The 144,179-nt window shown below is 36.5% G+C and overlaps 5 protein-coding genes, 1 long non-coding RNA gene and 1 pseudogene across 7 annotated transcripts; 2 read left to right on the forward strand and 5 right to left on the reverse strand.

The window, feature by feature from the left end:
- Positions 1-9,390: 9,390 nt before the first annotated feature.
- On the reverse strand, positions 9,391-75,341 carry LOC149841052 (E3 ubiquitin protein ligase RIE1-like). The gene is made up of 5 exons (XM_090003560.1): positions 74,671-75,341; positions 50,798-50,917; positions 47,055-47,187; positions 46,797-46,958; positions 9,391-9,681 (listed from the first exon to the last, which is right to left on the reverse strand). Exons 1-5 carry the CDS (start codon positions 75,213-75,215, stop codon positions 9,520-9,522), a joined length of 1,122 nt encoding a protein of 373 aa, XP_089859686.1. The 5' UTR covers positions 75,216-75,341; the 3' UTR covers positions 9,391-9,519.
- Positions 61,995-63,368, reverse strand: LOC149841053 (cytochrome b). The gene is given in 1 exon segment (XM_090003559.1): positions 61,995-63,368. A coding segment is annotated over 1 exon segment (1,182 nt). The 5' UTR covers positions 63,228-63,368; the 3' UTR covers positions 61,995-62,045.
- Positions 63,525-64,905, reverse strand: LOC149841054 (Ribosomal L5P family protein). Its single transcript, XM_090003561.1, has one exon. It carries the CDS (start codon positions 64,766-64,768, stop codon positions 64,205-64,207), a length of 564 nt encoding a protein of 187 aa, XP_089859687.1. The 5' UTR covers positions 64,769-64,905; the 3' UTR covers positions 63,525-64,204.
- RPS14 (mitochondrial ribosomal protein S14) lies at positions 63,911-64,204 on the reverse strand. The gene has a single exon (XM_090003562.1). The coding sequence runs from the start codon at positions 64,202-64,204 to the stop codon at positions 63,911-63,913; it is 294 nt and encodes a 97-aa protein (XP_089859688.1).
- A 28,540-nt stretch (positions 75,342-103,881) lies between the features above and the next one.
- On the reverse strand, positions 103,882-106,184 carry LOC149841056 (ethylene-responsive transcription factor RAP2-4-like). The gene has a single exon (XM_090003563.1). The coding sequence runs from the start codon at positions 105,456-105,458 to the stop codon at positions 104,199-104,201; it is 1,260 nt and encodes a 419-aa protein (XP_089859689.1). The 5' UTR covers positions 105,459-106,184; the 3' UTR covers positions 103,882-104,198.
- Positions 106,185-113,746: 7,562 nt separating this feature from the next.
- On the forward strand, positions 113,747-114,697 carry LOC149841057 (UDP-glucuronate 4-epimerase 1 pseudogene; annotated as a pseudogene).
- Positions 114,698-117,225: 2,528 nt separating this feature from the next.
- LOC149841058 (uncharacterized) lies at positions 117,226-118,853 on the forward strand. 2 transcript variants are annotated; one of them, XR_016431630.1, is made up of 2 exons: positions 117,226-117,312; positions 118,643-118,853. It is a non-coding gene; the product is annotated as an uncharacterized LOC149841058 (long non-coding RNA). The 2 variants fall into 2 exon arrangements; XR_016431629.1 differs by lacking the exon at positions 117,226-117,312 and adding an exon at positions 117,517-117,764.
- Positions 118,854-144,179: the final 25,326 nt, after the last annotated feature.

Consider the following 144,179-nt stretch of genomic DNA (forward strand, 5'->3'; position numbering starts at 1 on the left):
CAGTCCAAAAAACAGAATTTACAAAATTTGTGTTTTGGTGACACTCTGTGAAACATAAAGAGTCTTATATCATACATTAAACAGTTATATAAATATGTTATATAACCAGTCTGAACACTTGTCATATCACAGGCCAAAAATTAGTCATATAACAAGGCCGAACTTCTAGTCATGTGCAGGCCAAGAATCAGTCATATAACAGGTTGAGATCTTAGTCATGTAGTAGGCCAAAAATCTGGTTACGTAATAGGCTGAAAATCTATTGTATATCAGGCCAAAAATTCAGTCATGTACAGACCAAAATTTTAGTTATGTAGCAGACCAAAAATCAGCTATATGACAGGCCAAAACTTTAGTTATGTAACAAGCTATAAATTAACTATATGACAGGCCAAAAATTTAGTTATGTAACAGGCTAAAAATTTAGCCTTTCAATTTCGCAGATCTAGACCAGATCTGCACGTCTGTGGGGCTCGACATATCTATCCAGATCTAACCACCATTGCAATGAGCATATCCATCCAGATCTATCTGCACGCATGGTGGGACAGATGCATATAAATTAAAACAGCATACACAAGCCCAAAGTAAAGTTTATTGGTTGATTTAACATTACCTGTAGATATACATGCATATATACTCATGTAGGCATATATATATATATATATATATATATATATATATATATATATATATATATATACATGTCAGATTTTTGCTTTTTCTTTTTCCTTCTTTTTCTTTTTCACTAAAAACATTACATGACATTTACTTGCGCTATTCCTTTCCATTCAAATCGAGAGAAAAACTTGTACCTTTGTTTGGAGTTTGGAAAAGACAGAAAAATATTGGATGATCGAAGAGAAAGAAGGTTTTCTTCTTCTTCTTCTTCTTCTTCTTCTTCTTCTTCTTCTTCTCTCTCTCTCTCTCTCTCTCTCTCTCTCTCTCTCTCTCTCTCTCTCTCTCTCTCTTTATTTCTTCTTTCTTTCTTTCTTTTAGTTTTTATAATAGAGGGTGACGCCCCCCTTTTGGATTCCCATAATGGGACTCCATCTCCAGCCCTCCTTTCCTAATCCCTTTTTTTACTTTTCTAATTTTTTTTCGTTACTTTTTGTTTAGTTTTTTACTCAACCAAATTGGGCTCTTCTAGAGACCCCACTATTTAGTAACTGTTATATCTAACTAAAATTCAGAATTTAATTATTTTTAATATTAATTTAATTAATTATTATTTATTTATTAACTAATTAATATCCAAAAAATTCAGAGGGTGACTTATCCCTGTGAGAGTTTTTTTAACTTTAAATTTTCTTAAATTAAACCTTATACTGAATTTAAAGCTTTAATTTCGTTAGACCTGGATTTTGAATTTGGATCTGGATCTAAGATCCAAATCCAATATCCATATAGATCTTGAACTAGATCAGATCCTAATTAATATGGGTCTTGGACTAAGTCCAGATCCATATTAACTTGGATCATACAGATTAGATCTGGTCTGATCCAACTCAAACCCGGTCCCATCAAGACTGACCTTTTTTAAAAAAGGTGATTTTGGGGTCAATCATAGTTTGAATTCAGAAAAAATAAAATATCATTGAATTCAACATTTTGAGGTACATCTAATGATGTATTATAACTTGAATTTCTTCTCCGAATTTTGCTTGAATTTAACCCAATTTTTTCTCGAATTTTGCTTGATTTTAAATGTCAAAAATAAAAGTTTTTATCATATTTTGTTTGGCTCGTTTAGGTCTTGTCAATGAGACCTAAGCCAAGCCCAAATTCATTTGACGCTACCTAAAATCAAGGATTTATCAATTTTTCTACAACACAACCAAATTTTCAAAAATTCAAAATTTAACTAAGTATAAAAACACTAAATATTATAATCTTTGTGATCGACTTTCCCATCTACAAGTTCAAAAGGTGAGTTTCATACAATATATACATGTGTATCCCCATGTGTATTTATGTTTAATATGGTAGCCTACAATCAAGGGTATGAATGAATCTTGCTCGCAATCATTAAATATCCCTATGTATTTGTGTTAAGTTGTTGCTATGAATGTTTTTTGTATGTTTCCTTGTGTTGTCATCGTCTTTTTCAGTCACCATATTTATTGTTTAAGGTTAACTATGTTTACAGTTTTTTTATAAAAATATATATTGTTGTAGATGATTTATGATTGTTTGTTTGCCCTTTAGTTAATATTTGTTATTTTTTTATTTGGTATAATGAAGCTAGGGTTTACTGTGCACAAACATTGAAAAGGCTAAAGTACACTATCATGGTTGTTGTATGCAGGCAATGATAATGTCTGAATGGGCTAAAGTATAATATCGTATGTCTGATTACACTAATTGAAAATCTATAGTAGTCGCCAAAAATATTACCTTTAAGGAATTTGTAGATTTGATGTCTCGTAAAACCGGATATGCGGCAAACTTATTGAGACTCCAATATAATTATTCTCTAAACTTAAACAAATGATGTAGAATCAATGTTATTTAATTGTGATCTTTACTTGGAAGTATGCAAAGTTAATGAATGAGGAGTTAAACAAGGAGTAATTGATCAATGGAATGATGTGAATCTCATGGAGAATGTGCATGTATCTCAAGCACCATCTATCAAGCTAAGTCTTTTGTCATTTATCCAACTGCCTTAAACTATGGACGATATTGATGTTGTACATAATCGAAGAATCACTACAAAAGATATGAAACCACGTGGACAAAGAAGTGTCAGTGATCTTCATAGCAATAATTTGAATGATGTGCAGCTTTCTTAAGCATACAATAATTCTAGGTACAAGTTATAATTTTGATATAATTTATGGTTGAAATGTAGGTGTGATGATTAATATAATATTTTGATGGTTAATCTTGAATATTAAAAATACAAAAATTGTGCATGCATGAAAGCAAATAAAGTGATAGATAGAATGAATTTTGATTTATTTAATGCAATCAAATAGTCAATTATTGGTGGCAGTGATCATATTGGCAGTGAACAATCAGATGATATTGATGATGATGAGTATATCATATCGATAAGAGATAATAAAGACAGTGATGATATGAGACAAATAAGGGTGGGTGAAAGCGATGCACCAATGAAATTCAATAATGTGAACCATTGGTTCTCGTCTAATGGGTTCTCATACAATAAAGAGTAATTGAAAATCATTGAAGTAAAAATAACTGATTTATATGAGTAATTGCATAATGAAAGGCTTAATAATTTAAAACAATTTTAATGGCTATCAACACACTCAAACAATCGAGAAATTGCTTTGGGCAAAAGGTTTAATGATCTTTAACATTGTCACTAGTTTTTGAAAGATTATGTGATTAGAAATAACTATAAAGCAAAATTCTTAAAGAGCTGCAATAACAGAGACACTATCGTATGCACGAGGAAGAACACTCATATGATGGTTGATTGCCCCTAAAAGATCCATTGCACAAAGGTACATTGAGTATATTTTTTTTAAGTGAAAAAGTATGATAGTGAATATACATGTGGTGGATCACTGAGCAACCTTATATTAGATAAAGTTTCTTCCAAGTGGATTTTAGGTGTTATTCATAAATGTAGACACAATAACCCAAAGATAACTCCAAAAGAAATCATGAATGACATCAATCACAAGGAAGGTGTGGAAGTTACAAACAAGCAAGGTGTGGACGGGAACACACTAAGCTACATTATATAGTTTATTTAAAGAGTCATTCAAGATGTTTCACACCTATTTGGATCATCTGATGAAGGCTAACCGAAGATCGATAGGGTATATTTAGACCGATCAAAAAGATCAATTTCAGTATATATTCTTAGCCTTTCAGCAAAGCATCGATGGTTTTTTAAATGATGTCCTACAGTTCTTATAGTAGATAGCATGTTCCTAAAAGCAAAATACACAGGTATATTGTTGTTGGCTCATACTATTGATCCTTGTGGTGAGATGTTTCTGGTAGCATTTGCAGTTATTGATAAAGAGTTCAATTATTCATAGGTATGGTTTTTAAAATGTCTAAAGCACGAATTCATACACTTCAATGAATTTAGAGGGAAAGGAGTATTGACAATTATCTCATATAGGCATTCTGGTTTAAAGTATGTTGTGCTCCACATATTGCCTACATGTCATGTTAAATTTTGCATAAAGCATTTGACGGAGAACTTTTCTAAAAAATTTGGTTCACCACTCAGTACAATTTGGTAGAGTGCAGCTCGAGCAGCCAGAAAAGAACAATGCAATTATTTTCTTAACAAAATTAAGGAACAAAACATAGACACATACAATTATGTTGCCACTGACGTGGAACCAAAACATTAGACTAATTGTCACTTTTCAATGAAAAGATCTATTTGCTTAACTTCTAATATAGCAGAGAGTTTAAATTCATGCCCCTAATTTCATTTATTGAAAAACTTTGTCTTATGCTGATGAAACTTTTTAAGAAAAGAAAGATTATAGGGCAGCATATGGCAGGCGTTGTGGTGCCAAAGGTAAAAGAAAAAACTAGAAGAACTGAAAAAAATGGCATAACAAATATGTGTGCAAGTAGTGCATTGCCTCCAACAATGATACGAAGGTCGCGACCAATCTAACATATCTTTATCCCCTAACTTTAAAACATAGAACTATTTCACGAGTATGTTCGTCAAGAATTGATACAAATCCAATTGAACCCCGATCCACAACTCTAATTTGTACAGACTCTATAGAATCCAGACCCACATTGGCCAAGCATAAAGAAACATGATCCAATAAGGCCCTAGACAGATCAAAGTAATGAAAATCCAGACATCATATGGGAGGACCTAGATCCAAGGAAGGGTCGATTGGCCCTAGTGGGGCCCACATGTAAGTCGACCTCCCCTTGGGAGGATCCTAGATGGCATTGCAAGGGATTTAAGAAGGCTCCTAGGTGTTTTCTAACTCTCCGAATGTTTTACCCAATTTAGAGTTGGGTCTCCAAGAAGTCTTTTTAAATTTTGCTTGTTTTACCTTAAGTCTAAAGTATGAATTACTTTCTTTAGATTTCATTTACTTTTATTTTTGGAATTGGTTTTTTCTCATTTACTTTTCTTCAACTTGTGAAGGGGTTGTAAATGCCTCTTAGAGGTCTAGATATAGCCTTGTATTCCTTTAAATTGAGATTAAGCAAATGAATGAATTTTTGAAATTTCTCACTCTCCTCAAAATTGTCATTCTCTCTCTCTAATCTTCAAAGGCACTTGTGCTCTTGTGAAGAGTGGCAGGTTAGCGAGACTCTTTGAAAATATGTGATTGCATATATTTTGTATGAGGACAACTTACCAGAGGATTACTTTGACAAGTTCATCACATTTAGATCATATCAAATTGCATATAATCAATACACAATGGCAGATAATGTCTTACACATCGCTCCACCTACTCTTATAATTATCTATCCACCAAAATTGAGTCACAAAGCAAGGCAACATAAAGGTTAATAGACAAATAACATAACATAAAGATGTATCATACAAGTGCAATGTATATGGTGAAGTTGGCCATAATAGGCAGAAGCATGAATAACAGTATGTATATGTAAGTAGTATTGTTTACTTAATTGTTTCTTCATGTGCTTATCCAGTGTTGTTTAATTAATTGCTTCTTTGTGTGTAGATTCAGTGTTTTTTAATTAATTGTTTTTGTGTGTGTTATCTAGGTAGTTCGAGAGGTACAGTCATAGACATTCTCGCACTACAAAGTAATTCAAACAACACTGATGTTTGAACAATCCGATCATACATTAAGCATAAGCAATAGTTAGGATTCATGTGTGTATATTTGATATTAATCTTATATAATTTATTTTGTTGTTAAAAACAAGCTAATAAGAAAGAGTATTAGTATGGCAAAGAAACTCTCTTGCCAAGTGACGTAAGTGTTAGTTTTGCACATTCTTTTGTTTATTTTTTTGTTATATTTGCATGTTATTTTGTTTATTCTTTTGTTACCATACTAGATTTAATATGTAGCATCTAGCAAGATTCGTACAAAAACTTCAACCAACTCATAATGAGGATAGAGAAAGAGACAACTTGTCAAAGACCTTTTACCTTTGTATTTCTCTTAGTCCAAAATGTGAAGTTTATATTGTTTTACTACCGATTAATACCTATTAATTGGTAAACCTTGTTTGTTTATAGCAAATGGTAGCAACTAAAGGGCAGCGAGGTGGGGCAGTTGACTACTTGAAAAGAAATGACTTATCATATCATTTTGTTGATGTTGACATTGTAAATTTTCATGTGTACAACGACGTTATACTAGATTTATGTTACAGCTGTTAATTCCTTTCAACTGGGGCAACGAGCACTAGATTCTTTGAAAAATAGACATAAAGAAAAAGGACTTCAGGTTGTACAATTTTAGGTTGAACACATTTAACAGATAAAAACCTTAAACAAATAGTACGATAATATGACTTACTCAATAATATACTTGTTTTTTTGTGTATATTTGTTATCTTCTTTTTGTGCATATGTGTAGCAAGTTTTTTTTTAGCGTAATTTAGGTTTGACTATTATAAAGATTGGATGGCACAGACCATGGAGGGTATTCCTCAACAAGAGAATGAGTAATTACTTACATTTGTTTGTTAACTCATTTTGTACATGTTTTTTACTTGGTATTTCATCATTTTACAAGTATGACTCTAGTATATTTGTCATACAGTATATGAAGTACTTGAGAAGAAACTAGATATTGAATTTCACAAAAGTATATCTTTATATGTCAGTTGTTCACTAGTTTGAGATGTTCGTTGTAGTTAGTTATTGCTAATAAAAGGTTATTTTCAGCAAGATATTAGAGATATAAGAAATCGTATGATCAAGTTCTACAAGCATATGAAGGGAAGGGCTTCTAAGGGTGCAAAAAACAATGAAAATGCGAAGACATCGGTTAGAGAGGTGCCTGAAAAGTCTCTCTAGCTAGCCAAGTTGTGAACAATTATGCACCTTTGTGATAGATCAAGTTAAACTTACATTTGCAATTAGATAAATCAAGTTAAATTTTATAATTGAATGAACTTTGATTGTAACTTTGTAAAGAAGCTCATGTATTGAATATAACTTTGTAATTGTTAAGCTTCAAGTTATTTGATTTCTTGCAAACTGACTCTATTTAGTTCTATGTTAATCATATTGACTTGTCTATAGATGAAGAAACAGTTTTGCAAACCTCTCAGATTTTTGTCGACCGATAGGATTTTCATAAATATACTTCACGAGATTTCAAAACGTATATGTAAAAAAGTATGATATATACAAATGAGTTGAAAATAGTTGCTGAAATTAGTTGTCGGAAGGAAAGCAAGTTTGGGACCACTAGTTGGGGATAAAAGACAAAAAAAGCCCTATATTATGTGAAAATAAGCAGTTTGAGGACTACAGCATGTTTATATATGATTCGAGAAATTCGCAAAAAGTAAGAAATATCACACATTTATCATAATTTTGCAAATATTTAAGTATAATATTTGTGATAAAAGGAGATTTACAAATAACTTTATGTGAGATCATCTAATATATGTGAATAAGTAATATATTTACAAATTTAGAGGTAAAAGTGGTTTTGCACACAAATTTATGCAATTTTGAAAAGTACTTACAAAAAAATAAGATATTTTTTATTGGTGTTTCACAAATATATTTATGCAAAATATTGATGTATATACGAAAGTATATGATATTTGCAATTTTGATGGTTTGATTTTCACTGAAAATTCGCAAATAAATTTATGCGAGAACATGAGGTCCACATAAAAAACCTGTGATTTTGGATTTAAGTGAAAGTTGGACCTAGTCGATGGGCGGTACAATTTTATCACAATAACGCCTCAATTCACAGTTGTGAAGGGTAAAAGGATCCTAATGATGTTAGATATTTGTGATTTTGGACATTGAGAGAATATCAAAAATTATAAAAAATTTAGATAATCAAGTCAATTTATTCATATAATAGGGTCATTTTTTGTATATTTTATGCGAATATAAGGAAACCCGCATATATTTTATGCGAACTTCGAATGGTATTCCTCATAAAATATATATGGACTTCCTTATCCTCACATAAATATATGCAGACTTTCTCATATTCGCATAAAATACATGCAGACTTCCTTATTCATACATAAAATATATGCGGACCTCCTCATCCACGCATAAAATATATGTGAACTTTTTCATCATCGTATAAAATATATGTAGACATCTTCATCTACGCATAAAATATATGTAGACCTTCTCATCCACATATAAAATACATAAAGACCTCATTATCCTCATAAAATATATGTGGATTGCATCATTCATGCATAAAATATAATTGCATGTAGAATTCCTTATCCTCGCATAAAATATATGCAAACCTCATCATCCATGAATAAAATATATGCAAACTTCGTGAAGTTCGCATATAAACTAAATAAAAATTTGCATATAATTTTTATGTGAACTTCTTGAAATCCACAAAAAAACATGTGATCTTCATTTTAAGTGGACTTCTTCATTTCACCTATATTTGTTGTTTGCATGTTTAGAATGAACCGACGTTTCTCTCTAACCACTTATCAGATCAAGGTGATCTTAGTAACAGTTGACTAACGTCTCGATCCGTCTCTTTTCTTTTTTTGTTTTTCTAAATTTCTAGTAAAGGTAGCTAAAAAATAGCATAGAATAGACAAAAAATGTGCACCCTAAAGGATGCATGTTTCTATTTTGAATACGCTTGTGTCTTAGCTTTACAACAATTGTCAAAACACAAGTTTAAGTTTTTGACATCTGATCGAAGAGATACATATATGAGAACAAAGATCGTTCTCCAAAAAAATACACATGTTTAAGAGAAAGTTTACATGTGCAAAAGTTAAAAAGGTCTTTTTACATCCAAATATTTGCAATTTTGAACATGAGAAGAATATTAAAAATTGAAGGGTTTTTAAGAAAATGTGTCATTACCAGTGCAGTCTGGTCATTTTCCGATAAATTATCTCAAAACAGAAGCAAGTACTTCTCCATGTATGCATGGATTGTGGCTGTGGCATCAGGGCCACCAGGCAAAGTTGTAAAGCAAGGCTTTAAAACTTTTCAACAGATACTAGTGATATGAGCCTGTTGCATTAATTACTGGATCGATAAACTGCAGTTGCTGTCACCTGTGATTTACCAAAAATTCTTTGAATAGGCCAAGATAGACTTTACGCTTAATGCAATTAGTTCTTCAGCACCCCACAAAAAAAACTTCATTCTGATTGCTTGTACGCAAAATTAAAATAATCAGCACACTACTAGAAGCCTTGGCTGGATTTCCTTGTACAACAAGATAAAGGTAAGAGCAAAATGAAAATCAACACAAGCAAAATGTTTCTGATTCATCAGAAGTTAGCCAAGCGATTTCAACACCAGTCATACATTTGCTCTCTCCTCTATTTGACATTTTATGTAAAAGAAATACATACAAAATCACAAAGTCAGACCTGCTCGTTGCCCTTGAGAATATTGTACTTACACAGTGGACAGGTTGCATTAATTCGAAGCCATTTAACAATGCATGCTGAGTGAAAATGATGTTTACAAGGAAGTGCATGGATCTCAACCCCATCTTCATATGCTGACAAACAGATGCAGCATTCCTGAAACAATAAAGAGCATGACGATCTAATTAATAAAACAAACATTTAACAAGAATAGAACAAATAATCCTTGCCATTGCCATAAACAATAATTTGAACTGCTAATCCAATTCCCTAATCTGAAGTTCTAAAGACAATAGATGAAAATCCCATCATAACATTGAGAGTTTAGAGAATAGATATCAGGTTTCCCATTTTGAATAGTGGCTTAAGACCCCGTGACCCAACATATCACGTTCTTTACAGTTCAGTTGAACCTAGCTTAGCCATATCATAGAAACCCACAAAGCATACCTATGCCAAGATGAATCTAATATTTTGTGAAGTATTACATACCTTTTGTACTGATTGACTGAAAAAAAAAAGCTGTAATTAATGTGTATACTTGCTTGGTTTAATTTGCTGCAACATATAATATTGAATATGCTTATAATTTTATATGCATACAATGAATGCCATGAACATCTGGACTATTGTTTACGTCAATATTGTCTTAAGTATGGTTCTTAGGTGCAAGAACAAAAAATTCAATAGCTCAGTAAAATAATCTTCAGTTATCATGGGGTTAATCGCCCTTGATCTCCCTGCTATGTTTGGCTGGCCATATGCCAGCAAAATTGAAGTCATTGGTCATATGAGTTTTGTCTCTTCCGAGAAAGCTCAAAATTTTAAAACAATAATTTGATGCGAAGTCGTAAGATGACAAGAGTACATCACAGCTGTAACAGACAACCCTTAATTACCAGGGAAGAATTCTACAAGATTCAATCCAAGTCCAAATCATATCCCACCGCCCACATCCCCCGTCAACATAACAGTTCTCTGCATACAAGCAACAAGTATTACAAAGAGTGATGTGAGACAGTCACTATTGTTGCCTCTCCAAAAATTCCCTGGTTTCTCTCCTTATGAACCACCAGGCAAGAAATAAAACATCCATATAAGCAGCCACTTAACGATACATTTTGCAAAATGTACATGAAAGTTTTTCTACACAGAGAGCTCGATGAACTAGGCATAGGTGGAAGATTTTCTACCCATGGACTTTGATGAAGAAATTTATATAGAATAACACAATTCTTCCTAGCTGAGTCTTCCAAGTATGATTGAGAGCTTATAGCTTAAAACATGCCTAAAAAAGTGATTTGAAAGTTTATAGGGTGCACTTAAAGGATGTATAAATTCAGTTATCGAGGACTCCTTATTTACTGGGGAAATAAACATTGGGTGACTATTTTGATTTATAAAATGATATTATTATTGGAAGCTCAAAAGAGTTGATTAACAAATATTAAGTTGTTCAAAAGGATCCAACACACTTGAGATATGTTGTGACCTATATACAATGTGTATTACATTTTGTTTGTCCCCCCTTATGTATTTATGTTTGAACTGTAGTGAAATAGGAGGGTTATCCTCCTTATATGACAGTATTCTTTCATTTCCCACCTAATGAAGTTTCTTTTCTCATCTTCTTTGCTATCTCATGGTTGGAACTCTATTGCTTTCATATAGCATCAGTACCATATCCAACCTTGGAGAAAGGTAATTTGGTGATCATCTGAAAGGGAAGAGGAAGAAGAAACCCCATTCTGGTGTGTTGGGAGTCTCATTTTTCGTGCTCCAAGAAGGGCATTTGTACATTTTATGCAGTTTGGTTCTATTCAGTTGGGGCTTTAGTAGCTCTTGATTTTGATTGATTTTTAAATCAAGAATCATTCCAATCGGAGGCATTTTCGATTTTATACAGATTTTTTCTGATTTTCTGAATAGTGTTCTGAGGGGGGGGCAGCAATTCTCTAGATTTGCATCATTTGGGTTGTCTTGGATAGCATTCTTGGTGAGAGTTTTATTGTTTTGATTGGGTTTTAAAGACTCTTTTGGAGTATATCGAGAGGCAGTAGTTGAGTTTTGAAATCAGAATCAAGTTTGGGTTATGAAAATGCTTTGATGATGTTGTGCTTTGTAGTCTAATGCTTGTTCCTCGACATCTGTTGTCTGGTAATAAGGGCTATTGGAAGGCGTTTAAGGTGCTTTTGTTGATGTTCTTCATATCAGCTGAGCATATTTGTGTGTCGGACTGAGTTAATAGTATCGGCAGCATCATTATTCTTTGATTTGTTGTGTGCTATGTCACATACGTGCGGGTGCGGATGCGGGGTGATGCGGCACTTTAGAAAAACTTGGGTGCGAGGAGGGTATATATATAGGGGAATAAAAACCTCCCCAATAGAAACCCTCCCAAACCTCCCCAATGAAATTTTTTTGGTCTTTTTTTTCAAAATTCTGACCGTGAAGATGTGTTCAGCATGATTGATTTACTATAAATCGACACTTAGATCATGAATTTTGGACAGAAAAAATGGTATTTGGTGAAATGAAACAAGTGCACAATCACAATGCCAACAAAGGACTACACAAGTGCACGATCACAATATGGCCTCTAATCTATGTCACACGGACTCTCCAACTAGGTGATGCACCCGCACCCGATGCGGTCAACCTGACCCTAGGTGCAGTCAACGCACCTAGGGTCATTTATGTCTAACTTTTGAACTTTATATATATATATATATTTTATATTTTTGCCGCACCCCCTCACCCAAGTTTTTTTTAAGTGCCGCACCCACACCCATGTGACAGCCTCTAATGGACCGGATACAATTTCACAAAGAGAATAAATCTTACAAGAACACAATAAAAAAAAGTCTTTTTATATTCACAACTCATAGCTAGAAAGCATGCTTTTATACTTTACAAATGGGCTCTATTTATAGAGCAATCCATACAACATAAAGGGGGTTTGACTACATCCACAGTCCAACTTTGGACTGCTTCCCAACAGTCAACCAAGTTCAAAAATAAAAAAACAAAAAGCAAAAGAAATACAAAAAGTAAATTAAAAAGAAAATAAAGAGTATAATACAGCCCCTGTTGGACTGTATATACACAAAGACCAAAATACCCCTGATATACATATATTTATACAATATATGTATATCAATTATATATATATACAATGTATTTTAACACTCTCCCTCAAATTTACGGTGAGATCACTAAAAGTTTGTTAAGAAGAAACAAAAAACGAGGTAGAGGAAGAGCTTTGGTGAAGAAATCCGCAATCTGAAACTTGGACTGAGCATATGGTAAAGTAATTGTTTCCTTCAAGTATTCTTCTCAAACATAGTGCCAATCCATATCGATATGTTTTGTTCTTTCATGAAATGTATAGTTGTTGGTGATATATATGGCACTTTTGTTATCGCAGCATAACTTTGAAGATTCTGAAATATCAACACCCATGTCTGAGAGTAAAGATCTCATTCACACGATCTCGGTTGTTGCAGTAACCATCGCTCTATATTCAGCTTCCGTGGAGGATAAAAACACTTTCTGTTGTTTTTTACATCTCCAATAAATGAGAGACTCACCTAAAATACACAAAAACATGTGGTTGAGTGTCCGTTATTAGGATATCCTCCCCAATCAAAAGCAGTATAAGTAATAAGATTTAAAGATGATGAAAAAGATAAAAATAGCCTTTTAAAAATAATCTTCTTGATGTATCGAACTATTCTTAACACAGCGCTCATGTGAACAAATGTAGGCGCATGTTGAAACTGACTTGTTGTATGAACTACATGCTCAATATCTGGTCTAGTAATAGATAAGTACATTAGTGACCCGATAAGTTGCCGATAAGGAGTTAGATCATCTAGTAAAACTCCATCTTTAGCTCTCATTTTAGCATTTATTACTTTAAGAGTGTCAACATATTTTGTGTCTGTGATTCCCGATCACGCAACAATATCAGTTGCAAACTTTATTAGAGACAAAATGTATCATCTTGGTGAGTATTGTAATATCGTGTGTTTTTATACTAAGTTAAATTCTGGATTTTTGAAAATTTTGGCCAAGTATTGCAGAAACATCAATAAATCCTCAATTTTAGGTGGCGTCAATTGAATCTGAGCTTGGTCTAAGTCTCATCGACAAGACCTAAAAGAGTCAATTGAAATGTAATAAAAACTTTTATTTTTGACATTTAAAATCAAGCAAAATTCAAGCAAAATTCGGGTTAAATTCAAGCAAAATTCAGAGGCGAAATTTAAGTTCTATATCATTAGATGCGCCTAAAAATTCTGAATTCAACGATATTTTATTTTCCTGAATTCGGGCTACGGTTGGCCCGAAAATCGCATTTTTTCAAAAAAGGCCTATCTTGATGGGACCGGGTCTAGGTTGGATCTGACCAGATCTGATCCGTATGATCCAAGTTAATATAGATATGGACTCAATCCAAGACCCATATTAATTAAGATCTGATCCAATTCAAGATCCATATGAATATTGGATTTGGATTTGGATTTGGATCTGGATCCAAAATCCAAGTCCAACGAAATTAAAACTTTAAATTCAAAATACTGGTTTAATTTAAGGAATTTAAAGTTAAAAAGACTCCCAGAGTGGTAAGATGCCCTCTGGAATTTTTTGGATATTTATTAATTAATAATTAATTAATATTAATATTAAAAATAATTAATTCTGAATTTCATTTAGACATGGTAGTTACCAAATAGTTGGGGTCTCTAGAAGATCCCAATTTGGTTGAGTAGAAAAAAGAAAAAAAGTAAGTTTTAAAAAAAAGGAAAGAAATAGAAAAAAAAAAAAAGTCAACAAAGAGATTAGGAAAGGAGAAAGAAAGAGAGAGAGAGAGAGAGAAGGAAAAATCGTGGGAGAAAACGAAAGAGGAAAAGAGAAGAAGAAGGAGAAAAAGACCCTCTTCCTCTCTGATTGTCCGATTTTTCTTCCGGTCTTTTTCAAACTTCAACAAAGGTACGGTTGCCTCTTTTGATTCGAATGAGGGAAAATAGTCTAAATCAGATTTATGTGAGGTTTTTAGATGGAAACCATGAATCTGATTTTGTTTTTGCATGTTCAATAAATGTATTGATGCACGAGAGTAGGAGCCATGGAGTTCGATGTATGCATGGTTTGTGTTATGTATTTCATATTCAAACTTTGATTTCATGACAAAAACATGTAACCCATGATGATCTGATCCAAACCAGACCTGTCACAAGCTTAGCATACTGACTTTAATTGTATTAGTGTGTGTTTTAAAAAACTATATATATTTGTATATTCAGATCTGCTGAAATATTTTTTTTTCTATACGAATCTGACCATACTGTATTCAAACATAACAGACTTGAATTAGATTTGTCAAGCGAGGAAACACTTATGGTGACTATCCCCTCAAATAGTCATTAGTACAAGAACATAATATACAGATCATTTTTTAATTTCTTTGAGAGAGTAACCAAGTAAGCTTATGGATTTTTTTTTGTGATACTTGATAATATAATGTTTTGATCATCCTTGTTACATTGAAATTATGTAGATTCTAATGGGAACTTGAGCTGGTCGGGATCTGATGAAAATTTCACAACAAATCCCTGGCTCCATATACTTTTTGGACTCTATCAAACCTGAATTCTGATAGAAAGTTTGTTATTATCAGCAAACCCTGACCCTGTAGGGTTCGGTACTGGTCAAATCTGGGTCACACCCGACCCATTGACTGCCTTATAAATATTCCAGATTTACTATGAGTCTGTAGAAATCATTTCAGATTTATATGGTAGTTCAGATTTCGTTTGGCTTGGGTTAAACCTCGGTAGGTCTACAATTTTTTTTATCTTGTGATTTTCTATTGCAGATGGGAAACTGAAACCAAACGGATTTGAGATTCTGTTTATTTACTAGCTCGATCATCACAATTTTCAATTCCTACTAATTTCAATTCTTCATTGTCTTATGCACCAGTTCTTGTTGTTAATATTTGTCACATGGCTTTTACCCTATGTCACACGGACTCGGCTAGGGGGTCGACGTACCCGCGCCGACACTCCCCGACACTGGTGCGGACTCGGTCAACAGGTGTCGGTCTCGGTCAATGCACCTGCGCCGAGTCCGTCCACTTTATAGACTCGGCCAACTTTGACTGAGTCTATAAATGTCCATATTTGAAATTCATTTTGGAATCGGGTCGGGTCCGAATCCGAATCCAAAATGAATTTCAAATCAGCGTCAGGGCTGAACCCTAAAAGGGTCTTACGACAAATCCCTCCCTGTCGATTCTTCCCTCTCCCCCAGTCGTCCGGCAGTCCCCATCTTCTTCAGTCTCCCGGCGACCGTAGCCACAGGCGACGCCAACCACCCTCTCCCCCAGCCACCGGTCCTCTCAATCTCAGGTATGCCCTCCCTCTTCCGTTCTTCTTCCTCTTCGTCTGGCAAGGGGCTCCCCCTGCCTCGTTCGTGTTTTCCGGCAGGGGGCTGCCCCCTGTGTCAGATTTGTGTTCCGGTAAGGGGGCTTCACCCCCTGCCTCAGTTTATTTTTCAGCAAAGGGCGGAGCCCCCTGCCTAATTCTTGTTTTACGGCAGGGGGCGAAGGCCCCTGCCATATTTTATTTTCCGACAGAGGATCCCCTGCCTCAGATATATTTTCCGACGGGGGGCTCCCCCTATGTCGGATATGTATTCCAGTAGGGGGCTCCACCCCCTGCCTCAATTTATTTTCCGGCAGAGGGAGGGGGGGAGCCCCCTGCCTCGTTCGTGTTTTCTGGTAGGGGGCGAGGCCGCTGCCATAGTTTATTAACTCCGCCTGTGTATAACTGTTTAGTTATACACTGCCGGTCCCAAGCCCGGATAAAGGAGGAGGGTTGCGGTAGGCCTATGACAGCCAGCATAAAAACTTTGTCATACCCTATGAAAATGAACCAATATGAGAATTTCGTTGGGGCGTTCCCTACTGAGCGACGCGCTGTCCTCTCTAGGCCCGGAGGCAGTGATAAATGGGCAAGGGTTGCTAGGTCGTCGCCCAGAAGCGACGCGTCACACCGGCGCCCAGGTGTGGTGTCAAATAGGCAAGGGTTCCCTCACTTTGTTGGACGGGTGGGGGTAAAGAAGTTAGTCCAAGACCATAAAATTAGGTTAGCCACTTGGAACATAGGGTCTTTAACTGGTAAGTTGGTAGAGTTAGTAGATGTTATGTGTAGGAGAAAGATTGATATTTTATGTCTTCAAGAGACCAAATGGGTAGGTGAGAAAGCTAAAGTGATAGAACCTTGGGGATATAAGATTTAGTATACAGGAATAAATAAGAATAGGAATGGAGTAGGGATTGTTATGAGTCGTCAGTTTATAGATAATGTAGTTGAGGTCCGTAGGAAGGGTGATAGAATTTTACTTATTAAATTAGTATTAGGTACGGATATTATTAATATTATTAGTGTTTATGCACCTCAAGTAGGTTTAGATGATTCCATTAAGCATCAATTTTGGGAAGATTTAGATGGAGTAGTACAAGGGATATCTTATGGAGAAAAGTTTTTCATCGGCGGTGACCTTAATGGACATGTAGGCATTAGTAGGGATGGATTTGAGAGTATCCATGGAGGCTATGGTATAGGAGAAAGAAATGAAAGTGGAGAAAGGATTTTAGATTTTTGTTTGTCCTATGATATGATCTTAGCAAACACTTGGTTTAGGAAGAGGGAGTCTCACCTAGTAACATTTAAAAGTGGGGTTAATACGAGTCAGATAGATTTTTTCCTACTTAGAAAGAGAGATAGGGGTTGTTGCATCGATTGTAAGGTTATACCGGGAGAAAGTGTAGCTACACAACATAGAGTCTTAATTTTAGATCTTAGAATTAGACAATGCCGCAAAAGGGATAGACATAGGATAGATCCTAGAATTAAGTGGTGGGCACTGAAAGGAGCTAAACAAGGAATGTTTGTAGAGCAGGTAGTTAAGGAAGCTGATTGGTGTCTCGAGGAAGATTCAGAATCAATGTGGAATAAGATAGCAGGTGGCATGAGAAAAGTGGCTAAGGAGGTATTGGGTGAGTCTAAAGGCGGTGCACCACTAGGTAAGGATACATCATGGTGGAACGAGGATGTCAAATTAGCTATTAAGGTTAAAAGAGAGTGTTATAGAAATCTAAGAGTCGTGATAATGAGAATTTGGAGAAGTATATGATAGCAAAGAAGGAAGCTAAAAAAGTTGTTCGAAACGCGAGGGCTAAGGTATACAAGGAGGTTTATGACAAGTTGGATACCAAAGAAGGCGAGAAGGATATTTATAGGCTTGCAAAGATGAGAGATAGAAAATCGAAGGATTTGGGTATGGTTAGATGTATCAAAGATGAAACGCAAAGGGTTTTAGTCAAAGATGAGGAGATTAAGGAGAGATGGAAAGATTATTTTGATAAGCTATTTAATGATAGTCATGCTCAAGATCTTGGAGACTTCTCCATTCCTTTTCATGAGATAAATCGTGACTTCATGCGCAAGATTCAAAAGAAAGAAATTGCAGAGGCTTTGAAGAAAATGAAATCAAGCAGGGCAGTTGGCCCAGATGGTATACCTATCGAGGCTTGGAAACGCTTGGGAGAGAAAGGTTTAGAATGGTTGACAAATCTTTTTAACTTGATTTGGCGAACAAATAAGATGCCTAATGAGTGGAGGAAGAGTACTTTGGTGCCTTTATATAAGAATAAGGGTGATATACAAGATTGCACAAACTATCGTGGTATAAAACTCATGAGTCATACTATGAAACTTTGGGAGAGGGTGATTGAGTCTAGGTTGAGGAAGGTTGTCATGATATCGGAGAATCAATTCGGTTTTATGCCTGGAAGATCAATTATGGAAGCTATACATCTTCTTAGATAACTTATTGAAAGATATAGGAAGAGGAACAAAGATTTGCATATGGTTTTTATTGATTTAGAGAAGGCATACGATAGAGTACCTAGGGACGTTCTCTGGTGGACAATGATGAAGAAAGGTGTTTATCTCAAGTACATTAGTATAATTAAAGATATGTATGAAGGAGTAGTAACCAATGTCCGCACTTGTGGAGGGGTGACAACCAATTTTCCGATAACGGTTGGGTTACATCAAGGATCTGCTTTAAGCCCTTTCCTATTTGCGATAGTGATGGATGAGCTTACGAGATCAATTCAAGAAAATGTACCGTGGTGTATGTTGTTTGCTGATGATATTGTTTTGATTGATGAGTCTAGAGCTGGGGTTAATGCTAAGTTAGAATTATGGAGACAGACATTGGAAGCTAGAGGTTTTAAGTTGAGTAAGAGTAAAACTGAATATATGGAATGTCGGTTTAGTAAGCAACGAAGTAGTGATGGGAGTGTAGTGAAGCTTGGTGAGCAAGAAATACCGGTGAATGATTATTTCAAATATTTGGGATCCATCATTCAAAAGTATGGAGAAATTGATAGAGATGTAAATCATAGGATAAAGGTTGGGTGGATGAAATGGAAAAGTGCAACTGGAGTGTTGTGCGATCGTAGAATGCCATTGCGGTTGAAGGGAAAGTTTTATAGGACGACTATTAGACCTGCTTTACTATATGGTACGGAATGTTGGGCTGCCAAAAGATATCATATTCAAAAAATGAGTGTAGCTGAGATGCGGATGCTTAGATGGATGTGTGGAAATACAATAAAAGATAAGATTCGGAACGAGGAGATACGTAAGAAGGTAGGTGTTGCACCCATTGAAAATAAGATGTGAGAGAATCGTTTACGGTGGTTTGGACATATTCGGCGAAGGCCTAATGATGCTCCAGTTAGAAGGTTGGAGAAATGGGAAAATATATTAGTTAAAAGAGGTCGGGGTAGGCCTAGGAAGACTTGGATGGAGATGATAGGAAAGGATATGAATGCTTTGAACCTCACCGAGGACATGGCATTGGATAGAAATGATTGGAGGAAAAGGATTCATGTGGAAGACCCGAAATGAATTTCTTTTTTGGTTCATATCGCTGACCCCAATTGTTTTGGGATGAAGGCGTAGTTGTTGTTGTTGTTGTTGTTGTTGGGCACCCCTGCCTCAGATCTATTTTCCGATAGAGGGCTGCCCCTGCGTCGGATATGTGTTCCGGTAGGGGGTTCCGCCACCCTGCCTCAGTTTATTTTCTAAAAGGGGGCGGAGCCCCCTGCCTCGTTCGTGTTTTCCGGTAGGGGGTGAGGCCCCTGCCTCAGTTTATTTTTCGGCAGGGGGCTCCCCTACCTTAGATCTGTTTTTTGGCAGGGGGCTCCCCTGCCTTAGATCTGTTTTCCGGCAGGGGGCTCCCCTGCCTCAGATCTGTGTTTGCTTTCCCTTTGTCATAGCGGAATCGTGTCCCTACTCGATATTAACAACTCAACTGCAAGGTTCCTTGTGCATCTTGCCAGAGGGCTTAGATATGTGGTTTGGCAGGCCACACTGCAGCATGCATTTGCGTGCGCTTCTTGATGCGCACAGCTGCGGCACAAAGCAGCAGCGGCTGTGGCACGTGTTGCTCACTACAACCACAAGCAGTTTTTTGGCAGGAGGCGCCTCTGTTATTTTCTGTCAGGCACACAGTGAGAGGGGTGGAGCTCCTGTTACTATTTTTTGGAAGTGTTTATTAACTTTATTTATGTATTTTCTTTTCAGTTTTCACTCTTCAGATATAATGGCGAGTTCTAGTGGCAGTGTCAATACATTTGGTTCAAGTTCTAACCCTGAATTAGAAGTTTCTCAACCACTTTGAAGGCTTCTGACAAAAGGGATAAAAGCTAGTGGCGGTAGTGGTGAGAATGTGCAGTTTCATTGTAATATATGTAAGACTGTTTTCACGGGTTCTTATATGCGTGTGAAAGCACATCTTTTGCATATTCGTAGTCAAGGAATTAGAGTATGTTCTGGGGTTGACAAAGACTTGTTAAAGCAATTAAAGAAAGAATAAGAGGAAGCTGAAAAGAAGAAAATTGTAGAGATGAGAAGCGATTCGATTAATCTGCCTTTTCCTATTGCTAGTGATGTACAAGAAGAGCTTTTGAAGAAAAGAAAGATGGAAAGCAATAAAACAATACAAGCATCATTCAAAAACATGGCAAGAGCAGAAATTAATAAAAAGATTGGTCGATTCTTTTACTCAAGATCAATTCCTTTTAATGTAGCTAGAAGTCCATACTGGATTACATCTTTGGCTAATTATAATTTGAGTGGTTATGTGCCTCCTAGTTCAGAAAAACTAAAAACAGTCGTTCTTACTGAGGAAAAAAATAGAATTGAAAACTTGTTAGAAACCCAAAAATTTGCATGGAAACATGGAGTGTCTATTGTTTCTAATGGATAGAGTGATATACAAAGGCGACAATTGATAAACTCCATTGCTTACTCACTTAATGGGTCAATCTTTTTGAAGACTGTTGACGCATCTAGAAAGCACAAAGATGTTGAATATTTAAAGAGATTATTTGTCGAAGTGATAAAAGAAGTGGGTGAAGAAAGTGTGATGCAAATCATTACTACTGACAATGTTTCAGTTTGCAGTCGTGCAGGAATGAATTTGGAAAGTGAAGATACATATTCACATATTTTTTGGATTCTTGTGCAGCACAGTTTAAATTTGGCACTTAAGAGTATATGCAATCCATCAAAAGATGATGCACATGCACGTGAAATGTGTTTATGAATTGAGGAAATAGAGCATGATGTTCGAAATATTAGAAATTTTGTTGTAAACCATCATCATGCCCTTTCTATATTTAATAGGCATTCTGATCTCAAGTTACTGAAAGTTACTGAAACTCGTTTTGCTTCTCTTATTGTTATGATGAAAAGAATTAAGCAATTGAAGAATGCATTGATGATGATGGTGGCTGATCAAGATTGGGATTTTTATGGTACTGCAGATGATGTTAAGGCTCAAGCTATCAAAAAATGCATCTGTGATGATTTTTTGTGGGATAAAATTACATATTTTGTTGAATTTACTAAGCATATTTGAGAAATATTGAGAGAAATTGACAGAGATGTACCCATGCATCATAGAATTTATAAAATGTGGGACAATATGATTGAAAAAGTTCAAAGTATCAATTTTAAACAAGAGAAGAAAGATGTTGCACTTGATGATTCAGAATTTTATAATCATGTACATTCAGTTTTAGTGAGAAGATGGGATAAAAGCAATACACCTTTGCATTGCATGGCACACTCTCAATCCAAAATATTATGCAAAAAAATGGTTGACAACAGGTGTTGGTCGTGTTTCTCCAAATGAAGATCCTGAGATATCAAGGAATAGAATGATATGTTTGGGAAGACTTTTTAATGATTCTCACATGTTTAAGGTTGTAAATAGTGAGTTTGGAAAGTTCTCTATTGGGATATTTGATTCTTTAGCAACACTCGTGGCAAGGGACGAGGAAGATCACCTTAATTGGTGGGCAATATATGGATCAGAGACACCAAATCTGCAACGTCTTGCAATAAAGTTGTTATCCTAACCTACTACATTATCGTGTTGTGAAAGAAATTGGAGTACATATGCTCAAATTCACAACATTAAAAGAAACAAACTCACCAGTAAAAGAGCAGAGGATTTGGTTTATGTTCACTCTAATATACGATTAATTTCTCGTTGCACCAAAGATGAGTATAGGTACTTTTTTTCTTTTGTATTCAAAGTTCGTATTTAAATATTTGTATTCAAAGTTTGAAGTTAGATACTAAGTCATTTTTTGATGCAGTTGTGGACCATCCAAGTATTGAGATGTAAATCCAGAAGATTTTGACTTAGAGGGAGAACATGATTTGCATACTCTCAACATGGACTACTTCGATCATGTTCTTCCCTCTAATTCAGACGATGATGCAGATTTATGATAAGTTTTGTTGTTTATCACACTCAAGCTTCTTTTATGTGTTATATTTTGCTAAGTTTGTGTTGTTGAAAATTATTTTTTTATTTTTGCTTTAAAATTTACAATCTTATTATTAATTTATTGTTATATATATTTTTAAATATATATATATAGCCGAGTCCCCGTATCCAAAAAATTTGAAATTGTGCCGCACCCGTGCCGCACCCGTGTCGCACCCGCACCCCCACCCGCACCCATGTGACAGCTTTTAACTTAACAGAATTCATGAATCGAAAATGGAAAACTATTCATCTGTACATATGTTTACTAACTCGAAATGACAGTGTAATTGATACTTTTGCCAATTACTATTACTGCTCTGAGCTTACCCACTTGCAATCCCAGCTACTGGGGCTGCAAATGAATCGGATATACTTAGATATCCAACCCGCGCCCAACCTGTAATTTCTAGATTCAGATCTTTAGAGTAAGATGTGAATGTGAGTATAGTTCAGATCTAGTTCAATTCGAATAAATATTTGAGCTTTAGCTGGATGTAATCTTAGCATGATATGGACCCGTTAACATGTTGAATTCGGGTGGTTGATCAAACCCAACCACGAGCTGTATTGGGTGCTGACCAGACCCGATAAATTGTTGTTTTTGAGTGGTTGGTCAAACCCGAATACATGTTGTATTGGGTGCGGACCAGACCTGAATGTATGTTGATCGGATTTCTCACACAATAATGTCATCTTTATTAACTATGTTGTATAGCTGTATGCATACATGATATTTTTCATGCACAAAGAAGCATCAGCATAGCTATGGCCTGGTATTTATGTTTTGTATCCCGAGCTTTCCTGAATTGGAAAAAATATTGGTTGTTCACATATGCTCATGAAATTTAATATTTTGTTAACATAAATATGCATATTATGAACACGTGAATCCTGAAGTTATATTGTTGTTGTATTAACATGATCATGTGTATGTTTGCGTGAGATGAGTCATGACATAGGATGTATGTTGCAAGCATGTGTTCATATGCATATGTAATTACTTTACATGTACATTCATATTGTGTGAATAAATGTGCATTGTAGACATGTTTGGATAATTGTGTGATCACATGTTCACTATGGTTTTTGCATGAGATGCATCACTGGTCTGAATGTGAATCACTGTAGGTCATGTGGGCTACGAGCAGGTGTTGCTCTGTGTTTTGTTGAATGTATTGCAAAAATTCATATAAAATTTATTAGTTTTCTAAATTAATTGCACTGTTAAATATTGTAACGGACAAAGGTCTCATGTTGTGTTTTGCATGTTGATTTGCAAAACGAAGCTTTTATAAAAAACTTGTCTTTTGATAAAAAAAAATAAGAGATAAAACAATATAATTAATGTTTTTCTTTATGGATGTCCCTTTCGTTGTGTAAGAATCCTGGATGGTAATTTTGGAAAACCGTGAGGATACTAAAACTCCTTGTGCGATTGTGCCCCTAAACCCGATATGATGGTTTGCCTCCTGACCATGGTTTTAGGAAGTTTTCTGCCACTTTGCCTGAGGGTGGTGTGTAGACAGAGTTGTTGTTATTGGTATACTAAAAAAGTGACATCAGTGAATATTGATTTTCCTGGTGTCCTGACATTAGATGTTGATTTCTAATATTTCGATGGATGGTGTTGATTACTGATATCGATCGAGAGCCAAGTGTGGAACTCAGTAATAAAATACAAATTGTATGTTAAGCTACAACTGAGAACCATCTTGAATTTCGGGAATTGTTGTGCATCTTTTGAATATCTTTGAGTTTTAATGAAAAGTGAAACTAAACTTGTATGCATTTAATAAGGACATGAATACAAAAAAAAAACACTGATAAGAATTTAATAAGTTACTCATGCATATTTAATGTTCGACATTAGTTCATGCAATTTTACTTGTTTATTTTTTTGTTAGCTATTGCCAATGCATGACATCTAATCTTGAATGCCTGAATAGAAATTGAATTGTGAGAATATTGTAGTTATGTTCCTCTAAAAATATTGTATGGATTTGATTTATGCTTTTCTTGCCTATTTGGATCTTTAGAAGAATTTGTATGCAGGATCTCTGATTTTGACCTTGTGCTCTTTACGTTTTTCACACGACCTGAAGCCCAGTGATGAGGATGTATGCTATATGGGGCTTACGAGGCTGTGTGACTACTTTCTGATATTTTCTTTAAGATAGTGTAGCTCCATTATTATTGACATTTATTTGATTATGTTATTAAACTTTAATTATTGATTAATAAAGTTAATTAGTTGATTGTTGGTTTAATGTAAGATCCCTTGTTGTTTGGGTTGTGTTATGTTTGTAAGGCTTCGGATCTCTAGATTTGGTTTTCGCAATTGTTTTAAAAAAAATCACTTTTCAATGGGGATGAGTTAGGGTCGTTACAAGTTTGGTATCAGAGCCAAACTACAAAACCATGCATTAGATTATTTAGAGATACCAATGTGTCTTTACATAAGACAGAGATGGTATTAGAGCGAAACCACAAAATCTTGCATTAGAACTATTTTTTTCTGTACCATATTGTCTTTTGGTATTTGAGCTCTGCAAAATTTGTCAAAAAGTCACGAGTCGTACTTCAAAGCATTCTCCATCACTGGTGAGAGCTACCTGATATTTTATCCGTACTATTGTTAAATTGTTTAATTTTCATATTGTTGACAATAGGCATAGCTTAATTTAAGTCCTTATGTGAGAATTAAGGAAATTTGATGTGATTGTATGGTTATGATTGTTGTGGAGATCAAGCCTAAGGAGATAGGTTTGATTAGGATACAAAATTTTTAATAAATCTTGATAGTGTTATGTTCGATTTGGAGGCTACCCATTCTTTTATCTTGTCTTCTTTTGCGAGTTTGCTCGACCTTGTTCCGTCTGCCTAGAAAAAGTGCTTGATGTGATGTCTCCGATGGGTAAGTCTTCTTTAGGAAAATATCTTCTTGTCGTTTGAGTAGTCATCGAGGGGAATGAGTTGTCTACCGACCTGATCATACTATATATGACTTTCTATGACGTCATTCTCGGTATGGACTGGTTGTCCAGACACAATGCTACCCTTGAGTGTCGGGGAAAGAAAGTTTTGTTGGAGCGTGCCCACTTGTTTGCACTGGTACTCCAGGCGACTAGGCCGGTGAGTAAGGTGAAGATTGTCTCGGAATTGAAGATCTCCAAGTACCATAAGCAGGGTTGTATGGTGTTCTTGGCCAGTGTGTCCATGACAGACAGTCAGGCGACACCTTTAGACCAGTTGAACGTGGTTCGTGAGTTTTCGGACGTCTTTTTCGAAGACTTGCCAGGTTTGCCACCTCACAGGGAGATCGAGTTCTCGATCGAGCTAATGCCTAGCACAACACCAGTTTGTCGAGCACCTTATCGAATAGCATTTGCATAGTTGGTTGAGCTGAAGAAGAAGCTGTAGAAACTTCTTGAATGGGCTTCATCAGACCAAGTGTGTCCTCTTGGGGTACACATGTTTTCTTTGTCAAGAAGAATGATGGGTCCATGTGACTGCATAAATTACGGCATGCTGAACCAGGTGACGATGAAGAACAACTACCCTTTGCCTAGGATTGATGATTTCTTCGACCAGCTAAGAAAGGCAAAGGTGTTCTCTAAGATAGATCTACATTTCGGGTACCATCAGTTGCGGATCAGGACAGAAGATGTTCTGAAGAACGCATTCAGGTCTAGATACGGGCACTATGAGTTTTTTGTGATGTCTTTTGGACTCACCAATACCCCTACAACATTCATGGACCTGATGAATCGGGTCTTTAATTTGTGACTAGATTCATTTGTCATTGTATTTGTCGATGGCATTATGATCTTTTCTGAGAGCGTAGAGGAGCACCGAGAGCATCTGTAGATTATGTTGCAGACACTGACAGAACATAAGTTGTATAATAAGTTCTCGAAGTGTAAGTTTTGGCTTGATAAAGTGATATTTCTCGGCCACGTGATCTCAGAGAAGAGCGTGAAGGTTGATCCAGACAAGGTGGAAGTAGTGTTGTCTTGAGAACAGTCGAAGACAGTTACAGAGATCAGGAGTTTCTTGGGATTGACGTGCTACTACCATCGATTTATACATGACTTCTCTCGTATAGTTGCTCCGAGGAATCGGCTTCTACGGAAGGGAGTGAAGTTCGTTTGGTCACCTCGGTGTGAGGAGAGCTTTATGACCCCAGTATTGACTTTGCCTTCTGGGACGGGCGGATTCGTTGTGTACAGCGATGCTTCGGGGACCGGACTGGGTTGTGTCTTGATACAACACAGAAAGGTCATCGCGTATGCTTCTCGACAGCTGAAGGTGCACGAAAAGAATTACCCCACTCATGACTTGGAGATAGTGACAGTTGTCTTCACGCTGAAGATCTGGCGTCACTACTTGTATGGGGACCAAACCCGAATGTATGTTGATCGGATTTCCCACAAAATGATGTCATCATTAGTAACTATGTTGTATAGTTGTATGCATACATGATATTTTCCATGCACAAAGATGCATCAACATAGCTATGGCCCGGTATTTATGTTTGGTATCCCGAGCTTGCCCGAATTGGCACAAATATTGGTTGTTTACATATGCTCATGAAATTTAATACTTTGTTAACATAAATATGTATATTATGACTACGTGAATTCTGAAGTTATATTGTTATTGTATTAACATAATCATGTGCATGTTTGCATGTTATGCGTGAGATGAATCATGAGACAGGATGTATCTTGCAATCATGTATTCATATGCATATGTAATTACTTTACGTGTACATTTGTATTGTGTGTGAATGAGCATTGTAGACATGTTTGAATAATTGTGTGATCACATGTTCACTGTGGTTTTTACATGAGATGCATCAGCGGTCTGAATGTGAACCAGTGTAGGTCATATGGGCCACGAGCAGGTGTTGCTCTGAGTTTTGTTGAATGCATTACAAAAATCCATATAAAATTTATTGGTTTTCTAAAATTAATTGCACTGTTAAATATTATAACAAGCAAAGGTCCCGTGCTGTATTCTGCATGTTGATTTGCAAAATGAAGTTTTTGTAAAGAACATGTCTTTTGATAAAAAGATAAAAGAAATAAAAGAGTGTAATTAATGTTTTTCTTCCTAGATGTCCCTTACACAGTGTGAAAATCCTAGATGGCGGTTTTGGAAAACCGTGAGGATACTAAAACTACATGTGCGATTGTGCCCCTAAACTCGATACAGTGGTTCGCCTCCTGACCATGATTTTAGGAAGTTTTCCACCACTTTGCCTGAGGGTGGTATGTAGAAACAGTTGTTGTTATTGGTATACCAAAAAAGTGGCATCAGTGGATATTGATTTCTCTTGTGTCCCAACATTAGATGTTGATTTCTAATGTTCTGATGGATGGTGTTGATTCCTAACAACGGTCGAGGGACAAGTGTAGAACCCAGTAATAAAATACAAATTGTATGTTAAGCTACAACTGGGAACCTATCTTGAATTTTGAAAATTGTTGTGCCTGTTATGAATATCTGTGAGTTTTAATGAAAAATAGAACTAAACTTGTACTCATTTAATAAAGACATGAATACAAAATAAAATTCTGATAATAAAATAATCAGTTACTCGTGCATATGCATTAATATCATGCATATTTAATGTTCGGCATTAGTTCATGCAATTTTACTTGTTTATTTTTCTGTTAGCTATTGCCAATGCATAACATCTAATCTTGAATGCATGAATAGCTAGTGAGTTGTGAGATTATTGTAGTTATGTTCTAAAAATATTGCATGGATTTGATTTATGTTTTTCTAGCTTATTTGGATCTTTAGAAGAATTTGTACGCCGGATCTTTGATTCTGACCCTGTACCCTTTACGTTTTTCACAGGACCTGAAACCGAGTGACGAGGACGTCTGCTATATAGGGCTTACGAGGCTGCATGACTACTTTCTGATATTTTCTTTGGGACAATATGCTCCATTATTATTGACATTTATTTGATTATGTTCTTAAACTTTAATTATTTATGAATAAAGTTAATTAATTGATTGTTGATTTAATGTAAGATCCCTTGTGGTTTGGGTTGTGTCATGTCTATAAAAAAAATCACTTTTCAATGGGGATGAGTTGGGGTTGTTACAAGTATGCTACTTTAATACTTAGAAAATATCTCAAAAAACTAATGTCAATTGTATCAAAAGATTTCTTAAGCATAATTTTAATTTCTTCAATTTCCCTCTGATCATTCCCAATGATGATCATATTATCACATACAAGAGCAAAATGATAAGTGAAGTACCTGTAGATCTTACAAAAAGTGCAGTGTCAGTAAAACAAGATTTAAATCCAAAATTTATCATAGTTCCACTAAACTGATCATACCATACTTTAAGGGCTTGTTTAATCTTATATAAAGTTTTTCAAAAATGAAGAACCATTTCATTTTCAATAGTCAAACTAGGAGGAGGATCCATGTAAACTTCTCCATTTAAATTTTTATTTAAGAAACCATTATTGGCATCTAACTGATATATATGGCATTTTCTAATGGTTGCTACTGCAACTAAACTCCTAATGGTGGTCATGCGGGCAACTGGGGCAAAGGTTTCCTTATAGTTTATACCATATTCCTGAGAGTACCCTTTTGCAACTAATCTTGATTTATACATTTTTGGAGATCCATCAGTCTAGTCTTTGTTTTGACCTTAAATACCCATCTACAACGTATGTCTTCTTTCCCTTAAGAAGGTATTGGACTTCCCAATTATGAGCCTTATGTAAAGCATCTAATTCTATTTTCATAGCGTCTACTCAGTCTCTTATATCTTTGGCTCCTCTATAGTTGGATGGTTCATGATATGAGTGGATTAATAGAAGACGCCCTATAATTTGGTGAGAATGATTTATATGAGACAAACCTATTTGGTGGTCTAGGTATTCGTTCAGATCTTCTAATACTAGATTCTTGTACATTTGTTGGTTGGCTATACTTCTCAAAAACACATGGATGTTCCCCATTATCATGTCTAGAGTATTCTATAATGTTATGAGTTGGTTCTCCTTCTTCACATGGTTCATTATTTGACTCAACATTATCATTATCTTAACCATCATTTTCAATGATAGATTTTAGGCAATAAATCAAACAAGAAGGCATACTCGGATTCTTCCTTAGTTTTCTCAAGATCAAATCTCTTTTCTTTTTCTAGAAATGTTACAAATACATAAAGTTCATCAGTTTTAGAGTCATAACATCGATAGCATTTTTTATTTTCAACATACCCAAGAAACACGCATTCAATAGCTTTAGGAGAGAGTTTGTTGTATTTTTCAAGAAGTACAAAACACTTACATCCGAAAACTCTTAATCTTTTCAAATCGGGTGAAATTTTGAAGAGTTTTTCAATTGGAGATTTGTTTTCTAAAATTTGAAAAGGCATTCTATTTATTAAATAAACCATGGTTAGGGTGGCTTCGACCCAAAACTTCTTCAGAACTTCTTTTGAAATAAGTAAAGTTCTAGTAGTTTCAATAATATGACGATGTTTTCTTTCAAAAATTTCATTTTGTTAAGGAGTCTTTGGACAAGATTTTTGACGTAGAATAACATGAGTTTTTAAATATGATTGGAAATCATTTGAATGGAACTCGCTCCCTCAATCGGAGCGGAAGGTTTTAATATTTGTGCTGAATTGATTTTTAACAAGATTATGAAAAATTTTAAAACATAAAAAAACTTCGGATTTGAGTCTAAGGAAGTAGATCAAGTGTACCTACTAAAATCATTTATGAATGTAACATAGTATGAATAACCACCTTTTGACATAACGGGAGCGGGACCCCAAAAATCTGAATCCATTAATTCAAAATTTTCATTAGTTAAAGAAGTTTTAGATACAAAAGGCATCATTTGCATTTTTCCTAGTATACAATCTTTACATACGAATTCATTTTTTTACAAAATTTTTTCAAAAATGGAAAAAGCGATAGTTTGGATACAATTGGATGTCTTAATCATTTATGCCAAAGATCCAAGTTAATTTCTTGGATATGGTTACAAAAGTATTCTTTAGGTAGACATAAAGAGTCTCATCTTTTATGGCCTTGCCTAATCAGCTTTCACGACTAAAGATCCTGCACCCAACAAGCCTTAAATGGGAAGACAACTTTATACCCATAATGGGAAATTTGAGAAACCAAAAATATATTTAAATCGAGTTTTGGAATAACTCAAATATTTAGAACAAAAAAAAAATTGAATCATTGCTAAGATTTCCTATACTTTTAACTTTTAAAAAACTACCATCGGCGGTTGACACACATGAAAAATATGATTTAGTGTAATCGGATAGTAGGGAATCATTATTAGTCATATGAAAAGATGCTCCCGAATCCAAAATCTAAGAGGACTTACCTGGAAGAGAAGAGGAAGAGATGGCAGCACCAGATGTAGATGAAGTAGCTTTTAGAATTTGAGAAACGGCCTCCGCAATTTAAGCAATTGATAAATCATTGAAGTTGTTCCCTTTCTTTGACTCGAGACTCTTCATTTACCATGGTCACCCTTTTCAGTTTGGGACAATCCGGTCTTATGTGTCTCGGTTTTTTACAATAGTGACAAATAATCTTTTCTCCCCTATATCCTCCTTTATATCCTCTCCCATTATGTCCTCCATTATATTTTTTCTCAAAGTGCGGAGGTTTATAGGTTTTTATAAAAACTTCTAAGTCTTGATACATCAAGCACCTCATCACTAGACTTGTGCATTCCAAGTCTAGTTTCTTTTTTCTTGATATATTTGGGCAAGAGCATTACTTATAGAGGGAGCGGAGGTCCTATGAAGTAAAGAGGACCGAACTTGCTCAAATTCTAGTCGAAGACCATATAAGAAAGAGAAAAGATTTTTCCTTTCAACTTGTGTTCTCATTTCAATAGTCGGACCTTCCCATTTTGGTTCCAACATACCCAACTCATCCCAAATAAGAGATAAGAAACCATAATAATCTCTTACGCTAGCTTTAGTTGATATTCTAGTAAAGCCTTCGCCCTTTGTTCTTCGGAAAGGACTTTGACTTGATCTCCTTCTCTTCTCGTTAACTTTAGTTAAAGTTCATAATGGCCCTAGTAATGAAACCCCAAAGTTTTTTCCCCTTGATATGGTTTTTCATTGTGGTAGCCAACATTAGTTGTTTTCGTTGAGATTGTAGGAAATGACGAAGGCGGATTCTCATTCACCCATGTTAAAGAATAAAACTTGTGGTTGGAGAATAAAATTTGAAAAAGACCACCACCACAAAGCGAGCACACTTAAGACAACTTTTAATACTACAAGATCCCAAGGCTCCAATACCATGAAATGAAACAAGAAGTGCACAATCACAATGCCAACAAAGGGCTACACAAGTGCACGGCCACAATAGCATTGCCTCTAATGGACCGAATACAATCTCACAAAGAGAATAAATCTCAGAAGAACACAATAGAAATAAGTCTTTTTATATTCACAACTCATATGCTAGAAAGCATGCTTTTACACTTTACAAATGTGCTCTATTTATAGAGAAATCCATACAACATAAAGGGGGAAACAATTGTTGGACTGCCTCCAACGGTCAGAAACGACCAGTTGGACTGCTTCCCAACAATCAACTAAGTTCAAAAATAATATTTATTTTTGTTAGCCTTTTGGCATTATCCCTTTGTGGATTTGTGTGTATACTTAAAGTGCTTATCTATTCTCTTTGTATTTGTCCAGTATTCTACACTTTGTTATTTGTAATTCCGCTTACTTCATTATATGGTATTAAAGTCATTTGGGTTATCTTGATCTTAGAAGCATTCCTTGTGGTGTTTGAAGATCGTGACAAAATTGTTATCACTTTCTTTATTTCAATATTTTTTTTGTCGTCATGGAGCATGAATCAAGAGTGGAGCTCTCCTTCAAACTTAATGGATCTTAACTACTTAATGTGAGCATCGACTATAGAAAATCATCTTAGAGGAAAGAAACTTTGGGGTTTTCTTATGACAACCTTTCTTGAACCATCGTTGAAGCTCAGTAAAGTTGAAGGAGGTGTTGAAAAAGCGTTCATCGAAGATGATCATCTTAAAGCCATTAATGATCATCAAATAAAGGTAGAAGATTGGGAAAATAACCATAACAAAATTTTGACATAGTTTATGAACAATGTTGACATAAAAATATATACCAACACTACTAAATTTAGAAGAACCAATGAAATTTAGTTCTTTCTTAAGGGTATGTATACCCAAAAGGATCTTGCTAGACAATATTTTTGTTAAGATAAAATTAGATCCACTAAGCAAGGGGACATGTGTGTTTGAGATTATTTTAGCATTTTGTCTCCTTTTTGGGATGAATTAGCTCTTCTTAAGCATAAATAGGTGGCTCCCAAAGATATTGAAATGAAAAGAGAGCAAATTGAGAATGAGCATTTTTTTCAATTCCTTAGTAGTCTAAGACCGGAATTTGAACAAATGAGGGCTTATCTCCTTCATAGGACAAAAGTTATGGCTATTGAAGATGCTCTTGCCGAGATATGTCAAGAATAAATTTGTCTTGGCATGATCCATAAATATGATGATGTTTTGGTCGTTACTAGGTCGGGTTCCAATGTAAAAACCTATAAGCCACCCCACTTTGTAAAACCAAATAACTATGATAATAGGCCCAACTATAATAGTGGATATAGGAAGGGTGTCACTGACCATCATTGTAATGAACAGAGACACATTAAACCAGTATGTCCTAAGTTTAAAGGTAAGATTGCTTCCGTTGGAGAAATCACTCTTAAGAAAGAAGAAGCAAGCAAAAAATTGAGGAGATATTGTTAAAATGTATACTCAAAAACATTATTGTAAGTATAAATATATATACTTATATACATAGAGATATGTATACATATATTATATGTATACGTATCTCTATATATAAGTATATATATTTATATATTTTTTCCCTTTTTCTCTTTTACCCCAAAAGGGTATTCCTATCTTTTTACATTTTGCGCATATTTCATTTGAAATATGCTGTATTTCTTTTTTATTTTTTTGTAATTCTTTATTTTTTATTTTCTCCTTTTTGCTTTACAAAAAGGTGCATTGCGGGTCCCCCCAATAGTCGTTGGGGGCTCCCCAACGACTCCTTTGGGAGCCCCCTTTTGCACCCCTTTGCTCTTGTATAAATAGGGGTGTTCCCCCTTGTTGTAAAATAAGCTTGAGAGTCTCAAGCATTTGCTCCTTTTATAAAATACATGCATTGTTGCATGTTTATTATTTTTACGCTTTTTGCGTATTTTATTCAAGTGTTGTGAGAGTGCTTTCGTGCACTTATTTTCTAAAGTATTTATGCTTGTATGTGTATTGTTTCTTCATAGACAATTTCACATGGTATCAGAGCTCGGTTGGTGATTGAGGATCGTGGGATTCTCCTTTTTTTCAAGTGCCTCGAAAACCATGCCTTCGGATCCTTAGAAGTTGAAGTGGTGGATCTTGCTTCTCAAATATTTTAGAAGGATCTTGTGCAAGCTAGAAGTTGAAGCATTGTGTTGGTACGCCCCTTTTCTCCTTTTCTTTACTCCTTAATGGGTGAAAAAGAGTCTCACTTCACTCTTGGCTTCAAGTTAAATGGGTCCAACTATCATATTTGGGCCGGGAACATGGAGGCTCACATAAAAGGTAAAGGATTATGGGGTTATGTGCAAGGCACAATTCCGGAACCGGAACCCAAAATAACCATAATAGACGGAAGTGAGATCAAGATTCTTGAGGGAGAGAAAAGGATCAAAGCTCTTGAAGAATACTCCAAGAAGCACGACGAATGGGAAATGAAGAACTTCAAGATTCTTTCTTGGTTCTTCGCATCCGTTGAAACAAAGATTAATGCCAATATTGTCAAATTCAAAAGAGCATCGGAAGCTTGGCATTATCTCGAGAAAATGTATACATCAAGAGATCTATCCCATAAGTATTACCTTCAAAAGAAGGCCCTCTTCCTTACTCAAGGTGAAATGTCTTTTAGGGAATATTTTGCCGACCTCTCCTCCATTTGGGATGAGCTTTCCATGCTTGAACCAAAATGGAGTGGAGAGGCAATTGAACTCCGCCACAAGCAACTTGAAGAAGATCGGTTCTTCAATTTTTTGAATGGGTTAAGACCGGAATTTGAGCAAATAAGGTCTTCACTTCTATCCTCATTTACTACTCCTTCTCTTGAAGATGTTCTCACCAAATTAAGTGGTGAAGAGACTCGTATGAGTTTATGTAAACAAGGATCAAATGTTCTTGCGGTTCCTTGTAATTATGAAGAAAACAATGAGGTCAATGTCGTATCAAGACCCGGAAATAATGTAAAGACCTATCGTCCTCCTCATTTCAAATCACAAAATCAAGGAGGTGATGGTAGACAAAGAGGAAAGAGAGACTATAGCAAGATTATTTGTCATTTTTGTAAAGAACCGGGGCATATCAAGCCCATATGTCCCAAATGGAAGAAGTTTCTCGCCATGGCTACCACCGGTGTACCACAAAAGGAAGAGGCATCATCAAGTGGGTCACTCTCTTTAAATCGAATAATGGAAGCCCTTCAACCTCTCCTCAAAGGAGCTACATCCGGTGCCGCCGTGTCTACTTCTTCCTTTCCAGGTAAAGTCTCTTGGCTTTTGGACTCAGGTGCATCTTTTCATATGTCCCCAAACATGTTTTCACTTTCCAACTACTCAAAAAATGTTTTTTCATCCTTTGTTTCCACTGCGGATGGAACCTCTCTTGAAATTAAAGGAATAGGTAATTTTGAAACTCAAGATTTTTTCATTCCAAAAATTAGATTCATACCTAAACTAAACTTAAACCTTCTCTCTGTTTCTCAACTCTCGGACCATGGTTGCGATATTAAATTTTCGTGTGATAAATGTTTAATACAGGATCGTCGGTCCGGGAAATTGATTGGGGAAGGCTTTAGAAAAGGAGACTTATACTATATGGAATCTCTTCAAGTTCCAAAATCTTTTTGTAATATTGCCCGAAACAAAGATATAAATATGTGGCACAAGAGACTTGGTCATCCTAATATCACCAAGTTATCCTATTTACATTTTGCGAAGGACCTATGTAAAAGTTCATTTTCTTGTAATGATTGTATTCTCGGAAAAATGCAAAGTTTACCTTTTGAGCAAAGAACTATGTTCTCATCTAAAACCATTGAAATTGATCATTCCGATGTTTGAGGACCCGCACCTGTTGTCTCAAAAGGAGGCTTTTCTTATTATGTCATTTTTGTGGATGATTTCTCCAGATATTCATGGATCTATTTTCTTAAGTTCAAACATAAAGTTTTTTCGTGTTTTAAAACCTTTTATTCAATGATCAAGAATCAATTCAACAGTAATATAAAGATTTTTAGAAGTGATTCTGGAAGAGAGTCTCTCTCCAACTAATTTAAAGTATATCTTGAGGATCACGGGATTATTCACCAAAGATCTTGTCCTAAAACCCCTCAACAGAATGAGTTGGCCGAAAGAAAGCATAGGCACATCATTGAAACCACTAGAACCCTTCTTATTTCCCAAAACATTCCTAAAAATTTTTGGGCTGAAGCAGCTCTTGCTTCTGTTTATCTGATAAATCGCTTAACATGTAAGATATTAGGGAAAATATCCCCTTTTGAGATTTTATATAAGCTTGAACCTGATTACAATAGGTTACGAGTCTTCGGGTGTAAGTGTTTTATACTTACGAATAAAAATGACAAACTCTCTCCCAAAGCTATCCCCTGCCCCTTTCTTGGATATTCTGAAACTCAAAAAGGGTTTCGTTGTTATGATCTTCGAGATGATAAGTTATATGTCTCTAGAAATGTAACTTTTTTAGAAAATGAAAATGGATTTGAAAAAAATGTTTCTCAACAAGAAAATTTTGATTACTCCTTCCTTTTTGACTTATTGTCTAGTAATGATGATATATCTAGTGATGATGATATATCATCAAACCATGATGAGGAAATTGATGGTGATGTTGAAGAACATAACCCACTCAATGAACAAGATAACAGAATTTCAAGTGATTCAATAACCTATTCACATAGAAACCAAGACACCTTTAGAAGTGCTATTGATCAATATAGTGAACTTGTTTCTGCTCTCGATCACCGAAGATCTGAGAGGAATAGGAGACCTCCAACTCGTTTTGTCTCCTTTGATTCCTTTTCACCCCGATATAGGGCTTGTCTTAGTGCCATTCATTCTTATTTTGAACCAAGAAATTTTGAAGAAGCTAAAAAATGTATAGAATGGCAAGAAGCTATGCAAAATGAACTTAATGCTCTTAAAAAAGTTGAAACTTAGGATTTCCAAACTCTACCCATAGGAAAGAAAACTATAGGTTGTCGATGGGTTTTTAAGGTCAAGACTAAGAGCGACGGGTCTTTGAAAAGGTACAAAGCTCGCTTAGTCGCAAAAGGATATAGGCAAGAATATGGAATTGATTATGAAGAAACCTTTGCTCCTATAGCTCGAATGGTTACAGTTAAATGTCTTATTACTATTGCATCTATTAAAAATTGGAACATTTTTCAAATGGATGTGAAAACTGCTTTTTTAAATGGTGATCTTAACGAAGAAGTATACATGGATGCCCCACCAGGCATGAAGATTCCTAAAGACAAAGTTCTTCGCCTTCGCAAAGCCCTTTATGGCTTAAAACAGGACCCCAAAGCTTGGTATGACAGGTTTACAAGTGTAATGATGGAAAATGGTTTTTCCTCATGTTATACTGATACTGCTCTATTTACTAGAAAATCTAACGCAGGAATTGTGATTTTATTACTCTATGTTGATGACATGCTAATTACAGGTGATGATGTTCAAGGAGTCAAGGGTATTAAGTCTGTCTTGACTTCAAAATTTGAGATGTCAGACTTGGGTTTTCTGACATATTTTCTTGGAATTGAGGTTGCCTATTCGCAACGTGGTTATTTTCTATCTTAGTCTAAACTTGCTTGTGAGATTATTGACAGATCAGGAATTTCTGATGACAAAGTTTGCAAGACTCCTGAAGTCGTGGGAATAAAAATGAAAATTGACGACGGAGTTCCTCTAACTGATCCTACTCCTTACAGGCAGTTGGTAGGTTCTTTAATGTACCTTAGCATTACTCGGCCTGATTTGTCTCATGCTATACACATCGCCAGCCAGTTTCAGCACGCTCCTACAACCGTTCATATGAGTGTTGTCCTTCGCATCATCAGATATTTAAAGGGAACAATGAACAAGAGAGTATTTTTATCATCTTCCTCTGAATTAAAATTACTTGCTTATACTGACTCAGATTGGGGAGGTGACCCTAGTAACCGTCACTCCACCACTGGCTTTTGTGTTTTCTTAGGTGAGTCCTTGATCTCATGGCGATGTAAAAACAACAGAAGGTCTCTCTGTCATCCACCGAAGCCGAATATAGAGCCATGGCATCCACTACCATGGAAATTGTATGGATTTGACGCCTTTTGGAAGATATGGGAGTGCTTATCAGAGAACCAACAAAGTTGTGTTGTGACAATAAAAGTGCAATCTATATTGCCAAAAACCACACCTTTTACGAGCGAACAAAGCATATAGAGATAGACTGTCATTATGTCAGGGAAGAATACTTGAAGAAGGTCATTGATTTACCATACGTGACGTCTGAGTATCAACTTGCGGACTTCTTCACAAAAGCTCTTTGTTCGCCCAGATTTCATTTCCTTCTTGACAAACTTGCGGTTATCACACCGTAAGTTTGAGGGGGGTGTTAAAATGTATACTCAAAAACATGATTGTAAGTATAAATATATATACTTATATACATAGAGATACGTATACATATATTATATGTATACATATCTCTATATATAAGTATATATATTTATATATTTTTTCCCTTTTTCTCTTTTACCCAAAAAGGGTATTCTTGTCTTTTTACATTTTGTGCATATTTCATTTGAAATATGCTGTATTTCTTTTTTATTTTTTTGTAATTCTTTATTTTTTATTTTCTCCTTTTTGCTTTACAAAAAGGTGCATTGGGGGTCCCCCCAATAGAGTCGTTGGGGGGGGGGGGGGGGCAATGGTCACAATTGTGACCGTTGGGGGCTCCCCAATGACTCCTTTGGGAGCCCCCTTTTGCACCCCTTTGCTCTTGTATAAATAGGGGTGTTCTCCCTTGTTGTAAAATAAGCTTGAGAGTCTCAAGCATTTGCTCCTTTTATAAAATACATGCATTGTTGCATGTTTATTATTTTTACGTTTTTTGCGTATTTTATTCAAGTGTTGTGAGAGTGCTTTCGTACACTTCTTTTCTAAAGTATTTATGCTTGTATGAGTATTGTCTCTTCATAGACAATTTCACAATTAAAGACACGCTTAATCAAATATTGAAAGCACTTCAACAACTTCTCAAATCATCTTCCACTTCGGGTGCCGCCATTGCATCTTCCTCGTCTCCTCTGGGTACGTGGATTCTTGATTCGGGTGCTTCATTTCATATGACATCTCATAAAAATGTTCTTTCCAAAGTTTATATTAATCCTACTTCATCTTATGTTTCAACGGCCGATGAAACTTCTTTAAAAATAAAAAGTATTGGAACACTTGATTCCAAAATTTTTTGTTCACAAAATAAGGATGGTTCCAAAATTAAATTTAAACTTTTTTTTCGTCTCTCAAATTTTCAATCATGGTTGCAAAGTTTCTTTCTCACCTAAAGATTGCACTGTGCAGAATCGTCAGTCAGGGAAGCTGATTTAGGCAAGGCCATAAGAGAGGTGATCTTCATTTTATGAATTTTTTGTCCCTTCCACTCAAGTCATTTTGTAGTCATTTTATAATTTTGTACATGTCAAAAGTATTGATATTTGGCATAAAAGACTTGGCCACCCTAGCTTTTCGAAGACGGGTCTCTTTTCTCTTTTAAGAAATACATGTAATGAAAAAAACATCTTATAAAGACTGAATTTTTGGAAAAATAAAAGCAATTCCCTTTTCGCAAAAATTTTGTTTCTATACGGCCTTTTGAATTAGTACAATTAGATGAATGGGGTCCCTCACCTATCATATCAAAATAAGGTTACTCATATTACATTATTTTTGTTAATGACTTAACTAGATACACGCATTTATTTTCTAAATCACAAATCCGATATGTTTTCTTTTTTTAAAGAATTTCATATAATAATTAAAATCAATTTTTAAGCATCCTTTTTATTCTTAGATCGGATTCGAGAGGAGAATATATGACTAATGATTATCAAAATTACTTAAAACAAAATAGAATTTGTCATCAAAGGTCTTATCCTAGAACTCCGCAACAAAATGGGTTAGCGGAGAGAAAGCATAGACATATAATAGAAACTACTAGGACTCTTTAAATTTCCAAGGATATTCCAAAACGTTTTGGGCTGAAGCCGTTCTAACCTCAACTTCCTTAATTAGTAGAATGCCTTCGTCCTCATTAAACAATGTTTCTCCATTTGAAAAGCTTTTTAAAATGACTCCAGATTTTAAAAACTAAGAATCTTTAGTTGTACGTGACTCCAGATTTTAAAAGACTAAGAATCTTTAGTTGTACGTGTTATGTTCTTACTCATGAAAATGATAAACTATCTCCAAAAGTCATTGAGTGTGTTTTCTTAGGCTATGGAGAAAATAAAAAAAGATATTAATGTTTTGATCCAATAAATAACAAACTTTATGTTTCAAAAGATGTTACTTTTCTTGAAAATGAGTTTGATAACAAAGAACCAAGAGAAAAATTTGATTATTCATTTCTATTTGATTTATTACCAAGAAATGATGTGTCCATCTCTATTAAGGTATTTGAATCTTTTGACAATGGCTCTAGTAGTGAGCATGCACTTGATCATAAGGATAGTGATTAACATGAGAATTTGAATGAACATGTATCAAATGATACACGTGTATACTAGACAGGGTGAAGGTAATCATCCATGTGCCCTTGCAAGTTCTCTCAAAACATTTTTAAAAGAATCCCAACCTAGAAAATCAAATTATATCTCTAATGCTCCAAGTAGATTTGTATCATATGACTCGTTTTCTCCAAACTTTAGAGCATGTTTAATAACTCTTTACTCTTATTATGAACCAACTCATTATAATGATGCCAAACAATACCCTCATTAGAATGAAACAATGAAATTTGAACTTAATGCTCTTAAAGAAAGCCAACCACATGGAAAATACTTGATATCTCCTTATGCAAGAAACCTATAAGACGTAGATGGGTGTTTAAAGTTAAAACCAAAAGTGATGGATCATTAAAAAGATATAAATAAAGGTTAGTTGCCAAAGGGTATGATCAAGAATATGAAATAGATTATGAGGAAACCTTTGCCCCAGTAGCAGTGGCGGAGCCAGGGGTGGGCATGGGTGGGCAGTCGCCCACCCCAGAATTTGAAACCGAAAAAAAAAATATTGTGCCTCCAGCGATATTTCGTAAAGAAACAAAGAATCTGATTTTAACTCTTGTATGCTAATGCCTACCGCTATGTGTGTTTTAATTTGTCTGGTGTGTGACAAACAGAAAATAAGTGTATGTTTACTTTTAATCCAGCAATCAGTTCTGGATATTATCGTATGTGATGTGTTGTCATTTAGATGCAGTTTGTTTTAGGTGGCGAGCACTCGCCCAGGACAGCAATCAGCAAGTGGTGCTGACACGTTTATGTCTTCCTGTGGCAGCGATATCACATACACCCTAAGCTTCCACCTAATTTGGACCCGCGTCTGTCACTCCCCGAGTTCGAATCTGCATTCAACCGGGTTCTGGATTGTGCGTTTTAAGTTTTAGAAGCTGCTTTCGGAAAGCAGCATAATGTTATGGTTCCTTGCTGTTTATTTGAGCTGAATGTATGCAAGACTGATCTCAAATGATTTGAGTATATTGTGATAAATATTGCTGATTTTTTTTTACATTGATAACCAATAGATTTCAATATAATTCAAAGACTTATTTAAGTTTTATCTCTTCACCAACGACTGTGCCTCCAACCAATTTTTTTTGGCTCCGCCATTAATCCGAATAAATGGATCGTCCTTCAAGACCATAGCATTGTCCCTGAGACCCGAGGTCTGCCCACCCAACGAAAAACTCCTGGCTCCGCCACTGCCCAGTAGCACAAATGACAAGTGTTTGAGCTCTCATTGCTATTACGTCTATTAAAAAATGACCTATTTTCCAATTAGATGTTAAAAATATTTTTTTGAATGGAGAGCTTGGTCCTCTAGGAGTGAATTTAAATCAAAAAGTTTTAAAACTTAAAAAGGCCTTGTATGGTCTTAAACAAGCTCCTAAGGCTTAGTATGACAAATTTAGTAATGTTTTGATTAATTTAGGATTCATTTGTTTTTATACTAACACTGCTCTCTTTGTCAAGAAAATAGGTATAACAATTGTGATCCTTCTTCTATATATTGATGATATGATCATCACAAGAAATGACAAAAAAAGAGTTATTGAAATTAAATCAATCTTAAAGAAAACTTTTGATATGTGGTGTAAGTTTTATAAAATGATATCTTAAAAGATATTTTTTAATAAAAACGATTTTGTGAAAGCGAGACACCAAATACTAAAAACTGACTCACACGAGTGATAGAGTCTGGGTCGATCTCAGAGAACGAGAGAAACACTTTGTATTCCACAGAAAACTAATCTACTCTTTATTGCCTTGAAAAATAACAGAATTAATTAATTAACTAAGAGTGTGGCCCTCTGTGGAGGGCTTAAACAAATAAAAATAATTAAGTGGCCTTGTTACAAACCAAATGCATTAAATAAAATAAACCCTAAGCTAAAAATAAAAGAAGAAGGATCTTCAATGCTTGAGCTTCTAGTCCCTTTTGATGCCTCTATTTTATTTTATATTTCTTTGCTTATTGTTCTTGGCCCTTCACAAAGGGCTTCCTTAAAGGAGCTCTAAAGGGCTTGAAGGGCCTTTTCAAGACCTCAGAGGGCTCTTTGAGGGTACTTTCGAGGGCTCATCGCACGTTTAAACACTTTCCTGAAGAAGAAAAAACGCAAAACTAGACACAAATTCAAGGTTAGTTGAATCAAAAATCAACAAAACAAGAATCTAGTGAACTAATCTAACAAACTAAATAAATCACTAAAAGACAAGATAGCAAAACAAACTAACTAATTAAGTAACAAATATATAACAACTAAACTAACTTTAAACAATAAAGAAACTAATTAACTAATAAACACGTGAATCTAAATATAATCTAACTACGTATGCAATAAACTAAAATAGATTAATACTCTCAATTCAAAACAACAACAAAAAACGTAAACTAAAATTTAATAATCTAATTAAACCTAACGATTTAAACAAATTTTAGAAGACTAAACTTGGAAGCACATTGATTCAGAACTAACTTAAGAGAAGATATATTGATCTAATTAACTAAAGTTGGTTGTAAACATATGCTATAGCCGAATACACTACCCACTAAATAATAGAACCTATAGGTTAAAATTTGATTAATTTGTAACATAAACTAAGATACTGATTAGAGGCAGACGTTGACTAAAGAAAAAATGACAATCTAACTAAATAACCTAAAACTTAATCTAACCATTATAATATGATGTGAACTATGCAGCAAAAAAAAAAAGAACCATGAACTACACTACGGATTCATGCAAAGATGTTGAAAAACAATAACACATTATCATATAAGACACCAAATAACGTCTACTAAATAAAACGAATAAAATATTATAATGATCCTAAGACTATTCAACAAATTAAGACCTACTTTGTTCAGCACACTTGCTGCCAAAAAACTGTTATTAACATCAATCACGCTGATGCGTGATTGACATTAATAACATGCGATAGCTATGCCCAGTTGTGCGTGTGTGACAGGTTAAGTATTGTTGCCAAACCGAGTTGCAACCAGCGAAAGGAATTCAGGGGGAGGCTACACCCATGCTGATTTGCAGCACTCGAAAGGTATCCGGTTCGCAACACGGCTTGACTGCGGAGCAACGAGATTAAATATCAATCTGATTCATTTCACGTCGATCTGGTAAATGACCAGGCCTATCAATAATGGCAGATCTGGTCTCGATCTCACGCAGACGGGACAGCAGTATGATGTAATCAAAATAAATACAGGTTACTCTATCATATGCTAAAACGACAAGTAAATCTACACTATAGGCAATAAAAAACATGACAAGTAAATAAAAAGGAGAAGAAGAGATGATCTTTCCTCTGAGCTGCACGTACCTTCGACGATGGGGACAAGGAGAAGCCAGTGAAAGCAAGGATTAGAAGCAAGATGAAACAAGAGGGAAAGGAAGAACCGAGGGAGGAACCGGCCAAGAGTGAAACGGGAGAAGAAGAGAAGAGGGGGAGGAAGACAGAGGTTTGTGTTTTCCAAGAGAAAAGACCCCTCCATGGCTGGAAAAATAGTATTTATAATGAAAAATTAGGTTACAGGATTTTTCATAAGAGGTCCGATTAAGTTTCAAAAATTCCAAAACAACACCTCTAGAAAAATGTGTTTTCAAATAGAGGACACTTCTAAACTAATTAAAATATTAGTTGAACACTTATAAACTAATTAAACTATAAATTAAAAAGTTCTAAACTAATTAAAACACTGAAAATGCAGGGAAGAGCTTGAAATATGCAATTTTTTCTTTATTTTCAATTTAAAATAGTTTCTCAAAAATGTTGATAAGAATGGGTTTTTAATGCAATTTTCTACGGATCATGCATAAAAAATGAATGAATAAAATGCAAAACTTATGTATGATCAATATGTCTAACTTGGGTTTCTTGAGATATTTTTTAGGCATTGAAGTAGCCTAATCTCCTAGATGATATATTCTCTCTCAAATGAAATTAACTGTTACATATGTGCTAAGTCGGGAGTTTCAGATGAAAAGAAGGTAGAGACCCCAGAAGTCATAAATGCTAAATTAAGACTCGAAGATGGTGTATTGCTTGAAGATTTTACTCTATATTGTTAATTAATTGAATCTCCATCGCCCGACCTGATATTGCTCATGTTCATGCGGCTAGCCAGTTTCAGCATGCCCCTACCACAATGCACATGGCAACAGTAATGAGAATTGTGCGATACATTAAAAACACCATTTCGAAAAAGTTTTTTTTATCTTCTTCCTCATCTTTTGATTTAACTGCTTATACTGATGCTGACTAAGGAGGTAATCCAAATAATAAAATATCAACTACTGGTTTTTGTATTTTTTTAGAAGAATCGCTAATTTTTTGGAGGTGCAAGAAACAACAAAAAGTATCTTTATCCTCAACTAAAGCCGAATATCATGTAATGGCTATAACGACAATGAAGATTGTGTGGCTTAAAAGTCTTCTCAGTGATATGGGTATCATCGTCTCAACACCATCAAAGATGTGTTGTGACAATAAAAGTGCAATTTATATTGCAAGCAATCACACCTTCCATGAGCGCACCAAGCATACTGAAATGAATTGTCATTATGTTCGTGATGAATATCTAAGAGGAACTATTACATTGTCATATGTCACATCGGAGTATCAGTTGACCAACTTCTTCACCAAAGCTCTTCCTGCTCCTCATTTTCTCTCTCTCCTTAACAAACTTTTGGTTTTTTTCCTGTAAAGTTGGAGGAGAGTGTTAAATATATATATAGATATAGATATAGATATAGATATATATATATACATATTTATATATATATAAATATGTATTTCTAATGTATTGCCCGATAAGGGCATTTCAGTCATTTTACATGTATTAATAGTTGCTTATTAGAAACAACTTTTTCTTTTCTTATTTTTTCTTTTTTTTCTTCATTTTATTTTTTCCTTTCTTTTTGAGCTTTGGGGCCCCACTTCTTGGAGTCGTTGGGGCCCCAACAGTCATAAATATGATCGTTGGGAGCTCCCCAACGACTCTAAGAGTGGGGAGCTTCCAAGGGTCCCTCTCTCTCCCTTTTATATATAAAGGGTTGTTCCCCCTTTGCATGCATTATTCCTTTCTCTCACTTTTTCAATAATACTTATTTTTGTTAGCCTTTTGTCATTGTCCCTTTGTAGATTTGTTTGTGCACTTGAAGTGCTTATCTATTCTCTTTGTATTTGTCCATTATTAGACTTGTAAGTGTTCTACACTTTGTTATTTGTAATTCCGCTTACTTACAACCTACCAATTCATAACATAAACTCAATTATGTTTTCATAGTGTTACAAACAATTGATTACACCACTTTCATAAGTGAAATGTGATTCTTTTTTGTCTTTAGCCTAGATATTAAAGAAAAAATATATCCAACTTATGGAAATCACCAAGTATTCCCACTATATTGCCATGAAATTGGCGACAACAAAAATTTGGCAAGGACAACCAAGTTGCAGGTAATTAAGACAATTTTCACAGCTCAAAACATCAATTTAAAAAAGGTAACTATCACCCTTGGGACCTCACAAGCTCAATCCAAAGCAACTAAATAAATCATTTCTCCCAATCATATGACAAATATCAGTTTTTTCTGGAAAAATATGAATACAAATTATATAATGTGACATTTGCCAGATGTTTAGAACAATAAATAGTGGTAACGATTGATTCTTTTTCATATATGCTTTTACTTTTAGTCCATTGTAATTTTTTTTTGTCAATATTTTATCAATACAAACATGAGAAATAACAAATTTCAACTTCTCATGAGAAAATGCTTGTTATTCTCCCGTCCTAAACCTTTGCCACGCTGCTCACAATATTTTCAGCAATATCCTCATAAGTGACATCTAAAGCAATATTTCATGAAAAAACCTTAGTTCTTACAAGACAAAAAATTTTAAACTATCACAAAAATAATACAATAATATGAAAAGTCTTAAAGTTTCCTTTTTATCAAACCTGTCACTTGATGCTTCAATGTTTTCTCTGGCTTGTAGCAAAACTTATTTTAACATTTTCCAAATTCCATAGTTTCTATTTACTAAAACACCGAATTTTGAACATGAAATTATTCTCAACAACTTAGTTTACAAAGTTTTAGTCTATGATATTTTATTTTTGCATTAAGAGGCCATTTGTATGCAGCTCCCGTACTGCTAACCATCTATCCCAACATTTCTTGAGATGGACACTGCACCCATCTCGAGAAATGCGAAGATGGATGGCCTCAGGCAGGTCACTGCATGCCCACCGTGAAGCAACACTGCATATAATGTGAAATCTTTGCATTAAAAATTAATAATCTGACACTTTTCATTCTCTCCAAAATAGGACATATCAAAACATTATATACATGTTGGAAAGCTTACTGCATCATCTGGTGAAAGTGGGCGCTCATCTGCAAAGACTTCAGAGCCTCTTGCAATTGGTACCATGGATCCCTCATCCAATCTCCTCTTTTCACTTTCGCTACCATCTTGTCTATATCTATATCTTGGCAGCAAAGTGATGTCGGCATCTGAAGCAACCTCCTGTTTTTGTATGCCAAGTGAACACAATCATTAGATTCAAAATGATATTTCATCAGTGGTTTTCTCAAATATTGATGACCATCATGTTCCTCTAACCTGTCCTGCCACAGCATAGAGTATTGCAATGATGCAAGGCAAGCAACAGCAGAGAGCAATCCCAATTACGCAAGCCAAGGCAACACAAAAGATAGCAAAGAACACATCAAAGGCCAGAAATACAACAGCTAACCTGCAAAACAACTCATGAAATTCATGTATAAAATATCAGTAGCTTACTTTAACTACACGTCGAGAAGCAGATAAAATGCTGTATGGAACTCAGAAAATAGACATAATGGAAAGCATTGACAAATATAGACGAACTGAGGCTCTATGATTACATATTTGTTAGTCTATGATGACCACAAGTAGTTTGGGTAACAGAATATGATTGAACTAAGAAATATCATGCCAACTCCTAAATAATTAATATTAGCTTCATGAATGCTAGTGATAAGATAACCAGTTAGACAGTAATCATGCACAACTATTTAGCACTTCAATCACAGATTGCACAAGGTAAGAGACAGTTCCAATGGTGAATTATACACCTTACGAAACTTGTATTTCTAGCACTACAAATAATAATTAACTAAAAACATGCTTACAGCAAAAGCAATAGTAATTAACAAAAGTTACACAAAAAACAAAAGAGTAATTAACACAAGCATCATATGGAGTAGTCTACTACACTAAAATGGACATTAATAGTGATAATATATGCAGCTAATAGTGGTTTCTTAAAGATTTTAGATAGGTGCTTCTTACACCAAGGGGCAGCATAAGAGGGAATCAGTCAATAGCATGATTGCGTGCATGGATATCATCTAGTATGCGAACCATATGTTACCAAAAAGACCTCTTTCAGACCATTAGAGGGATAGAATTCCTATACCAAGTATAGTAACCAAGCAACATGAAAGAAAACCAAAGAAAAAGGCATTACATTCAAAGATTTCCAATTTTGCACCATAAAAATGCAAAAATAATAGCAATGCAGTGTTGATTTGGATATTGTATCATAGAATAATACCAATTAAAGGGACTTCAATGGATTAAATAACAGTATTAATTTTAACTGTTTGTTAACAATTCACAATGGCTAGACTTGTTAACACTGGAGTTGGACAAATAATTGAAAACAGAGTTCATGCAATACTTAAAGCTACCCATGAACCGAAGGAAACATTAAAAAGGACAGTGATAAACCGTCAACGACTTTTGAGAATTCAAACAGGAGCAAAAAGCCATCATTTGAATATGTGTGAGTTCAATGTCGTGTATTTCCATTTAATTATTTGTATCTGGTAGTTTGAGACAGATAATTCTTTGTTAATCCAAAAACTTAGTTATTACACAAAATACTTGTTATCTATAGCATGCAATTTTTTGGAACGAACCACTGACTATAGTGGCTAAAAGTTTGCTCTGTTCAAGCAATTCAACTAAGAATAAGAAACAGCTAATTAAGGCCAACCTGCTTATTCCATAGGGTAGGTATGTGTGGTTACCAAGGATCACAGACTGAAAGTGAGATCAAAACCTTACACTAGAAAACATCAAACCTAAAAACCAAGCAGGATAGCTGGGTTAAAACCTCTGATAAAGGAACATTTGAGGATCTCAAAATCTACAGACATTAGATCTTATATTGCTGCAACCACAAGCTTTGAGTTGGGCCCACCAAAATTCCGAAGTTTGGTTTCATATCCATGGTAATCAAACAGCAACTTAGTGCAACATATACTATCCTGGTCAAAGTTCTAGTCTAATCAAGGCAATGAAAAAGTCACAAAAGTCAGGCTACAGCATTCCTACCCAAGTGAAGACCCAATTTCACCTCTCAATAATTCAATTTTGGTTAGACATTTAAAAATAAATCTAATTAAACTAGTAAGACTCAAACAAAGTTCTCTAGCCAAGCACAAATGGATTTAAGCAAGTAACCCAATACAATGCAGATTCATCATCAGTGTTCAATGAGGGGTTTACTTGGTTTCATTACATTTATGATTTATCAATGGACCTGGATTACTTTCAGAACAGAAAGAAGAAAACCTGAACAACCCAAAAATGTAAAAAAACTAGATGGAGGGACTGACACATTTAAAAACTAGATGACCTTAGTTCTATGCCAGATTAAGGGAACAAAGCATGACAGCTCCCTAAATCTAGGCTCTTGCCTCTTAACATATATAAAAGAAGAAAAAGGGATCCATTTCTTTCTCTTCTTTTTCCTTTTAAAAGGATGCATTCTCAAGGTAGGTGCAGTACCTTCTCATGCTCCAATATCTAAAAGATGAAGTGATGAACCCCATTGTACATTTTCACTTTCTTTATTTTAATAAAAATATCCAATTTGTTTTGTACTTTTCATCTCTTCTATTGATTTATAAGAGGCTTCTTGTACGTGCTAAAATCTACTACAAGGTTTTATCTGTACATTTAGAATGGACTAACATGTTGCCTATTGTGCAGATAGAACTTTAGAACAAAAATCCCGAGTTGGAATATCCAACAAGAAGATGGGTTCTGTCTAAAGAACAAGGTTAAAATATGTTTGCTTGCATTCTTCACCTTGTACTCTACTGATGAGTGATGACCTAAGGCACAAAATCATGACGCTATTATTACAGCCGTTCATTTTATGCCACCGAAAAGAAAACATCAACACACATGAGGGTACATTTAGTCAAGGCACTGCAATCAACCAAGAGATTCCACTACAGGCTTCACCCATTTCATGCCATGCAGAAGCCATTGGTAGAATATGTTCTCATATGATGAAACCTATTCTTCTTAATACATGCTAATATGTGTATGAAACCTAAAAGTTCCCGTTAAACGCCTCCCTGATAAAGACCCTTGTATTGATCAAGGACCAGTACAAACTACAAAACTATAGTGGAGATGAAAAAACAAGAACGGTTGAAAAGGTGAAAGGCATCTATTGACTTATTCATGAGTAGCCTGAATTCTACACCATAGAGAAATCAACTGTATCCTGTGGTGGACTGCCTCCAACAATGAAGGTTTTTGGTTTATTAACTTTTCTTTCCAGCAAGCCTAGCCGTCATGCTGATTTAACCCACCATAGCCAAAAAAATTGCAGTTCTGATTTTGATACAATCCCTCTTGCATGGTGAGTGTTTCTAACGCTTGGCCTCAAGTGTTACTAGCCAGACTAGTTCAACCACTTCACATAAATAGATTGTCAGTTTGTCGCAGGGAAGTTGTCAAGCTAACTCCAATGCTTGGTTTCATAAGCCACACCAGCTGGCCTGAATGGATTCTTATTGTAGGTTGTCACAGGTCAGGTTGCCCTCTTAGGAGGTTAAACTGGCAAGAAAATGAGCTCCTTGGGTCAGATCAAGGATCTGTAAGAAGCAGCAGCTGGTTGAAGATAAGAGAACACTTTATGTAAGTAAGAAAGAAGATGAAGGGAAACTGTAGAGAAAGCAAACTGGCCATGACCCCTAACAGATCTCTTAGTGATGTGTGGCACTACGATGGCTCCATTCATAGGATAAAAACCTTAATCAGAGCACTACAAAATGAGTATTAAAACCTACCAGGATTTAAGCAATGCAATTCATAATTTGCGGTATAAATAGAGACGATTTCACTGAACCACAACCAGAATGTCCTAGTGTTCCCTTTAAAGCTTCATGTATGAACATGTACCACTTATGCAGCATAAAGTTTTAACTATGAAGATGTACAACTTGAGACAACCCCAAAACTATTCTTACTATGCAAATTATTATAGTAAAACATAATACAATACTCATGGCCCTTACCAGTAGAGACGGGGAGCATTTTGCAGAAGAATCCCACCTCCAGCAACCACCCAATAGAATCCAACTATCCACCAGAGGAAGGATGCCATTGTATTAACAGATTCACATCGTTTGGCAATGCTGCACAAGAATCACAATTGCTTCTGATCAGAGGTGCCACTACTGTAAGTAGGTCCATCTAAGTCATCAACAAGAAAAAGCCACATAAAATTGAAGGTTGAAAAGAAGAATGATACATAGAAACCAGAAAGGCAACTGATAGTTCCATAGGAGATCATGAATGAAACAAACAAAGATATCAACCAAATGAATGTTTCCTAATTAATTATTCGGAGTGAGTTTACTTTTTTTTAAAGGGGTTTGGGCAGTTTTACCCTTTTCTTAAACATTTTTTACCAAAAAATACAAAAGAAACCCTGTTTTTAACGAGGGAAAAACAGTCATTTTCGAAAAAAATCATGAAAAAAACCAAATCGATAGGGTTTTTTTTCGCTTTCATCGCAACTCTCTCCCTCTCTATTTCTCTTCTCTTTCTCGTTCTCGGCGACCTCCACCGACTACCGGCGACCTCCACCAACCTCCGGTGACCTCCGACCTCAGGCAATGGGTGTCTTCAGGTACGTACACCCTCTCTCACTCTATCTCTCTGTGTCTCTCTCTAATTTTCCCTATTCCTCTCTCTCGCACAATGTTTCTCTTCTCTCTGACACTCGCTCTCGCTGTCTCTAACTCTCACTCTCTTCTCTCGCTCTCTTTGTCTCTCGAACTCTCACTCGCTCTCTCTGTTTCACTCAAACTCTCACTCTCTCTGTCTCTCCATCTCTCACTCCATCACTCTTTGTCTCTTACTCTTACTCTTTGGCTCTCACTCTCACTCTCACTCTCTCCATCTCTCACTCATTGTCTCTCTATCTCTCTTCTTTCGCTCTCGCTCACTATCACTTTCGCTCTCCCCAACTCGCTTCTCTGGCTCTTTTTGTTTGTAAAGTCATGATTCACTAAGCCGTTTGTTGGTTTAGAACGTGAAAAGAGTCAAAAGACACTAAAAATAAAAGAAGAAAATTACGAGTGGGGTAGATCTCAACGTGTATTGCATATATAAATGATTGAGCCCCTTGAGATCTCTTAGGGTATAAAAGATCTAGTTTTCTTTGTCCCTTGTTGTGGTAGGGCTTCCTCTTCTTCTTCTTTGCTTGGGATTTTAGTACTTGTTATGAATATTGAATACCCAGTTGCTCTTTTGAAGATATTTGAGGAATTATGGATGCGATGAATGTGATCTCATTGCTTCTGTGTTCAGTTTGTGGTTTTTGTTATTGGTTTCACCATTGGGGTTTTGAAGTCAGTTCGTGATTTGGGTATTTGTTTATCTTTCTCTATTTTTTATGTGTTTCATGCAGAACAGAGGATGATCTACTATGCCCTTTGTTGGTTTTGTCTTGAAATTGTGGGGTTGTAGTTTTATGTTTACTTGAGGATGATCTAGTATGTCATATATTATTTATTAAATGCTTGCAAGAGATGTATTTGTTAAATGGTTGCACTTTGTATATATGATTCAGTTTTCAAATACTCATGTTTTATTTTATCAATGATAACATAAATCTTATATTTTGGTAAATTAGAAAAATATAATTATATTTTCGCTTCCCTTTCGATTCATATTCGCTTCTCACTTGAATCCTAGGTCGCTTTCTGTAATAAAAATAGCGAAAGCACCAATAAACCAAAGGACTCTTTAAAAGAGTCAAGCAAAGAGCCAAGAACACAAGCACGTAAAGTGCACAAATAACCCACTAAGGGGTAAAATGCCTAGAAAGCAAATATATTGAAAAGGGAGAAAGAGAGTGGGCTGGAAACCCCTTACGTATACAAGAGGGAGAGCCCTCTATTTATAGGAGAGGAAAAGAGAATAAAGAGGGACCACAAGGGGGGCGCCCTTCTAGTCGTTGGGAGCCCCAAAGATCATAAATGTGATCGTTGGGGCCCCAACGACTAGATGGGTGGGGCCCCTTGGTGGTCCTATTACAAAAAGAAAATAAAAAAGAAAAAAACAAAAAAGAATAAAAAGAAAGAAAAAGGAAAAACCTGAAAAAGGAAAATTACATGGCAATTTACCAAAATACCCCTAGTGGGTATTTGGATGTACAAAAAAAGGAAAAATAGGATATTTATATATATATACATATATGTATATATATATACGTATATATATACATATGTATATATAAGTGTGTATATATATACACACACACACTTTAACACGCCTCCTCAAACTTTACGGGGAGAAGACCGAAAGTTTGCCAAGAAGAAACATGAAACGCGGAGTTGGAAGCGCTTTGGTGAAGAAGTGAGTCAACTGATATTCAGAAGTAACATATGGTAGTGTGATGGTTCCTCTGAGAAATTTGTCTCGAACATAGTAGCAATCCATTTCAATATGCTTGGTACGCTCATGAAATGTATGATTATTTGCGATGCAAATCGCGCTCTTGTTATCACAACACATCTTGGTGGAAGAAGAAATGAGGATGCCCATGTCACAGAGGAGACTTCTAAGCCACACAATTTTCATAGTTGTCATCGTCATGGCCCGATATTCAGCTTCAGTGGATGATAGAGAAACTTTTTGTTGCTTCTTACATCTCCATGAAATGAGGGATTCGCCTAAAAAAATGCAAAAACCAGTAGTTGAGATTCGATCATTGGGATTCCCCCCCCCCTCCAATTTGCATCAGTATAAGCAGTTAATTCAAGAGATGAAGAAGAGGATAAGAAAAGTCCCTTGGAGATGGAGTTCTTGATATATAGCACAATTCACATCACGGCCGCCATGTGAACTGTAGTAGGAGCATGCTGAAATTGACTTGCAGCATGAACCGCATGAGCAATATCTGGACGGGTGATAGATAAGTAAATAAGGGATCCAATCAATTGCCGATAGGGGGTAGGATCCTCAAGAAGAACGCTATCCTCAAGTCTCAACTTTGCATTTATAACTTCAGGAGTTTCAACTTTCTTTTTATCTGAAACTCTTGATTTGGTATAGATGTCTGCTGCTAATTTCATTTGAGATAGAATGTATCCTCGAGGAGAATATGCCACTTCAATACCTAAAAAATATCTCAAAAACCCCAAGTCAAACATATCAAAAGCTTTCTTTAACATAGACTTAACATCATTTACTCCCTTTTTGTCACTTTCAGTGATGATCATATCATCAACATACAGAAGTAGAATAATAATTGAATCACATGTTTTCTTAAGAAAAAGAGCAGTGTCAGTATAACAAGAAATAAAACCCAAATTGATTAGTACACTATTAAACTTGTCATACCAAGCTTTGGAAGCTTACTTAAGGCCATATAATGCCTTTTTTAATTTCAAAATTTTACCATTTAAATTCATGTCAGGAGGTGGTTCCATATAAACTTCTTCACCCAAATCTTCATTTAGAAAGGCATTCTTGACATCAAGTTGAAAAATGGGTCATTTTTTAATAGAGGCTATTGCAATAAGGGCTCGAATACTAGTCATTCGAGCAACAGGGGCAAAAGTCTCATCATAATCCACCCTATATTCTTGGGCATATCCTTTGGCTACTAATCGAACATTAAATCTTTTTAAAGAACCATCACTTTTAGTTTTTACTTTGAAAACCCATCTACATCCAATGGGTTTTTTGCCATTAGGAGGATCAATGATTTCCCAAGTTTGAGCTTTATTAAGTGCATTAAGTTCAAGTTGCATTGCTTCATTCCAATGGGCATATTGTTTGGCATCATTATAATGGGATGGTTCATGGAAAGAATGAATGGCTAACAAACAAGCTCAAAAATTTGGAGAAAAAGAATCATAAGATATAAATCTATTAGGTATTTTAGAAATACGATTTGATCTCCTTTGAGAGTATTCTTCTAACGATTCGTTTTGAGAGAATCTTTCAAGGGCACAAGGAAAATTGTTTTCATTTCTTCTAGTATAAACTTGTGTATGACTTGTTATATTTTCATTTAGGTTTTCAGTTGGATCATGTTGTTTATTATTTTGAGGTTCAATATGATCCTCAATGGCAGCTACAGGGGTTCAATAGTTTCAACACGATTGTCTATGCATTTTTCTTGAGGTAGCAAGTCAAACAAAAAAAATAATCAACATTTTCATTTAGGTTATGCGAAAAACCATTTTCTTCTTCTAGAAAAGTGACGTCTTTTGAGATATAAAGTTTGTTATTTAATAGGTCAAAACAACGGTAACCTTTTTGTTTTTCACCATATCCTAAAAAATACATTCAATTGCCCTTGGAAAGAGTTTATCGTTTTTGCGAGTTAGAACAAAACACTTACATCACAAAACTCTGTCTTTTATAGTCGGGAGACATACTGTAAAGTTTTTCAAACGGAGAAAGATTTTTCAAATAGGACGAGGGTCTTCTATTAATTAAATATGTTGAAGTAAGAACAACTTTGGCCCAAAAGGATTTTGGAATACTTTTGGAAACTAATAGATTCCTTTTGTCTCTATTATGTGTCTATGTTTTCTTTCCGCAAGACCATTTTGTTGTGGAGTGTTTGGACAAGAACGTTGATGAAGAATTCTATTTTCTTTTAAATAGCTTTGAAAGTCATTGGACATGTATTCACCTCCTGAGTCAGATTTAAGAATGGAGAGGTTTCCTAAAAATTGATTTTTAACCATTGCATGAAATTCTTTAAAAAAGGAGAAGACCTCAAATTTACGGTTTAGGAAGTAAATCCATGTAAATCGAGTAAAATCGTCAACAAAGACAACGTAATATGAGAAACCTCCTTTAGATACAACAAGAGAGGGACCCCATACATCGGAATGAACAAGTTCAACCAGCCGTGTGGAAACATAATTTCTTTGAGGAAATGGAATAGCTTTAGATTTCCCAAAAATGCAATCTTTACAAGTCATGTGTTTGTCTTTACAAGTATTGTCCAAAAAAGAAAAAAGAGACATCTTTAAAAAGTTCGGATGACCAAGTCTCTTATGCCAAACTTCAATACTTTTGACATTTACAAAATTACAAAATTACAAAATGACTTGGATGGAAGAGTCAAAAAATCCATAAAATAAAGATCGCCCCTCCTATGGCCTTGCCCAATCAGCTTCCCTGACTGGAGATCTTGCACAGTGCAATCTTTCGGTGAGAAGAAGACTTGGCAACCATGATCGGTAATTTGAGAAATCAAAAAAAGATTTAAGTTAACTTTTGGAATAACTCTTACTTTAGGAACAAAAAAGTTTTGAGAGGATTTCAAGTAAAGTGTTCCAATACTTTTAATTTTTAAAGATGTCTCATCGACCGTTGAAATATACGAAGATATAGAGTCGAAAAAAACATTCGAGAGAGAATTTTTATGAGATGTCATATAAAAAGAAGCACCGGAGTCTAGTATCCACATACCTGAAGGTGATGATGAATAGGCTATGGTGGCTCCAAAAGTTGATGTTAAAGAAGTCTTGAGAAGATGTTGGAGGACTTCGAAAATTTGGCAAAGAGTTTATTTGATTTCTCCTCCATTGATATTTTCTTCTTCCTTCTTTGGAGTGTTTTCTCCAACCATGGCCACCTTTCCTTTAAGCTTTGGACAAACCGGCTTAATATGCCCCAGTTCATTACAATAGTGACAAATCACTCCTTTTCTATACCCATTATTTTTTGAAAAATGAGGCGGTCTATATATTTTTACATTGTTTCCCGTCCTAGTAACGGCCAAAATTTCATCATTCTTAAGACTTATGCCAAGACGAGTTTCCTCTTGGGTCTTGGCATACTTAGGCAAAAGCATCTTCAATAGGTAAAGCTTTACTTCTATGAAGAAGAGACACTCTAACTTGCTCAAACTCGGGCTTAAGCCCATGAAGAAATTGAAAGAAATACTCCTTTTCAATTTGTTCTCTTCTAAGCTCAATATCTTTCGGAGCCACCCACTTAGGCTCAAGGAGAACGAGTTTATCCCAAAGAGGGGTTAAAGCACTAAAATAGCCACGGGCACTCATGTCCGCTTGTCTAGTAGATCTAATCTTTTCTTGAAACCATGTTTCATTGGCTCTCCTAAACTTAGCGATGTTGGCATTATTTTTAATATCAACATTGTTCATGAACCATGCCAAAATTTTGATTTTGGCATGGTTACTTTCCCAATCTTCTACCTTGGATTGATGCTCTCAAAATAGTTACTACTTACGCCAGCACCTGACGATTAGAAAGGATACAGAAGGGACCCTATAACCATAAGCCCATAAGGATTAGACACACTTAATTTTTTTTAAATAATAGCGAGCAATAATAGCGGGAAGGCTTTCACCCGAGTTGCAGAGAATACATATCTTCTATCTTTGTTTTTGGCATCAATGTTGTTACTTCTTTCAAACTGTCCTGAGAGTTCGGTCCCTAGCCTGGTACTGTGCTTATTCACTCTTCCTATGGCTATCGAGAAGGGATTTATTTTATTCTATTCAAAGACAGCTTTCCCCCTTACCTTATCATATAATAGTGTCCATTAGACAATACTTTCGGCTTGGTATTCTTAGAGCTCAAAAGAAAGATCAAAGAAGGCAAGCAAGGAAGAGGGTCTTCAGCTGAAAGTCTTGTTTGAATGCCCACCCACATATCTGCTTTGTCGAACATATAAGACTGATGTCATTCAAGCATAAGCTGCTATCGAATCTCGCTATCCGGAAGTGACATAATTAAGATATGAATGAATAGTAAGGAGATTAAAGAAACATAGCTATTCTTCGCACCGAGAAAATCGTTTGTTAATCTCGTTATCTCCACGGGCGCTGGGTTAAGGGCCTGGAACCAGAATCACACCTGGGGGAACCGGTACGAAAGAGCGTCTTTAGGTTTCTTCCTCCCACACCCATACTCTCGGCAGGTCATATTACGCTTTCTTAAGAGGAAGAGCATAGGTAAGCCAACCTTTTCTTCATCAGTCGATGATTCTCGTCAGGATAGTCATGTAAGAGCGACAGTTGCTTTGTAGTCAAGAGGAGCACAAGTGGTTATCTTGCTTGGCTAAGTCATGTCTTTTATGCTAGTTCCTCTATAGAGAGGCAAGAGCAATCCTTGGTCCAGGCTTTCCGTAAGCTAGATACTTGAAAGAGCCGAGCAAGTGGATGAAGGTCGTTTCTCTAGGCCATTTGCATTTGTTTTTGCCTTTTTTTTTTGTGGTGTCATAACCATTTGGCATTTGCCTTAGCCCACGTCTAGGTCAGAAGTTTTGGTCGTCTGTCTGACCAGTCAAGCAAGCCAGAGTGAAAGAGGAATAAAGGGTACCAGGTACTAGGTGAAAGCCAGTAGCTATCCAGTCGAATGCGATCCATATCGATCAAGGGCAAAAAAGCAAGCCTAGTCCTCATGATGAAAGGCCAGAGAGTGAGGGCGTGGGTGGGAATAGCAGACACAAGATCGGATTACGCTTTGACCCCACCTGCGTGCGTGCGGGGGAAAGCAGCTCCTTCCATGGCGGATACTCGAATGAATTCAAAATTCCATTCCGGGGCGAAAAAGATAGGAAATCGAAGATTGAATTTTATAGTTGTTGGCATTTGAGATCATATTACGGCAAAGAAGTGAACGGAAGCTACCCTTTGAGCCGTTGGGTTAGGACTCGGACCTGGCTAAAACAAGAACCTAGGCAAGGGCTAGGGTGGGCAAGCTGCCAATTCCATCTTCAAAAGCAATAGGAATCATCCTTTTCTTTTTTAAGTAACCATAGCCAAGCCTGAAAAAAAGGCTAGTGAAGTAACCATAGCCTAGGGCTTACTTGACTTGAGACTTCCAACTTGAAGTCGACTGAAGAAGGAAGGAGAGTGATTGGCATGAAGTAGGGCAGAAAGAGGGGATTCAGGGTTTCTTTTAACAGGATTTGCTGCTCGCCTTCCGCATCTTGATCTGTTTAGGGTAGGGCTCTTTTCACTAAGCAGAATCTGTGGACTTCACCGCTACACCCACTTAGCAAGCAAGATAGCATTCATCTCATCTTGGGTGAAAAGGGCTTAGCATCAGAGACAAGAGAAGCAGACGATGTTAGAATGGCGTGAAGCAGAACTAGCTAGTTCTTACCCAAACTGACATAGTTACTGTAATGTAAAAAGGAAGGATCAATAGTCACAATAGTAAAGGGAAGATGCCAAGACTGATTTTAAATCAGAAAAAATGAATGCAGCTAAAAGCAAAAGGCATGCATAGCGTAGAGATTTATCTCAGATAAAAGTGAAAACCTGCTGCGCAATGCCGACACCTTCACATGAAAAGTAAGCCTTAGCCCGACATTGCCCTCAAAGACTCCTTGAAGGGATGGAAGCAAGGAATATCTAGCCCAGGAAAGCTGTCCAAAAGGAAGGGAATTGCTCTTGTTCACATGAATGCACGAATAATTAGACTGAAAGCAGGAATGCCGGTTCTTGATAGGATTTTATAATGAGGTAAGCAAGTCTATTAGCAGAAAAAAGAAGGATTTCAGAAACCTCTCTTCGTGATGCTGAGAATCCTCTTTGATTCGTATGGGATAACTGTCTTATGACTATTACGGATAGTCATGCCTTTTTCATAAGAAAACCAAGGCCCACCTTTTTAATGCAGGCAAGGCATAGCTCGTAAGAGAAGGTTTAAGCTACTTAGCATGGGACACATCCACTAAAGTGGCTTTTGAACGATTGAAGTTTAAAAAGCTAAAAGCAGCTCTTCCCCACAAGCTAAGAAAGGAGAGTGAGAGACAAGAATATACCCTTTTCGAGGACTAGTTACTTCTCTACGCCGCTTGACTATGGTTCACAGCCCGACTGCCGAGGAATTAGACCGACTGTCGAGGAATTAGATCCTTTCAAGACTCAATTGCCCGTCATTGTATGTTCTTCCTAACCATAAGGCAATGTGAGATGGCACTTCACTGGGTCCCATTGATTAAGGTTAAGGTGTGTTAGTAATATAGGCATATCCTTCAATTTCAATAATGTTATCCCATTTCTTTTTCTTCTATTCAGTCTGCCGAATGCGTAAGCGGATCTAATTCTACGAATTAGCGTCATGGAGTCTTCCCTTCGAAGCGGAGTCAGTGAAAAACTCCCTTTCACTCTGAAACCTTCTGAGGAACAATAGAATATCTATTTTAGAAAAAACTGTCCAGAGCGGAGAAGTAGCACTCATTTCCTTCTATTGGCCTCTAGAGCGAGAGTGAGTCTTCTTTCCCCTTAAGACTGGCTCTGGATAGTTAGTACCATGTACTTTATTCTTCCTCTGAAACTCTTCCCTGAGTATAGTCTCATATCTAGTGGCTATTTTTTTCAGGCGGGTTGCCTTATGCTGGAACAAACTTAGGACCCTCCAGAAGCACATGTTGCTGATTCACTACGTGAGCAATTCAGCCACCTGAACAGCTTAATCGTGGAAAGCTCCAACAGACGTTTTGTACGCTTACTCTCTGCTGCCATTGAAAACAGAGGCAAACATTCCAGCAGAATCCTTCCATTCAGGAATTGGTACTGGTCGGCTTCCAGCTGTAAAATCAAGCATGCGAAACCATGACCTGTAACACTCTCCATGGCCAATCTGAGTGAGATCATGGGTACAAAGATCTGGGCCGACAAACCGGCTGACTGGAGACCAACCACCAATGAGCAGAGTGCATTTTTTGGCGCCTATTACCTGCTAGAGAAACCCTGCCAGTTTCCTGCTGCTGGGTCGACTTCTCTTCTCTTATGAACTTGTCCTCAGCATGCTTAGACGTGGGCAGTCTAGCAGCTGTAGCTGTTCAGGGGGGAGGAGCAGAGAAGTACCAGCCAGTATCCAGGGACTGGGTCTGGTTAGAAGGTGTTCGTGTGACAGCAGATGGTGGTCTCTGTTTCAGGCTGCCAACTCATCTTTTTGGCTGGGTGCAAGTGCTACCCTTTAAGCCGCTGGGTTTGGTTTGCAGTTACATAGCCGCAGGTTGTCTAGTATGGCTGCATCTATTGTGAAGATCATAAGTGGTCACTGGTTTGGGTGTCCAAGGCTCATTGACAGGGCTGGAATTGGAGTCATCTTCTCCCGCAGTTGAGGAATTATGTCACGGGCAGAAGGTGTCTACCATTATACTTTGCTTCTTTTTTTGTCATTTTTACCTGTATATCCTTGTACAGCTACAGGCACCTATTGCTGCTTTTGATTCCTTGAGCCATTTGCTACCAATGAGTGGTTATTTGTTACTCTTTGGTACTTTTTGTAAGATGGACAGTTTGTTCTATTTTATAAATTAAGAAACAATATAAATTAAGAAAAAAAAAAACAGTAGTGGCGAGCGAAGCAGCCCCGCGAGACTCCATCCTTATCCCCACGAAGCCCTCCATGTTGGAGACTTCCCCCTGTCGTCGTATTAGTCGTACTAGTCGGCATGATGGGTTGAATGCCTCCTTGGTCGAAGAGCCGGTGCGGCGTATTGGTTTCGTACCTTTTTTCAGGATCAGGTGTCTGATACTGCTCGGCTGTTCATGCCCTTCTTTTTCTTTCGTGGCCGAAAGAGAGAAGGGAGGCTGAGGGGAGTTTCGGGAACAAAGCCCCCTGCCAAGGCGGAAGCCCTATAGTCGAGTCTCTTTTCCCCATCGCAGCTATATCAACATAGCCCAGCTAACAAATCAGACTCATCCGCTTGTCAATTCTGTTAAAATACATGTGTAATATATATATATATATATATATATATATATATATATATATATATACATATATACCCACTAGGGGTATTTTAGACATTTCACAAGTACCCGATAGGAGTACTTGTTATTTAATTTTTATTTTTTGTAATTATTTTGCACTTTATTTTTATCTTTTTTGTTTTTTTATTTTTGGCCACATAAGGGGCCCCACCATGGAGTCGATGGGGCCCCCAACGGTCACATTCGTGACCGTTGGGGGCTCCCAACGACTCCATGGGGAGCCCCCTAGGTGGCTCTCCTTTTAAGGCCTAAGGCCACCCCTCCTCTCCTTTTTTTGTGTATATATAGGGGTGAACCCCTCTTGTGTTCTACACTCTTGAGAGCTCTCTCTCTTTTCAATAAGAGACATTTATATTTTTATGTTGTGTTGTCTCTTGTGGGTTTGGGTGTTAGCCCTTTTGTTTGTTCATTAGTGGATATTGTAAGTGTTTAACGCACTCTTTGTTTTTCCGCATATTTCATTACAAATTCTTGGTGTAATACTCATCACTTGTAAATAATTGGTGTAAGAATTTCTCACTGATCAGGTGTGATCAGTCAAATCCGTGTAAGAATTGGGAATTCCTCTTCCAACTCGTCCCGGAATGGGCGTTATGGCAAAGAACAAGAAGAAAACCACGGAAGGAATTTGTCCAATAGTAACAAATGGTGCCTCCACAGGTTGACATCCGATCCAACCTAGTAGTAAGCAATCCGCCAAAAGCAACCAAAATATTCCTTGGTGAATCGGGCAAAGACTTGAACTATGCACATACATACCTTTAACGAAAGGTAGAGCCAACAGAGATATAGAAACTGGTGTTATTGCGGCTACACCTCCCGCTTTATCAGGTATACTGCGAAGAATGGCATGGATCGGTAGGAAATACCATTCTGGCACAATATGAGGCGGAGTGGGCATTGGATTAGCAGGTATATAATTGTCGGGATGCCCCAAAACATTAGGAGCATAAAAAATCCAAATGGAAGAAAAGATGGCAGAAGCTACCCAACCTACTAGACCCTTTACATAAAAATAAGGGTAAGGAGCAATTTTATCCATCTCTGAATGTACACCCAATGGATTATTTGATCCATATTGATGCAATGCGGCCAAATGAAGAAGACTGGTGCCTACTAAAAGAAAGGGGAGTAAATGATGGAGACTAAAAAAATGATTTAAGGTGGCATTGTCCACAGAGAAACCACCCCAAAGCCAAGTCACTATGGTATCTCCTACTACAGGTATGGCGCTAGCTAAGCTTGTAATTACTGCAGCTCCCCAAAAGATCATCTGACCCCAAGGTGGTACGTATCCTGTAGAAGCTGTCACAATCATTAATAGGAAGATTACAACTCCGAGACACCGAACAAATTCCCCAGGACTGCTGTAACTCGCATGATATAGACCACGAAAAAGATGAAGGTGAACCACAATGAGAAACATACTTGCCCCATTAGCATGCATATAACGAAGCAACCAGCCCCCTTCCACATCTCTCATAATGTGTTCTACACTGTTGAAAGCTAGATCCACATGAGGTGTGTGATGCATAGCTAAAAAAACGCCAGTCACTATCTGAATAACTAAACAAATACCTGCTAACGGACCGAACCCCTAAAAATAACTAAGATTGCTCGGGGTTGGATAATCTATCAAATGTTGGTTAAGTGTGGAGGATATAGGTTGTTTAAGAAGAGAGAATCGTTGCTTCCTTATAGTCATGTCTCTTTCCTATCGTGAAAACTCTTGTTCCCCCCCCCCTCCTCTGCTATTTTGTAATAAGATGCAAAGATCTCGTCGCCTGAACCACATGAAGGGAAGGCTTTTTGAATGACTACCAGAACTAACCTATACGAGCGTGGGAGAACGGAGAGGGGTGGGGTTTGCTCTTGGAGGGCCACCTTGCGCAGCTTTGGAAAGGAGAGAATTTCTGAAAGTCACTCTCAAAAACTCTTATTGGACGAGAGAGAGTCAATTCCATATGATATTGGCGTTGGTTCTACCAACGAAACGAAGAGGTTTTGGGTCTTTATCATTCGGAAGGTCCCAAAAAATGACCTCCATGGTGGGAACAACCTCCGAACTTCGGCGCTCCAATAAACAATAGTTTCCCGCCTTACTCGCAAATAGTGGTCGATCCCTCGGGAGTTAGATTCATCACTTGGAAGTGAACGCGGTGATATTCTATCTTGGAAAGAGTACTACCCCGTACGTAGTCGTAGTCTGGGGAGACAGGTGCGGTAGAGAGGTCCCCCACTTCGATTCCCTTCCCATTAGCATCTCTGATTCGAAAGAAGGACTCTGAAAGGTCTTTTCGGTCCTCCGCCGTTTTGCCGTGGACCCACTGACCGACCAGCTGCGGAGCTAACCCTTTTGTTCTATTGGTTTGGTGGTGGCTAACAAGACTATTTCTTTATGCCCATCAAGGAACCTCGAGATGCTAATCCACAAAAAATGATACGAGAAATGCGAAAGAACTGATATACGAAACGAGAGCGACCAGTGGAAATACATCGGTTTCTTACTCGTGCAAAGGAACTATTTCTTGGCAACTTGGACAACTTATAACGATGTTTGTCCCACATATCACTAGGAAGATCGGGATCTTGACAAAAGGCTTTATAAAGCTTTCGTCTCAATTCATATTTAGTCACGAGCAATCTACGTTTGTGATCTCGTATATTTCGCTTCTCTGACATCTATCTTACATCCCCCTCATCTTTTTGAAAAAAGTCGCTCCACGGTGGTAAAGTCTCATCTTGTGTGTTGGCCGAAGTTACAATAGTAACATGGAACCCTCGAATATGCTCGAAGATCTTGAAATGATCTTCCAGTTCCGGGGAGAATTCGCAAAAAAAAGTTTCCATCAATAATTGAATGGGGTTTTCCCGTATTTCGACCGGAAAAGATAACAGAGACATTACTGTTGAGATTCTGACCGAAAAATGAGACAGAAAATGCCCTCGGAGAGTGCTTTGTCGTGCTAGGTCACTGACAGTTACTCTTTCTTTATCGGACCCCAATAATGGATTGGATCGAAACGACTTTCCTGTCGAACCCCTTTGTGTCTGTACGAATCTCTGACCGCGCGAAATCTCCATAGCCAAATTTCCATTTTGGCTTCCGAAAGAAGAGGGTGCAAATGGCTTTGGAACTACTCTGATTTCACATGATCCAGGAACTTCCATAACGTTGGCGTGATTCGGTTTTAGCAACGGATCCTGACATGATACATCTTCGTAATGAAAATGGAGTGGAAACATTATTAGGCTTTTCCGGTTGAGATAGAATGAGCATTGTGAACTATCTGCTTCAAAAAGATAGTTTAGGAACCTTTGAGCAATGATTTTCGTCGTTGATTGATGATTCTATTGTGACCAATGAGGACCTGGTCCCCTTTGGCGGTATTAGCAGCACCATTTGAATAACCCACCTGGTGAGTGAAGTCGGTAATGACTCGTCACTTGATTCTCACCTCTATTACCCTTCTATATTACTACACCGTCAGGCCTTGTACACTTACTATACGTTAACACTAGCTCAATTAGTCGAGAACTGGACTCGATCATCACCCCGGGAAGAAAGGAAGAAGCAGCACGAGCATATCTAAGCTTGCTACGACGCCCGCCAGCGACGCTCTCTTCTGGTGCCCGCCTACCCTGTAAGATCTCGTGTTTTCAGACCTTAGTCACTTCATGAAAAACTTTGAAATTTGGCTAAGTCTGGTAAGAAAATCGTTTGAGGCTCGAGTTTAGACCAAGGTCTTAGAGTTTGGGTTTGACCCAAGTCTCATCATCAGGGTCTAGACAAGCCAATCGATGTGTGGCAAAGAGTTTTAAATTCAACCTTTAAATTCAAGCGAAATTCAAGCGAAGTTCGGGTTATATTCGGGCGAAATTCGGAATTTGATATTCATGTAATATATCGTTGGATGCGTCTCGAAATTCTGAGTGCAATGGTATTTTACTTTTTCAAATCCGAGTTCCGGTTGGCCCAGAAATCACGTTTTTCTAAAATTTTAGCAGTTTGTTGGGACGGATCCGAAATTGGATCGGATTGAATCCAAGGTATAGGATCCAAATTTTTATGGATTTGGGTCCTAGTTAGGTCCTACAAAAATCTGGAATGGATATAAGTCTTAATCCAAATCTTGTATGAGTATGGGTTTGGATCTTGGATCCGGATCTGATCCAAAATCCAAGCTTAACATTTTTATGACTTTAAATTCAGCTGGGAGTTTTAAATTGGGGTTATTATTATATAAAAAGTCTCCAGGGTCAACATGACCAATTTTGGGAACTTTTGAGTACCCATTAATAAGTAAATTCAAAAAATTGTATTTATTAAATTAATGATTTTTATTAATTTCGGGAATAGAGTTAAGAGGGTTTAGGGTTAGCCCTCTTCCCTAATTAAAAAAGGGTATTGAGAATTCCATACCTTTTAGGATTAGGAGGTCAAATAGTCAACCAAATGTACATTAGGGAAGGAGTCTAGAATTTGGAAACTCCCTAATGTGGGAGACCCAAATCTGGAAACTCACTAATGAGTTTCCAGCATTAAATAGGAGAAGGAAGGGGGGGGCGGCAGCCCTTTTCCTTTCTTTTGGTTGGAGAGAAAAAAAAAAAAACAGGAGAGAGAGAGAAAGAGGAGAAAGCAAAGAGGAGTGAAGGAGGTAGAAGAGGAGGTTGGAAGCATTGGAGCTCAGCCACACGCCCCCATAGCCTCTATTCTTTTCTTTTTCCAAAAAGGTACGGGTACTTCTTCTTGAAATAAATGAGAAATAGGGTAAAGATTGGATTTTCCATGCTTCTTTTAGTGGAAATCCATAGAGGAACAGTGGACCCTCGATTTCCACCGTGATTCTATTAGTATAGGCTGTATTTTTGTTGTTTCAGAAAAATATATATATAGATACATATATATGACATACTAGGGGGCAGATTTTTCAAAAGAGGTGTTTTGCTGTTCTCTTTGACAGCATGCACAGGTCCAATCTGGACCTGTGTACATGTCTTGGACCCAGCCGACAGGGTCGGCTGGGCTGGGTATCCTTTTCAAAAAAAATAAAAAGGGAAGATTGCAGTTTTGCAAAGTAAGTGGTGTTGCTGTTGTTGACAGCATACACAGGTCCAAACTGGACCTGTGTACAAGCTGTTGGACCCAGCCGACAGGGTCGGCTGGGGCAGGTATGTGTTTTCAAAAAAATATATCCAGTTTTTGTGGGGTGGGTTTTGCTGTCACCTTTGACAGCCTACACAGGTCCAAACTGGACCTGTGTGTATGCCTCTGGACCCAGCCGACAGGGTCGGCTGGGCTGGGTGTTCTTCTCCTTTTCAAAAAAAAATATATATATACATGATATTTTTAACAGGTAGTGTGCGTAAATAAAACTTCTTTTATGCTGTTCTTGTAGACAGCATACACAGGCCCACACTGGGCCTGTGTATATGCTGTTAAGCCCAGCCAACAAGGTCGGCTGGGCAGGCTTGCAACAAAAACATTTATATAAAAAATAAATAAATATATATATATATATCAGTTTTCTTGTGGTAGGCTGTTCTTTTTTACAGCATACACAAGCCCAAACTGGGCCTGTGGACATGCTGGTGGACCCAGCCGACAGGGTCGGCTGGGCTGGGCATTGTTCTTAAAAAAAAAAAAAAAAACTGTGAAATCTGTTTTTAGTGAGGTTTCGGCTGTTGGTTTGGCTGGCTGGCAGCCAGCAGAGTGGCTCTCGGCTGACTGTCACCTGCTGGCTGAACCGGCAGGCCTAGCCAAGTGCTTGGCTGGGTGTGTGTGGATGGTTTTGGCAGGGCTGGGGCAGGCCCAGTCGACCCAGTCAGTGGGTGCTGGCCTGGGCCTTGGCCTTGAGAAAACTTTTGGGTATACTTTATACAGAAAATTTTTCTGTACAGGAGGGGCTTCCTGGCAGCTTACACAGGCCCAAAAGGGGCCTGTGAATACCCTGTCAGACCCAGCCGACCGGGTCGGCTGGGTTGCGCTGTTAGATACAATTTTTTCTCATGTGGGTATTGTAGCATGCTAGTGATATAAGTGTGTTAAATTATAAAAACAGGGCTGGCTGCAATTAGTAAAGTTAGGCTTTTAAATCTCTTACGGCATGTTAAACCTTGGGAATAAGTCATGTACCTGAAATTTTAATTTTCACATATGTTAGGCGTTGATGTGGTTCATATGTGTGTTTGAGCATGCTTACACTTTATTCCATGACAAAGTTGTTGAGTGCTTACTTATTTATAGACTTAACAGGTGTGGTTGCATATACATAAACACATGAATGCTCTTTTATTCATCTCATTACAATTCATGATTTGCACCATATGTGGTGATAATTGCATAAAGAGGCATGCATGCGCATACCATGCATATGCACAGAAAAATGGGGTATAACATGGGTTGTGTAATCTGCATATGGGAATGTCATATTTCATGTTTATTGTCAATAGGTTAATTTGGTACGTATATGCCTATCCCTTGCAGGCATGTTAATACCACTGCATACTTATGATTATGATTCTTGCATCAGTGCTTCGGTGATCATGATGAATCATCGAGGGTTTGGTAAACCCGAGTTGTGGAATTGTTTTCCCTCATTCATTTCAATGCATTGCAAAGATCATGCCTTATTAATATTTCAGTTTTATTGCACTGTTCTATATGTTTCCACAGGCCGGAGTCCTGTGATGGCTCTCGCGAGGTAGATGCGAGCTTTTATCTTTCTTTTTGCATATGATGTTGCAAAATTTAAGAAATTAAATTTTAAATAAAAGAAATAATAAAGCACAGTGTAATATACCTTCTGGGATCACTCATCTAGAGAATGGGATCTTAGAAATTCGGTCTTGGGGAGACTGTGAGGATACAAAACTCCGTGTGCTTAATTTTGGTCTCCTGAACCCGATATTGAGGTTCCTTCTCCTGGCCACGGTTTTAGGGAGAGTCTGCCACTTTACCCGGGAGTGGTGTGTTTGACACAGCTGTTGTTTTTGGTACCAAGAAAGTGGCACTTGTGGGCGTGGGGTGTCCCTTGTGTCCCCGACATTAGATGTGGAGGTCTAATGTTCCGAAGGTGATTCGGTCGAGGGCTAAGTGGGAACCCAGTAATAAAATATAAATTGTGTGCTAAGCTACCCTGTGAACCTAACTTAACCTCGGGGTTTGTACCCGTTTGGTGTATCCGCGGGCAACGGTAATTAAAAGAGAAACATAAAGTTGTATGCATTTAATAGGGCATGCATAAGGAAACAAAAGACTTAAATGGAAGATAATAAAATGATTCATGCATTGCATAAAAGACATGCATTTTTCCTGTTATGCATTAGATCATGCATACTTTAATGGTTTCCTTACTCAGTACATGAGGGTAGATGTTGAATGTTAAATTCTTGTTGCATGCTGAAATTTTAGTAGATGCTACTGCTTTACTGTCTTTGCGAGCTTAGCAATTATGATTGTTGCATGATTAAATTCTCAATTGCTATAAACTGTCTTGTATGTATTTCCATTAATTGTTGCATGATATCTCATCTTCATTCTTTATCTCACTTGTTTCATTAAGAAGTAGCTGTGCTCAGGATTTCGATTCTGACACCCTACTTCGTTGGTTTTTCGCAGAAGCAGGTGATCAGTGAAGTCGACAGCTACTGCGAGGGCGTGAGAGTCACAACGAGTTTGATAGTCTTCTTTGTGGACAGAGTGGCTCTTTATTTCGGTTTTTCAGTCTAGTGTTCTTGTTATTTGCTTAATGTCATCAGTAGTTACTTGAGTCAGACACTTTATTTTTTGAGATTAGTTTTTCATTCATGAATAAAGGTAATGGTTAGTTATGGATGTTAATTGCAAGTTCCTTTGTGGTTTGTGGCTATCCAGTTGGAATTGGAACTGTGAGGACCCCGGGTCTCTGGGAAGTTTTCCGCACTGTTCTAGGAAAAAAAAAATCGCATTTTCAAAGGGGATGAGTTGGGGTCGTTACATACCCCCTTCCAATAGCCTCACTCACAGAGGAGGCCAGAGACCGAAGAACTATGGACGGGAAAAAAGAATGAAGGTATAGTAAATGCCCACTATCGGTTCGAGTTAGCATTCGGAGTGACTGACGATTCACCCACTTCGAGGTGAGCGGGAAAACAAAGTAGTTGGTGGGGTGCGGTAGGGTTGTCACGAGGAGGGGTGGGAATGAATGAAAGAGTAAACCTGATCGCCCTGACGTCAGTGGCGCATCATTCTGACCCGAGGCAGATGCTTGACCGCGTTCCCTATTAAGAAAAGGCCACTCACCCTATCCTATCTAATTAGATGGCAGAGGCGTATGCACCGGATAACAACATGGATAGAAGCGGGTGGTTCTCCTCTCTATTCGTGTTCGGTACATCTCTCTGTGGTGCTTATCAATCAATCAATCGAGGGTTGGTTTGGATCGCATGCTACTATTGGAAGGACCAGGAGAGGTAAAGAGTTTGCCTTCTATGGGGGTTTGCGGGGGCTTGCCTTTTCCCTATGTAGGCTTGCGTAGCACTTGCTCGCTCCGAAGAAGAGAAGGCTTGCTCCGAAGTGGAGAAGAGTTGTCACTCTACGCTTGTTGCCTACCCTACTCTCGAGTCACCACATCTCGATCCGTCTACGGAACGGTGGAGGCAAGCTTCGAAGGCATACGAGGAAGTCACTCGCCTGACTAAAGGAGGAAGGCGAGAGGACCCTTCGCTCATCATGATGGAAAGTGGAATCGTCAGGTCGTCTGTAACCCTTGAAAATAGCTCATCAATGGCTTTGATGCGGTAGTCTCCATCTAGAGCTTTCTCAACACCTCCTTCAACTTTGGTGAGCTTTAAAGTGGGTTCAAGAGTGGTGCCCATCACAAAACCCCACAACTTTTTACCTCTTAGATGATTTTCCATAGCCGATGCCCACATAAGATAGTTTGCGCCATTGAGTTTGAAGGAGAGCTCAACTCTTGATTCATGCTCCATTGATGACGGGAAAAATAGAATATGAAGAGCACTAAGGATCTTTCAAGAATATTGAAAAACCAATGGCTTTGATACCATGTAATGAAAATAGCGGAAGCACCAATAAACCAAAGGACTCTTTAAAAGAGTCAAGCAAAGAGCCAAGAACACAAGCACGTAAAGTGCACAAATAACCCACTAAGGGGTAAAATGCCTAGAAGGCAAATATATTGAAGAGGGAGAGAGAGAGTGGGCTGGAAACCCCTTATGTATACAAGAGGGAGAGCCCTCTATTTATAGGAGAGGAAAAGAGAATAAAGAGGGACCACAAGGGAGGCTCCCTTCTAGTTGTTGGGAGCCCCAACGGTCATAAATGTGACCGTTGAGGGCCCAACGACTAGATGGGTGGGGCCCCTTGGTGGTCCTATTACAAAAAGAAAATAAAAAAGAATAAAAAGAAAGAAAAAGAAAAAACCTAAAAAAGGAAAATTACATGGCAATTTACCAAAATACTCTTATTGGGTATTTGGATATACAAAAAAAGGAAAAATAGGATATATGTATATATATATATATACATATGTACATATATAAGTATATGTATATATATATACACACACTTTAACACTTTCTTCTTCGTACCCCCTTTGAATACCGATTCGCTTCTGGTTCGCTTCTTAGTTTGCTTCCGGTTCGCTTCCCTTCTCGTTTTCAAAATGATTCCTAGTTCGCTTCTAAGTCATCTCGCGCTTCCCGCTTCCTAAAATTTTATAAGTGCCTTGTTTCCTGCTTCCGCTTCTTGAATCCCTTTCTGCTCCTGCTTCTTCGACTGGCAACTCTGGTCCAGAATGAATAGAAGGTCACCATATTTTGTGACTATAATTGAACCAAACATTTAGCTCTTTTCCTTTTTTATGCTTCATGTCTTACTCTGGCTTCATGGATAGTGATTCATTTCCTAGAATATATGTCACATGGGTGCGTCAGGAAGGCTAATGCACCCATGTCAGGTGCGGCAAGTGCGGGTGCTGGTATCGCTCCCCTACACCAGGTGCGGGGTGGGCCGAGTCTGATCTTGACCCAACCCAATACTATTTTTCCAAAGTTTGTTATAGTTGTTTTTTTGTTTTTTTGTTTTTTTGTTTTTTTGTTTTTTTGTTTTTTTGTTTTTTTGTTTTTTTGTTTTTTTGTTTTTTTCTGTTATTTCCTTCATTTCATTTATTATATGTATTATTACTAGGTTTTACATTTTTATTTGACTGTATTTCATACTTGCATGCCATTTTTTACTGTTTGTATATAGTTGATTTACTTCTATGTTTTATTTGATTTTTTTAGCTTTTAGTTACCCTTAAAAGATATTATATATATAGTTGTACCCCCGTACAGACATTTTCTGAATTTGTTGTGTTGTACCTCCGGACCGACACCCGATACCCATGTGACATAGCTTAGAATATGTGCTCTACAATGAGATAACATGCATCACAAATAGCATAAGATGTCTTCTCCCCTCTTTTCTCTTATAACAAGCATCATATTTGAACGTTGAGTCACCATTAGGCTTCACTTTCTCCCAAGGGCCATATAAAGAATGCATTCCTGTGTGTCATGGAGATTATGATTTCAACCAAAAGTACTAGGCCAATCAACTTTCAGAAGTTTCGCCTTACATGCATCCTGTGTCTCTCTTTTAATCTTTTTATGATATACACTTTATCTCCATTGCATTTCTTCATTCCTAATGTTCCACATAGCTCCTGATATTTTTTTTGCCAATCTGAATGGCAGTCAAGTGAGAACCAACATTTATGTTCACAGATGATTGAGGACCATGGAACTCTCCTTGGACCAAATTTACAAGGGCCTTTTTTCAAATATTAGCAAATACTGAACAGTAAAAGAATAAACAATAAATTGTATCCACTTCCCTATTGCACAAATGGCACCAATTAGCTTTCTTAAACCATCTTGACCTAAGGCACGTGGCATGCAGAGGTAAAGGGTTCATTTGGGCACAAACCCCTCATGTTAGCTTTCATCAAGACAAACTATCCACACAATTTTGTTAATTAGCATTGCTTCTATTTTCAATTCCAAATTTGTTATTACAATGAAATTTCAGCAATTTTGATTATCTAACATCATAAGTTGATATGATGAGTTATATGGAACTTGTGATTTTAACATGGTAGCTCAGTTGATTATCACTAAATTGTTACCTAATTAGTTTTCTTGGCAAGGGGTAGGCTCAGTTAGGTCAAATCAAGGTCAAGAGGCTAACTCGAGTAAACAAGGTTGGGTTTTCTGACAGAGTCAAGGAGAAAAATCAGAACTCTCAAATGGTGCTACAGAAAAATCTCAAATTTTGAGGGATGATTCTAGACACCTCGAACTAAGTTGTAACCAAATTTGGAGGTCAAAGGACTCAAAATCAGGGAGATACAATTTTAGAAAGTGGCGGGTTTTTCAGGGTTAAGCATGGTAGACTGGGTTTTGGATCTGATAGACCCAATTTGATAAATAGAGTTCTCAGAGCTGGGAACTCTATAAATCCTTAAATTCGGGAGGTTAAAACTAGACACCCTAAACAATACTGAGTCCAAAATGCAGACTCAAATCCTTCACGGTTTGGGTAGGGTGAGTCTGTGAAGTCTGATGAAACTCTGGATTCGTCAGAATTCAAGATGGGATGAATTGTGTTGGATAGGAGGTTCTGACTTAGATTTGGGTCAAGGGAATGGCTTGGTTGACTTACTGGATTCAGGGAGACTTAGAAGGGGTCTTCTACAACAGTTGGGTCGGCTGGTGGAGGTCAGGTTCACCAGGGTTCAGCTTGGAGAGATGATGAATGTCGGGGAATCGGTTGATCATGCCGGTTGAGTAGACCTTGGCAGCCGCCTAAGTTCACTTACTGAAGTAGACCTACTAGAGGTCAGCACACCAAGATGAGAGAGAGGGACGAGCCCTTAAGAGATGAGAGGGCAGAGAGCCCAAGAGAGAGAGAGATCAATTCCAAATTATTTTCATTTGATTTGATAATCTTGAACAAGGAAGTAGAGTTATAGGAGGCTCTCATAAGTTCAAGGCACAAGTTACATGAAAATATTAAAAATAAACCAAATTTGGAAAATTCTTCTTGAACCCAAAATTTGACTAGGTTATTTATGGAGTCCGGACCACTAGAAATAGACAAGCCCAATCTCTACTCACCTTATTTTTATCACCCACATAGTCATTTTTAATCTTCAGATCATGAGAAATAGACCTAGGCCAAGTTCAGCTTCTTCTTTTTTAAGATCTCTAGAAATAGACCTAGGCCAAGAATAGGTTCTCCAAAAATAAGCAAGGCTAGAAATAGGGTTATCCAATTTTAGTCTAGTAGAAATAGCTTAGACCAAAAATAGGATCTCCATAATTAGCTTGCTTTACTTTTAGGAGATCAAGATTTAGACTGGGCCGGAAATAGGGAAGGATGCCCCCAGGGTGCGCCCCACCGGCCTGCAGCTCCTTGTTGAATACGTTTCCGGGTCAAATCAATCTGTAGCAAAAGGTATGCTCTCCTGAAAAGTATAGAAAAGGAAAAGAAAAGCCCCTTATGCCTGTGCACTAACCTCAAAAAAGCCAAATAAAAGGGAAAAAAGGAGGAAAAAAAACCTTTTCCTTGACCTATCTATTTGTGTCACCCATGCCTTGGCATCCATATCAAAACGATCTCAGAATCTATTTGTTTATGATTCAAAAGAAGGGGAGAATTATATAACTAAGTTTTGATGCTTTTGACTCCTAGATGTAATGCTTCTTCCGCGAAGCCAGCCATTGTTACTAGTATAATTGGATTCCTAGTATCCATAGCAGATTCAATCAAACATTGCCGACTTATTCCCGGAAGCAACTGCCCTGCTCTCATCATTGCACCATACCAATTGATAGATTCCTATTATTTTGGATGTAGAAAAATTGGTTCTAATATGAACTACACATTAAGAAGACAAAAACATTATTAGAACGGTAACAGCAACCTTTAACTCACAATTTTGAACAAGTTAAGAGGAAAAATTTAAAGATCATTCTCAGTGTTCCGCATAGATTCCAATACTGTAACTTAGTCCAAAAATTCAAGCAATCGCTTATCATGGTTGGAAGAAAAATTGCAGAAGAAACTCACATAGGAATTGGAGAGTGAGTACACGTACCTGGATCGATTCCCAGAGGCATACCCTCTGTCTTCATCATCGTCTTCACTTTCGTTCGCATCAGAAGCCTGCTCCCCAAAGCCGCCAGAAGCAGCAGCACTGTTGCCGGGCGAGCGCCGGCAGTTCCTCCTCCGGTACTCCATCGAGACAAAGACAACGTGCAGGAGGCACTGCAAAGCGTAGCCACATATCCAGACCCTAATTGGAGTGTTGGGCTTCTCGTTAACCGAAGAAGAGAGCACGACAATGGAGACGAAGATGAAGACGAGGTTCCACATGATGTCAAGAGCGACAACAGGCTTCGAGTAACCCCAATCAGCCCGACGCTCTTCAAGCTGCCGGGCGGCCGTCTGGCGGACCATCACGGACGGCTCCCGCAGGCCTCCCCGGCTGGCTGCGCGGGTGATCAGGACAGCCAGGTTGTTGCGGAGGCCAGCTGCCCCATCGCCGTTGCTCACGGCCGCTGCTAGCAACGGTGTGCGGTCGACAGCGCCCTCCGACGAAGCAGCCCCGGCTGTCGAGGCGGTGCTCGATGGTTCCTCCATTCTCACGGATGGCGGACGACTTCTGGTACGCGAGAAACCGATGAATTCATGCCCACCATCATTCCTTTAAGACATGAGAGACAGAGAGAGGTGGGTTTGAAAGGTAGCTGGAGAAGAGAATTAGTAAAATGAACCTCTTCAGACCTCAGCTTTCGTTCGGTCCTTTTAGGGAACGTTTGGAAGTGAGAAAAAATTTCATAGGAAAAGTAAGTTTTGCCTATGAGAAGTTTTGATACGAGAAGTTTTCTAAAAAAAATTTGTTTGTGTAGCGTGAGAAAAACACAGTGAGAAAATGTGAAAAAATGAGAGGAGGGGTGGTGGTGGTGAAAACTCTGCAACTCTCCTCTTTCTTTCATTTTTCCGTGCCGACATTTTTATCAAACAAAAGTCCTCGCTTGCTGTCATGATCATCACCTCCACCACACCTCTCTCTATCTCTCTGCTCCTCTTTCACCATCATCTGTAGCCGTTTTTAGAACACCACCGTCATAGAAATCCTCTCTCTTGTGTTCTTTTTTTTAGATTCCGCTATTGCTGGCCACCCGTAACCACAATACAATACCGACCACTGTCCATCTATCGTCACCATCACCACTATCCTTCCATCGTCACCTTCACTCATCATCTCGCGTTTTCCTTCTTTTATGCGTCTGTTTCTCATAAGTTGCTGATTTTTTCTACATGAAAATCGTGATGGACGAAAGTGAGATGGGTGGTGGTGATAGCGGTGAGTGGTGGTGGTGATATGGGTGGTGAGGAGTCAAAATAAATCTTTTTTTCTTGATAAGAAACATTCTTCTTATTCTTGGTGTTGGATTTATCGTTAAGGAAATCATATTTCTTGATTTTTCAATTAGTTTAGGTTAAAATATTGAAAAGATCAAAAATAAATAAATAAAACTAAAAGCCTACCCAAATCTATTATTACCCAGATAGATTTTGATGGGTTAGATCTTTCAAAACTTTTTGAGGTGGTTTTTTTTTCTCTAAACCTAATGAAAGGGACACTTTTTTTTCTTGATGGAGACGCAAAAAGAACACTCACATGATTTTGAATATCATAACATAATTGTAACCACTTTATAATCTTCTTTTCAATTCAACTCATCATAAAATCAGAAGAACACATAAGTTATCTACACATTATTATAACTATACTTTATAAGATGTCATATAACTCAACCGTATATGATCACATTACATGGGGCTTCACCTTAGACAGTTTATAATGTGTGATCAATTACATATGTAGGACTACATGAAATATCTAACAATATCTTGCTTGGGCCACATATGTTATCATATAATCATGCATTATACAATATCCTTATGAGCTCAAAAACACAGTCTTACCAGATGGCATCTCCATCTCCAATAATTTTGTTCATTGATCATATCAACATAGAACCAAAGTGATCTTCATTACAATTGTCGTAATTAGACTCATCATTGACCACGTATATTGACATAACCAACAACATAGATCAAGTATGGGTATGAAGTATAGAAATTACATGTAATGTGATCTAAACATGCCTATTTTTAAATGGTCGTGCCTTATTCTTTAGTGAGATCATAATAAATGAGTGTAGAATGAAACTGAAACCTGAGCCTTATACTGAAGTAATAAAATGAAACTTTATTTTATCTCAGAACATTCGAATACAAACTCACACTAAACCAACATATCATTAAATAATATAATACTCATTCGAGCGATATGCTCGTGAAAGACCTTAGGTGGTAAACCTTTGGTAAGCAGATGTACAATTATGAAGTTTGTGCTGATATGGTCAATAGATATTTGATCATTCTGCACTTTTTCTTTAACAACAAGGAACTTAATGTGTATATGTTTTGACTTTGATGAGCTCCTATTGTTGTTGGAATATATTACTTTTGAATTATTATCATAAAATATTTTTAATAGTTTTTTAATGTTATCTAAAATCTGCAACCTAGTGATAAAATTATGTAATTATATTCTATGATTAGATGTCTCATAATAGGCTATGAACTCTGTTGCTATAGTAGAATATGCAATGAGTGTCCGCTTAGCACTCCTCCAAGCGATAGCTTTCCCGACCAACAAATAAACATAACCTGACTTGGATCTATGACTGTCTTGGCATCCAACAAAGTCAGAATCAGAATACCCAATGATCTCTAACTGATTTGACTTCATGTATATGAGCTTGTAATCGTTTGTTTTTTGTAAGTACTGCATAAACCATTTGGCTACTTTCTAATAATTCATTCCTAGGTTACTTAGATATATGTCTAACATCCCAACAATGTATGATATATCTCAACGTGTACACACTTGAGCATATATAAGACTCCCTACAGCAGATGTATAGAGAATCTTATCCATATCCTTAACTTCAAACTGGTGTTTGGGGCACTAAACAAGACTAAACTTATCTCCCTTAGCAACAGGAGTGTCACCCGGTTTACAATCCTTTATGTCAAATCTGTCAAGAATCCTTTCAATATAGTTCTTTTGTGATAATCCGAGAATACCTCGAGAACGATCTCGATGTATCTGAATTCCTAATACAAAAGCGGTGTCACCAAGATCTTTCATTTCAAAAAAAAAAAAATCATAAATTTCTTGGTTTCATGCAATAAACTTATATCATTACTGGCAAGTAGTATGTCATCAACATATAAAACCAGAAAAATATATTTACCTCCACTGAATTGATGGTATATGCATTCATCAACCACATTCATCTCAAAACCAAATGAGATGACAACTTGATAAAAGTTATGATACCATTGATGAAAAGCTTGCTTAAGTCCATAGATGGATTTTTTAAATTTACAAATCATTTTCTTTGCACCGCCTGAGACAAAATATTCTTGTTGCACCATATATATTATTTTATCAATGCCATCACTAAAGAATGTAGTCTTAAAATGCATCTGATGTAGCTCCAAATCAAAATGAGTCATAAGTACCATCATTATTCTGAAAGAGTCTTTCATAGAAACTAGAGAGAAGGTTTATGTATAGTCAATGTCTTCCCTTTGAGTAAACTCTTTTATAATAAGACATGTCTTATATCTTTTCACATCACCCTTTGAATCCCTCTTAGTTTTAAATATTCATTTACAACCAATGGGTTTCACACCTTCAGGTAATGGGACAAGATCCCATACGTCACTGTCTTTTATGGATTTAAACTCTTTATGCATGGTATCTATCCACTGTTGAGAGTTAAAACTATGTATAGCTTGTTGGAAGTTGATTGGATCATCTTCCTTTAAGCTAGTATCACCCTTATGTTCTTGAAGAAAAATAATATAATCATCTAGAATTGTCCTTCTCCTCTCTCTAGTGAATTTCTTTAATGACACTTGTTCTTGAAATACTTGAGGTTGTTGGGTTTGTACTCTAAGACTAAAAACTTTATTTTGGATAGGAAGATCTTGAATATTGCCTTGTTCTTGATTTGTTTGAATAATATCAGAAATTGAAATTTGATCATTGTCAATAACAACTGTAGGAAGTGAAATAGATTTTCTTCAAAAGCAATGTCTTTTACTTTATCACCTCCTTCAAACTCAACATCCTCAAAGAAACAAGTGTTTTTCGTCTCAAAAAAAACTTATTCATAGGGTTATAAAATTTATAACTCCAAGATCTTTCAGAATATCTAACAAAATAGTAGCTAATTATTATTGAGTCCAGTTTCTTTTCATGTGGCCTACATGACATTGCCTTAGCTGCACATCCCCAAATATGAAAATGTTTTATATTAAGCTTCTTGTATGTTCATATTTCATATAAGGTTTTGGTTACTTCTTTAGTTGGTACTCTTTTAACTACATAAGTTGCAGTCTTTAGAGCCTATCCATAGAAGGATTCTGGTAAAGTATAATGAAAAATGATACACCTTACCATATCCTTTAAGGTATTGTTTCGTGTCTTAGCAACACCATTCATGCTTGAAGTGCCTGACATGGTGTAGTGTGGGAGATACTGCATTCCTGTAGAAATTTAGCAAATGGCCTTAGATGTTCACTTGATCCATCATATCTATTATAGTATTCACCGCCACGGTCAGATCTGACGACTTTAATCATTTTGCCAAGTTGATTTTCAACTTCGGCTTTAAATAATTTGAACACATTTAGTGATTGAGACTTTTCATGAATCAAATATAAGTACCCAAAAAGTGAATAGTTGTCTATGAATGTAATAAAATTTTATTAATCATTCAAAGAAGTTGTAGGGAATGACCCACAAATATCCGTATGAATAAGTTCTAAGACGTCTGTTCTTCTATCGGTACCTATTTTTCTAATGTTTGTTTATTTTCCTTTTATGCACTCAACACAAACCTGAAAGTCAGTGAAATCAAGAAAATCAAAATTTTTACTTGTCATAAGCCTTTCAATTCTTTGTTTAGAAATATGACCTAAGTGCTTGTGCCATAATAAAGCATTATTCTCATTGACTAATTTTTGTTTTGTACCATGTGAACTTGAATGCAAGGTTTCATGATATGGGACAACAATATTAAGCAAATATAGGTTATTGACTAAAGATAAAGAATGAGTTCCAATAATATTTGAATTAAAAAACAACTTAAACTAATTATTTCTAAATAAAAAAGAATAACCAAATTTGTTTAATGTAGAAATAGAAACCAAATTCTGTCTAAATGATGGTACAATGTATATTTCTTTCAAATACAAATAACAATCAATCTTTAATAAAAACCTAAAAGTCCTTATTATCTCAACTTGAACTGATTTGTCATCACCTACATAGATGAATCTTTCAGTATCAATTGATATTCAACAACTTAGGCAACCATGCATAGACACATTTATGTAAGTGGTAGAACCAGAATTCATCCACTAATTGTGTTTGAGTACAAAAGTTATATTAACCTCAGAACAAACCAAAGTAAGGAGGGTACATTTCTATAACACGAGCGTTTTTTTAAGCTTTTTCGGTTTTTTTTTTTTTGCATTTGTGATAAATTTTAAATTCAAATTTTTTAGCTAGAAATGTACTAAAGATGTTTATGAGGTTAGTTGAGAAGTTTAAAAAAATAATGGAAAAAATTTTTATTTAAAACGTGTTTAACCCTACACGCCTAAAGCTTTTGGAAATTTGGGTCATAATTCGATAAAATTTGGATATTCACCTTAGTAGAATTAATGAAAATAAATAAATTAAATATTTAAATCTTTGAAAATAAACTAATAAAATTTATTTACGTCTGAATTTACTTAAATTATATTTATTAGAATTTATGTGAATTTTGAATTAATTTATAAGACATTTTAATGTGATTTAGAAAGAATTTAACTTAAATTCCATGGAATGGATTTCAAAAATTTATTAGAATTCATAAAATGGTAGGAGTCCATAGGTGGGCCCTCCCATCCTATGTGGCATCCTATTTAAAGTTTTAAAATGTTAATAAATCAAAATCAACTTAAAATTCAAGTTAAAATCAAAGTTACAAAAAACAAGGCAAAAAGGGAGAAAAGTCAAAAGTTTCCAAAATATAAAACATTAGCCTCAAGGGGGGTGAAGTTTTTTTTGGGAGAGCTCTAGAAGGGTCCAGAAAGGGCTGGACCATGTGCAAAATAGAAAGAGAAGGAAGTAGGAAAGAAGAAAAAAATTAAATTAAAAAAAAAGAAGAGTTAGAAAAGTCAACTTGCTTGCCATGCAAGCAAGTTGATTTTTCTTGGAAAGGGGAGGCCAAGAGGGGATCTACCTACCCCCTTCCATATAAATGCATGTAATACATAATAATACTAAGTTATTATAAATATATAAATATCATATGCTATGTTTTAAAAAAATGGACATGGAAACAAAAAAATAAAGGAAATACAAAAGAAAAAAGAAAGAGAGAAATGTAAGACATGCAATAGGATTTAGTATTTTTTTTTAGATTAGATCAAGGGCTAGGATTTATCTCAGCCCTTGACCCAATTATTAAATTTTTAAATATTGAGGAGGGGTTTACACACCCCTTATTTTTCCCTTTTGAGATTCTTCTCTCAAGCTCTCTCTCTCTCTCTCCCCTCTCAAAACCCTCTCTTCTTCCTCTCTTTTCTCAAACACTATTGGTGTTTCTTCCTTGTTTTAACAAGAGGAAGAGCTCCACGTGATTAAGGAGGTTCTACACCAGGCTGTGGTGTGCTTGAAAGTGATGGATCGTGCGAAATGACCCATCGGTGTACGAAAGAAGGAAAAATCAAACAAAAGGTAGGTGATCTATACTCTATTTGTAAAACAGAATTTGTGGTATAAATTTCATGGTTTTTTCATATCCATAGACCCTAAACAAACCCTTACATACATGGGTTTGTCTTAGGGCTATGAAACAAAAATCCTATTTAAAACATGATTTACTCAAAAATTAGGTTCTCAGAAAAGAAATCTGTAAATTTTGAAATTTTATAAAATATGCATTCATTTTTGTGCAAGTATCAATTTGGATTGATAGTATAAGATGTTGTAGATATTCTATGAAAAGTTTATAAATTTCCATGGTTGAAATCATGAGATATTATAATTTTAGTTAAATCAGGTTTTTCAGAAAAGATTTTGGTAAATTAGAAAATATCATGAATTTTGTGTATGAACCCATGTGATTTTATTTGTGTAGTTTGTATAATATATGCATAGGAGTATTATGTGATTTTTGTAGATTTTTAAAATTTTATTTGCATGTAAATTCCATGATTTACTTTATTAATTGAGTATTTTTCTGAATTTATTTCTGAATAATTAATGCATATGAGAGAAAAATCATTTTTTTTGGCCAACCGGCTGAACAAAAATCTGATTTGTCTCAATAAAAATAAATCATACTTTGATGTGTTGTTCTACTGCTATTTTGAATAAAAATATTGTAAAATATCTTTGGATGTACAGATTCGGGTGACCCGGTTTGGGCCCACCTGAATGCCTAGCTCTAGAATTTACTATTTTCGGTCAAACATCCAATCGGTAAAAGGCTCGTAACTCCCTCATCTAGATGAGTTTCGACAAGTGGCTTATTGTGTTGAAAAGCTAACAAAATTTCCTAACTCTTGTGAAATTTTTATCTTTGTTCATGGTCTGAGCCCGTTTTGGCATCAGTTGGAACATAATCTGACAGACCTTTAGTAAAACATTCATAACTTCCTCATACAGAAGATTTTTTATGAGCGCTTTGTGTCTACGGAAAGATGACAAAATTCCATACTTTCTATGACAATCTCAGCTCTGTCCACCAAATGATTTTTTTTTTTATGAATTCTGTAACAATCAAACAGAGTTGAGGGTTTCACAATTTGGAGTTGGTCTAATGGTCCAACCTCGATACATGCACAATTATCTATATTTCATGAATTTTTTTGTATGATTTGAATGAATATTGTATTTGCATATTCATATCTGATTTATATGGTGTATGATATTTTTTTTTATGGCATAAATGTGAAGGCTCATAATTAATTATGTTGCTCAAAGGAAATCAAGTGTCAATTGATGGACCGAAGGGTCCAATATGCAAAGTGCCATGTTAAGTTTCAAGTATTAGTCGTAACTGCAAGTTTGAACATGTTGTGATGATATTGATGTTTCAATAATATGGATGCTCAAGTTTATGTTTTTATTGCATTGACCATATATATGCATATATGTTACTCAAATCATAAAAATGAATGAGATGTTCTTATTCGCATATGCTCAAGTTTAGGTTAAAAGCATGATTTAATAAAAAATTTAATGTTTTATTAAGAATGCATCCATCGCCCGTAAGGTAGCCAAGAATTTAGATGTTGCATAAAAAATACAAGTTAAATCAAGTGAATATGTGATATTTAAATTTCAATATACTTGCTAAGAGAGTGGCAAATGATAAAAAACTTTGCGGGGCAAGTAAGTTTCGAGCATGAAAGGTTGCTCTTCTCCTCTCACGATTTTATAGAAAAAACTCTACATTAGACTGCAACGTAGAGGGCAAGGTACTCATGAAAAAAAACTGATGCATCAGGTTAAAAGGTGTTGCGAATTTCTTTTGTACTAGTGTCCCTCACCTCATCATAGTGAAAGGGCCTGGCCAGGATAAAGCCACTCTTATATATAAAACATCGTCTGAGCCATGGTTCTGATATGAGAGTCATGCGTGTGTTGTATCAGCAGGGCTAAGAAGTGATAACTTAAAGATGTATGTGCATTAGTTAGGCATTACATGCACCATTTAAGAAAGAGAATATAATTTAAGATAAGAATTTATGCATGCGTTCAGTTGTTTATCCATATGGTAAGTTATGCATATTAACTGCTCATGCATTTTAATTTCTCTAAATGAATTGATAGATGTGCACTTATTTAATTTAGTAAATTGAATATGCATGCCAGTGGTAAGTACTTCACTTAATTTTAAATGTTAAATTAGGAAAAGGTAAATAAAATTCTACTTTGTATTTTCTGCTTTACAAGTTTAATATATTTTACTCTACTGAGACATGTGTGTCTGACCCTATTTGATTTAATGTTTTTCAGGTGATGAGTAGCTGCTTACATGCGAATGTGAAAGGTTGCGATGGGGACCGAGCCTACCTTTCATTTGTCTTCACAGGATTTTTGGACTCTAATTTTATATTTCAATTAAATTCAATTCAAGGATAATGTAATAAAGTTTCGACATGTGTAGACATTTGATTTATTTTATACATGATTAATTATTTATTAAAATTCTGCAATGGTATGATTGCAAGAGTTTATGTGAAGTGGCACGCCAAATTTTTGACCCGACGTATTTTTCTGTTGTATTTGTTAAAATATTTAAAAGTATTTCAAAAAAAAATTACCATTTTTAAGGTTATAAAAATTGGGGTGTTACACTTTCTTTTCATGCCAAGCATGATATTTAGTACAATCATTCTTCATGTGACCCTCGCTCTTACAAAAGAAACAACTGAACTTTGAATCTTGATGTTTCTTCTGTGATGTAGGGTCCACTGCAACTTCCTTATCATTTTTTATTTTCTTAAATTTGTCTTTAGAGGTAACTGCCAAGTGAGCACTTTATGTCTTTTCTTATTTCATCATTTTCTCTTCTTGCACATAATGTAAAATGAGCTCATTTAGATTCCATTTATCTTTTTGACAGTTATAATTGACCTTAAATTGATTATATTATGCAGGAAGAGATATTAGAACTAAATGCACTAGTAAGTCTTTAGAGAACTTTAATCATAGTGCCTTTAATTTTGAAGCAAGATGAGACATTTAATTAATGTACTCATTTATGTTCTATTTACCTTTATATCTCATCGAAACAAGACTAAAAAAGAGAGTGTTTGTCTCAACCTTTTCATTTTTTAGTAAAATATTTTTCAATTTCGTCAAAGAACTTCTTGGCATTAACCTTTTCAGACATAGCACCACTGAAGGTCTCCAAAATTGCATGTTTCATGATCATAAGGCTCATGCGATTGAATATATGTCACTTCTCATAGTTTCTTTTATCCTTAGTAAAACTTTTATCTGTGAGAGCAATGGGTTGATCATCTTGAAGTGCAAGATCTAAATCCATACACCTGAGAATATTTATAATGTTTTCTTTTCAATTTTTGAAGTTTGAGCCATTCAAAATATGGATTGAATTGATATTTACAGATATTATAGAAGTAGAAGAATTTACTGAATCAAGAACAAAATAAACCATAACAAGCTCACAATTAATATACACATTCACATGCATTGACATTAATTAATATATTTAAATATGGTGAACCCTATCACAAGATACCCAACACAACAATGATATTTAGTCTTTGGACAAAAATGTCAACTTATAAATGATACTCTTATTACAGTAATCAAACATGCACAATTAATCATGTCAAACAACAAACCTTTCTTTGAACAAACTTATTGCTCACAATAAAAACTTAATAATCATCTAATATTTATTAGTGAAAGTATATTTGAGCTCGACCAAATAGTAATCTTCTTTTGGGCCGATCACTATTTGCATGAATTTTAAATATACAAACATCTTAATATTTTAAACAAGTCAATCTTCACAAGAGAGGTTATTTTAGTAACATGTTGTTTCAATCAACTCATTTTAGAATATTAGACCTTTATTTCGAAAAGAATATCATAGTTCAAATATAATATGTGGTTATATGCATATGAACAAAAAAGAAAATAAAGCCATAATCTAAGTATGGTAAAAAATATATCCGAAGTCAACCCTCTAAAGGGACCTGAAATGCATACTTAATGGCCTGGACCCAATAAAAAAAAATTTCTTAACTTTTTTTTATGAGTCCATGGCACATGCAAAGGAGTGTGGCCCATCGGTTCGGGTAGGACCCGACCTGACCTACGAGTCAGGTCAGACCTGACCAGATACGAGTCAGACCACACCCAACCTGGGTCGGTTCTCGCAAACAAGATGGAGATTGAACCAGGCCAGTTGTCAGACCCTGGTCACCCGACGGTGGCTAGGGCAAACTGAAGGCCCAAGACCACCATCGTCGAATGCTGATCAACGTTCGGCGAGGGTGACCAGTCGACACCCCCAATCTTCTGAATCCAAAGGGGAAGGGTCGATCAACCCCTCGTCCGTCCGGCAACCCCCTTGGTCAATCGAAAGCGCAAGGGGGGGTGGGGGGAGGGCTGGATCGACTCTACCTCCAATCAGGTGCAGTCAAACGACGCAAGGAGGGTTGTTTAGACCCCCTCCGTCTGCACCCTAACGTCAAACGAAAAAGGGGGGCATCCGACCCTCGCCAAAACTAATGAGTGGTCGGGGAGGATCGTCTAACCCTCCCCTCCTCCTTGTTTCCTGTGCAGGCACCTGATGGTGCCTCTATCAAAGATCAGACGATGTCTGACAAGCCGCCCGACGTCGTCTAGTGGCCTGCGACCATCAAAGGGGTGCACCACCCATGAAGTTGGTTGTCGATCTCAGCAAAACCCCAAACTATACTGTCGACTGTGGTAGAAAATAAATTTTTTATTATTATTAACGACCCCTAATGTCAGCAGTCAAAGAAGAAAATCAAATCTGATGGGATTCTAGCGACCCAACAAAAAAATAATGGCAAAATCAAATATTTCAACGATTTAACAAGAACAAGCTGGCTCTGATACCAAATTGTTGGATAACTGATTAAGGAAATCATATTTCTTAATCCCCAAATTTATTCCTACCAAATCATTGAAAAGATCATAAATAAAACATAAAATAAAAGCATACCTGAATTCATTGTTGCACCGGTAGATCTTGATGGGTTAGATCTTCCAAAACCTCAATAGGTGGCCTTTCCTTATTTTCTAAACCTAATTAGAGAGGGACAATTTTCTTTCTTGATGGGGAGGCAAAAGAGAACAACCACTCTATATGGTTTTGAGGACCATAACGTAATTGTAACTACCCTATAATATTCTTTTCAATTCAGCTCATCATAAAATCAGAAATTGACATATGAGGGCACATAAGGTATCTATACATTATTATAATCATACTTTATAAGGTGTCCTATGACTCAACCGTATAAGATCACTTTATATGGGCCTTCACCTTAGACAATTTATAATGTGTGATCAATTACATATGTAGGCCCACATAAAAATATTTGACACTAGGAGCTTTTTCTATAAAATATATATTTTTTAGAAAGTCTTTCAACAAAAAAGTCTCATCTGAAAGGGTCAAAAAATCAGTATAGATTTTTCATTTTGCATGACTTTTCTTACATATTTTTTGCTTTCAAAGTATCCTTATATTCGATTATTTTTGTGAGCATAGCTTATTTGTCAAGAAAAGTGGTATAGTTAACAAATTTTCAAGGGTTTTCCTTTTGTTAGGTGTGTTATTTTCCTTATTCTAAAATAGAGTCATACAAAACCAAAACATTTTTAAAAAAACTGCCAAATGACAAAAACAATACAGATTCATCCATTGAACTCTGATTATTATTTTTAAATTGTTAATTAGATAAAAAAAACTAATGAACTATAGTAGATCACTAAGGTAACTCACATGCAAGGCCAAGTTTGTTTGGATTTTGTAGAGTATAATAATACATATTTTGGAGGAGATTTGGGTGTTATACCAGCCATACCATGCAGATATTCAATAATAGCTTTATGGAGGACTGACATGGTTGATGCATTAACTAAATCTCTATCTATTGGATGTCGTACGATTACCACAGTGCGTGATACGAGAAAAAGAAAGTGAGAGAGGAGAAGATAGATGTTCTAAGTATATTGTGTAATATCTATGATTTTTTTTATAATTATTAAATAACTAAAAGATGAATTTTATGTCTTAATTTGGGTTAAATTATAATTAAATTTGAATGTTAATTTGAATTTGAATTTCATGTTAATTTGAATCTTATGTGAGTTTGAATTCAGAATTGAATTTGAATTTAGATTCAATTAAATGTGAATTTGCATTTAGAACTTAATTTAATTTGAATTTAGTTAAATGTGAATTTGAATATAAGATTTGAATTTGGATTTGATTTAAAAGTTAATTTAGATTTGAATTTGGATTTGATTTAAAAGTTAATTTAGATTTGGATTGGATGCAAATTTACTTAAATGAATTTGGATTTAAATTGAATTTTAGTTTAATATAGAAATCAATTAAAATTTTATTAGAAAATCTAATTGCATTACAATTAAAAAAATTAATTTTAATTTAATCAAGCAAGTAGGATCCCAAGAGAGGGACTCCCCCTATGTGGGCCCATCTTACTTGACAAGATATTTCCTATATTTCTATTTTCTAATCTCCTAGAAAACTCTTAATCTATCCAAGTCAAAAACTTAATAAAATTTTCAAATTAAAGAGTAGGCTAATTAGCTAATGGATTTGAAAAATAAAATTAGGATTGGATTAATTAAGTAAATAGAGTTCCAAGGGTGGGACCCCCCCCCCCCCTTGTGGGCCCTTTTAATTGGCTAAGGCTTCTACATTGATGAAAAGTCAAAATAATCTAGAAAGTTTTTTAAATTCAAAACAAAGCCATGGCTTAAATATTTTAAAAGTTTCCTAAATAAATTAATGAACCAAATTAGCCTAAAAAAATTAGAGTAATAATTAAAAATAAAATTAAAAAGTTGATTAGAGGATTGAGCATACTTACCTTGTGGGACTAAGAGATCCCATAAGGGGCTATAAATGGGAGACCCCATTCACACCCCCTCTATTAGGCTCTCTAATTCTCTCTCTATCTCCCTATCTCTTTCTCCCTAGTTCTATCTCATTCTTCTCTTTTTTCTCTCTCTCTCATGTTTTGAGGGGTGCCTTCATTGAAACATTAGTATTGGTGTATTATACATGCATTGGAGGTGCAGTTAGAGGAGAGGTCTCAATCGTTGAAGATGAAAGATTCATAGACCCTACCATTTTTGAGGTAGTGACATTTTAACCCTGTGTGGGTGCATGTACTAAGGTGCATATGCATATACACGTTGGAGAGGATCCACATATGCATGTTAATATGTGTATATCAGTCTTATATACTATATAAGACTAATATGATAACAGATCAAAGCTCAAAAACTATTTTCGGTGAAAATCAATTTTGGAGAAACTAAATATTTTTTATGGTGTGGATTTTTATTTTTGCATGAACTATGTGCAATATATTAAATTCATGTTAAATATGATATTGGATGTGTAAATATGGATTAATATCAAAACCATATATGTGGAAATTTATTTTTTTGTTCTTAGATGTTTTTTTAGAAAAATCAGTTTGTAAAAAATGCATTTTATCCTATGATTTTTATTTTGATTAGTCTGAAAAATATTCATAGTTCTCTAAAAAGGTGATTTCAAATTTCTCAAATTTTAGAGGGATATTCCAAACATATAAGAGCAGTCTAAAAAAAATTAGGTTCGTTTAAGGTTTGGACTGGGAGATACAATATCTGCAAGTCAGAACAAAATTTATGTCTTGATAGAGATTCTCTAATGGCTGCACATTTTTGTTGATTTTATTTCTTATAATTTGTTTCATGTTGATAACCAATAATTTTATCAGTATCAGTTTATATATTGAAGAAGACACAATAAAAATTTTGTCCATAGATTCATTAGGGTTTGTGAATTAAAACTCATGAAAGTTGGTTCCATAACCTAATTTTTTTTAGCATAGTCTATCCAAGAAGAGGAACATGATGTAGTGCTTGAATTTTGATTTTCAATTGCATGGAGTTTAGACCTGATTTCTTTTGAAGATTGTGTCAGACATACTCAGCTAACTACACTAAAATTTATAAATTTTATTTTATTCTGTAATTCATTGGTGAATGGTTCTTCGGTAAAGCCAAACCGGATAGGTTTGTTCTATGAACAAAAAACTAGTTTAAGTAAAAGATTTATTTCTCCCTGATCTAGAATGAGATTAGACCAAAATCTTTGGTTGTAGATAACTAACACATATGTGCATCTACTATAAAAAATCTCAATTTTATTTTATTGTACTTTAACTGTGACAAAATTTACACCCACTAATAAATTTTATTCATACAATTTTGAATTAAAATTATTGTTTGCATTTATATCATGGTTCAAAAAATAGACCAATTGGACATTTATAGGTCCCAAAGTCGGACCAGATGGACACACACCATATTAAAGTACAGTGTGTGGGCCTAGTGAGGCTATACAAATTGTAATTTAAGTTTGGATCATGTGTTGATTCTTACACTGAAATTTCTATTACAATAATAACATGATTATGCTGAGATGTTATGTATGTTATGCAATATTTTGTTATGCACATAAGATTAACACGTTTACATAATGATTAAGCATGTTTTGATATGCTGATATGCCATTATATTTCTGTCATAATGCAACATGTTATTGTGTATGTTGATATGTATGCACACGGGGTGACTTACGTATTAATGTCATATTTGATTTATTGCATGCTTAAGATATCATTGTTTGGTCTATTTGAATTATTAAATGCATATGTGTTGCATAAATGAGAACCCAGTCAGAACTAGGTCAATTGTTGATTGAGGTCTGAATGATCTTATGCATGTTTGAGCTCGAAATAGTGGTTATGCTTGTGCCCAAATTGAAGGTTATTAACCCTGTGAGTAGAGGCATGAATGACAAGAGAATTAATTAAGACTAATATGAAATATACATTAATTCTCTTGGGCTTACAAGGAGAGGGTAAGCAATACTCTAGGCTCTAAGGACTTTGTTTATAGCATGAAATGTTGCTTTTCTCCAATCACGGAGAGAGGGGACTAGGCTACCACTGCAACCGCTGGGTGGTATGTATGGTCTTCAATTGAAGAGAATTATGATATATCAAGTTAGAGGGTTAGGTGTCTCTCTCGACATTGGATTGCCCCATACCCCAGAATGGTGAACTTGTGCAAGGCTAGGTTAATAAGTTAGAAATTGTCTAAAATTATACCCTAAGTCATTGCCTCTGATTGGTTTTGTCTGTCTTGGTACCTACAAAAGTTTGTACTATCGAAATAATTATGAATTATGCATGTAGCTAGAGCATTGCATAAATCTTCTAAGAAAGAAAAAATAATGAGAAATATAAAAGTCAATCATGCATTAAAAAGGTATGTGATTATTTTAGTCAATTCATGCATTGTTTAACTGTTCATGCATAAAGGTGATATAGACCATGTGTTCTTTAAATTGTTGAATGCTTAGTTGTTTTCTAGTTATATGTGCTAGTCTGGGTATATTCTTGTTCTGAATTATTGTTACATGATTTTAAATTGTTATATATGTTTCTTGAAATGCAACATGACATTATATAGTATTGTATTGCATGTGTTTTGAAAGATGTACTTATATGCATGCTTGATACTGTGAACACATGCATTGTCATTGTGTTTTTACTCAAGCATGACGAGTCAGGCCCCTTTAATTTTAACATTTTAAAGTGATGAGACTTGACTTTATAATTCAAGTGACTAGATTGTGGTACCTTCACCACAACAAAGCCATGGATTAGCAACGACCACATTTCGTCGCTATTCCGTCGCTAACAGGCTTAGCGACGACTAGGCGACGGTATGCTTGCGTCACGAATTTTTCGACGATAACTGGCAACGGAATAAATTTGTCACCAAGTTCGTCGCTAATTGCGACAAAATAACGAGCGATATATTCCGTTGCCAATCCGTCGATACTAAACGGCGACCACGGCTTGGCGACGAATTTACGTCCATCGCTAGATTTATATGCATAACGACGGATGGTTTCGTCGCTAATCCGTCGCAAACACGAAAAAAAATTATTTGAAAATTAAATACCGAGAACGGTACAATTTATATTTCCTGTACAATTTATATTTCCTGTAAATAAAAAACAAACCACACAAAAAAATCCATATAAAAGGAATCTACAACAATTAATCGTTTCACCTTAAAATTAACAAGTTCAATTAACTACAATTCAATAATTACATTTAAGAAAAAAAAATAGAACTTCAACACAGTTCTCTAATCATCGCCAAGATTTTGTGTGTCTTCTTCTTCATTGCCTTTATCTGTCCCTTCAGCTCCGTTACGCTGATTATTGCTAGCAGCCTACACAAGAAAAGAACAGTCAGTATTGATAAACAAAATATAATGAAATAAATTACACACTATATGTGATTCTATCATGTGCTCATATGTGTTCTAAGGCAATAAAAAAACTTTATATGTGATTCTATCATGCTCATATGTGCTCTAAGGCAGGCAAAAAACTATATATGTGATTCGATCATGCTCATATGTGTGCTAAGGCAGTAAAAAAATTGAATATGTGATTATAGCATGCTCACATGTGTTCTAAGGCAGACAGAAAAACTCTATATGTGATTCTATCATGCTCATATGTGCTCTAAGGCAGGCAAAGTAAAAAACATTATATGTGAATATATAATAAAATATATATGTTCTAAGGCAGTAAAAAAATTCTATATGTGATTTTGGCATGCTCATATGTGTTCTCAGACAGACAAAAAACTGAATATGTGATTATAACATGCTCATATGTGTTCTCAGACAGTCAAAAAACTGAATATGTGATTATAACATGCTCATATGTGTTCTAAGGCAGTCAAAAAAACTTTATATGTGATTCTATCATGCTCATATGTGCTCTAAGGCAGGCAAAAAACTTTATATGTGATTATAGCATGCTCATATGTGCTCTAAGGCAGGCAAAAAACTTTATATGTGATTCTATCATGCTCATATGTGCTCTAAGGCAGTCAAAAAAACTTTATATGTGATTCTATCATGCTCATATGTGCTCTAAGGCAGGCAAAAAACTTTATATGTGAATATAGCATGCTCATATGTGCTCTAAGATAGGCAAAAAACTCTATATGTGATTCTATCATGCTCATATGTGCTCTAAGGCAGGCAAAAAGTTATATATGTGATTAGATTATGCTCATATGTGTTCTAAGGCAGACAAACAAAAAACTGAATATGTGATTATACCGGAGAGGGACCTGCAATCGAAGATCCCCTGTTCAACACAAGATTGTTGATCTCATCTCGGAGAAAGGGGGCGACGATGTCATGGAAGTAGTCATTCATTGTGTCCATAATGATCTAGCGTACATCATCACCAGAAAGAATATGTTGCTGCTTGGAGCTTATGTCGACGAAAGAAGTCGGTGAGCCGTAACTGGAAGAAGCAATAACTGGTAAAGTGTTCAGATTACTCTCAAACCCGAACACGCGACCCTTTTTGGGTTCACCTGCTGCAGTCACCCATGCTGCAGGATCAAATGATGGATGCTAAGTAGCGTCATTGCCATATCGCTCTACCATCTGTTGCTCATATGCCTCCTACAAAATAATGTTTAAAGTATGCATTAATAATTAATGATAACATTATGATAACTTGCATATTGCAATGATTATTAATAGAATAAATACATATTGTTGTCGTTCTCGCCTTCTCTGATACGAAGACTCCCGTGGTCTTCCGTTTATGTGTTTCAACAAACACATCCTTATATGATACAGTGCCTCCTTTTTCTGCTTTTTGCGAAGTTAAAGGACAAAAGATTTAGTTCATAAGTTTGCAACAATACTCATAAAATTAATATGATATATTGATGAGTTACCATTTTCTTCAAGTGGCTCCCAAATGTCTTAGATCCACCTGTGTGTAGATGGGCTTCGGGCATTTTCGCTCGATTTTGTGCAGCCTTCACAGAGCGATTTTGAAATGCATCTCCCGCCCACTTATCGCATCTTTCATCCCAACAATCTCTCCTGATAGTAATAGGGCCATGGCCCTTCCACTGTAGTGGATCATCTATTACGTCAGATGCTTTTTTATCTGCAGTCTTCATAGTGTGCAGCATGTCTGCAAATCGATTGACAGCCACCTTCTGCCACACCTTCCTTGCATCATTTTCTTCAACCGTAGTTGCGAAGCGATTCGAAGCCTACAAATATTTTCAGAAAGTTAGTAGACATTACTTAAATAAATTAAATATAAAACACATTAACTATGAGAAACAACTGTATACCATGAATAAGGACCACAATCTGTCTAACACCTCCTTTGGGTACTCTTTCCATTGAGCCACCGGTCCTGGTAGATGTTGAAGAAGTGAATTCTTAATCTCCCGTACTACTTCTTGTGGTTCAAACCTTGTGCTGCACATGAATTGGTACACAGTAAATATCAATATAAAATATTTATAAGATATGCAATAATTGAAAATGAAATATTTACGGTCGATTATCGATATACATTATTCGAATGAGTCTTCTTGTAGCAAACTGAGAAGACTCCGCTTCCTGTGTTGGCTCATGACTTGTTTGATCAACTGGTGTAGGTGGGTCGTGTACAAGCGAAACATCATCTGTAAAAAAATACGTTAGACTTTCTCAGAATACGCATTTGAACTAATCAAGCATCCAATTAGTTATATGATATACCTATCACAGGAGCCCGTGAAGATGAAGGCTGGGCCTGACTACTACTGGATGAGCGACCACTGTAACCTCCACGAACCATATTCTAACAAATAACATATGTCATACAATACATTCAAGTCATTCACATCAAGTATTACAATACATTCAAGTCATTCGCATCAAGTATTACAATAATTCAAATCATTCGCATCAAGTATTGCAATACATTCAAATGATTCACATCAAGTATTACAATACATTCAAATCATTCATATCAAGTACTGCAATGCATTCAAGTCATTCACATCAAGCATTGTAATGCATTTAAATCATTCACATCAAGTATTACAATACATTCAAATAATTCAAATCATTCACATCAAGTATTGCAATAATTCAAAACATTTGTTGCATAAATTACAATACATTCAAATAATTCAAATCATTCACATCAAGTATTGTAATGCATTCGAATCATTCGTATCAAGTATTACAATACATTCAAATAATTCAAATCATTCACATCAAGTATTACAATGCATTCAAATAATTCGTATCAAGTATTACAATACATTCAAATAAAATTTTTATTCATTCACATCAAGTATTGCAATACAACTCATTCATTCACATCAAGTATTACAATACATTCAAATAATTCAAATCATTCACATCAAGTATTGCAATGCATTTAAATAGAGGTTTGTATTACAAGATTTTGCTCACTAGCTTGAGAATTCTTCCTCGTTACTTGATTGACTTCCTTCTTCTTCTTCTTCTTCTTCTTCTTCTTTATTGTTTGCCCATCCACTTGGTACATCATTTGGATCACATTCCTCTATGAATGTTTCATCGGCCAATGGAGATATGACATGCATATCATGCGTAGCATCGTGACCATAAGCGAAGTCATAGACATCATCTGATTGATAGTAATCGCTGTCTTCAGCTAACTCATCTTCCTGTAACTGATCATACTCAGGGTATAGTTTGGACTTCACCTTGCAAACTGCCCACCATTCATTTCTATCTGACTTTTTTATACTCGGATATGAAGTATAATAAACTTGTTGAGCTTGCGAGGCTAATATGAATGGTTCATATGTTCCAAACCTGGATTTATGATTCACCTCCACAATGCCTGAAGCTTTGTCGAGTCTTGTTGCAGTTGGATCAAACCAATGACACTTGAATAAAGTTACCCTGTTATTTATGCTTAAGTAAGTCAACTCCATTATTTCCTCTATAACACCGTAGTAATCATGTTCATTTTCACCGTAGTTGCTACCCTTGACACACACGCCACTATTCATCATTGATTTGTTTATACCGTAATCTTTTGTATGGAATCGATAACCATTTACGATGTACTCGTTGTATCATTGCACAACTTTGGTCAGACCATTTTGTAAATCACATATTCCTTGATCTTTAACATCACCAAGGCGGACCTACACACAAACATAAACCATGATTGTGATCACGATCAATTAAGTAACTTAGTGTTGTTTATAAGTACAAAATTTATGTTAGCTTCTATACCAACGGTTTCAACCACTCCACAAACTTAGTTTCACGTTCTTTTTGTACTTCTGCATCAGTGAGATGTGAAACTTCTCTTTGCAACTCCAGATCAAATCGTCTGCAAACCACAAATACTTATATTATCGAGCCATGTATCCACATATAAAACATAAAAGGATTTATAATTGTGTTGCGTTACATATACTTACTTGATGTATGGGTCGATCGCTGAGCAATTAAAAAGAATATAGATGTGTGTTGCATCTTGCTCTTGATCTGTCAAGAGCCTTGATCGGCAACTACCAAATGCATGCCCAAGTGGTTGAAATATCGATAGCTTGTCAGCTATAGTTACTTGTTATCCATCATCGTTACGGGGCGGGCAAGTGTAACGTGTTGGAATATGAGGTTCGAAGTACATTGATGAGAAATTTGAAATATCTTCTAAAGTGTACGCCTCACAAATAGAGCCTTCTACTCTTGCTTTATTACAAACCTTTTTTTTTGAGGTCGAACATGCATCTGGCAAAAATATATATTTCAAATTTTAAATATCTGTCATTAAAGAGACAAATATAAAAAAGCATATACCTTTCAAATGGGTACATTCATCGATATTGCACAGGGCCACCAACCCTTAGTTCAAATGACAGATGTATGATCAAATGTTCCATAACATCAAAAAATGCTGGCGGAAATATCTTTTCTAGTAGACAAACAGTGGTGATGACAGAGACCTCGAGATTCTTTACATCTGATACTACGACCTCCGATGCGCACAATGTTCTGAAAAATCCGCTCAACTCAGACAGTGCCCCCATATAGGTTTGTCTAACATATCATGGAATGCTAAGGGTATCAATCATTGTATAAAGATATGACAATCATGGCTCTTCAACCCATATAATTGTCCATCGTCAATCTTCATAGCCCGAACAATGTTAGAGACATATCCATCTAGAAATCTCAATTGTCTCAACCATTGACATACATGTTTTATTTGATCAGGTCCGAGCATGTACTTTGCCTTTGGTTTCAGTACTTTGCCATTATACTCTTTGAGTTCCAATTCTGGTCTTTTACATATTAATTTTAAATCCATACGGGCCTTCGGATTATCCTTCATTTTTCCTTTAACATTCATTATTGTATTGAACACATTATCAAACACATTTTTCTCCACATGCATCACATCCAAATTATGTCGTATCAATAGGGTCGGCCAATACGGTAGTTCCCCAAAAATAGATTTCTTTGTCCAATTGTGATCCTTCCCAAATCCACGAAAGGGTGTAGGACTGCGGGCATTTGTTAATACATCTGGAAAGTATCGTAATCTTCTTAGAATCTCTATGCTAGACAATCTTGAGGATGAACCTTCCGTTTCAGTTGTGTCTGCTTTAAACACATTCTTTTGTCGTTAGAAGGGATGGTCGTTGGGTAGAAATCGACGATGACACTCAAACCAGCAAGGCTTCCTTCCATGCTTCAATCTAAAAGCTTTGGAATCCTCCATGCAGTACGAACATGACAACCTCCCATGTGTGCTCCAACCAGATAGCATACTATATGCAGGGAAGTCACTGATTGTCCATAGAACAACGACTTTCATGTTGAAATTTTGTTTTTGGTGGGCATCATACGTGGTAACACCGTCATCAAACTGTACTTTTAGTTCATCAATCAATGGTCTTAAATATACATCAAGATTTTGGCCAGGTGAGGTCGGACCAGGGATCAACAAAGACAAGAAAAGATTTGGACGTTTCATACGCAAGCTTGGTGGAAGGTTGTATGGAGTTACAAATACTGGCCAATATGAGTATGAAGTTGATCTACCCTCAAATGGATTAAATCCATCTGTACATAGACCGAGTCTAACATTTCGCACTTCTATTGCGAAGTTCTGATGAGTACAATCAAAGTGCTTCCAAGCTTCAACGTCAACAGGATGCGTGATCTTGTTTTCATTGTGTCGAACTTTATTTGCATGCCATCTCACGTGTTTAGCTGTCCTTGAAGACATATACAATCGCTGCAATCTAGGAGTGATAGAAAAGTAGCGGAGCGACTTGTATGAAACTTTCTTTGATCTCGTGCTACCATTGCCTCTTGTCTTTGGCTTGAACCAAGGATGCCCACATGACGGGCATGATATGTTGTTTTCCTACTCTTTGAAATACATGTAGTCATTTGGACAAGCATCAATCTTTTTGTAACCCATACCCAGAGCGTTGACCATAACTTTCGCACGATAGAAATTTTGTGGCAATTTCTCATCTTTGGGCAACATACTCTTCACAATCATGCACAAACGGTCAAAACATGATTGACTCAAATTATATTCGGACTTCAAATTCATTAGTTGAAGAACTGCAGACAAGATAGTGTGACTCTCGCAACCGTTCTAAAGTGGTTCATCAACATCTCTAAGTAAATCATAAAATCTACTAGCTGCATCGTTTGGTGATTCTTCATCTACGACAGTTTTTATATCACTAGAACTCATAGCAGAACCCAGTTTTGTTCCAGCAGCATCAAATATCAAATTAGTATATAGATTATCGTGCACCATATTCACCCGTGCATCAAAATCGTTTCTAAATTCTTCTCCATGAAACATCCAGTTTTGATAATCACTCACAAAACCCTTCCTGTATAGGTGATGTCTAACGCTATGAGGTTCTACAAATCGATTATTCTTACAAATCTTGCAGAGACACCTAATCTGACCTATGAGATCCACGGTACTGACACTTGCCGTTGCAAATTCTATAAAACTGTCAACACCATCCATATATTCATGCGATAACTCATTGTCCACTATTCTACGGTATATTCATTCACGGTTTGCAGTCATTTTCTTATGATGTTACGAATAATAGCCTAACGAATTAAAAGAGAACAATCAGAATGCTACGATGAAGAAAATATCAAATTTATCATGCAATATATGATGTCATGCAATAACAAGAATTTTGATGCATGCATTGATAACTTAATATTTTCATGTGCAAACTATTAATGACACGATACAATCATTTGAAACATGCATTCATTATACAATTTTACATGGAAGTCATAATCAAATTGAAAGTAACTATATGCAAGCATGGATACAATTATATCAAACATTGCAATACATCATAATCATTCATATCAAACAAATGACAAACATGTACCTGCAGCAAACACACTTCAATATCTCACTAACTACTACCATGCTTAGCATGGACTCCGTACTCTAAAAATAAGAACACTTCAATATTCATACATTAAAATCATGCTCAGCATGATCTCCAAACTCTAACAAAGCAACCTTAAATATCAACAACTAAGTGAGTGTGTGAACAATAAAGTGTTACATCTAATAAATTAAATAACATGTGATGCACTTGCATCACTTACTTACCACGGGTATTTACCCGATTTGCATTGTTTCTGCCAATTACTTACCACAGGTGGCTGAGCCCGAGCTGGTTCCGTTGAAAAATCTGCAAAAAAAAAACACAGTTTTAAAATGAAGTCACCACGAAAAAAAGAGGTTGTTCCGGCAAGGGGTCGACTCCCTTGCTGTTCCGGCAGGGGGTCGACCCCCTTACGGAATATAGGGGGTTAACTGACCCCCTGTTCGGGCAGGGGGTCCACCCCCTACCGGAACACCAGGGGGTCGCCCCCCTGCCTGATGAGGCAGAGGGTCGACCCCCTGCCTGATGAGGCAGAGGGTCGACCCCCTGCCTGTTCCGGCAGGGGGTTAAATCCATGCCGGAAAGGCAGGGGGTCGACACCCTGCTGGAAAGGCAGGAACCCCCTGCCTGTTACGGCAAGGAGTTAACCCCCTGCCGGAAAGGAAAGGGTTAAACCCCCTGCCGGAAAACGCAGGGGGTTAACCTGTTGCCGAAATAGCAGGGGGTCAACCCCCTGCGTTTTTCGGCAGGGGGTTGCCCCCCTGCCTGAAAACGCGGGGAGGGGTGCCTTTCTTTACCTGTCTCAGGGGGTTGGGACCGACGGGATCGGCGAACGGCGGGAGCAACGAAAAAAGAAAAGGAAAAGCTGTCTGGGATTAGGGTTAGTCGAAAATTAGTGACGGATGAATTCTGTCGCTACGCCAATGTAAATCAAATTTACGGAACGAGCGACAGACTATATTCTGTCGCCACGTCCGTCGCTAAGTAGCAACAGACTAGATTCGGTCACCAACGTCGTCGGCAAATGGTGCGACCGTAACGACAAACGATTACGTCGCAAAATCCGTCGCTAAGTAGCGATGAACTATATTCCGTCGCTATTTTCGTAAACTTCATTAATTATAGCGACAGATGTTTGTCGCTCGATAATCCGTCGCTAACTAGCGACAGAAAGATTTTGTCGCTAAAGTCAAACAGTTGGTATGTTGTATAAGCTATAAATGCATTTATTGGGGCAATAAAATTGTTTATGTTTTTACACTAATAAGACATGGTTGTACAGGGTCTCGTCCAATAGATTCTCATACAATGAAGAACAATTAAAAATCATTAAAGCAAAAGGATCTCAATTGTATGATGAGCTATGAAACAAAAAACTTAATGATTGTAAGCATTTTCAGTGGCTAACATAATGTTCTTTAGTATTTGCACGAGTTTTTGAAAATCTTGTGATCGAGAATAAGTATAAAACAAAATTCGTGAAGAGTTGTAATAATAGAGTTATTGTTGTATGTACGAGAAAGAACCCACATAGTATGATTGATTATCTTTGAGAAATTCATTGTACAAAGATACACAGAACAACATTCCTTCAAGTGTCAAAGTATAAAAGAGAGTATACATATATGGATCATTGGGCAACCTTGTAGTGAAAAAATATTTTGTCAAATGAATTTCAGTTGTTATTCATACAATATATGCACGATAACCCGATGATAACTTCAAGAGAAATCATGAATAACATCAATTATGAGGAAGGTAAGAAGGGTACGTACAAACAAGTATGACATAAACAGAACTGAATGAGAAGGACGCTATATGGTTCATTCGAAGAGTCCTTCAAAATATTTTCTGTCTATATATTTGGTTTACTTGATAAAAGTAAACCGAGGATCGTTAAAGTACATTCAAATTGACCAGACACATCAATTTAAGTATATGTTCTTATCTTTTTGTCTATGCATCAATAATTTTTTGAAAAATTGACTTCTAATTCTTATAATAGATAACACATTCTCACATCCTTTCATGCTTCAAAAATAAAAAAAGTCACTCTTAAGTAAGCCCCACTTGAGCTATTGGTTTGGTAGATTTGGTTCCAAAAAAATCCACATCAACAGCTCAAACAACCAGTGAGTCTCTTTGTCCAACCCTGAATCAGCACACCTGAGATATTGATCAGACCTGGGTCCTAAAAACAATGCATTCACATGCAACCTACAGCGAGCCATAACCAAAAGAAGTGGAGCCCCAACATACATGTGTAACTCATAAAGCATGTGACAAGACAGGCCATTAAATTCAAGTGTCAAGCTAACTTGTCCGGTTCCACAATTGGCGGGACACATTTGAAGATTGACCAAGGAAAAAAAAAATTTATTGACTCATGCGTAAACGTGACACAGTGATCTCTTAAAATTCAGTTTTTTTTTTCATCCAAATAAAATTCATAAACCCAATCATGTGCGAGCGTATGCGCTCACACTAATCTCATGAGTGTAGACGTGCACGCCATAAACTTACTGCCAACAAGTAAACTCATCATTTACTCATTTTTAGACAATTTGAAAACACTATATCGTGGTTCATTTAACTTAAACGAAGCTTCAACCAGTAAAATTTCAATATTAAAATATATTAATAATAATGTATTTGCGCCAAAATGTATGTTTTGCATCCAATTGTTACATAGAAAACGTAGTTTATATTTGAATCGGCCAACTTTTAACCACCTGTGTTGAACAAAATAAAATAATATAAAAATTACAATTTATATTTAAGTTTTATTTTAAAATAAGCCGGTTCAGGTGTGTGGTATCAGTTTTTTTTTTTGCCAATACCATTTCATGTCGTTTTCTGCCATAGTGACAACATTAAATCAAACATATGGGCCAAATTTTATGCAATGATATGATAAAATTCATCCATATAATGTGTATATATATTTATATATAAGTTAATCTAACATTAAATTAAACTCGTTGTGTTTAACCTTAAATAGATTTAATCTTATTAAAATAACTAAAAGTATTCTTAAAAATGATATTTTTAAAATATATAATTACTTTTTTGGGCATTACAGGTCTTTTGAATTTGAAGAGAATTGAAAAGTCAAATACCTTTTTAAAAAAAGTAACTTTATCACCTTTTTGAAAATAACCTTGTGTTTTCAAAAAATACTATTATTTTAAGAATGTTTTAATCATTTTGATAAGGTTGAATTCTTTAACGTTTAATACAACTAATTTAATGTTAGATTATATATAGGCTTTATATTTGGTATAATGATTGTACCTACAATCTATAACCTTATAGATGTGTTCAGCGGGTACTATTTAGTAAGAAAACTCTTAGATCATATTTTTTTATGAAAAATATTTTTTATGAATAAAAAAAATTGATATTTTCATTGCTGTTGATTTTTAGATCACCAAAAAAACCCTGTAAATAGGTTGAATTCTAAGGATCTAAAGGGCGGATCCCACTGAATAACACTTGTAGATCACATGTATGGTGTTAGATGTAAAAAAACCAGATAACAATGTTTCGCTCTATTTGCTAATCTTAACATATATAAACCTACCAAATGAAAAACCCTCCCAAACCTACCCAATGGACGTTTTATTGGATTTTTGATGTTTTTTTTAAATTTTAAGGATACAGACGTAATCTATATGCATGTTTTATAGAAGATGTAATATATATGAATGTTTTTATAGAAATAAGTTTTTGAAGCATTTGATTCCGATGAATAGATAGGTTTTTATAAGTTTCAAAAATCAATAGTGTACAATTTTGATAAATTTTTGAGGCTTCAAATACCATTTTTCTATCTAAAATTCATGATCCAAGTGTTTATTTCTATTAAATCAATCATGCTGAACACATTTAAAATGTCAAAATTTTGAGAAAACAAAAACAAAATCATTGGGTAGGTTTGACTGTTTGAGGCATTTTCATTCCAAAGGTATTAATTCATCTCTCTCTCTCTCTGTATATATATATATATATATATATATATATATATATATATATATATATATATATATATAGCGCCTAAGAAGGTTTATCTCCTAACTGTCTGTAAATATGTTATTTAATGCTTATTTACTATTATAATTCAGATCAAATCAATTTAGGTACAAAACTTTATTTTAGTTTTTTTATCATCAATTAATACAATATGCTCTTGAATTTTCATAACTCTAAACCACAAACCTACACACTATTTTCTAAGTCTCTCTTCCGTCGGCTGAGATGCTTTGCATATCCGTTAAGGGCCTGTTTGGAATCGGTAGCTGGGATGGGCTTTTATCAAGTTTTTGCATTCGAGGAAGCTGCCAAACCCATCCTTTATTGTAAACACAAACGAGAAAGGATCTCTCTTTCTCATCCCAAATGCATAAACGCCCATCATAGAGCCGAGATTCCAAACGGAACCACCAAGATTTTGCCTCGGGAACACCGAATGCATAAACGTCCATCCCAGCGCCTAGATTCCAAGGCGCTAATTTCCACCGAAGTAACTGTGTAACGACATAAAGGAAGCACCCTTTATTACTGAACCAATCGAGGGCACTTCGACTCCCACGGACACGGACACGGACACGTTGTAGGTCTCATCACGCGATGCCTTTGCTTTCTCACTAAAAGATAAGGGGGGCCACGACGACCCCCACTCACTTTCTTACTCCAAAGGATAAGCATTCTATGTGAATGCCAGAGATAAAAAGAGGAGTTCGATAAAATATGGTTTTCCTTTTCTTTTTTTACATCGAAAAAAAAAGATGGAGAAAGCAAGGGAGATCAAAACAGATATTTGTCATCATCATATAGATCAAACGTCTCTCTCTCTCTCTCTCTCTCTCTCTTATATATTTGTCATCATCATAGACAAACGCCTCTCTTAGCTCTCTGGTTTGCGATGAATGCATAGCAAGGAAGCATCACATAATGACAGACCACTGACATGACTCGCTGTTTTCTTAGATGCACATGTTTCCTCATCGAGTAAAACCAGAAATAAACCAAGTAAGTTCTATTTGGTACATTGCGTAAAAGAAAATACATAACATCAAGTGAAATTAATTACACCAACTAGCCCCAGAAGAAAAAAAAAAAGGATAAAAGGACTTCCGCCTGGTAGTGCCAAGAAAAAATCAGCAAACCAGAGCGATACACAAGGGAATCTGATACAATCAGAGACACAAGAACAAGAGCAGCAGCTCCGCAGTTGTCAAAAATACCCACCGCAACAGCTGCTGTGCAAAATGAAACTACAACTGATTCTACACTGAAAAAAGAAGAAGAGAAAAACATGAAAGAAAAGAAGCGCATAAGTCATGAACAATCGGAGAGGAAAGCATCCCAATTAACATCTATATCCAGAGAAGGGAGCTTCTGCAGTAGCAAACTCTCGATCTCGCTCCATGAAATATCCTCCTCCACCTTCGCATCCGAAGTCGGTGAGAACCGTCCAGGAGAAGCGATGGAGTCATCGCTAGAATCCGACGAGGAGGAGGAGCTCTCGACCTTCGCCACCACCGTGGCCGCGGCGTCGCCGCTGTTCTTCTCCTCCGAACCATGTGGGTAAGGATAAGAGAAACCACAACCAGCAGCAGCGGGGGCCTGATCAGCGGGAAAGGCCAACATCCCCTGTTTCGATGAAGCGGAAGGAGAGGAAGAGGAAGTCAATCCTTGACAGATGGCCTGAAGCTTGGCATCAACAGAGGACACCAGAGGCATGGGGAAGGCCCCGTTGGCCTCATGGAAGCCCTGGTGCATTAGGCTCGGAAAATTCAGCCTCGCGTACTCGCCCCTCAGCTTGTAGGCCGCTCTGTCATAGGCCATGGCCGCATCCTCTGCCGTGTCGAAGGTGCCGAGCCAGAGCCTCGTCCGGTTCTTGGGCAGCCTGATCTCCGCCACCCACTTCCCCCAGTGCCTCTGCCTCACTCCTCTGTAGAGCTTGGCAGGTTTGGTCGAGGGGCCGGCCGCCTTCGCGGTGGCGACGGCACCACCACCCACATGCTTCATCATCTGTGGCCTGAGGCCAAGCAACTGCTGCTGCTTCATAGCCTGGATGGAAGCCAAGTGATGGGTCTGCTGTTGGTACTGTTGCTGGTACTGGGCCTGGATCTGCTGCATGTGGAAAGGGGTGAGTTGTTGAAAGGCTAGGGTTTGGGTAGGAGGCGCAGATAGAGCATCCTCCATGCAGGGGAAGGTGGTGATCTCCATGGAGTTGAGCTCGGTGGTGAAAACCCCATTCGAAAACATGGGGGTTGATGTTGACGGGTATCTGGATGGGAGAGGATTTACAAAAGAAAAGGAATTAGAGGGGGACGAGAAGGGAACTTGTGGAAGATTGTTTGGGAAAGAGGAAGAAGGAGACGTAGAGGGAGAAGAGGAATTCAAACAAGAAGAGAAAGAAGAAGGGGAAGAGGAAGATGGAAGAAGAGAAGAGATCACCGTTGAGGGGTTCTGAGAAGGAGAGGACGATAAAGCACCTTTAATAAAAGGTTCAAGTGCTCTCATCAACTCTCCCTTGGGAGAAGGGTCCGAAACACAAGACCAAACATTGTAGGAATCGATCGCTGCAGCCATACTTTAATGAGAAACAGACTAAAACACCAGACTTCTTACTTTAAGGATCTAGAAAATAAAATACACGATCAATTAACAAAAAAGAAATTAAAAAGATGTATGATTGTTTCTTATCAAAAGCAAAGAACAAGCATCCCAATCAGCTACTCTGTTGTAGGTTAAAGAAAGCAAAAGCAGACTAAAATTTACACACAATTTTTTTTTTCTTTTTTTTCAGGTGCTTCTTCTATCCTAGATTCAAAGAGGTGTACCCAACAAAAAAAGGAGACCTCTTGGCCTGACTAGAATTAAAAAAAAAAAAGCAAAACAAAAAGAAAAAGAAAGAATCGAAAACAACCACAGGATTTTATAAAAAGGAACCCTCGGCTGATTTTTAATAAGGAACCTGGGAGAAAAACAGAAAGGCCTTATTGTAATAAAAGAAAAATCTGGATCTCGATTCTGAAATATCCGGCTTCTAACAGCTTTTCATTAACCAGAGAAAATCACTCCCTAGCATGCTTTGATTAATGATAAATCATCATTACCCCCAAAAAATCAACCAAAACATTCAGAAAAAAAAAACTTTGTAGAAGACAGATGATCACAGAACGGGATTCAGAGAAGCGGGAATACAGAAGGGGCGGGCGGGGTTGTGGTAGTTGAACACCACAGAGACTCTCTCCTCACAGTCGCTCAGCGCAGAGAGAAAGAGAACACTCCTTTTTCTCGCTCTTGTTTACCTCCACATGCTCACCGTCACACCACCGCTTTTATACACGAAGAAGCCCGTAGTTTTTTATGCACTTTACTGCTCCGGAGCATCTCCGCCTCAGGATAGCCACGCACGTTAATTACCCTTTACCCCGCCCCCCGATCCTAACGGCGCACGCACCCTTTGCTTACACGCTGGACTATCATTGACCATGAACCAATCATAAATCGGCACGTAGATTTCATAGCCGGTCAAGACACCTGGCGGTTGCCAAAGTGCCAGGTGTCGTTCATGATGAAACGCGGTGCTGAATGATTGGCCGAACGGTTGAAAAAACATATATATATCTCCCCCGGTAAAGCCAAGCTTGTCCCGGTTAACTTGGGACTTGGGATAGTGTCCACCGTATCAATTCATTAAATTATTTTATCGTGGCTGACATGGGGGGTTGTTGGGCTGAGTGTCAAGGGTAAGTTCGTACTTTTGTAGGTCTTGTGGGGTCAGGAAGCTTCTAGGTGTTTGTGAAGTCTTGTCCTGTCTGTGCGGGGACGTTGGTCAATGCGTTGGGGAAAGATAAAGGCCAAGCAGCGTCCGTCTCTTTCTCAGGGATGGCGTGGAGACGGGCATGTGAACGGAACCAGGGCTTTCGCCGTACGAAGGGCTGAGTCACACTCTGGGACCAACTCGTCCAGCTTTTGATCTTGGGGCGTACCAAGTGGGAGAGGCGTGCTATTGCTGGTTGGTACTATCTTAGTAGGTTGGGTTAACCATGACAGTTGGGTAGCCACGCGGCGGATGTGACTTGCGGTCATAAGAGGATCAAATTGCCCTAGCCCCCGTCCTTAGTAGGCGTAGCTTTCTCCATAATTTCGCCGCTGCCCCCTTCTTGTTTTCAATGGGCATAGACGGAAGGCCAAAATTACGTGAGAAAAGAGAAGATTTTTATGTTTGGTTTGCGTTTTTATTCCGCAAAAATATTAGTATTGACAAAAATAAAATATATCAGTTTTAAAATATAGCAGATATAGATTAAATAGGAAAATGTCATATTTTGACTCCCAACACGTTACAGTTTTTTGTAATATTTTTTTAAAATATCATCAATACTTGTCGACCATTGAAAATAAAATGAGAGAGAATCGTTCATGGTGGTTTGGACATATTGGACGAAAGCTTAAAGATGCTTCAGCTAAAAAGATGAAAAAATGGGAAAATATATTAGTTAAAAAAGGTCAGGATAGGCCTAGAAAGACATGAAAGGAGGTGATAGAAAAGGATATGAATGCTTTGAACCTCACTAAGGACATGACATTGGATAGAAATGAATGGAAGAGAAGAATTTATGTGAAAGACCCAGAATGATTTTCTTTGTTGGTTCATATCACCCCAATTATTTTGGGATGAAGGCATAGTTGTTGTTGTATCATCAATAATTGTCGTGATGCCAATAGGTGGCTCAGCTTGTGTTTGGCTGGCTGGTAAAATTATTGTTCCAATAGTTCAAGTTTTTGTAGTAGTAATAATGTTTCGGATTTATTTGGCGTCACGTAATGTAGATGTAGTGTGGAACAAATGATTGCATTGAAGTATTTGGTTTGCAAACGATAAGTTTAGAGATAAGATCTTGTTGCGTTCAATACTCTACGGCTGTGTTTTCTTGTAATATTATGGCCTCTAACTAAACTTATAAGCTCGAGCCCAGCTCGACTTGCTGAAAAGAAACGTACTAGACCAGCAGTAGAAACAGATTTCAGAAAGAAAGTGGGTCGGACCTAGTTTGAACCTGAACTTGACGCTCACACTTTTTTTTTTGATATTTACACGGAGAAACAGCCTCAAGTTCAGATACATCTGTTTGCCGTACTTCCAATCACTGTCCTGACAGCGAAACTATGTGGATATATATATATATATAGCATGTATTAGTAGTACCGTTTTGGCTGGTCGTCCTAAACGAGCCTGTTGGCTCATTAAAGGTGCACTTCTACCCAGGCTCAGCTCGTGAGCTCATCACGAGTCTAGCCCATTTCAAGCTCATTAAGAGCCAATCATGAACTGACTTGTTTTCGAAAAAAAAGTTGTTTTTATGTGTTTTTTTAAATTGGATAATGTATAATATATATATATGTTTTATAATATGCATATTATGTATATAATATGTGTATAAAATATATAATATATAAATATATAATAATGGGTCTGTGCTAAATGAATATTTTTTTTCACAGTTTCGACCCCATAAATGTGTTGGGTATAATCGGTTTACGAGAAATTCACCCTTGAATCATGTGTTTTGGATGAAAAATGATATTTGAAGCCTGACCATTCATTTTTTGAATGTTATAAAAACCCACTCATCATGTGTTGGAAAACAATTCAAGAGATGATCTCTATAAAATGAAGTACATAAATAACATTTGTATGGTCAGAATTTAAAAAAAAAAAACAAACCCTAAAAAACTCATTTACCACGTTTCATTTAGCATATTTCATTTCACACGGACCCATTAGTCTATAAATATATATGCAAAACAAGCTTAAATAAGCTGAGCTGAACTGGTTCAAGCCTGCATTGTTCATGCTCGTGTTGTTTACCTAAACTATCTGATTCGTAGCTCAGCTTGCCGAGCTTAATTTCTGGGGCCGAGCTGATCCGAAAGTCGGGCCGCTCGTCTTGTTTCTTCACCCCTATTTGAAAGTAGTGTCAAGTTGGGTTGATACTGAATATCCGATCCAACCCAAACTCAAACATCTGTGAGCATTTTTTATGCCGATTATATATATAAATTAGTTATGCCAGAACCCCACCTAATACGTGGGTCAAAATTGAGTTAATGAGTGGGATATCCAATCCACACGGCTGGACTTGAAAGGCCAAAGAGCCAAGACGTTGGTCGCTTGGCTCGCAAGAAGCTCCAATTAATTCATCCAGCCGTTCTACGTCGCCCTTTGTCATCGATAGGCAAAATCAGTTGCCGGCATAGCCACAACTGCTCCACCGCCCCAAGGGGTGTTGGCGTAGTGGGGTGGGGGCCTTGGGCTGCTAGATGGTCATTGAAGGTTCGATTCTTAATTATGGGTGTCACCCCTCTGCGCAAGCCAATGCGTAACATAGGTCTTGGGGGCCTTGGCTGCTAGATGGTCATTGAAGGTTTGATTCTTATGGGCGTCACCCCTCTGCTCAAGCCAATGCCTAACATAACATAGGTCTTGGGGGGGCCTTGGCTGCTAGATGGTCATTGAAAGTTGGATTCTTATGGGCGTCGCTCCTCTGCACAAGCCAACGCCTAATATAGGTCTTGGGGGCAGGGGTCCTAGCCTCGGAGTTTTACGTTGCCGGCATGACGACCGTAGGTATGGCAGATGTGAGCCAGTGCGACCAGGCCTATGTGCAGAGTGCATTTTCTTCGGGTTATAAATCCAAAAAAAAAAAAAACTTTTTCACGTTTCCCTCTCTGTTTATATCCATCAAGATGCATTGACTAAGAAAATGCACCTAGTCTGCGACGGACATGCTCCATCCCTGGTCGCAGAAAGGTGACCTCTTGCATGTCGCTCGTCAATGCACTGTAGCATATCAAAGGATCATGGGATCTTAGATGCCGTGTTTGTGGTGGAGAAAGTGAGAGATGGAAAAAGGAATAAGAGAGTGAAAGAAAGAGACACAAACTGTGAATCCCTTCTCTAGACAGACCACCTTGCCCGAGATTCATGAATCCAACAATTTTTGAGGACCGTAGGGCACATTTTGTTTGGTTATAAGTGGGATGAACCATCACAATTGAGAAAGTTCAAGCTCTAATTGCTGGTCAAAAAACTTTTTAAAGTTTCATGGGAAAGGAGCGTTCTCAAAGTAAAAATCACAATCACACTAAACTTGAGAAAATGTTGTGATCGTAAAATCCAACTATGGCAGGGCATTTTAAAGCCAGACGTACAAGCCAATCAGAAGCACACATAGTAGCTGTCCTCATCCTCGACAATTAATTAGGAAAAATGCTCTTGGCAAATTATATTAATTGTAAGATATAGAAAGTTGGCCAATCTTAATAAGTTAATTATATGGTTATTTGTGATTAATCTATTATATTAAAAATCGTGGCTGACCAATTAAATCATTGTTAATATTTCATATGAAAATTACATAAATTCAAATATTTCCAAGCATTAATTAATCAAGAACAAAGTTAATGTCAAGATACATATTCTAAAATATCTTTAGTTAAGCCACCTATAAAAATTAGTGAGAGCACATTCAAAATAGTATTAAAGTGCATTATGCAAAATCCATGTGCACAAAAAGAGAAAATTGATGAAAAATAAAACTTATGAGATATTTTTTTTTCATGGCTTTATTATTTTGACATGTTAATAAATATCTCATACACGCTTGCACACACACTGTACGCACACAAAGAAAGGAGTGAGTGTGCATAAATTTATCCATGAGCAGTGTGCACAACAATTTTTCACTAATTTTTATTCCTTCTGTTTATAATTGACTATGCAAATCTGTTCTACACAAAGTATTAGACGGGAATTGGCCTTTGAACCAGCCAATTCTAACATGTAAGTAGGGATCTTGAAAGTTTGGAAAATCGACGTCCCATATTTTTTTTTTAATTTCAAACCCTAAAAGATCATCTTTTGTCATCTACTAATACAATCTAAAGGCTAGTTCCTAGCACATTAACCATGCCGGATACAGTTGTATGATTAGATCACCCAAAAACTATGGATTTCAGTCACACACACCACCAGGTGGTATCCCATGTGGTAAGCGGGGTCCTCAGGTTCGAATCCCTCCGCTACATGGTGCTTAAGAGATATCTGGTAGGGGTATGCCTAACCCCAGTTTACCTTTAAAACACACACATATTCCAATCAGACCTAGTTTTCATCACAAAAGATTCACTTATGCTTTGAACTATTTTTTTTAAGGGAAATTTCCAACATTGCACCCAAACAATGGGCAATAATAAAAGATACACCTAAACTTTTCGAATTGTTCAAAACACACCTAACATCTTTTTTACTTAATAAAAAAACAAACTGCTTGGCAGATAACCTTGGGTTGGGTTTGTATTAACCCAACTAAGATTAAACACCTAAATTTAGAATTTTAATCCTCCCTCTCTCTCTCTCTCTCTCCGTAACCCAATGCCCTTAGGTTGTGCAATGGTTGCCTCCCAACTGTTTCTCTCCACTATACCAGTCATCAGACATGTTTATATAAAAAAAAGCAAGAAAAATAAAGGAAAGAGCTAAGGTGGCTGCGGTAAAAGTTTAAAAGAATGGCGGTGACGAGCGGAAGAAGGAAAAATGGAGATACATTAATAGCCGAGACTACAAGAAATTTCACCTTTATTTATGTGATTTTTGCGCTAGTAAAAATAGGACTACCACCAGTAAAAGGCAAAGACAGGACTAGTGCCAGTAAAAGGCCATAGTGGGTCTTACCAATAAAGCCTTTACTAGCGCTAAAAAAACTATTTTTATTGGCGCTAAATTAGCATCAATAAAATTCTCTTTACTGGCATGATTTTCTTGCATTTTTTTTGTCAAAAAATCATTTACTGGTGCAATTTTTATACCAAAAAAGATGTTATTTATGTCATATGTTTTGTGTCAGTAAAGCCTAATTTATTTAGTAAAGGACTGAGTTCCGACCTACTGGACCCAACCTGGTTCATTTATTAAATAAAACTGGGCTGGATACAGGTTGGATCCAAGTCGGATCTGGATGTTGACAAAGGTGTCGACATTCCACCCCCCTGCCCCTGTTAAATTTATTTAAGCCCACTGCGGGCGGTTTTCTGTTTTTAAGTCTCGCAACCCCACCCCGCGTATCTCGATCTCCCTCTCTCTCCCTGCGCATTCTCCCCCTCTCTGCTTATTCTTCCACCCTCCTCATTGAGACCCCTACACCAGGATCTCTCCTCGTCAGAGCTCTTCTCTCCTTGCCAGGTCCACCTCACCGAAAATCTCCCCGCCCACCCCCCTCTCCTATAAGTCTCTCTCTCTCTTTGTGATCGACAGGAGGGCATCTCCCTCCTGCCTACGTCTGTGGCTCAATCGCTCGCTCAGTTTTTTTAGCACGATTGAGCTGAGCTCGGTCAAAATCGAGCCCAGCTCGATTTTCCCCTTTTTTTTGAAGGGACTGAGCCTGGATCAATTATGTCCAACCAAGCCCGGCTCGGTGGAGGGCTGGCCACTGCCTTTGGCAGTGGCCCAACCTCCAGCTTATGGCTCGACCGAGCTGAGCTTGGTCAAAACCGAGCCCAGCTCGGTTCCTTTCATTGTTTTTGGGATGGAGCCTGGCTCGGCCAAGCCTGCCACTACCCTTGGTAGTAGCCCAGCCACCCACTGCACCACTAGCGGCACGGCGGGGCCAAGCTCCATGGCAGTGCCTCCTGCGGGACTGTCCCCCCCCCCCCACCCCCCTTTCTTCTAGCCACTGCCCCTCACGTGCAGTAGCAGAAGCAACTGCTATTGCCTCGAACTCGTCCAGAATTGAGCTGAGCTTGGGCCCAACCGAGTTTAACTCGGTCCCTAGTTGATTAGGGATCAAGCCCGACTCAGTTGGAAACCGAGCCAGCTCGATCTATGTGCCCCCTTTTCACCAAGTCGATCTGATAGGCTCGTACTGGGTTCAGGTTGGAACCTTGTGACACAATCATCCCTTATTCTATTAAAGAAAATATATTTACCTCATTTTTTTCGCATCACAATAAAATCCTTTTACACAACACATCGATGCAATGGATGTGACACACATACTGAGGCACGAGTTTTTAAGAACTTGTGCTCGAAATCATCAGAGATTTGAACCATCTCCAAGGTAGGGAAAAGTTGCATGCGAGAATGACGGTGGAATACTCTTAATATATATACGCATTATATTTACATTATATATATATGTGTGTGTACTTATGCTTTTAACTCAAGGACGTTGTTTTGCGTATTCTTGTCCCATTTTAATTGTGTCATTTATTTTGCTACCACCACTACAAGAAAATTGTTAATTAGCGACGGAAATTGGCGACGGATTTTTTCCATCGCTAATTAGCGACAGATTAGCTAGAGATAGAATCTGTCGCTAATTAACGACGGATTAGCGAGGAAACAACTTTTATCGCTAATCTGTCGCTATTTAGCGACGGATTAGCGACTGCAATTTTTTGTCGCTAATTTTTATTACAAGAACACCATTTTAGCGATGGATATAGAGAGGGAACTCTTTCGTCGCTAATCCGTCGCTAAATAGCGACGGCGTAGCGACAGAATATATTCCGTCGCCTTTTTGGTATTTTGAGTTAGCGACAGCTTAGCGACAGAATGTTTCCGTCGCTAAGCCGTCGCTAAATGTCGCGTAAATCCCTAATCCCATCCCTCTTTCTCTTTTTCCTGTTTCGCTGTATTGTTTCCGCCCGCCGCCCTCTCCCTCCCGCCGCCCGTCGGCTCTCGCCATCGTCCTGCCGCCGCCGCTCGCCAGCTGCCGCTCCCCGTCAGCCTCCCGCCACCGCCCGGCGACGCGCAGGTAATCTTCTTCTTCTTCTTCTTCTTCTTCTTCTTCACGTTGTACGCCCCGACGATGGCATTGAGCACGCTGAGGCTGCCGACGGTGAAGGTGATGGCGCAGGCACCGACGCCTCTGGCCCGCGCGTACCCGGCGTTGAGCTCGTTGCAGCCGATGAACTTCGTCCCCTTCACCCATGTGATGCACTTCGCCGCTCAGGCCGGCGTCCGCTACGCCGTCGATAACCCCTCCTCCTACGTTCGCAGCAACGTTGCCGGGCTCGTCACTCTCCTGAAGGCCTGCAAATCGGTGAACCCGCAACCGGCATTCGTGTGGGCGTCGTCGAGCTCGGTCTATGGGCTCAATGTGAAGGTCCCCTTCACCGAATCCGATCGAACCGATCGGCTGGCGAGCCTGTACGCGGCGACGAAGAAGGCCGGCGAGGAAATTACTCATGTCTATAACCATATCTATGGTTTATCGATCACCGGCCTTCGGTTCTTCACCGTTTATGGCCCCTGGGGCCGGCCAGACATGGCCTACTTCTTCTTCACTCGCAACATTCTGCAGGGGAAGAAAATTGTGGTTTATTGGCGGAAAGATCACCGGGAAATCTCGCGGGATTTTACCTACATTGATGATGTAGTGCGCGGGTGCGTAGCTGCGCTCGACAAGGCCGGAAAGAGCACCGGCAGCGGCGGAAAGAAGAAGGGGAAGGCCGACTACAATATATACAATCTAGGGAATACGTCACCACTTGGGGTGCCAATGCTGGTGAACGTACTAGAGCGTCACCTGAAGGTGAAAGCCAGGAAGAATGTGGTGGAAATGCCTGCGAACGGCGATGTGCCGTTCACGCACGCGAACGTCACGCTTGCGAGGTTAGAGTTCGGTTACATGCCTACTACTGATCTGCAGACAGGGTTGAAGAAGTTTCTAAGGTGGTACCTGGATTACTATGGGTATGGATATAACACTAAGAGCATTGTTCACCACCACTACCATAGCAACAAACAACAACAATAGCAATCGTATTTGGATTTGGATTCTTGATTGAATTAGACAAATTCTTTGTTTTTTTCTCTTTATTGCTTAGATTATCTTGTGTTCTTTCTTCGATTTATGTACTTGATTCAATAGCCACTTGGTGTATAGAATTCTAACCATATATGGCCAACCAATTAGTTTATAAACAGGCGTGTCCTTTTTATAAATCATTTGTTTAGAGTGAGTTTTTTTCCGTGGTGACTTCATTCTAAAAAATTGTTTTTTTGTGCAGATTTCTCAACAGAACTCGCTTGTGCCCCGCCACCCGTGGTAAGTAAGTGACAAAAATAATGCAAATCGGGTAAATACCCGTGGTGAGTAAGTGAGGCAAGCGCATCACATGTTATTTAATTTATTGAATGTAACACTTTATTGTTCACACACTCACTTAGTTGTTGATATCTAGGACTGCTTTGTTGGAGTTCGGAGATCATGCTGAGCATGATTTTAATGTATGAATATGGAAGTGTTCTTATTTTTGGAGTACGGAGTCCATGCTATGCATGGTAGTAGTTAGTGGGATATTGAAGTGTGTTTGCTGCAGGTACATGTTTGACATTTGTTTGATATGAATTATTTCGATGTATTGCAATGTTTGATGTGATTGTATCCATGCTTACATATAGTTACTTTCAATTTGATTATGTCTTTCATGTGAAATTGTATACTGAAAGCATGCTTCAAATGAATGTATCGTGTCATGAATAGTTTGCACATGAAAATATTAAGTTATCAATGCATGCATCATAATTCTTGTGATTGTATGACATCATATATTGCAAGCTCAACAAGTTTATTATACTTCATATCCGAGTATAAAAAAGTCAGATAGAAATGAATGGTGGGCAGTTTGCAAGGTGAAATCCAAACTATATCCCGAGTATGATCAGTTACAAGAAGATGAGTTAGCTGAAGACAGTGATTACTATCAATCAGATGATGTCTGTGACTTCGCTTGTGGTCACGATGTTGCGCATGATATGCATGTCATATCTCCATTGGCTGATGAAACATTCATAGAGGAATGTGATCCAAATTATGTACCAAGTGGATGGGCAAACAATGAAGAAGAAGAAGAAGAAGAAGAAGAAGAAGAAGAAGAAGAAGAAGAAGAAGAAAGTCAAACTAGTGACGAGGAAGAATTCTCAAGCTAGTGAGCAAAATCTTATACTACAAACCTCTATTTAAATGCATTGTAATACTTGATGTGAGTTGTATTGCAATACTTGGTGTGAATGATTAAAAATTTTATTTCAATGTATTGTAATACTTGATACGAATGATTCGAATGCATTGTAATACTTGATGTGAATTATTTCAATTATCTGAATGTATTATAATTTATGCAATTAACGAATGATTTGAATTAGTGCAATACTTGATGTCAATGATTTGAATTATTTGAATGCATTGCAATGCTTGATGTGAATGACTTGAATGCATTGTAATACTTGATGTGAATTATTTGAATGTATTGTATGACATATGTTATTTGTTAGAATATGGTTCGTGGAGGTTATAGTGGTCGCTCATCCAGTAGTAGCCAGGCTCAACCTTCATCTTCACGGGCTCCTGTGATAGGTATATCATATAACTAATTAGATGCTTGATTAGTTCAAATGCACATTCTGAGAACTTGGTGTGTATTTTTTTACAGATGATGTTGCGCCTGTACACGACCCACCTACACCAGTTGATCGCACAAGTCAACAGCCAACACAGGAAACAGGGTCTTCTCAGGCTGGCACAAGAAGACTCATTCGAATAGTGTATATCGATAATCGACCGTAAGTATTTTGTTTTCAATTATTGCATATCTTTTAAATATTTTATATTGATATTTACTGTGTAACAATTCATGTGCAGCACGAGGTTTGAGCCACAAGAAGTAGTACGGGAGATTAGGAATTCACTTCTTCAACATCTACCAGGACCAGTTGCTCAATGGAAAGAGTACCCAAAGGAGGTATTAGACAGATTGTGGTCCTCATTCATGGTATACAGTTGTTCCTCATAGTTAATGTGTTTCATATTTAATTTATTTAAGCAATGTCTACTAACTTTCTGAAAATATTTGTAGGCTTCGAATCGCTTTGCAACTACGGTGGAAGAAAATGATGCAAGGAAGGTGTGGCAGAAGGTGGCTGCCAATCGATTTGCAGACATGCTGCACACTATGAAGACTGCAGCAAAAAAAGCATCTGGCGTAGTAGATGATCCATTACTGTGGAAGGGCCATGGTCCTATTACTATCAGGAGAGATTACTGGGATGAAATGTGCGATATGTGGGCGGGAGATGCATTTAAAAATCGCTCTGCGAAGGCTTCACAAAATCGATCGAAGATGCCCGAAGCCCATCTACACACAGGTGGATCTAAGACATTTGGGAGCCACCTAAAGAAAATGGTAACTCATCAATATATAATATTAATTTTATAAGTATTGTTGCAAATTTGTGTACTAAATCTTTTGTCATTTAACTTCGCAGGAAGCAGAAAAAGGAGGCAGTGTACCATATAAGGATGTGTTTGTAGAAACACATAAACGGAAGACCACAGGAGTCTTCGTATCAGAGAAGGCGAGAACGACAACGGTATGTATTAATTCTATTAATAATCATTGCAATATATATGCAAGTCATCATAATGTTATCATTAATTATTAATGAATACTTTAAACATTATTTTGTAGGAGGCATATGAGCAACAAATGGTAGAGCGATATGGCGAAGACGCTACTCAGCATCCATCATTTGATCCTACAGCATGGGTGACTGCAGCAGGTGAACCAAAAAAAGGTCGCGTGTTCGGGTTTGGGAGTAATATGAACACTTCACCAGTTATTGGTTCTTCCAGTTACGGCTCACCAACTTCTTGCGCCGACATAAGCTCCAAGCAGCCGACTATTCTTTCCGGTGATGATGTACGCGAGATCATTAATGAATCACTGAATAACTAATTCCAATACACCGTCGCCCCCTTTCTCCGAAATGAGATCAAGGCCGCTGTTCAGGATAGGGGATCTTCGATTCCAGGTCCCTCTCAGGTATAATCACATATATAGTTTTTTTGACTGTCTTAAAGCACATCTGAGCATGGTAGAATCACATATAGAGTTTTTCTAGATGCCTTAGAACACATATGAACATGCTATAATCACATATTCAATTTTTTTACTGCCTTAGCACACATATGAGCATGATAGAATCACACATATATATATATATATATATATATATATATATATATATATATATATATATATATATATATATATATTTAACTTTTTGTCTGTCTTAGAGCACATATGAGCATGATAGAATCACATATAAAGTTTTTTTGATTGCATTAGAACACATAAGCATGCTATAATCACATATTCAGTTTTTTTACTGCCTAAGAACACATATGAGCATATTATAATCACATATTCTGTTTTTTGACTGCCTTAGCACACATATGAACATGCTATAATAACATATAGAGTTTTTTAACTGCCTTAGAACACATATGAACATGTTATATATCATTTATGATAGAATCACATATAAAATTTTTGGCTTTGCCTGCCTTAGAGCACATATGAGCATGCTATATTCACATATTCAATTTTTTTACTGCCTTAGCACACATACGAGCATGATCGAATCACATATATAGTTTTTTGCCTGCCTTAAAGCACATCTGAGCATGGTAGAATCACATATAGAGTTTTTTTATATGCCTTAGAACACATATGAACATGCTATAATCACATATTCAATTTTTTGACTGCCTTAGCACACATATGAGCATGATAGAATCACATATAGAGTTTTTTTATTGCCTTAGATCACACATGAGCACATGATAGAATCACATATAGTGTGTAATTTATTTTATTATATTTTGTTTATCAATACTGACTGTTCTTTTCTTGTGTAGGCTGCTAGCGATAATCAGGGTAGTGGAGCTGAAGGGACAGATAAAGACAATGAACAAGAAGACGCACAAAATCTTGGCGATGATTAGAGGACTGTGTTGAAGAAGTTCTATTTTTTTTATTTTTCCTAATTGTAATTGTTGAATTGTAAATAATTAAACTTCTTAGTTTTAAGGTGGAACGATTAATTATTATAGATACTTGTTATATGAATTTTTTTGTGTGGTTTGTTTTTTATTTACAGGAAATATAAATTGTACAGTTCTCGGTAATTAATTTTTAAATAAATTTTTTTGATTTTTTTTCGTTTTTGCGACGGATTAGCGACGGATTATTCCGTCGCTATTCATATTAATCTAGCGACGGCTTAGCGACAGAATTAAATCCGTCGCCACGCCGTGGTCGCCGTTTAGTACCGGCGGATTGGCGACGGAATATAGCGCTCGTTATTCCGTCGCAATTAGCGACGGACGTGGCGACGGAATTATTCCGTCGCCAGTTAGCGTCGAAATATTCGCGACGTAAGCATACTGTCGCCGCGTTGTCGCTAATCCGTCGCTAACATGGTTAGCGACGGATTAGCGACGGAATGTGGTCGTCGCTAATCTACTGCTTTGTTGTAGTGCACACTGTATGTATACAGGCTCTAGTTTTATGCAATTTACTTCACCCGATATATGATTTCATACATTGGGCATCGTTTACTCTATTTACTTTGTCGCTGCGCTATAACATGCACAGACTCCTACTTTACGCAATTTACTTAGTCTGATGTACGGTTTCGTACACCAGGCCTCGCTTACGAAATTTACTTAGTCGATGTATGGTTTCATACACCCATTCTTGCTTATGCAATTTATTTAGCTCGATGTGTGGTTTTATACATCGACCCCTGCTTTAAACAATTTACCTTGTCGTTGCACTGTAATGTGCACAGGGTTATGCTTTAATATGCATATATTCTATATACATATATAATTATATAAAGTACAGAATTTTGTATACTTCTGCTTACTTTAAATTACTCTAGTATGTATTTGAAGACACAAATTTGTGCATCCTTGTTATAACTGAATTTTGAAATAATCAACATATGAGATTTCAAGCTCGCATGCTCTAATGTCTCAAAAAATAAAAATAAGTGTTTTACGTTCACATATTCGTGATATTTAACATTCACATGCGCTGCTTATCCTATCTATAAAATAAGACTCCCATGCTAGCATGCATCAATGTTGTCATGTCCGTACTCATCAGACAACTCCCTAGCACTTAGGTGTTCTTCAAAACACCTTTCCAACCTGGTTCAAACCTTAAAATAAGTTGAGATTGGCATGACTCAGTAATTCATGATTGAGTTTTCTCTTCGAACCAATATAATAAAAAAGCTTTGATTAGCCTTTAGTGGTACGTACGTTAGATGCTTCTTTTCGGTATCTAGAATGACTCAGATATTCTTCGGCCTAAAGCATGAGATATCACGATTTTTAATATTTTGTTTGGGTTTCTTGTTGAGAAACTACTATCTTTCTTATTGTATTAGTATTATCAGATATATATGACATGTTAGTACAATGATAAATGAACTCAAGGTTTATGGTAACCTCATAGTGCGATAATGCACCATGTTAAAGAAAACACATAAATGGAGATGATTGCCTTCATAGGCAACATGCTTAATTGGGTTTAATAGATCAAAGCATATTGAATGGGTTGTCAGATAAAATAAGACGTTACGTACCCATTCATCCTTTGACTCTGTCAAGAGAGATGATAAGAGGTACAAACTATGATGAACAAATTATTAACAATTATGCTCCTCGAGTGGCAATGATTCGACATCTTTGGTCATCGGAGTTAGGGGACTGAGCTACCAAATATTATCTTAGGTAATAGATGCCATTGACTTCTGTAGAAGTTCGGATGCATCCCCCGGTTACAAGTTGTCTCTAAAGAATTCTCTCTCGATCATTGGGTTGTCCCCTTTGGAGTGGATTCAGTTAATCATCCGGGGTATCAAAATACATGAAATAATAAATCCCCGAATAGTCTCAGTTGTTTTTACGTATTATCTTGTGCGTACCCACATGTAGTAATTATCGAAACAAGATTATCATGCTTATTTTACTTCTGAAAATGCATGTCGTGAAATGTACAATATATATTTTACTCTTATTTTGACATCTGATATTAATGCACCTACTAGGCTTTCATGAGTCTGATCTATTTTATAAGATACAGGTTATGATTAGATTGATGTTGCAAACAATGATATGATGATATCAAGAACTCACTTTCTCTGTTGTTTCGCTTTTAAGTACGTTTTGTAATTTTGTATAAGAGTCTTTTTTGTGATAACTCTTTCTATATAAAATCTTGTTGTTTTGAATCTACATGGTTTAGAACGAATGTACGAAGCTAAAGTGTTGAAAATGAAATTTGTCTTTAATGTGCCCAAGCTTTGTCAACTTGTTCTTTTCAATATTGTTTTTCTTTGAACTATCATTTTTAACTCTAAAAAAAATTGATTGCAAAGTTAAATTTTTTATTTTTTTATATATTTTTATTTTACAAGTTGGAGATTTTGAGACATTACACAAGATCTATCATGTAGGCTGCCAATGAACACCATAGAGATCTGATGCCCTTGTCTGTGACCAACGATGTTAGGTCTGCAAAGGAAGAGGTGCGACGAGCTCTCTGTATTCCTTCCACAGAGGGCACAACGGTTTGCGAGAGGATGACCTAGCTTTTGCAACCTCTCGTGTGAGAAGTTGGTCCTCGATAGCCAATCTGCCCTAGGGAAGGCCTTACTGGTCCAGATCATCTTGAAAATCATGTTCTTTTGAGCGCGCATCGTGGCCACCTCCCAAACTGCTTTCGAGGACAATGTGACGGATGGGTTCCAAATAAGGCAGTCCGGTGCTCCAAGGTCCCATGTTTGCATATTCACCCATCTTTTCACTTCTTTCGGAAGCCGAAGAACTGGTTACGTATGGTAGCATCGGGGAGAGCGGTTCCGATCAATGTCCTCCAAGAATTTCATGGGTCCTAGGCTACAGTACATGCATGACCTCTCTCGTGCCACGGGAGAGGAGATGAAAAATGGGCTCTTGATCACACTAGGTGTCGAACCAAAAATCTATATTTGTACCTTTGCCAATCTTTCATTTCACATGGTTTACTATCGTCTCTGCACCTTGTTTGACGCCTTTCCAACCATGTGAACCTCTACAGCGATGCAATGGAATCCACATGGATTCGACACCAAGGTACTTAGCTTCAATCAGACGAATCCAAGGAGTATCCGTGTGGTTAGCTACCTTTCAAGCGAGTTTGGCAGGTTTGCATAGCTTTTCCAAGGATAAAAGATGGGCGTGTCTGTGACTTTCAGGATCATTCTAAAGAAATTTGGATTCAATAGCACTAGTAACATTCGCTGGAAGGAGAAAATAGCCCATCCAAAAAAGAGAAAAGGACAGAAACACAGACTTGATCAATATCGTTCTCGCCACCATGGATATAATAGATGGCCAACTCCACGAGGCTTCGCACATCGACCGTTTGAGCATCCCTTTGAAGAGAAGTAGACCCAAGTAGGTGAGTGTTGAAATTTCTTTGAAAATTTGAAATTTCATCTTTACTTCATTATCCTAGTGCCTGTCAAATTTTCACTTTTTGACGAGTAGCTGGGCAACCAGCCAGAAATGAGAACAGGAGATGATTTGTTCAATCACTTTAACAGTGATTTGACATCCTCACTATCCATTGCTTCAATCCCATGATATGGTTACCTGATTTGCTCGGCTAAAAACATCATTTTTTTCTTGCTTTTGAGTCCAAATCAAAATCATGAATTGGGAACGCTTCGGAGTGGAAAATTTAATTTTGTTCAGCATTCTAATAATTTGGATCAGCTAATATTTGGTCACCTGATCAGCTAATGTTCTCCGATAGCAATATATATATATATATATATATATATATATATATATATATATATATATAGTAAACTGTCCTACATTTTTCGTTAAATCTAATTATGACCTTCAAAAAATCATACTTTCAAGTATTTTTTGCTCAATCTGAACCGTTAATTGTGTTTATCATTGCTTATTTGTTAAGAAATAAGCTTTCTTTTGAATTGATTTGATGTAAAATTAAAATGTAACAATTTTGTCATCATATTTTAGTATAATACCAGGTATTATTTTTTTACCTCTTTAAAATACACATCTAAGCATACAAAAATCTCAATCAAATACATGTTCTCAAACAATGATAAACACATCTAACAGATAAAAAAACACTTAAAAGTATGGTTTTTGTAGGGTAAGACATCTCCCCTTCTCATATATATATATATATATATATATATATATATATATATATATATTAGTTCCTCATACCATCCACACAGTATGGACAATGCTGAAATGATATATATATATATATATATATATATATATATATATATATATATATATATATATATATATATATATATATATATATATATATATATATATATATATATATATATATGTTTTCCTGGATTGTGTTTTTTCTGATAAAAAACATACAATTTTATGACCTTTCAAATTTATGAAAATTTTGGATCGTCCATGTTTGAAACCTTAACAATACCTTCTCACATGTCATACTCAAATGATTCAAAAGCTGGTTCCTACTAAACTGGATCACATCCGTTAGGTCAGATTAAAAAGAAAGGAACAAAGAAAATGAGAAAAAAAATTCAGAAATCAAAATCGTCCATCCCTAAACCAATCATATGTATATTTTAAAATTGAAAATATATATAGTATGATTCATAAAATAATTTTTTAATGGAGCCGTTCACTTGATGGGTAATCCAACCCTCCTTACTTATCTTCAGCAGTCAAAAATATCTCAGCCCCCAACACCTCCATTAAAACATTGCCCAAATACGTACCTATATCTAGGGGTGGCAATCGGGTCGCGTTGGCGGGTTGGCGTGTCAGCATACCTCAACCCGAACCCGACCCGTTTATTAAACGGGTCAGCTGTGGCAAACACGAACCCGACCCGTTTAATAAACGGGTAACCCGACACGACCCGCCAACCCATTTAATAAATGGGTTGGGTCGGGTAAACGGGTTTTCAGGTTGGCGGGTCGGGTTGGCGGGTTGACGGGTCGGGTTGGGCAGGCGGGTTGACGGGTTGACCCACCCGCCTAACCCGTTTATTAAACGGGTCAGCCGGGTTGGCGGGTTGGCATACCCCCAACCTGAACCCGACCTGTTTAATAAACGGGTTACACGGGTCGACCCGTTTATTAAACGGGTTGGCTTAAGCCCAACCCGAACCCGCCTAAGAGGCGGGTTGGCGGGTCGTGTCAGAAATTGCCACCCCGGCTATATCCATATAACTTTAACATTGCCAACTTTGTTACTATCAAGCTCAGTCATACTAACTTCCTGATATAATAGACTCAATTCCTTGGTCTCATAAAGAACCAAGATACGAGACCGGCTTTATTTGTGGAGAGTATCACGTGCCTGATGGGGTGATTCAATCACAAGATGGATGGTGAAGAAGGTGTTGTACCTAATCATGATTGCGCCACTAATTAAAGAAAGTAAAGTCAACAGCTAGCTCCATCGGTGGATAATTGAGACAGACACTCACTGAAGAAGTTTTGAGTCTTGTGGTTGGGCTATAAACATGGAATGAGGTATAGAATGCTTTGGTTACATCTTTCACTCATAAATCACAAGGAGAATTCCTATTGATCCAAAGATTGCAACTTCATCGTAAGACTCATTGCTGAATTGTTTTGTTTGAAATTTTAAAAAATGTGTGAAGAGTTTGTGCCGTAGGCAAGCCTATTGAAGACAATCATACGGTCTTTTGACAACTAAATGGTTTAGGATAGGGATACCAAGTCTTTTCACTGCCATGCTTAGACTGCCGACTTATACTGAGGTAGTTGCTTTGTTGCAAAGCTATGAAATCATGCTGCTTTCATGATGATGGAATTAACTTTATGTTGCTAAATGGTTTGTGAAACAAAAATATAAACCTTTTAACAAAAAATTGTAGTTTAATTTGAAGGGTTGTGAGTTCGCTCATGCAGCGCAAACACTTTGTAGAAACAATAAGAAACAAAGCAATAGAGCGTGGCCAGCTGGGTGGTTGTAAGGGTGGTAAGATGAGGCACTAGATCAAACCCTTTTGGTGCACGGGTGTATTCATAGCTTTCAAAGGTGAGCTAAGTAAGGTAGGGTGGTCATGGGGCCCCACTCAGGGTTTTCCTCGCTTCACCTAGGGTTCCTCATCATAAAAAATAAGAAACAAAACAATGATAGCCCTAAATTAGATTTAAAAACTAAACAAACTGGAAATCTGATAGCTACCCTCAATGGGAAGCTACACGGGGTTCAGAGGGTGTGCAATCACAGAGAGCTGACCCGAGCAAGTACCCAAGGTGGGCAAGCTAAGGAGCTCGTGAGAGAGGTGGAAACTAGGGAAAACGTGAGGGAGGGAGAGGCCTGAGAGAGAAGGTTGGACTTGTTTTTGGGAAAATCTTTTGAGAATCCAAGAGCCTTCTCCTTAAGAAGGAGAAAGGAGACCTATACTACCAAGAAGGTAGGCCAAGAAAGGACCAAACCTCTCCAAATTAGAATTTTATTCACATGAAAAGAATAACAACTTTCAAAAAGCTTAAATTATAAAAATGAAAGCATAAAATGATGATTCTCACTCATTTTTCTTTCCATTTTGCCCATGAAATGGCACTATCTCCTTTTCCTTTCCATTTTGCCCCTAAAAGAGCATAATCTCCTATAAGCCAGAAAATGCATCTCTTTTGCCCCTACATATCCTCTAAGTTGCCTCTGTTGTTTTTATTTACAAAAGACCATATTATCCCTTATCTAAACCCCAACTCCTACTTACACCTATATGGATAGCAGACTCATTTATCTAAAAGTGATCCAAATTCAATTGCTTATTCTATTCGGGTCAGGATGCTATCAATCCCGCCCTCTTTAGAACAATCATGTCCTCAAGGCCGGTAATTAGGGGTATCTCCCCAATCTCCGTTTTTTTTTTATCCTACTAGATCAAATATCATTATTATTGACCCTTCTCTCTGTTTGTAGTGACAAATTTTTTCCTTGCATAGTTTGTCGTCTTTTAAATTGAGGGGATAGGTAGTGAGCCTTTTGTATTGGTTTTGTTTCTTTTTTTGATGTACTGCCTTAGGTTCTAAGGCTCCTTTTATTTTTTTTATACTCTTGCGGGGGAGTGTCTGTTGTTGTTTCCCTGCAGTGGAAGTATGGGTGTCTCTAAGAACATCTTTATCACGAGTTTAGAGAGAGCTTATCTCCTTAGATTTTCATATTTTCATCCCTTTGCTTAAATTTTATGGTCAACTTATGAAAATTCTGCCAAATTAGAGATAGGATTTGCAGCCATTGCATCCTTAATACTAGATTGGCTCCCTTGATAGAAAGCATCAAGGCATCCAAGTTAAAAGTGGTATCTTGGATCTTGATTTTTAAATTGAAGCATATCGCTTGGCACTACAACTTGCTCATGTTTCCTACTACTACTTTGAACGAGTTGTGAAAAGTGGTTGGACACTTGATCTTTCTAGCAACTTGAGTACAAAGTAAGTTGTTTGTACTTCATGTGTTTATGAGGATGGATATCAAGGTGCCCTAGAGAGTACCACATACTATCATGGATCGGGGCATGTCTACCCTTGTAAGGGCATGAAGTGAGTTTTTTATCTCATTTTCGGGTGCATCCTCATCATTATTTTCACTATCATTATTTGTAAGATACAGATGTATAGTTTTATATACATGGTCGGGGCATCAAACCTCATCACAATGGTAGTACAATCCCTTTTTTCACCGATCAACCATGGCATCATTAGAGGGTCTTTTTACATTCACTTTTATATTGAAAGAATTAAAATGAGACTTTGAAGTGGGTTTAGACCCACTAGTGTAGACTGTTGCATTGGATCCATCTGACCCGTTTTGGAAAGAGGAACAATTTTGACCATTCTGAGATCTAGATATGAATCCGCCTCATGTGCTTTTGGATCCTTGCTTCTGCAACTTCTCTTCCATCAAATTCTAAAAGCACTCTAGAATTCTAGTGGGTCGACCAGTCTGTACCTCGATCTCGAGCTTGTAATAAAGGCCCGTGATAAAAGTCACAATGAGAGCTTGTTGGGACCAATCAACCAGATGAGCCTTTTGAACTCGGCCTGATCATGCTGTTGGTTTGCCAAAATTTGGACAATGTTACATTGTGGTTTAAGTACAATGAAAGACCAAATCTTTATACTAGTACACATGCGAAAGCTTCCCAAGTAAGTATGCCTATGTTTCTTTTGAACTAGTGATACCAGCACATCACATCTTCCTCTAGATGAATGGAGGCAATGGAGACCTCCACTTCTGAGGTCTGTATCACCTAACAGTAATGCTCGGCTTTGAAAATTCAGCTGGTTGGATCCTTGCCAGCAAAAATAAAAAAATTGATACGGGGTTGCTTCATATGGTTTCCCCTGGATGTACCAACTCTTTTGTTGATCATGAAATCTCACATCATGATTGCTAAGTTGTCGATCTTATTGTTCATCTCACCCAACAGTTCTATAATACTAATGGGGCAGATGAATATAAGAAAATGGTTTAGAGAAGAATGCAAACGTGGGTTTTATGTGGTTCGGTCGAATGTCACCTACATCCGCAGTCATTAATGGTTTTCTCACCTCTCTGTTAGCCATCATTCCATTAAAGTTAATATATAGATACAGGATGACTCTAAGATACAAAACAACTCCTTGACAAATACAACTTATGATTATGGAAATCTTCTAATGACTTGATCTCAAAGTCTTGACTTAATGGAGAGTCGATTTTTATTTCCTTCCAATAGAGTCCAACATCCTTCTTTGCAGGGATTGATTACTATCCTCCTTACATGGTCAGTTGATTTCAGTTCTTGCTTCAAAAAATCCCAGGCTAATAAAGAAGAACTAACCTTGCAAACAAAGCATGTTGGGCATGTTTAAGACCATGTAAGACTTTTTAATTCTCAAATATGGAAGGTTGTTCCATGTATACTTCTTCTAATAAAAGATATCCATAAAGAAAAACATTTTAAATATCCACTTGCTTAACGGACCGCTTGTTGTTAATGGCAATGACAATAAGCAATCTTATTATAGTAGGCTTGACCACCATCCTAAAGGTTTCAACATAATACATGCCCTCTTGCAGACTATACCCTGTAAACAAATTTGGCTTTATATCTCTCTAAGGTTTCATCGACTCTATGATTTATTTTAAAAATTCACTTACAACCCATAATGTAACTAGCTTGGTCAGGTGGGACAAGAGACTATCAAGGCCTTATTATAGTTGATGCTACGAGTATGACAAAAATTGAAAAAAAAACTAAAAAAAATATTTAGACAAGAGGATTAATAGGATCCCCACTTGGAGAAGGGGCTGGAATAGCTCAAAGGACAAAGGATGGATGTTCAATTCCTCCTAGAACCTATTCCCCACGATTCATGACCACACCCAAAACCAGTTTATGAAATCTACCTGGTTTCAACAATAAGACACAAGTATATGCGTATCGTTTATTTACCCTGCCAAATTAAAGTTAAATTCCAGTAGGTCATGTGAGGGATGAAAATGGGTCAGATTTCCAACCTGGGTCTGGACCATACTCCGCTCTTTTTTCTTAATGTATGAGAACGTGAATCTGGTTAGATCCAGAATGTACATGGTTGGGTCTGCTTGGATTCAGGTTTTGGAATAGGATAAAAAAATGGTTGGAGAAGCATTTACCCAAATGTGGTTGGATCTAGAACATACACAGTTGGGTCTTTTGGGTCTGATTCTTAAAAAAAAGAAGGAATGGGGTTCAGCTATGGTTGGATCCAGGTTCTGTCCTAAAATATTTACTGTTTCCACAAAAGAACTGAAAAGTTGTTTATATCTTTTCACTGAATTCAGTGCCATAAGAAATCAGGCTTCACCTATATATATATAGATCCAAGAATTTTAGAGCTGGATCCATAACCAGCCAAAAACCAGATACAAGTTCGGGTCGAGCAAGATTCTACTCATATTGGATCCATTTTAATCTAACTTTGATCCAACTTGGGTAGACAGACTTGGTCATATCCACACATATATACAACCAGGCTCACATCGCCCCACCTATACATGCGACGTGGAAGGCTAAGAAAAAATTGAAGCTACATGGGACCGATCTCAACCATGACCTAGAAATATCTCGGACCCACTTGGGTAATTTCCGAAACTGGGCCAACCTAGATCCAGACTACAGGGACCCACCACTCATCTTTGGTGTGGTCATTCTGGCACCAAATTAGTCATAGATAAGATCCCTTAAACCCAGTCTTGGATCCAACTTATGGATTGGACCTGGTTGCACATGGGTTCAACCAGGATCAATTCTGGATGCATCCAAACGCTGGTCAACTTCAAAAAGGGTCAACCCCAAGCCAGTAATGCTTGTATTGATTGTTTCTCATCTAGGGTGCAAATCGATAGCATTTGTGCCGGGTCATGTTGGATTTATCTAAATCTGAAATATGAACATTATATTTGAATCTAGATCCAAATCAGATCCGATGAGGTAAAGTTGGATCTAGTTAGATTCGAATTATATATGTGGTAATACTAGATCCAGGAAAAAAAACCAAACTATTTACATGTAAAAAATGAAAATGGTCGGATTTTGATCCCAATCACTACAAGAAATAACATCTTTATTGGTGTGAACCCTTGGCGCACCAGGAAAAGATTATTTTCACTGGTGCTATTATGCTTAGCGCTAGTGAAAAAGTGAATTATATTGCCGCTAGATGTACTGCACGAGTATAATATTTTTTCTTGCACATAAAATTTGTGCCAAAAAATTTATTTTTTCTCACAACAAATAGATGCACCAATAAAAAAAATCTTGGCACACAAAAAAGTGCACTAGTAAAAAATACAAAATTAAAAAAAAAATTGAATCGAGCTCTCTTCAGGCTCTCTCTCTCTCTCCTTCTCTCTCCCCCTCATTCTCTCGTACTCTGTGTGTTCACCACCTCACAACTTCTCTCTCTCGCTTTAATTGCTAATTTTGTAATATATTGACTGAATGCAAGCTGAATTTCTTTTCTTTTCTTATATATCATTTAGATTTTAACTTATTATTCAATAGATGCAAAATTCTAAACTAGTATCATCACACATCGATGTAGAAAACTGAAACACCTGACAATGCAATATTGTTTATGGTAACTAATAAATTATAAATGCAGTAGCTAAGATGTCAAGAAGGTGTACATGTGTATTGGCTATTAAAGGCCTTCGCTTAAAATAAAAGCATAAGGTTGTTATTAATCAATATAGACAACTCATAGGGCGAGAGGCACAATACCTTAGTGGTTTCATAGGAACCATGACACAATATTTTTTTATAACACATTTACATTTTTCACTTGACATGTGTTACCAAATTCTTACAAGGAGTATGCTTGTGCTTCAGTTATGGTTTGCATATTCTTTATATGTATGTGTATATATATATATATATATATATATATATATATATATTATAATTAATTTGATCTGTAACATTTATTTCTTCAACAATAAGTATGATACATGTATTGTTAATGCAAAAAAAATCTGAAATTTTGGAGATGATGTGCAATAGCTAGGATGAGAAGAGGGTGTATGTGTGCGTTGGCTATTATATGCCTTCGCCCGAAATAAAAGCATAAGATTGTTATTAATCAGTATGGACAACTCATAGAGCGAGAGGCACAATACCTTAGTAGTTTCATAGGAACTATCACACAATATTTTTTTATAACACATTTATATTTTTTTACCTGACATGTATTTCTAAATTCTTACAAGGCGCATTCTTGAGCTTCAATTATGGTTTTTATATATATACATTGATTTGATCATTAACATCTATTTCATCAACAATAGGCATGATACATATATTGTTAATGCAAAGAAAATCTAAAATTCTGAAGATGATGAAAGGATGGGTGATCAAAGAATACGCTAAAGTCTGAAGAAACTTCAAGTTCGAGCTTAGGATGATCTACAAGCAGCATAGTACTCTTGACAAGCACCTCGTTGCACATCCACCTTACATCCTTAATAATTAATGGAAAGGTTTAATATGTTATTTTGATTATCGTCAATCGAAGGTTTGCATTTTTTATTATATGTTAGTGTTGTATGCATTCATTATATCTAATTGTAATAGTGTATATATATCACACTTACATATTTTTATATGCGCTAAATACAAAGAACACAATCAATCGCACCCAACAAAAAAATTTGGCACCATGAGCACAAAGAGTTTCACACAATAATGAGAAGAGAATATATCATATTTTGCATGGTTGTCATTCATGAATGGAAATTTATACTTTTTAATCATATTTCATTTATTCGTAGGTTGGTGATGATGGAGTGGGGCCTTCTCGATGACAGATGTTTTGAATGACCTATACCAACTAAAAACCTAGGGTTGTTAATGCTAAAATAAATCAAATGATGGTAAGACCTATTTTTTATTAAGATTTATTGTTATTCATAAAAGAATTATATATGAAAACAAAATATATAATTCTTATTGAATTAATACATTATCTTAAAGATGGAGATTAGAGACAAGATAGCTCAGTTGTCATAGATGTATGATGCATCCGTGGATGACCCATTACAAAGAGATGTCGTCTCTTAAGTTTTGAGATCAGACAGATATGAATGTATATGAATGTTTAGTATGGAGGTATCCAACAAAAAAGTATTTGGTCCAAGTCCATTCCGAGCAGAACTCTTGCATCAAACCACTGTGTATCGTGAGAAGATAAATATAATGCAAGAGCAACTTACAAGTTTAGAATATGAGGTCGTAGGGTTGAAGGAGCTATTGTTGAGAAAGATGGTCAACAATCAATCAAGTTCCTCACAAGCTCCTTATTATGTTGATATAACTAAACATTCTAATTTTGTACTTGAATATATATATATATATATATATATATATATATATATGTGTGTGTGTGTGTGTGTGTGTGTGTGTGTGTGTGTGTAATTCTTTCATCTATGTTTACTCATAGGCATCCTATACAAGTATGGTGCACCTCTGGTTCTGAGGCCTTCTCTCCACTATTTTTAATTCATGAACTTTTAAATTGTTTGTATATATTTGAAACAAAACTTTTTTTTTACTTAATATTGTTTATATACATAAATTTTTTTATATTGGTTTTAATATATGCATGAACTTTCACACTATCTCATCTTTATGCATGAATTTTTTTATAACGGGTTGAATATGTGCATGATGGAATTATGCATGTGTATATGTGGATGTTGGAGTTATGGAAGGTTGAAGGAAGAAATATATATAGTTTTATGTGTGTATGTATGTTTTAAATATTGTATTTTTTGCATGGCTTCAAACGTTAATATTGGAGTTATGGAGGATCATTATAGAGGTTGGAGTTACGAAAGGTTGAAATAAGACAAATATATAATTATGTGTGTATGTATGCTTTAAATGTTGTGTTTCTTGTAGTATTTCAATTGTTAATGTTAGAGGTTCATTATGAAGGTTGGAGTTAAGGAGGTTCATTATAGAGGTTGAAATTACAGAGGGTTGATGGGAGAAATATATATAATTGTATGTATATATGTTTTAAATGTATTTATTATAGGGCTTCAAATATGAATTTTGTAGTTATAGAGGTTCATTATTTAATGAATGAAGTGAATGATAAGTATGATTTAGAATGAAATAAATGAATGTATGAACTACTTCAAGTTAAATGAATGAATGTATAAACATGTTCATCTGGTGATGAATGAATGATTGTGTTCGAAATGAGCCACAATTTATTTTGATATTTTTTTTTTTAGTAGGATTTGATGTCTTGATTTTTAGCTTCAATGGAGAGGGTGTAGCAGGACATTGGGTTTCAATATTTGTTTGTGATCTATTATAGAGTAGTGAGTTAGGTCTATACGAGTCAAGATCCAAGAGTCATCCTCAACACTTATTGTTCAATCCATATTGTGGAAAACGATGTAGGATCCGTGCTCCAAATCCAAGACATCACCTCATTCCCCATGGAGGGTGATTCTAGCTTATGTGGGGGTCCAATATGATGATTTTAAAGCATATGTGGCTGAGTGTGGGGTGAAAAGGTCAAAGAACACATATTCACTTCCTATTCAAACAAAAAAAAAAGATATGGGTCTGTTATCATCACAATATTTTTTTCTCCCTCTGCGAGAGAGAGAAATGATTCTGCGAGTCAAGCTCAATCAAAGTTTTGAAAATTGTTTTTGAAAATTACTTGCCTCCATTTTTGCAAATTTGCGGGAAAATTTCATAGAATGAGACTCATCTGTCGGTACGAGGTTCAACCGTTCCTGGCGCCTTTACCAGGGGTAATTGAACCAAGGATCAAAAGTGTACTCAGCTAGTCTTAAATATCTAAATTATGCTCTATTTCAGGCATGTGCTATGAAGTTCTTGAAAAATGCACATTTTGAAAAGATGATGTTTGCTTTTGAGATTTTAAAAATTCTTGAAAAAGATATTCCTTGGAAAATCATGAATCACTTTGAAGATTACCTTTTGAAATGAAAATCGACCTATAAAGCAGATTTGAGAATTCTGAGAAAACCAGTTTCAGAGGTAATTCAAAGATTTTTGAGAAAATCAATTTCTTGGAGCTTTGAACCTTGAAATTGAGGATGTTAGAACATTGGAAAATCATGATTTGAACTGGGAAAATATTTGAAACATCATTGAAAACTCAAAGTTTTGAGAAAATCAATTTCTGAGAAAGATAGAAAATTTTGAGAAAATCGATTTCTCTGAAATGGAATTGGAAAGTAAGTCAGAAAAGGGGCGTGTGGCCCTGTCAAATGCTATCATGATGCAAATTAGCCAATATGAATGAATGAATGTAACTTCAGAGGACATTTTCTGAGGAATACGAGAAAATCACTTGAGAAATGTAGTAGATTTCAAAATAGCCTAAGAGTGTAGGATGAATGTGGCTAATACGAAGATGACAAATCTGGGTCTCGTTCGTATTCTGACTATGACCATAAATACGAATTCCACCGAGTTTATCAATTCTCTAAAAGCTTGTGCATGTGTCATTCGTGTCAACCATAGTGGATTTCGAAAATGCATGAATTGTCATTCATCAGATATCAAAATTACAAAAGCAAACTATATGCAATGCACCATATTCTATGCAGGAAATGTAACTCTTATTCCAATATTATATTTGCTTTTACATCAATGAAATAAAATAAAATAAAATAAAATCTTCCTTCCGAATATCCCTGCAAAACTAGAAAATGAGTTAGCACAAATATGTAGGTTTTTCTGGATTTATCCGACAATATCAAAAAATTATCGGATTTTATCCAGATATAAACCCAATTCATACCTCCCTGATGTAAACATAAGAAACAAATGATGCTAATGCATGAAAATATGAAAATAAGTTTGGAAATTCGAAATTAAGGTAAAAATAACCAAAATACCCTTAATAACAAGACTATGACCTTGAAATCAGGGTTTTCAGAAATAAATTTTATAAAAATGAGAATTTTGAAATTCAAATAAATGCAAATGAGATTAAAATCAAACTTAAGATGATATAATATGATTATATGCATGCTAAAACTTTAAAATTGCAAAAATATCACTAAAATATCGAATTTCGCTTGTATCTCTCATGAATTTCACCTTTCTTTTGACAGTTTGACTAACATATATGGCAATTGAACTCAAATTCACACCAAATTTGGCATGGATGATTGCATTAACCCTAAAAATAGAATGGATTACAAAAATCATTTTTTTGGGCATTATTTCAATGTAGAAATTAGTAAAAAACCTTAAAAATGCTAGATTTTTGCCTTTTAACCTACACCTATCCTAATGACAACCTAATTTTGGATTGATTCTTACCATAAAAATTCCTAAGATTTTACATGGTGACAGTGACAACTAGGGGAGGATTTTTGCCTTTTACAGACTTGGGATTTGACCTATAGACGGAGAGCTACAACTCCGGCAACCTAGGTCGAAATCCGACAACCTTGAAATCTCAGGCAAACTGACAGGCTTTCGTAAAAATTAGTGGAAAAATACTAAATAGTAGCCAAAAGCTCTGAAATTTTAGGAAGATGTTGCAGACAAACAGAGAATTATAGTCTTTTTTTATAGATTTGGCATTGGATGTACGGTTACAAAGAACACATTGGATTAACAGGGATCTAATTCTTAAGAATTTGTATTAAATGGAAATCGGCAGACCTAATTTTAAAATCCAAAACAAGTAAAAATATGAATCTTAAAATCCTAAAATTCTGAGAAATGACAGAGGATATAATGAGGATCAATTCCTCTTTTCACAAACAGAACATCTGACTTACAGATCGGAAAGCCACAGTCGATCTAGGTCGATCCAGGACTCCGACAACTTATAACAGGCTTTACACAGTAGTCTGTAGGAATCGATTTTTGACAGATAGCAATTTTTATCAGAAAAATTCAGTAAAATCCAGTAAAATACTAGATTTTTCTAGGAATTAACTATATTTTACATATTGTGATTCGGATCTCCCATGAGGGAGATCTTGAATAAACAATCCTGCCTTTGGGAAAATCAGGATTTTCATAGAGTTGAAAGCCTGGTCTGGTATTGGGTTTTTAAAATGGGGATACAGACATCAAATGGATTCAATTTTTTTGCAGGATATCACAGATGAATGCAAGTATTTGGCATAAAATTTTTAAGATTTATAGACAAAAAGAATCGATGCTATGAATCCAAATATGATGCTTGAAGACATGGAAAATGATGGAATGAAAGCCAACAAGGAGGTATAATGCATTTTCGATATGGTCGTGGGAAAGAATGATCTGATCCATGCATCAGATGGATCCTCTTTCCTTGATCGACATTTCATCTCATTGTAACTTATGAAGCAGGGGCTGTTAGCCCTATGAATCCAGCTTTAAACTGGATTCATATGCTAGATTTAAAATAATGATAATAGCAATAAACGAAACACAAAAAAGAAAAAAATCAATTTTTACCTTGGAAAGGGGAAGCTTGGATCGACTAAAGGGGTTTGCAACCAAGGAAGGCCTTAGGGGGCCTTGCTGCAACCGTTGGAGATGCTGCAATAGTGGAGAGAACTGAGGGAGCCGTGATAGAGGACTTTGCTATAGTAGTAGCTTAGGTTCTCCCTTGCAACAAATGGATTTGCTACCGCCAATGGGGAAGATTGAAGAGCCGCACCACTTGCTGATGTGGCTGCTACCAAGTGGCTGAAGGAAGGAGCAATGAAGTGAAAAGAGAGAGAGAAAAAGGGTCTGGAGAATGCGTGAAAGTGAATGGGGAGAAGAAGAGTTGGAGAGGAGAGAAGAGAGAGATACTAGAGTTGAGAGAGCAAGGGGGAGAGAGAGGAAGTAGTCTAGCCGTGTGGTGTCTTAGGGATTTGGAAAGAGGATGGGGTAATAAGAAGAGAGGAAGAAAGGAGGGAAAGAAAGAAGGAAAGAAGAGGAGGAAGAAGAAAGGAAAGATGAAAGGGGAGAAAAAAAGAAGAAAATAAGAGGAAGGGGATGGTGACAAGGAGGGAGGAAGAAAAAGGAGAAGGAAGAAAAGAAAGAAAAAAGGAAAGAAAGGGAAGAAAGAAGGAAGAAAAAAAGAAAGAAAAGAAGAGAAGAAGAAAGGAAAAAGAGAGAGAAAAGAAAAGAAAGGAAAGAAAAAGGGAGAGGAAGAAAAGGAAGGTGGAGAGGAAGAGGGGGTCAACCCCCTTGTGGGGTCCACTCCCTCTTGCTTGGCCTAAAGCAAAATAACAAAAAATAATAATAAGAAAAACTTGAAAAAAAAAAAGCAAGAAGAAGAAATTTTTTAAGAGTTTAGGAAAAAGGAAAGAAAGGGAGAGAGGAGGTTGACCCCCTTGTGGGGTCCCCCTTCTCCTATGCTAGGCTAAAATATATAAAAAAAAATAAATGAGGAAAAAGAGATTTTCTTGCAAAGAAAGATTTTTTTTTGTTTTTCGAAAATTTTGAGTGTGGCCCACCTTGGAATGGGCCCACACACTATTTTGAAATTCATTTTGAAAACCAAAGGGGTAGAATGGTTTCTCAGAAAAATTTTCGGATTAAATGAAATATTTTTGGCAATTTTGAAATAAAACTCAAAATTTGAAATTATATACCCCTTTACAGAGCAGATCTAGTTTAAAAATTTGAAAATCAAGTTTGAAAGGAATCCAGATTGTTTTGTCAGAAAAATATTTCTAAATTTAGAGTCCCGGGGGTAAAAATGTTAATTTGAAAACCCAGGGATTGAAATTGATTTCAAAAAGCTTTGAAATTCGAATCTGGATTGGAATTTTCAAAGAATTAGAGTTTTGGATCTCGAAAATGAAATGAAGTAAAATCTAATGAAATGTTATGAAATAATGAAAAATGATGAGAAATGACATGGAATGTCATGTGAAATGCAGACCCTGGATGAAGAATTTTAGGTATCGGACCCCGATCGACAGTTGTACCAGTTTAAAAAGTGATAATTTTGACAAAAATGAGAAAAATGGTTCAAGAAATGGTTTCTGATCTCTACAGGGCTAAGAGTGACACTGAAAACTGGGGTTTTAGCTGGTTTGAACTGAAATAAACTGGAATGAACTGAGTTCTAAGGTTTCAGAACTCAAATGAACTAACAAGACACTGGCTCAACTAAAATCCTAGACTGAATGGTCGAGAAATGGTAAGAAATGATCACTGGAGTGAAGTGAGTTATGAACAAGAACTGGGTTTAAGCTGGCACAAAGAGAAGTAATACCGAGTTGAACTAAAACTAAAGCTCAAACACTAGCTCAACTGATTGGACTTAGCTCAATTTCAGCTAAAATGAGCTAAAATGAACTCTTAGACAATGGAAAATATATTTGAACTGAAACTGGAGCACTTGAACTCCTAGTGAGCTCAAGCTAGACTCAGAGAGATAGGATTGACTAGGAATGACTGACTCATAGACAATTGGTTTGGATTCGAGCTAGAAATAAACTCATTTTTTAGGAAATGAGCCCATTTTAGCATGAATGATCAGAAATGAACATGACCTGTTCATGGTGAGCTCAAGTGAGCTAAAAATGGCTGACATTCTAACTGTTCTGAGCTTAAGAATGAGCTCGATCGACTCTGACTGGCAGGGATCTTGGATGACCTAGGGGTAAAATAGTAATTTTCCTGGTAAAAGAGGTAAAATGATACATAAACTGAGACAAACTTGAGGTCGGACTCTTATACTGACCTACCAAGGTTGGCATCTGCAAGAGGGGATGTTTGAAAATGGATGAGAAAAATTTTGGGTGTTTACAGGGTCCCACAAAAAGGACACATGACATCCAAGTAGAGCTCCCTACAAGAAAATCAACTTTTCTTATAGGTGAGAAAACTTGACACCAAGACGAAGGAAGAAATGGAAAGAAGGTAGCTACATGAGAGGAGGCCAAAGTCAACTTGATGAGGGTCACCCCATGTGAAGGAGAAAGGAAAGAAAGAAAAGGAAATGAGCAGCCCCCTACTTTCCAAAATAGAGGGGATGTCCCCCCATTTTCCCCTACTTTCCTAATTGTGAGAGGATTCCTTCCATCCCTCTCCTACCTTTTAAATTTTGGCACATGGGTCCAGCCTAAGGCATATTTTTATTTAATGCTTATTGCTTTTAGATATTTAATTTATGTAATAAAGATTAGGTTAGGATGAGACTACAATAAGGCAAACTGACTCTCTTTCTAGTCTAGTTTTGATTATCAGTTAAGATATAGTCTTGGCAGTTAGCGAGTGTTTTGGAATTTGGGTTTAATTTTCTATTTTGGATTGAAGCTAGACCCAAACCCCAACCAAACTTTATAAATAGAGGCTTGGAGTTCCAATTTGAAATTAATTAATGAATGAATGGAATTTATGAATTTGATTCTCTCTCTCTCTCTCTCTCGACGTCGCACTCTCTTGGGCATTTTTCTCTCTCCATCTTCTTTCTCTTCTCTCTCTCACCTCTTTCTTTCTCTTTCTTCTGATTCCCGTGAGGACCATACCTTCAAGGGTTGGTTGTTCATTCTCGTAAGAAGGCTCAAGCTTTTTCGACATCCTAACCGTGTGGTCTTACTTCTCGTCGACTCCGTTTGTATTGCTATATTACACATCGTGTGTTAGAGTTATAAAACATGAGAGATACCATCCCAACTTGCTAAAGACCTTTAAGGTACCCCTAAGATCCTTTCATAGCCTTAGATCAGCTTCCCTTTAATTTTTGAAAGTCGAAATTGCACTTTAATGGGTACCTAATTTGCCTAAACTGAGTTTTCCTAACCTTTTGTAGCCTTCCCCTCTTCCCAGCAACTGTACCAGGCCTTCATACATGTCCCTAGACCTCTCTAGAGACCCTAAATCAGGTACTACATGTTCTCGACCTTGTGCCATATCAGATTTCCTAATTAATCTCTAACCACATTATCAAATTAGCCGTTTAGCTCCATTTTCACCCGCACATCCTCGTTCGCCATAATGAGGAACCTTTGCCCTCTCTTTCACCGTGTCAACCAAGGTACAAACCCTATGACACCCAACCCACAAGCCTCAAGATAAAAATATTGTAGGTTCGATCCATTATAGTCCGACGAACTCCAGTTAGAATATCTATCTACTGTAAATCTCATATTTTCTATTGAGCTTTCTTCCGATCTCAACATCATTTCGTCTAGCATATGCCTTAAACATTTTGAGGGTACAACATATTGTAAGAGTTTGTTCATATTGAATCCAAAAAATAAATGTATGTATGAACGAGTTTATTTTAGAATGAATGTATGAATTAATTTATTTTTAAATAAATGAATGTATGTATAAACAAATTCATTTTTTAATGAATGAGTGAATGTATGTATGAGCAAGTTTAGTTTTTTAATAAATGAATGAATATATACATGAGTTGGTTCATTTTCAATAAATGTATGTATAAATATGTTAATTTGGCATTGAATGAATGATTATAAGAGTTGGTTCATATTAAATACAAAAAATGAATATTTGTATAAGCAAGTTCATTTTAGAATGAATGAGTAGGTTCATTTTAAATGAATAAATGTGTGTATAAACTTGTTCATTTTGAAATGAATGAATGTATAAGTAGGCTAATTTTAGAATGAATAAATGAATATATAAGCAGGTTCATTATTGAATGAATGTATTAGTAAGTTATACATGACAAAAAAATTATGGTATACATTATTGAATGTGTAAGTCCCATAAAATTTTAGGTATTTTAATACAATTCTTAATATTAAAATATTGACTTTACCTATTGCTTACATATATATCTAGAGCATAGGATGCTAAGTTAATAGGACTGATTAAATTTAATTAGTCATTTTCGGATTTTTAAAAAATATAGCCTTGAAATTGAATTTTTAGAAAAATACAGCCTTGAAATTGAATTTTTAGAAAAATATAGCCTTGAAATCAAATTTAGGAAAAATATAGCTTTGAAATTGAATTTTGGAAAAATATAGCCTTAAAATTGAATTTTAGAAAATACAACCATGAAATTAAATTTTGGAAAAATATAGCCTTGAAATTGAATTTTGAAAAAATATAGTCTTGAAATTGAATTTTAAAAAAATATAGCCTTGAAATTGAATTTTAAAAAATATAGCCTTGAAATTAAATTTTTAGAAAATACAGCCTTGAAATTGAATTTTGAAAAAATATAGCCTTGAAATTGAATTTTGGAAAAATATATCCTTGAGATAGAATTTTTTAAAATTAAAGGCACAATATGAAATTTTAAGAAAACTAATATCCAATATGAAATTATCATTAATTGAGGTTGTCAAATGAAATATTTAAGAAATAATAAAATAATAATTACTTAAAGTAAATAGAAAAGATAACTAAGTAGTAATGATAGTTTAAATATAACCAGAAGGAATAATAAAAAGTTAAAGTAACTAGAAAGGACAACAAAGTAGTAATGACAAATTTGAATCCAACTAAATGGAAGTACACTAGAGGGAGGTGATTTTTTATAATGATTAGATATTAGATTTCTTGAATCCAGGTGAGATATACTAAATCCCAGATGAATCTCCAAATATTTCATAGGTGGAACAAATAAAGTATAAAGGCTATAATATTTGGCTTGCATAGGTTTCCATATTAGAAAATTTCAACTTGAGATATGAGGGTCAAGGGTTATGCTTGGGAGAAAATTTTTTAGAATTGAGATGGTCTAATATCAACCCTTTATTCCTTGTAATTGATCCAAGTCATTCATCTTGAAAGTAATCATTACCTTTTTCCTATAAATACCCCATCAATTTGAGAGGTTTAAGCATCTAAGAATTCATATCTTCCTTCTCTCTCTTGTTTTTCCCTCTTTCATGTTTTTAGGGTTGTTTCTTCTTTCTTCACTTAGGAGTAGTGAAGGGTGCCTCTTAGGAACTCTTCTCTACCCTTTTAGTGTTTTGAAAAATCCAAAAGGAGGAGAAGCTCAAGCCTAAGTTTCTCAAGTCAAGGTAAGTAAATTTATTATTTATGCATCTTGATAATTATTCAATTTTCTTCTCTCTCCTAATCTCTCTCTCCTCAACTATATAAACATGTGTTTACATAACACGTGGATATAGAAAAGGGATATGCATAGTTCTATGTCTTCTATCTTATATATCTTTCTTAAGCTAAACGATTTTTGCCATATTCATTTTTTAATAAAGAAAATTTCAAATTCCAATGATAGTTCCTTACCATGAAAAAATGTTGTGGTTATGATAGAATTTTTACTTCTAAGGATTTAAGCATTCAACAAATTTTGATTTCATCCAAATTTACCTAAGAAAAGTCATGTTACATTACAAATGGGAGGATTTTTGGAAATCTGTGTGAATATGAGAATTAGAGTCTTAATTATGGAAATTCGTTTGAAAAGGATGTGGTGTAGTTATGAAAAATGCATTCTTGAAATTTATTTATGTGAATACGAAATATTGCATTCTCAAAGCTTAGCAATTGGGAGAAAATAAATTTTTAAAAACACGTACCACCATGATAAATAAAAATGTGTCCAAAGTCATTTAGATAAATTGAAAATAAAAATTAGAGAAATTTGGATAGTGTGATTCATCCAAATAAAGACAATTTTTTGAAATTTGGATTCTCTCAATACAATTGAATTTTTGGGTAGTTGTGATTCATCCAAATAAAAACAAATTTTTGAAATTCGGATTCTCTCAATATAATTAGACTTTTGGATAGTTGTGATTCATCCAAATAAAAATAAATTTTTAAAATTCGGATTCTCTCAATACAATTGGTTTTTTAGATAGTTATGATTCATCCAAATACAATTAGATTTTTTTTAAAATTTAGATTCATTTAATGAAATTGGATTCAAGGAAATTTAGATAATGATGGTTTCACCCAATAACATGTGATTTGTGAAATTCAGATTTACTTAAAGAAATTGAATCTGAAGAAATTCGGATAATGATGTTTTATTCAATAAAATTTGATTCTTGAAATTCGAATTCACTTAATGAAAATGGATCGTTAGAAATTTGGATTCACTCAAATAGATTTTTGAAATTCGGATTCACACAAATGGATCTTTAGAAATACAGATTCACTCAAATGGATTTTTGTAATTCGGATTCACTCAAATGGATCTTTAGAAATACGGATTCACTCAAATGGATTTGAAGATATTCGAATAAGTATGCCCATGCAATAAAAATGGATTTTTGGAAATTCAAATCTACCCAAATAGATATTTGGAAGATGTCAAAAATATTCTACCAAGGGACTTCTTTTCAAAGCAAAAAAGAGCGCATGAGTCCTATATAGAAGTAGTTCTAATACGAAGTCCATACACACTTTAAGAACAAATGTTTGGAAAGTGATACAACCACAAGAAAGAAATTCGTATCAAACACTCGATTAGATCGAGCAAATCCCTTGGCATCATTCAAAAGCAAAAATGCCTAGAAGTACATAATGCCATTGCCTTAAAATGAGACTAGACATATCTATACTTAGACTCTAATCAATACAGTTTCAAAAGAATTTACGTGCCTATACCATGCAAAAGTCATGACCGAACTCTACAAAGCTTATGACATAAGCTAGGCAACAATACGATATCCGCCAAACACTCACAAGAGTGACACATATGTTAATAATGTAATAAAGGCACATTGACAAAGAATAACAAACTTATGCTTGCTTGTGGTTCATACATGTCTATGCATAGGCCGAATGTCGTCTAGATGTATACAACACTTGGATAATACTGTGTGATGTTGCCTACAAAATGAAAGACTAGGCAAGGAAAATGCAAATGACAAATACGTGCATAAGTAGCATACGTTGCATATAAGATAGTGATATTGATGTTCATGTTTTCATATATGATGCCTTAGTATAAGAAAAATAGTGTTGCATCCAACTTATTTTGCTATGAATTGATGTATTGAGGCATGATGAACATCTCTTAAATGTGTGAAATGAACTAAACATGCAAAAAGGCATTAGTGCTTTGTTGAGAGCTGGGTGACCATAACCCCCACACCTTTAGAGAAAGTCTCACTACTTGTACTAACTCCCACACATTTAATCTTGTATTTGTGCCATCACTGGGAAGGTGATTTTTAAAGGGTCACTGAGCATAGACCTGTGGGGAGCATGAGACTATTAAGCCTTAAAACCTCGTCTGACACAAGAGCATGACTACTAACATTACCCATAATGAAGATAGAGTCACCCAGGTCAACCATTCATAAATTGGTTCGCCAAGAGAGGGTGAATGGTACAACCTCGAGTGACAATTGTTGCATATAGGTTTTTAAAACTACATGTCATACTGACTTGAAAAATGAGGAGCACGGCGCCCTCAGACCTCCAGCACTCAGAGTCAGAGAAGTCCACATCACCAGACAAAGAGTATACATTAGTTATTGCAGCGATAGGGATTGCAATCTGAATTTACCCATGCATTGATAATCTCTCGGTCCTTTGTAGGCCGTAGCTTGGGTTGAGAATTCGAGCAACAGAAACTATGGCAAATATACCCCTTTGTATAATAAAGACTATAGTATTTCTCATTGTTGTGATGAACACCTCTTAGTGCCCCGAGGAGTAAGACTGTCGAAACCTAATACTAACCTTGCTAGCTCACTAACATAGTTAGTTGTAATTTATTTGAGATTATGTCATTATTTCTGATATTACGTTGTTCTTATTGGTATCTCATTGTTGTGATCATGCTATTGATGTTGTTATCAAGCTTATGAGTATGTCATTCCATAATTCTAGTATGTTAATAATATTGATATTGTATATCGAAAAATGTGAGATATTTTA

Source organism: Nuphar pumila, chromosome 4 (assembly GCF_984573655.1).
Source record: "Nuphar pumila chromosome 4, dmNupPumi1.hap1.1, whole genome shotgun sequence".
NCBI lineage: Eukaryota > Viridiplantae > Streptophyta > Magnoliopsida > Nymphaeales > Nymphaeaceae > Nuphar > Nuphar pumila.

Excerpts from the sequence above, each read along its gene's own strand:
- RPS14 (XM_090003562.1), bottom strand. The coding sequence starts at position 64,204 with ATGTCAGAGAAGCGAAATATACGAGATCACAAACGTAGATTGCTCGTG.
- LOC149841054 (XM_090003561.1), bottom strand. The coding sequence starts at position 64,768 with ATGTTTCCACTCCATTTTCATTACGAAGATGTATCATGTCAGGATCCG.
- LOC149841052 (XM_090003560.1), bottom strand. The coding sequence starts at position 75,215 with ATGGAGGAACCATCGAGCACCGCCTCGACAGCCGGGGCTGCTTCGTCG. Across the intron at positions 50,918-74,670 it reads GCCTCTGGGAATCGATCCAG|CATTGCCAAACGATGTGAAT; the intron begins GTACGTGTACTC and ends ATTCTTGTGCAG. Across the intron at positions 46,959-47,054 it reads TCTATGCTGTGGCAGGACAG|GAGGTTGCTTCAGATGCCGA; the intron begins GTTAGAGGAACA and ends ATACAAAAACAG.
- LOC149841056 (XM_090003563.1), bottom strand. The coding sequence starts at position 105,458 with ATGGCTGCAGCGATCGATTCCTACAATGTTTGGTCTTGTGTTTCGGAC.